The 112,589-nt window shown below is 50.0% G+C and overlaps 1 protein-coding gene and 1 long non-coding RNA gene across 13 annotated transcripts; one reads left to right on the forward strand and one right to left on the reverse strand.

Annotated features, from left to right (window-relative positions):
* Positions 1-614: 614 nt before the first annotated feature.
* Kif1a (kinesin family member 1A) lies at positions 615-87,199 on the reverse strand. Of its 12 annotated transcripts, none has more exons than XM_006529155.4 (50): positions 86,923-87,199; positions 67,476-67,640; positions 63,921-63,997; positions 62,848-63,027; positions 62,202-62,267; positions 61,311-61,489; positions 60,116-60,227; positions 58,968-59,045; positions 58,199-58,264; positions 57,468-57,485; positions 53,645-53,720; positions 52,216-52,294; positions 51,207-51,349; positions 50,712-50,738; positions 49,309-49,442; positions 48,027-48,106; positions 47,660-47,735; positions 45,898-45,977; positions 45,357-45,463; positions 43,974-44,057; positions 41,260-41,440; positions 41,117-41,189; positions 40,845-40,938; positions 39,976-40,124; positions 39,420-39,598; positions 37,584-37,721; positions 36,563-36,841; positions 31,812-31,930; positions 28,749-28,834; positions 27,776-27,914; positions 27,503-27,671; positions 27,245-27,335; positions 26,734-26,852; positions 25,779-25,834; positions 24,905-25,013; positions 24,377-24,443; positions 24,195-24,279; positions 22,006-22,111; positions 19,706-19,732; positions 10,781-10,895; positions 9,739-9,872; positions 8,619-8,680; positions 8,086-8,231; positions 7,481-7,681; positions 6,886-6,963; positions 6,373-6,497; positions 5,618-5,770; positions 4,967-5,159; positions 4,112-4,230; positions 618-3,659 (listed from the first exon to the last, which is right to left on the reverse strand). In XM_006529155.4, the coding sequence occupies exons 2-50, from the start codon at positions 67,579-67,581 to the stop codon at positions 3,617-3,619; spliced, it is 5,403 nt and encodes a 1,800-aa protein (XP_006529218.1). In that variant the 5' UTR covers positions 67,582-67,640; positions 86,923-87,199; the 3' UTR covers positions 618-3,616. The 12 variants fall into 12 exon arrangements, with proteins under 12 accessions (NP_001355776.1, NP_032466.2, NP_001281078.1 ...); XM_006529157.4 differs by having other exon boundaries at positions 622-3,659; positions 36,563-36,817; XM_006529156.4 differs by lacking the exon at positions 19,706-19,732 and adding an exon at positions 11,992-12,015 and having other exon boundaries at positions 622-3,659.
* Positions 87,200-100,441: 13,242 nt separating this feature from the next.
* Gm36472 lies at positions 100,442-101,055 on the forward strand. The gene is made up of 2 exons (XR_387284.2): positions 100,442-100,553; positions 100,895-101,055. It is a non-coding gene; the product is annotated as a predicted gene, 36472 (long non-coding RNA).
* The last annotated feature ends 11,534 nt before the right edge of the window (positions 101,056-112,589 follow it).

The raw sequence follows: 112,589 nt of genomic DNA on the forward strand, positions 1-112,589 counted from the left end.
TTAAAAAAATATAAAGAATCCACTTGGCAGGCAGAATCCAAACTCCTACAGGATCAGCACTTCTTGAAAACAAAGCATACGTATACTCAAGTTTTATTTCTGCCCAGAAACTGTGCGGCTCTGTATTAGCCAATCACCTACGAGTGTGAGCTTGTAGACCACTGGGCTCTTGACTTGTTGATAGACTTTGGGTTGTGTATCCATTTTCTTGAAACCCAAGACTCAGTATAGACCCATGAACCACTAAGGCCCCGGGAGAGCCTCATATTAGTGCCTTAGGAAGTTCTGAGACCCTGAGGCCTGTACACACCCTGTGGGCCAGAGATTCTGAGGGACCACACCCCAAAAGGCCGCTGGGGGAAGGAGCTGCTGAGTAGCAGCTTGCTTAGAGCTAGGTACATACAGGTAGGGATACCTGGAATAGGTTGGATCTGAGGGAAGCAGGTGGCCTCAGAGATAGCACCATCTGGCACTTCTCAAAGCTCTCTCACTATCTGCCTCTCGGATCTCTAAGAAGTCACCTCCCTCCCCACCAGGGAGCCAGTACCATCTCTGGTTGGATACAGGCCCCTGTGAGCATTTTTTCAGCTGCAGCCAACAGACAGAGACATAATGGATGTGTGTTGCATGAGAGCCACATTTATTTCTTAATTGGACAGAGCCCTAAGTGCACACAAACAGTACAGGAGCCTACAGCTAACACTCGGGTGTAAACAGCAGGATACTAGTCATTACGTCAGGTGGTTATGACACAGGGGCCAGGGGGAGCCCACAGCAACCACATATGTACAGGTCAGGGAAACAGCCTCTGAGTTGCAGGGGCCCCTCGGTATAGACAAACCACAGGAGGTCCAGGCTCAAGGAGAGACTCAGGTCAGCCATATCTGTCCATCCTGAGGGACTGCATGGCTCCGGTCCCAGGGATAAAGGAATGTGTCTTATGAAGTCCCCATGCTGAGTGGAGCAGAGAACCATCTTAGTCTTGTTCACATCTGTAACATCAGCCACATTCAGTAATCCCATGATAGCCAGGGGTCTCCAGGTACCAGGAGAGAGGAGGAGAATCATTTAGTACATTTGTGTGTGTGTGTGTGTGTGTGTGTGTGTGTGTGTGTGTGTGTTGAATAAGGTGCTGGCATGATTGCTTGGGACAAGAGGCATTAGAAGTGTTATCCAGGCATAAGCAGGGTCTCACAGGAACCCAACACAGCACGGCCCCGCCCCACCCCGGATGCAGAAACAACTCCCCTTCTCCAGGAAAGTTGATGATTATCCCAAACTAAGTTGAGGTCACAGCCTGAGCAACATTAAGTATCAAAACCAAAACGTCTGTGGAGGTGGGTTTCTAGATTCATCTCACTTTCTGCACCAAGCAGGAAACGGGCCTCAGCTAGGTTATCCCTAGTCCTCATGTCATCCCTCCACGTCACAGCTGTTGGACAAATGACCTTCAGCTGGCATAATACAGGTAATTTTGGGCAAGGGGGTGGGGCATGAAGAAATCAGGTTTCCTGAGCTGTGGACAGATTTCTTGGTCCATCAGTTCTGGTTACTAGGTTCTGACTCAGGACCCCCACAAAAGCCGAGAGCCCATCTTGGTTCGTAGACAATGCCAGGACAGCCAGTATGGCATGGCCCCTGAATGGGGGTGGGGTGGGCACTAGAGCTCCCAACCTTTCTATAACCCGACCCAGGCACAGGTGCTCTGGAGGTTGGCTGGCCTCAGACACCCACCTCCTGGGTGGAGCTGGACTCTTGCAAGGCCTCAGCTTCAGGCTGGTTGACCTGAGCGAGTGTGGCAAGCCATGACTGCCTTTCTGCCTGCTGGGGGCTGTGTGGCCCTTGGGAACCAAGAAATTGAAGCAACCCGCTCCTTCCCTCCTGGTCATGAGCACCAGAGTGAGCTTCTTAACACAGGTGTCTTCTCCCCACTTTGTATCTCAACCTCCTGCCTCCACAGTCCACCGCGGACAGCTCAGGTCACCTGGTTTCTAGTTTAATCTTGCTCTGGGATGGGCACCTTGATTTGGATTCTTGGGAATGAGTCTTATTCTATACTTCATGGAGAGGGTTCCCTGGCACTTGATGCTAATGACTATTAGCTCAAGTCCTGGGGATGAGGGTGGCCATGCATGAGGGTGGCTACCCATATGGCACCTGACCCCAGTGATGGGTGAATTCTCAGTTTCCACTGGACTCACACTGGCTGGCGGGTGCACACACTACTTTCAGCATGAGCCCTGCCACTACCCTGAATCTTGATGCCTGGACAAAGAGCAGGACCTTTGATAACTATGCCAAGGGACCTTGAAGCCAGAACCTTCTATGACCTTCCAGACAGTAGGGATGCTGTGAACATTGGTCACAAGAGTATCCAGGTCATGTCAGTGCCATGTGGACACAGTCTGAGCTGATGGGGAGCTTAGATCCATCAGCTGATCCAGAAGGGGGAGGGGCTGACCAAGGTGGAGAGAGATTCCTGGAATAGCTGGATGCTGAGTGTAACTGCTCCTGATGGGTCCTGGGGACTTGAGGTTTGGTTTCTGGCTTTCCAAATGGACCAGTGGTATGAAAAGTCCCCAGGTACAGAAGGTACAGAAGAGTCCCTTTACCAAGACCACCACGAGGTCACCCTCCTGTGCTCTCTTGCTGAGATTTACAGGAGCGCCACCCCTGGGCAGACTGGGATCACTGATCACGGAACTTCCCAGAGCTACATATCCATTCCTCTGCTCATTGACACCCAAGGCTACAGTCAGAGGCCCCACTCTGAACACCCATGGCCTCTGTCACCCACAGCCGTGTGTAAACGCAGCCGCCTACCCAACAGCCTGGACACAGCTCAGCTGGAGCCAGTCTGCCTAGCGAGGTTGGATCATACCCCTCACCTGATCCTCCTCGCTCTGAGATGAAACTGCTCACACCACCTTTATTGCTCCATTTTGGGAACTGTTCCCTCAGAAGGGTGACTTCTGAATTGTCTAAGTCTCAGAACTTGCACAACCTCTCACACACGTACCATGCAAGGTGCATCTCAGACAAAACTGGCCAGGACGGAGTTTCCCTGTGCCAGGCTGTGAGGAGCCATGGTTTGTTCACGTCCCTCCCTCCCTCTGCCCCTTGCAGGCTGGAGATACAGGTGGGAACCAACAGGGCCAGGCTGAAGGGGGGATAGGAGAAGGTAGCTCCACATGAACCTTACAGCCCTACCTGGAGGCATTAGAAATAAATACTTATAAACAGAACACAGTCTTATAGTTAATGTCTCAGAGGACTGTTTCAACGCCACTAACTAATGTATATTAATTATAAGTCTGTCTATGCTTAAAAAAATATTAGAACAGCGGCAATACCCTGGGTCTCGGGCCCTCTGACCTTCCTGGCATTCCGAACTTCCCACCAGAGCAATTTTGGAAGAAACCACAACACGCACAACCTCTGGGGGGAGCACAATTCGTCATGTGGTATAGGCCTCCCTCCAGAGGTAGGGTTGCTGGGCCCAGCACAGGTGTCCCCTGGTGGTGGGTAGGGGGGAAGGGCTGAGTGGCAGATGACAGAACAGATGGTAAGGACAGGGGAGTGGTCTGGGCCACTGGAAGTCCGGAAGGCTTTCAACTCAGACCCGCATCTGCGCAGATCTCCTTCGAGAGAGCTTGGACCTGCAAGGGTGGAGGGGCGAAGGGGAGAACCTGTAGTCAGAGCCAGGAGTTGACCCCCAAGTCTGCCAGCAGCCAGAGGCTGCTCAGCAGTCCTCCAGACAACACATCAGATCCCCAGGTCTTCCTTAATCCCCGTAGGCTCATAGAGACTTGATATCGAATATGCCCGTGCTTTTGGGTGGCACCTCAGCTCCCCCATGGCTCTTCATCAAGCCTGTGACATGGAAGGGGAGGAATCCCTCCACAGGAGCCTGGGTCTATCCATTAGAGCCTGCATTCAGCTGACTTACTGCATGAGCATCAACGACTTACAAACAGGTACCAGCATGCTCAAGAAAGCCCCAGTCCCAAGAACACGAAGCCCTGTGAGCTCCAGCCCCCTGGAGGAATGACATCTGCTAGGTTTCCATATGGCATTTCCTTTTTTGCCCATCTCCCTGCCCAGCCCGTACCGGATGGTCCCAGCCAGGAGCGGGTTGAAGGCATACAGCCAGTCGTGCATGTCCTTGTCACTGTTGGCCTGCAGCAGGATGCCTCGGTGCTCCGTGCACACAGCGAATGTGTTGGGTGTCTGTAGAGGGAAGCTGCTGGTGAGAAGGCATCGTGGTAACATGGCCATTGCCACCACCAAAAAAGAACACTTTCAGAAACCCTGGAAATGAGTCTGATCTCTGTGGGTCACATCACTGCCTGGGACCCTGGATGAAGTGCCCTTTTCTCCTTTTTGTTTGTTTGGGTTTTTTTTTTCTTTAATTATTATTTATATGAGTACTCTGTGGCTTTTACAGATGGTTGTGAGCCACCGTGTGGTTGCTGGGAATTGAACTCAGGGCCTCTGGAAGAGTAGTTGGTGCTCTTAACCACTGAGCCATCTCTCCAGCCCGGAGTGCCCTTTTCACCTGTGCCCTCTGTGCTAGGTGTGCATAGCAACTAGGTTCATATAACTCTCTCTGCACACAGGGAATAAAACACAATGGGTACTGCAGCCTCCTTCCACATGGCCTGGAGAACCTTCCCTTCAATGGCGAGCTGGAAGGAGCTGGCTCCTGCTTGCAGAGGACCATGAGTCAGTCAGTCAGTGCCTTGGGCAAGACAGCTTGTAGGGGCTGTGAGGTTCTGCCAACCTCAGATGGGACCTAGCTGTTGTTAGTGATGTGGATGACAGCAATACTTTCCATCACCAAGAGCTGTTACTAGGAGCCTTGCTGAGCCCGAGACAGGAACAGGTCAGGGGCTATGCCCTAACAGGGAACAGGGAACACCTCTCCTGGAGAACTAAGTGCATCCGAGCTGGGCCCTGGCCGCACCTTGAGCATGGCCTGCTGGTCCTCGCTGTACTCCACCTGCGCAGTGGAGAGGTTGAGCACAAATCTCTCCACCGTGTCCTTGTCACTGTTGTACATGTAGGCGTAGGGACGCCTCACCACCACAAAGCGCTTGGCCCAGCCAGCCGTGTGTGGCTCCAGGAAATGCAGGTATCCCTTCTTGGAGACGATTGGGCTGTGAGGCGGAGACACATCTGTTGACTCGAGAAGTTGGGGTGACAGAGCCAACACAGGGGCTCATACTCTACTGCCCTACACTAGGGTCCTCAGGAAGGAAGACCAGGTATGGGGAGAGGGTGGCTGACAGATCTTGCTTTGGGATGTCCAAGAACAGAACCACCATCTCACATCTGGGACAAGTCCCCAATTTTCAGTGGGGAAATTCAAGAGGAAAAAAGCTAAAGCCCCAGAGTCCAGAGTCCACTAGGTCCCCATCTCTCCCCCACTCACCTCCCCATCTCTGTCCTACTCACTTGCTCTCCACTTTCCAATTGTTACCACGAGGGCCACAGGACCCTGCCTACCTCGTACAGAGGTGAGCGATCCCCTGACACCAAGCTGGGCCCTGCACATGGGCCAGGGCTGGTTCCCTATTTCTAGAATGCTTCTGATTCTAGGAAAGACCTTGCATACCTGACTCGGATCTCTTGGATGTCAGGGACCAGCAGTCGCTGGGGCTCCTTCTCTGTCTCTGTTGCCCGAACAGGGGAGGGAGTCTTCTTAGAGTCAAGTTCTGGCAGGAGCTCGGGCTCTGGGCTGGCGGGCCGGGAGCAGGGCTGGGGGGTCCTGGAAATAGAAGGTGACTGCCTTCTGCCAGGGTTCCTCAAGGGACTGGTGTTCCCTGGTAATTCCCTCCTCACAGCTGCTAGGGGAGAGCTCAGGGACTTTCTGTCTCTGTCCAAAAGGAGGAGATCCTGGGTCTCACAGAGTCCGCCTCCATCCAGGGCTGCTGGAGTAAATGAGAACTCCAAAGCCAGCAGCTTGTGGTACAGCCAGGGCTGGCTCTGCATTGCTGGGGAGATACCACTCCCTCCTCTAGGACGATCCCCAGCCTCTGCCTGTATTAAAGCCCACACACTGAGTATTTTAGGAGCCCTGTCCCTAAAAAGGGAGTGTTTCGGTTCTCGTCTTTCTGGGGTTATTCACTAATACATCTTTTATTTGTGCTAGCTGAGAAAGAGAGGGCATGGTACAGCTGTGTGAGCTAGCTGGACAGGGGGGCCTCCAAGAAGACCAGCACATTCTTCTGCCATGCCCTACCTTTCCCTAAGTCCCATGTTGTGCCCACAGTCCCCTGAACCCGTTTTCTCCATCCCTGAGTCCCAGAAACTATCACCAATTGGCTTTAAGGTGCTAGAAGCTCTCCGAGTAGGACAGAGCTCACTCACCTCACGTCAGTGGCACCGTATCGTCCTTCGATCAGAGAGGGGCAAGTGGAGGAGGGAGTGAGTGTAGCAGCACCCAGAGGGGACATGGATGGGTCCCGCATCAGGGTGACAGACATCTCAGAGAGCTACAGGAGACAGAAAGTCTTTCTCAGCTGGGTCTCTGGGCCTTCGGGACGATGGGGTTTCTCCTCACACACTCCTACACAACTGTGCCTATTCCTACCAGGATCAGACTGCCCTGACCCAGGTGGACTCCCCCTTCAGATGCTATACAGTGTATGAGCTTCTGGAGCAGGTAGGAGCCTGCAGGATAAGGGGTCCAGGAAAACAGATTGCGTTAAGGAGATGGGAAGAGAACAAGAGACACTTAGGGCCTGGGTAACACTGTGTGGTCTGGGCTAGGCTGGGTCAAGACCTCACTCATACCCCAGCCTCCTCAGATTCCAGCCCTTGTTTATGAGGTATCTCACTGGGCCTTGCCCTTGACTATTGGCAACGGGGGTCCTCACCTACCTTGCTCTCGCTGGCGCTGATACAGACGTGGCTGTGGGTGTATTCCCTGTTGAATGTGTGCATGAGGAGTCGTAAGCACTGCAGAGAACACAAGGTCATCTTTGCACCGGTGGCGGCACAGGGCCTCCATCACCCTGTCCAAGACGTGCTCAGATGGGAGTTGATGTAGAACGGCAGGGTAAGGGGGTAGAACCTCTTCCCAAACTAGGAACTCCTACCCTGTGCTCCTAGGAAGGCTATGAGTTAGCATCACCTGAAGATGCGAGGCCTCCCTAGTGGCCTATATAGCAACAATAGGGACTGGCTCTGAATAGAGGCAGTGACCTAGCTCCTAGGCAGTTCAGGGAATCAAAAGATGACAAATCACACTTGGGGAAGAGCCTATAAAAGGCCTCAAGCTGAGGCTTCGGAAGGAGAGTAAAGTGGGGTGAGGTGGCAGGCAAGGCGCGTACTGGTCCCTACTCCTCCCCGTTCCAGATTCTAGCAAGTCTGACTGAAGCTGGCCACAGACCAGGCTGGGCCTTTGGGTCACCCTGAAATGACCAGGGCCTGTGAAGACAAAGCCGTGGTCACATCACCCACCCGCCCAACCTACCTTGACAGCCAGCTCCCTCTGCCTCTCGTTGGGAGCCTCCAGAGGTGACGGCTGACCCTCGGCTGACAATGGGGAAGAGGCACCTGAAGAACTACGGGACTCAGAGTCCTCACTGGAGGCTGGGGACAGCACCTCAGGGCCAGGGCGCTGGGTCGTCTCCAGCTTCTCCCGAAGGAGCAGGTAGTGCCTGGTCTTTTCCACCTGCCAGGACAACCAAGGTGAGTGAGGGTACCAGCCAGGGCAGGTGCTGGCTGCCGTGCGCGGCAGCAAGGTCCTCTGGTAAAGCATGAGGAGGTCTGCCATGCCTGGTTATGCCTGGTGACCTGAGGGACACACTGCTGGCAGGACTCAGACGTCCTGCCTATGTGTCTTCTCCTTCATAGCCAGCACACCTATTATGCACACGGGTCCTTTCGTGAGCAGCAGGGGTCTATCCCTCTGCACCCTGCTCCCCACGTACACCCTGTGGCTAGACAAGCAGTGTCAGCTCCGGAGGGTGGTTTCCCTGGCTGGATCCACTTTAGGCAAGGGCAACTATCCTGCTGTGATCCAGAACGAAGCCTGCTGTGCGGGGTCTTTTGGTCCCCAGCGGCTCTCACACTCACCTCCTGTAAGAGGCTCAGTTTCTCCAGTTCCCACTGGTGATCTAGGATCAGGCTGTCACTTCGGGGCCTCCAGCCAGCCAGGTTCTCCTCACCCCGGACATAGGCTACTGATGTGTCCAGCACCCGCCGGCGCCGACGCTGCATCCCTGCATGGAGATTGACGCTCTAGCGTTCTGACAGATACCAATGCTGCTGGCACAGCTGCTGACGTTTGTTCCTTTCTGGGTTCAAGATTGGCTCCCCTGGGCCTTGGTCCACCCCGAGGCCACAAGATCATGTGGACCTTACACATAAGAAACTGATAGTCCCTCTCCCACGGGACTATGACATAGGTGGTCACAGCAGCCAGCAGACTTGACTCCTCCTCTCTGCCCTCCCACCAAGGACACTCTGGGGACTGGAGGGAAAGTACTTGCACTGTGCAGGTAAGGCTCTCAACTTAGCAGTCAAGTCAAGAGGAGCAGAGGCTGAGCCAGCCAGGCATCCCAGGGCCCCGACTGCCCCAGCAGAGGGTAGTCAGGAAAGTCTCCTACCTGGGCTGCCTGCGTCGGCCACGTGGCAAAGGCTGAGCTCATACACACCAGTCACACGGTTGCTGGGAGGTCAGAGGAAGGAGACACACTGTTACTAGGCACAGCTATGAGGACAGACAGACAGACAGACTAGGGTCAGCTCACCACCACGACTCAGTCTGAGGCAGACTTTGCCTGTTTCCTACTGTAGCATGTCGCACCCTGAGCTGTGGTCCCTATGCCAGACCTCAGCTCTGCTGTGAGCTGAGTGACCCGTGGGGCACCAAGAGGCATGGACACGTTTGCCAGTCCCTCAGCATCAGGCACTGCCAGTCCCCAGCAGGCTTCCCATCTCACAGAGAAGCTCTCCTCCTAGTCCTGTGACTCCAGTCCCACCAAGGTCACACCACAGCCCTCTCCTAGAGATGGACCTTGCTGGCCACTGGGTCCTGATCCCCAAGCGCCTTCTGCTGTGCCTAGTGTGGCCTCAACACTGACTCCGTGGGGGTAGATTAGTGGCCTGCTCTGAGCTGCAGAGAGCCTCACTTCTCCCGTGGCTCTGGCCTAGTACCTACCGCTGACGCTACAGGAAGTGGCAATAGAGGAGGATGGATGCAGTGTCCGGCAAAGCCACTTAACTCACATCCCACTTAAAGCTCTGCCCACAGTCCTCCACTACCCACCCCACCCCCATATACCCATCCCGCTTCTCCTGTGAGCTATAAGCAGTCCCAAGGGCAGAGGTTCCTGGGGTGGGGGTGCAGGGCACCCATGGGGAGGTTGGTGTCATCAGGCCTTTCCACTTCCCATGGAAAAGAGAGGGTTCCCTCATGCCTGCTTGACATGATGAATGTCCCCTATATGTGCTGCACCGACCAGCAGGGCAGCTGAAGGCAGAGACCTGGATGGTAGGAGGTTGATCCTTACCCTATCAGGTCTGTGCTATGGAGCTAAGGGCTTCTTTACACAGGAGTCGCTGGGATGGGGGTAGGGTGGGTGGGAGACATCCAAGGCTGCATTTGAGTCCAACACAGTTCTTCCATATGCCCAGGATGAGAGGAGGCAGTCTTCTCCTACCCCCTTGGTGAGTTCCCCTCTTTGATGCACAGACCCCCTCCTCTGCCCACTCTAGTGAGCTCACCCTTCTGTGGCCCGCAGGCTGCCACTGCCAAACAGGTTGCGAATGGAGCGTGAGGCGGGTAGCTTGGCGTCCCGAGAGTAGAAAACCATGCAGAAGTCCTTGGTGATGACAGCTGGCTGGGTACAGTTCTCCATCTGCATTACATGACAGAGGGCATGGGCATAGAGTGGTCCAGAGTGCCCCAGGCTCAACCAGAATGCACCCATCCCAATCTTCATTAGGATATAAAAGCCACTGAAGGCTGCTAATGCCTGCTCCTGACCCTGAGTAGATAGATTCCTAGGAGAGGGAGCCAGGGTTCTGCTCCCTCTACCCCATTGCTGAAAACAGAGATTAGCAAGGATCTGCGGGGCACTAGACCTACTCTACTCCCTGGCTATGTAACCAAGGGCACAGCCTGAAATCTTCCTGCAGATCAAGGCAAAGCATGGCTATTCTCACACTTAAATGTGAGACTATGAATTCTTTTTTTGCATCTGCTTGCTAACTCCCATCTGTGCACAGTAGGCATCTCACAGCAGATATGCTCTGAATATAGAGTCAGGGTCCTGCCAGCATTTCCCAGGCTGTGTCACTGCCCCTGAGGTAGCCCACAATTGTTATCTAAGTGATCTGGCTCTATGTGCCCTTTAGATGACCTGGCTCCCACCTTCTCCAGACTCCTCCTTTGCTATTGTTGTCCAGAAGAAGCACATTACAGTCCTTCACTAGGCCTCAGAAGAGGGCCACAGCCCACATCTGGTCATAGACCTGGTGACTGAAGATCTGAGGGTAGGAGGGGCAGTGAAGGGCTTCTACTTTTGCATTTTCTGGGATATTGATGCAATATCTAGTGATGATGCAGCCATCCTGTAGTCTCAAACCTGACATCTAAGCACTAAAGATATAGGCATGTGCTAGGATTGAGCAATGCCATTAAAAGCATATGGGTCTACTCAAGGACTTGAAGCATTCTCTGAGAAGAGAGTGGGGTCCATGGACCTCCATGTCACTTTGCAAGCCCTTCAAGCTATAGGAGGTGTTGTGGATGTGGGTATCTTGCCTCAATGTAGGCAGAGAGCGTCATGTAGATTTTCTCCCGGTAAGGGGTGACACGATTCAGCAGGAGAGAGTTATGCATGGAACTGTCCCAGGCTGCTTCAAACTGGTAGAAGGTCCTGGAAGAAAGCAGATGAAGTAAAAGACAACGTGTGGGGATGCTCTCAGTGGGAATAGGAACATGCAGACAGACACAGAGAGAGGAGAACTGCAGGGAGATTACTGGAGTCATGGGATGGGAAGCTTGGGTGGCACCAAGAAGGCTGGTGGCATCAGACCGGGGACCAAGCAGGGGCCACCGTGGGGCCATTCATTGTCTGGCAGCCCCAGCTTCCTCTGCCCCAGTGTGGACTGGGAAGAAGGCAGAGGAAGGGAGAGGAGCTGTCCTAGCCTCAAAGTCTGAGCAAGGAGGCATCGCCAGAGATCTCCCTGAGTTGGCCAAGCCCTCCTCAGCCCACCCCTTCCATTAAGACTCACGCTGCCAGGGAAAGGCCCTGGGGGAGGATGCTTGGAGTGGAAACAGCAGCCTGTGAGTGGCAGCATCTCATGGGCTCCTGAGAGGGGTTCCATGGGAATAGCAACCTCAGGATCTTCCCTCTGTCCCTATCTCCAGCTGGGGTGTCAGCAGGGCCCAGATTTGCCCAGAGGAGTTCAGGGTAACTACCAGGAGCCCTGGACCTTGTATCTACCATGGGGACCCCTGTACTACAATCCCTGTAGGCCACTACTCTGGAAGATGGCTGCTGTGTGACAGTATGTTTCATTTATTTTAAATATCCAGGGTTCCCTGGGAGGGAATTTGCCCCAGTTCATAGCATAGCCACTCCACAGTCCCACTCCCTCCAAGCATCCTCACAGATACACAGTTCACAGGCCAGGTGGCAGCAACTCTCCCACTACCTCATGGCCAGGCCTTTCAAGGGCACCAGCAGGCTCCCTGAGGTGCCTGGCCATGTGTGAGATTGGCTGGTGCTGCCTTTCTTCCTGTATGATACTGTCCAGGGAATAGGGTGTGGGGTCAATGGGTCAGGGACATGGTACAAAACAGGCTGGACAGGGCCACCATCAGACACATATCACTAAGGAGAGGTCTAAGGCAAGTGGAGACAGCGGGCAACCAGAACAGGGTAAAGAGCAGGCAGCATTGGAGGAGAAGGGGAAGGAACAGATAGAGGGGGTGGAGCAAGCAAGGGCAGGAGATAATGGTGCCTGTACCTAGTGTCATTTCCGAAGGAAACGCTAAGGGCGCAGCCAGGACACACGCACACACACAGAAGAGAGCGAGACGTCAGAACAGTCCTTCCATGGCCAGCACAGCTGCTGAGGGGCCCCCTGGAGCCCCAGCCCGGCCCCACAGATACCCCATATCCTCATGAAGCTGCCTCCAGCCATGACCACAAGGGTCAGAATTTCTCTGCACTGTTCCCTTGTGGTACACAGGGCAGTAACTGTCCCCACGTCAACAAGGTGTCCTTCAGAACCAAGGAGCTAACATGTGACTGAGGAGCATATGGGGTTGGCATGGGATATCTTGGAGCCAGTGTCACCATTGCAATGATGTCAGAGTAGGACCAGCCCTGTCACATCTTGCTTGGACTTTGCATCTATATCTATCATCCTTTGCCTTCAAAATCTCTGAAGTGGCCTGAAATTCCTGAATGGTACGTGCATGCATGTTTGTGTAGACAGAACCCCCTCTGTGCTCCTGGAAAGAGTATGACCTTCCCAGTTTAGTCTCCGCCTCAGGGACTGAGCCCCTAGACCTATCCTTGCCTTTCTTCCCTGAGTGGAACACCCAAGAAATGAGTCTGGCCAAACCAATGTGGTCTCAGAGCTCATCTTGGGTACTACTGGAAATTCAGTGGTTCCTGCCAGCTTAAAGTGGCCTTAGTCCAGGCCCCAATGAGAGAAGACAAAATTGGCCTTTGAGTGTATGGAGGACTCTGCAGACCCCAGCATGCTGGAATATCTTTGAAGGCTTGAGCAAGGGGTACCTTCTCAAGGTAGGTATGACTAAATTTGGACCACTCTCTGTGGCAGGACTAAACCCTTTCCAAAATTGTGCCATCTTCCAGCGGCCAGGTGGCCAACCAAAACAGGCTCCAGGATCAACACAACGAAGCTCCTTGCAAATCACTTCCACATGATGGTTGGTCACTGGCCTTAGAGATCAACTGCTGTCCTCTGGAGGTGGGGGGTGCCACACACATGGGCCTTGTGGCTAGCATTACTCTCCACCAGCCATGACTTATATGGTCATGGGACACAGACTGTGATGTCCCAGTGAATCAATGAATGGAGGGTCTGGAGCATCCCTGTGTTCTTTAAGCCTCTGTTGAGAGAATTTACCCTGCCCAAGAGTGTGTGAGCTGGAGGTAGTGCAGGGGGCTGGGGAGGTAACAGAGGAACTGCTACCTTTGTGGGACCCACCAAACGTGCAGGTTGTTATGTGGGACCCATGATGAATTACCATCAACCATAAGGCAGAAGAGCAGAATTAGAGAAGCTAAGGTGGACTACGTAGGAGAGCCCAGGTCACAGACAATGGAAAGAAAGGCCCTTAGAGGCCACAGTGGAAGCTCACACCATGTGGAGTACAGGATCCACTTTGGATCACTGGGCATCGAGTACTTGGGGAAGCCTGCACCTCTTCCACACAGCCTTCCACTCCTCATAGGCTGACATTTAACCAATTTGGAGATGGGGGCCCCAGCATCCCTGGGTCAAACTTTAAGCCCCATTGTGAGGCATCCACAGGATGGAAAGACAGTATCTAGAGATGTGGCTACCAGAAGAATTAAGTAAGGTTGGCAGGGGTTCTCCATGACTGAACTCATGGCTTCAGAAGAAGACAGTGCACACACATGCATCTCCTGCTTCTTGTGGCAGGAGGTCTTTGTTCAACAAGAGGCCTTCTCCAGATGCAAGTCTCCCAACCTGTAGGGGACCATAGCATCTAGTCACAAGGTAGTGGCTCCAAAGAGTTTAAAACCCTACACCACTCAGGAACTTGTTAATATGTGGATTCTTGAGCTTCACCCCAGACTGCTGCATTAGAAATTCTAAGTGGTGTCCCCCTGTGAGCAGAGAATTTCAGTTGACTTTGGCTTTGGCTATGGTTCCACTGCCCATTATCCCCAAATACAGCTTAGTAAGCAGGCCTAGCACAGGGAAAGTCCCTCCATCACAAACTGCTCTCGCTACTGCCCTTCTGGTGTTAACTGAATCCCTGTCTACTGTGTGCACTCCCTTGGTGTCCCCACAGACATGGCATCCCTTGCCCCACCCCCCCCATGGAAGGGATGTGAAATGGCTAGTCTGCACCATGCAGAAGGTGGGGCAGGTCCCATAGGATCCTCAGAAGAGTGGCCAACAAGGCTCCTTCTATAACCAGAGCCCAAGGATGTAACAGTCTGGGCCTTCAGGCAAGATCCTGCTTCCAACTGGCTCACTTGACCTGGAGGGACATCAGGAGACTTACTGGGTGGTTCTCATCTTTCCCCAGGGGACACAACTGCCCTTGCAGGCCTACAGACAGGACAGCCAAACTCCTGTGGTACAGCAATTATAGTGCTCAGGCAGAGGACGACCCATGAGAGGAACACTGCAGATTCACTGTGTAAGTGTTGCCCACAGAGAGGACAGTGGGTGTGTGGAGCACTTCCTCCATCTGCCTCCACTATCATCACAACCACACTGCAGGGACCTAGGCAAGTGATCCCATGCCACCACATGCTTGTAAATTAGGAACACACAGTTTTCCCAGTCTGTCCAGAACTGGATCAGCAATGGGAGCCCAGCTTCAGGTCTAGCTGCTGATACTTCCAAAGGTAGATACACTTCTTGCCCGGCCTCCAGAGGGCGCTGAGAACACCAAGCTCCACAGAGCGCCAGGTCCTACTGTCTGTGATATTGTGAAAGGAAGAGTACACTGTCCCCTAGTCACCTATGACAGACAAGGGATAAAGCCAGGGAGAGAGGTTTCTCACCACAATTGCTTCTCGTTACACAATTTGTAACGGTCACGAGACAGTCAAAAGACCATGAGCTTGCACATGTACTGCTACGAGTATAGCTGCCCAGCGTATCTATTCGACCTACTACTGACGTCTCTTGGTATTGATCATTGTGGCTAAAGATTACTGTTTCAAAATACCTGGTGTGATTTAAAAAAAAAAAAAAACTTTAAAAAACTTCCTCTTGCCTCACACTCTCTAAATACGCCTGTGGGTTACTCTGACACGTGAGTTCCCATACACATTTGTAAATAAATGTTTTCACTCTTTGGCAAAGCTCTCTGCCTGCTGCTGCTGATTATCAAAGTATATTTAAATTGCCCCAATATCTCTGACCCTTAAATCTTAAAGGTATGCCAGCCACAGAGGGCAAACAAAGTAGGTCTCATTGTAAGTGGATTTTCTGAGGCTCTAAATATAAAACTCAAGACCTAAGACTGTGGCCAGAAACCCAGGTGTGCCCTGGTAAGTTTGTTTCTAGAGAGGGAGACTGAGGTCCTCCAAGGAAGCTATCTCACACACTGACTCCCAGTGTGTCATTAGTCCCCAGATTACAATAGGGCAGCTCCTTCCCTCCCGAGGCTTGACTGTTGGCAAACTGAGAGCAGGAGAATGACCTTGAGTCTGACCTTAGAGATTCCGTGCTAAAGGTCTGGTTATGACACAATACACAGTCAAGCACAGATCCCACCTGTAGTGGCTATTCCTGGTTGTCAACTTGACTATATCTGGAATGAACTACAATCCAGGATTGGAGGCTTACCAGTGATCTTAATCTGGAGGCTGGGTGATACAAGTTTCTGACCTGGATCTTGGCATGGAGATCTTGAGGCATAGTGGCTATGAATTCCAGAAGATTAAGACAGGGAGACCACTGAATTCAAGGTCATCTGGAATTAAAGGCGTGGTAGCACACACCTTTAATCTGGGCTACACCTTCTGCTGGAGACCTACATAAGGACATTGGAAGAATCTTTCTTTTCCTTATTTGTTTGTTTGTTTTTTGTTTGTCAAGACAGGGTTTCTCTGCATAGCCTTGGTTGTCCTGAAACTCACTCTGTAGACCAGGCTGGCCTTGAAGTCAGAAATCCGTCTGCCTCTGCCTCCCAAGTGCTGGGATTAAAGGCATGCACCACCACTGCCTGGAATAAGGACATTGGAAGAAGGAAGATTTACACTCTTTCTCTCCTTCTGCCTGCTTGCCTTGTGGGACTGAGCAACTGCTAGATCCTTGGACTTCCATTCACAGCTGCTGCTGACCACTGTTGGGAGTTAGACTGCAGATTGTAAGTCATCAACAAATTCCTTTACTATATAGAGACTACCCATAAGTTCTGTGGCTCTAGAGAACCCATAGTTCCAGCTCTGATGGCTCAAGCCAGATGGTGGCCACATGCAGCTGGACCTTCCCCTAGCACAATAACTGAGCTGCTGCCACCAAAACACCCTGTGGAGGCTGGACCAGGAATCTTAGCAAGCTGTACTCCCAACCCTCCCTGTGGGCTGGGTCCTGATCATCCTGGCCTACTTTCTTCACTCTTCAAGGTCACCATGGCTACTTTGAGGGCTCTATCCTTTGGGGAACCATGAAGCTGAAGCCTGAAGTCTAACCTGGAGACATACTCCCTAAAGGGAAGATCCAAGATAAGCAGGAGAGGAGAGCATCCTAGAGAAGGAAGTGCTGTTGAGCATGAAGCCTGCCAAGGATGTGGGCTGAGAAGTTGGGATGGCAAACAGGCTACAAGGGGTTGCAGACAGCTGCATCCTGAGTCACAGACAATGGGAATGTACGGGAACCCAGAAAAACAGAGTGGGAGTCTACTCAAGATCCATCTGGAAAGTGCTGGATCCCCAGCCCAGCAGAGGCAGCCAGAGCTGATAATGTCTCATGCCCCTGGAAGATAGCCTTTACTCCACGACGTGATCCACATCTGCAGGCCCAGTCTTGATAGTCACTACCCTTGGAGAAGGAAGTATCTGGCCAGACCTACCTTTAGGGAAATTCTGGTCAGTTGCTTAATCTGACCATGAGAGCAATCAAGCCCTTGCCCCCTGGCTCTCCTCTTGTATTCGTAGGACCCCTTTTTACTCCCAGTATGGTTGAACTCCTCCACCCTGGTGCTATCTCTCCACTGGGCCTACCCCTTAACAAGGAGGTTCAGGAGCTGGATCCTGACGTGCCAAGCTCTTTGCTACCCAGCCCCTGGACCTCAAGGCAAGGACAGAGCCTGCTCAGTCAGCAGCTTCAGTGGGGGCAGGGTAAATGAGTATCCAATAGGCTTTGGGTCTCTGGACCCACAATTCCTAATGTCAAGCCAGATGCAGCTCACAGGACTCAGGGATTCCTGAAAGAGTGAATGCTATCGGCTCACAATGTATCAGGGGATGTAGACGGGGAAATAGCTTTCCATGAGACCCTTCACCTGGCCCTCTCCAGGAAGCTAGAGAACCCTCAAAGCACTAGGAAAATGAGTTCCAAAACCTGGCAAGTAAGAGAGCAAGGATCCAGCAGCTTGTCTACTACCTACGGATACTCCAGAAGGACCTGTTACCCTTACGCCCATTCAGGTAAACCCTGTAAGTCAGGGAGGCAAAATGTGAGGCCATTGGAAGGAGCACAGGGTGGGTGGAATGTCAGATCGAATGTCCAATAAAAATGTGGGTAAGCAACAAACGCCCACACTAACACTCCACGCCTCTCATGGAGGCCCCATATGTGATCCCCAGTGGTGGACCCTAGCTGTGGTTCCTCGGCTGTTAGGATAAAAACCGTGAATCTTCACGAGCTCTGCAGTTTGACACAAATGCCACTGTCCGTGACAATAACGGGAGACTCTGTGTTGGGTCTGAGCTGAGAGCCTTGCATGAATCAGTGGATTCACCCCAGCCTGCAGCCACCACTGCTCCCCATCCTCAGCGGCGAGCTGATTCCCAGAAAGTTTTGGCAGTTGTCAACCTTTAGATAGCAAATGACTCTGCCAGGCTGCCTCTAGCTCAGCTGTGCGGTCCCAGGATCACATGGGATAAGGTTTCTCCCCTCCATGACAGTGGTGGTTGTACCGGCCACCACAGTGGCTCCCTCTCCCGTGGATCAGTCTAAGGACTGGTTAATTCCCTTCTTTGCTTCCTTCCTTTCTTGCCTGCCTCTGCCTCCCTCCTTCCCTCTCTCCTTTCCTTCCTTCCCTCTCTCCCTTCCTTCCTTCCCTCCCAAGAGGCCAAGCCCCAGGCCTGTTCCTATCAAATTTATTTTTAGAATGGGGGGGGGGGACAGTTACAGGAAGGTCAAACCCAGGTGCTTAAGCAAGAGTTTGTGACCTGTGGGCTGAGGAAGAAATCCCAAAGTAGACGAGATTCCTTCCTTTGCACTATGCCAATGTCTCCTTGCTTATCCAGAAGCTCACTGGGGGCACTAGATGTTTACAGCCGGGGCTTTCTGACCCAGTCAAGACCTCTCAAACACACAGAAGCCACCAGCAGATGCAAGCTCAATTCTATATGGGGTTGAGCATAGATTATTTGCCTCCAGAGCCAGCCCACAGGCCACCTCTTCCAGTGAGCTCATCTTGGTAGGGAGAGAGCATCAGGAATGCATAGGCTTGGCACGACTGTGTCCCTTGCTTGAGTTTGGCCACCACTTCAGTTGTCTCATGATGAGGTTTCTGCCTCACTTAGCCTCAGGTTCCCCAGGGAGGGTCCATTCAGCGTGTAGAAAAGATCTGCTTAGTAACTCAGATGTTTCCCACCCCCATGACCCAGAGAATATGCCTGAGAGGGCCACAGCTCTGCCCACAGGGTCTCCTCCTCGGGCCCTCACTCCCAGGTATCCAGGCAAGATAGCAAATGAATGTTATCTGCACTGACCATTACAACTGTGAACAGACAAGGACACAGCCTGAAGTCCGGGCTGTGCCCACTCTCTCTAGAGCTCTATCTAGGTGGTGCAACTTAAACTTTGAAGCACTCAGGACTTTAAGAAAGCTGACCCATGAGACAGATGACCTTCATGAAGCTCTGGTCACCATCCTGCAACTGTCCAGAGGTGATGCCTTGGCTTCCCATTCAGAGCAGCCCCTAAGTTCTTCCTGGACCCACTATGAACTCAAGACTTGGAGGTTGTCCTTCTCCAGTGGTCACTGAGCCCCAATCATAGGTTAGTGTGTGTGGGGACTTCCTCAAGCCGGGTGCAAGGAAGCTACAGCAATCTCCCCTACCAGGACCCAGCACTGAGAGCAAGTCTGAAATGGATACAGGCCATGTTCAAAAGCCTGCTAGTCTTCTCATAGAGTTACTGCCTGCCACTTCCAAAAAGTGAGGCGGAGGCCATGGCAGGGGTAGCAAAGCTAGATAGATGCCCCTCTTCCTGACATGGCCTGGGAAGGGCTCCTGGGCAGCTGTGGAGCACATGGGAGCCCGAGTCTCCTGGCAGTGGGTCCTGTCTGCCCCTTCCCCGTGCTCCCAGCTCTGCCTGCTATGGCCCCTTGCAGGGAGTGGCTGGCCCTTGTGAGCTGGTGCAGCCCAGCAGCCGGGTTGTCCAGCCTGCATGCGGGAGATAACTGCACCGACTGGCGGCCAGGCTAGAGGTCTGCATAGAAGGCAAGGCTGGGGTGGGAGGAGCGGGAGGCCAGCCAGTGTCTACAGAGGCAGAAAACTACAAAAGCAGCCGAAATCAGGAGAGAAGGCCAGAGGAGGCAGGAGAGACTCAGCCAGGAAGATGGGGGCTAGGGGAGGGGACATGAAAATAAAACCAGAATGATATTCCAAGGAAATGAAATTAAAAGGAGGGAGAAACAGGAAGGAAAGGTGAGCAAGTTATGAGTTGAAAAAGCTGGAAATTAAAAGTTCAGGGTTGTGTAAGTGACCGGGGAAGGAGGGAAGGTAGAGGCCGAAATCAAACCAAGGGACAGAAATGATACCTAGGTATGTCCGAATCAAGAAACTGCCTGTAAAACACAAACAACCACACGTTAGTGAAGGGGCTGCGGGTGGGCAGCAGGACAGCGGGGTAGCAGCAGCAAGCGGCAGCAGGGGGCTGCCTGTGGCTGGCAGACCCATTAGGGGGCCAGGGAGGCTGCAAAGCAGGGACCATGGAGCAGGAAGAGGCCCAGGTGTGGCAAAGCGCATGGCAGCCTGAGGCCCTGAGCAGAGCTAGGCCAGGCCCAAGATTCAGCCTCAGCCTCAGCCTCAGCCTCAGCCTCAGCCTCAGCCTCAGCCTCAGCCTCAGCCTCTGTGGAGTGGCTGGTCTCTGAGCAGCCTTTCCCACAAAGGCTCCTAGGATGTCAGCCATGTCCAGGGAACAGGAAGCTGGCCCCAGCGGGCCTTGGGAAGGAGGCCATGGGCTAAGGAGCGTGCCTGAGACTTTTCTGGGGGCTAAGGGGGGCTGGGGTTGCACCAGCAGGAGCAGCAAGGGCAGGAACCAAGCGAGGGGCCACATCTGTGCTCCCCTGTTATATCATCCATCCTCCCAGCACCCAGGGCCTCCAGCCTAGATGTGGGGTTGGACAGAAGCTAATCAGATCAGTGCCATGGGTGAGCCTGCTTAACCAAAGTTCTGCCAGCTTAGGTACAATGAGTCTTGACCTCCCAGTCACCCCCACCTAGCCAGAGTCAAGGACACCTCAACATCTGGGCTGATGGCAAGATGATAGGAAGATACCAGCAACAAGGTCTTTAGTCCAAGGAGATAACTAGGAAGGGAAGCCTGGGGGCTCCAACCTATCCACAGACCTTTTGACCCCGCCACTCACCCTTTCCCCCAAAATGCTTGCAAAAGGATGGTCAGAGGTCGAGGATAAAGTCACTCCCAGACCCCAAAGCATCTCTTTAGCACTCAATGGCAGACAGGCTGTCCCAGCCCCTACCCTTGCCTCTGTGGCCCAGGCATAGTGGTCCATACTCATGGGCAGCACCCATATTAGCAGTAGTGGGTCTCTCTGCCTCAGCCAGCTGCATTTGTGGAGCAAGAGGAGATGGACGACCAGAGGAAGCTCTAGATCCCAGTTCATGTTGGAGTCTGGCTCCCTCTTAGTGCTTGCTGTGAACTCCAGCCTATCCCTCAGAGTGCCGTGTTCCTCAGAAAACACCTCCAGAAATAGAGTGAGGACCAGAGCCACGCGTGTGCTAGGGTCTCTGTCCTGTCCCATCCCCTGTCCTGACTGCTGCCCAGCCCTGCCCTGCTCTGCCCTTGGCTGCCTCCCGCTATGCCTATGGGAGAGAAGGGCCTCTTCTGGCTCCTCCTCAGCTGTCTGTGAAGAAGTGGAGCTCTGGACTCGGGAGCTGGAAGAACACAGGCCATGCTCAGGATTCTGGGACCATACAACCCCTCCCTCGACTCTCCAAGGGTGCCTCCCCCTCAAAACGTTTTTCTCCACAAATAGCCCTAGCTGTAGCTCCCAGGTTAGCTTTTGGTTCCTTGGCACTGCACCAGGCTGAGTTACTGGGGAAGAGCCAGGCTGGGGCTCAGGCCCTGTTAAACGTCACCACAAATCCTTGGAAGACTGTCCCAGGCGCCTTTGTCCAGTTAGACATCCTCCCTGACAGGGTGACTCTTGCAGTGCCTGGCCCTTGGCAGGCTCCGTGAGACCTCTGTCAAGCCCATGTACCCTGGCAAACCCTACAGGGCTGCCAAGAGCATCTTAGGGCTCCATTACCCCTCTCCTGTTCAAATAAGGGTGGGAGCTGGGACAATCTGGAGGTTGGAAAGTGACAAGAAGCATGTGACAACTGGTGACCCATAGTCACCCTCTACCCAAGTAGTTCGACTGCCAACTCTGCGGGTTCTGGATTGTCTTTTTTGTCACCACCCATTCCTGGACAACTGCCAGAGACTTCAGACCTGTTCACACCAATGTGGTTTTCAGAACCATGGCCTGCGTGCAAGCCTCCCATCCCATCCCACCAACCGTCTACCCATGAGCTCTCGAGGACAGGACTTAACTCTCTCAGCCCATTCTGGCCCCCTGTTAGGTGATGGGATGGCATGAGTGTGTAAACCAGAAACGGGAGACATGCGATCAAGTGAGCAGAGAGACTCAGAGCCCATGGGCCACCACTCACTGCACTGTTCCCGCAAGGGTCAGAAAGAGGGCAGATAGGCCTGGAGCTGGCCATGCCATGAGCGGCTGGGTCAGTGGAGGCCACGGTAAGTTGGTGGTTGGCCTTTGTGGGAGTTGGTCAGCAGGGGTTGTGGTCCTCCCACCTTTCTTGTGGTACTCACCGGTCATCCTGGGCTGGATGGACGTATCCTGATGAGAGGATGTTGAGGGACAAGATGTTGGGGTCAATCAGAGCTTCGTCAGTTTCTGGGGTGTTTCGGATGCGACCTATGGGAAGGGCAGTGGTGAAGTGTCGGTGCCTAGGAAGCCTAGTGGTTGTGATATGCTGAGGCCTCTGGACAGAAGCTAAGATGTCAAGTGGATTCCCTACATGACTACGGGCCATGCAGTCAAAGGCACCAGAGTGAACAGGGAGGCTGAGGGGTAGGTCCCAGTGGCCCCTGTAACATGCTCCTTGCCTTTTCCGTCTGTCTCCTTCCAGCCTGGCTTTCTATATTGTAGCTATAATTACACTTTCTGGTGGATCTCAGCTATCTAGTTTAACAAGCTCGGGCTACCTGTGGGACACAGAGACCAAAGCAAGATGAGGGGGTGGCCCTACCCAATTTAATGCTTTAAAATATCAATAAATCTGAGTACTGGCCACTCTTCCAGAACCTGAGAGACCCCTGCATTTGAAGTCCATCTGTCTGTGAGAGATGCTTCATTTCATAATTCTTCATCCTGGAAGCAACTCTCTGATCACTTGAAGGAGCACACAGATGGCTCCTAAGTCCCCTGCTCCGGCAACAGTGTGAGCAGCTTCCCTTTCTTCCCCTGCACAGTCTAGCTACTTCCCTGCGGCTCTGCAGCACAAGGATTCTGGGAGGAGGCAATTTGGGGTTCTCCAGCCACCCCCCACCCCGTTTTTAATGCCATATTCTCCAGTGTCTGGAATTCGTGTGGCAGGAAGGGGTTTAGGGCAAGGAGAGCATCCTCAGAACAAATGCTCAGCCCCGGGGTCCTGACCTCCACAGAGCTCTCTGCCTAAGGATCTGATGGACATGCATAGGCAGGACACAAGAGGGAGTTAGGGAATAGACTAAGGTCAAAGGGTCTTGTCTTTTCTCTACTTTGCTGGCCCCTCCCCATAATGCTCCTTTGTAGGGCCTAAAAGACCCATGCCTTCCAAGGAGGGATGCTAGGCTTGGGGCTCATCTATAACCTGAACGGGATTGGATCACAGCAGTTATTGTTCTACTTCTTTTAAATCCCCAATTGCCACCCCAAATCAGCAGCCTTTGGTGTCTGCATTCTTAGAAAAATAGGAGGAAGGAGATGAAACTTGAGATAGGCTGGGATGCCCGTCTGAGTAGGAGGACATAGTGAGTAGGACACCACTGGATGCCAGCATAGGCAGCAGCCCTGCCCATCCTCAGGTAAAGCATGGTCCAGAAGACAAGTGCTAGGTCTGACCTTAATCCTGGAATAGAGTCACTGTTTGGATTCCTCCCATAGGATCCTTTGAGCACTGGTTTCAGGCTTTTTCTTATCCCTGACACAAAACTTATAAAACACAAGTGTCCACTCTGATACCCAGACCAACTATCCACAACCCTGCAGAAAGGGGGCTCTGATGACATCACTCTTGAGCTCCCACCTACCTGGTCCATAAAACCAGGGCTGGGAAGAAGCTTCTAGAGAGATATGCTTAAGGGTAGTGGGACTACACACTGGGATGGATATCTATCTACTGTGTCCCCAAATGAGAGTCTAGAGGACATCTTGGTAAAGCAGAGTTCAAAAGAGGAAGTCACAGAGAAAGACTGTGCTCTTGCCCTCCCTAACAGGGTGTGTTAGAGTCCTGAGGAGACAGTGTGCTACAGTGTCATTAGCCAAGCTGAAGTCATCCTAGAGTGAGTGCAGTCAACCGACTTCCCAAATGCCGATACTACCAAAATGCATGGAACCCACCCTGTCAAGCATAGGATTGGAATAGTCTTCTACAAGCTAAGGACACTCAGGACTACAGCCACCTCCCAAGACCAGGTAATGCAGAGAAGGGCCCTGCAGTGTCCCAGACAGCATGCTTATTGCTGGCACCCTGATTTCCAGAACTATGACGCCCAGCCATTGTCTGCTGTTTTAAGCCATTTAGTTGTGGTTCAGCAACCCTGGAAGGGCAGCACAGATTAGGAAGAAATGTGAGGCTATAACAGAGCCAAGGCTCTCCCTTTTGGGTGACAGGCTGAGGAGGCACAGAAAGACTTCATGACCTGAGTCAGAGCCACACATCTAGGGCAGTGCTGCGGTTAGAACCCAGGTATTTGTCCAAAACACTCCCAAGGCACCCGCTGCCTGCCCCACTCACCCACAACTAGCTCGCGCACTTCCTTCCAGCGGATGTGGCTTCCTGTCTCATGTAACAGTGTCACAGTTATCCGTCTCTGGATGCCCTGCCACATGCCAGGAGAGGGGGACAGTTAGTTGGCACTGGGGATGTAACTTTTGGAGGGGGACAAGTTTTGAGGTGGTCAAGTTAAGGGTCCCCACCTGATGGAGAAGGAAAGTCCCCATGCACGGCATGCCACCACGGTGGTCCACCACAGCAGGGATGTAACTGGAAAAGATGGTGATGGTAAGGTACAGAGCCCTTTCTCCATCCCACCCGTAGCACAGGACCTGGTCCCATAGTCAGCAGAGCTGAAAACCGGAGCCTTGACCAACCCTTCAGAAGAGCAAGTAGCCTAGTTCTCAGAGTCAGGTCCTTCTGGGCTGACTCTCTACAGAAGCTCTCAGGGTCTCATATTTCCCCCATTCCTACAAGTCAGACATCTACACCCAGTGACCTGGGTAATGCCAGGGCTCCTGTACTGTGCCTTAAGCTTGGGACACTCATGGAGAACCTGGTCCCAGGCCTCCCCAGACATCAGCTCAAAGCACCCTCTCCTTTTCCAAGTTGGCCATTGTGAATTCTCAGCGGCGACCAGAATACTGTTTCCAGCGCCCTCTCTTCTTTAATCACATCCTCTTGGGCCCCAAGCTGGTGCCCAACCTGAGCACAGTGGGTACCCAACTCACTCGCCATTGGCTTCCAGCTCGCAGATCTCGAAGTAGACCAGCAGGTCATACTTGCAATGGCAGGGACCTGGGGAAGGCCGTGTCATCGTGCTGAGCTTAGTGGCGGGCACTAGGAAGACAAGAAAGTGATGCTCTAATGCAGTTATCAGGGAGAGGGCATTAAAGGCTGCATGGGCAACAACTTTCTCAAAGAGGTGCCCACTGGTGTATACCCATGGCCAGGCTACCCTTAGCTGTAGGCAGCCAGGCCTGAGAAACCTGGCGTGGTCTCAGATGTGTGGCCACTTATGCTCTCTATACGCAAGGATGAGCATGTGCCCTTACACACCTGGGTACAAGGGTGTTGGCTTCACTCTAAACACCACTAAGTCAGCAGAAACACTTGCTTAGAGGCCCTATCCTATGGACAGGACCTCTATGCTTGATCAGTTACCTGTGCTACCCTTGACTACAGCCAAATGTATCAGTCCAAGTATGTTCTGTCAGCACCTACACCTTGCCTAGCATGCCCTAAACTCAGCTCTGCTGGCCCTCCAATATGTCCACTTCCTGACAGCATCTGCCTCCCAGTATTCCTGGGCCCAACCATGTCTGCCCATAGCCCCTGCTCTGAGCCTTTCCTCCACAAAGTCCCCTCTGAATACTCATCACGCCACCAGACACTGGCTCTAAATGTCTCCCTTGCGGACTGGGATGACCAAAAGAGCACACAGCTAAACACTATACCCTCCACAGACATGAAGCAAGGCCAAAAGACACCTGCTATGGCATCTGTAGCCTGGAAGACCATTACATTCACAGCAGGTTCAACCACACTTGTAGCTGTAGTGTGGGCCTTCACTGCCCCCACTGGACTCAGGAGACCCTCACCTACCTGGCTTGGATAACGGCATGACCCTGGGGAAGTGGCGACGTGAGGGTCTCAGGGGGCTGTGAAGAAAAGCCAGAGTGAGCAGACCTGGGTTGGTGTCTGTGAGTCCTAGCTAGAGTGGACAGCTCAGGGCAGAGAAGGATGACAAGAAGCCTATTATATGTCCCCTATATTCATTTGTCTCCAGTATCCATGTATCCTTCCTTAATATCCATGTGTCCCCCATATCCACATGTTCCCACATCCATGTGTCCCCCATATTTATATACCCCCAATATCCATGTGCCCCCCCATGTCCATGTGTTTCCATATCTATGTGTCTCCTATTCTTGTGTTCCACAGACCCAGGAAGAGCCCAGGTCTCTGTACATACTTAGATGGGGGAGGAGAAATCCTTAGGGCCCCTCAACCATCCTGTAAGGTTCCAGAGACTTGGTGCCCCAAATAACCTCTGCTGCCTTCTCTTCTCTTCTCATACTCTGGGTATCCCTGAGCTGTGAGGTCTGCTCAACCAAGAGATAGAGGTGGAGAGGAGTGAAGGCCAGTCAACACATCTCCAGACCTCGGGATGGCTACCTTTCCTGTCCCAACTTCTGGATCCAGTGAGATGACCTACAGGTACCTGTACCTCACACCCCAGCCTCTTGAGACTCCCTCACTTTGATTTCTCCTCTGAGTCTCCACCCTTGGAGACTAAAAAGCTTGAGGGAGTCAGGCAGACATTCCCTTCCCAGGAGTGGCCAGTGGGCAGCAAAACCTGGCTATCCCCTGGGTGCTTCCCATGCATGGCTAATGGTCAACATTCTGACAACATGGTCCTTAAAGAACTCAGTTCCAAAGGGGAGAGGCAGGTGTGGGCCATGCTCTGACCATCCTGGTCAGCTAAGGAGGGGGAATGAGAGGTACTTGGGCTCTGTTGGCTAGAGACAAGGACACTTGGGTGGCCTAGGCAGCTGACCTGAGGACATCCTTGCAAAGAGGTGGGAACGGGTGCTGCTGGTAGTGCCCAAAGACCTCGAACACAATGGGCTGGCTCTTGATGTATTCGATGAAGGACTTGGTCACCTCTACCGCAATCTAAATGAAAAGTGGGGAGAGTATGGGTCATATCTGTAAGTGTTCAGTGTCCATGAAAACTCCACACTCTGGGACCTGTCCTTAGCACAAATCCCAGCGATGACTTCTCTGAATGCCCTGTCTTCATATTTGCCCAAGACTCATTGTGAGCAGCTTTCAGGAGCTCTTCATGGATTCAAGGCTCCAATTTTAAACCCATTACTGATCCCCTGCTACCTAGCTGTAATGTCAACATCCCAGCATGGCATTGACGGTTCTACAACCTGATGCCAGACGGCCTTCAGGACAGTCCACTCAGAAGAGAAAGATGGAAAGGGAGAGCCAAGCTCAGCCTTTGGGTTAGCCGTAGCATTTAGGCCTTTGCATGTTGGTGGGTAAGGGCCAGCACTTACATTTTGGACATGGTAGAAGCCAAGAGGGGGTCCTCTGCCAGTGTTCTTCAGGGGTTCAGTGGAGAAGGCCTCATCGTGGCGGTGGATAAAGCTGAAGAGAAAGAAGAGGAAGTGGGGACAAGGACTTGCACCAAGAACCCATGGCCTCACTGGGCATTGCATGAGACCGAGTAACCCCTAGCACAGCCTAGGTGGGATGCATACCCCTCAGGAGAGTACCTACTTCCCAGCAGCCCAGGGCATAGACAACAGGCTCACTTGAACTGGCAGAAGATGTCAGCGTATTCAGCAGAGATACTGGACGCCTGCAGGACTGTCACCCGGAAGGTGAAGGTACTGCCTAGACGGAGGTGGTCCAGGGCTGTGTCCAGAGGCCCATCCAGGGCAGCCTTCTCTGGGCTATCCATGAGGCCTTCAGGAGGCACAGCTGTTGGGAGCCAGAGCAGAGCGATGGGGGTCTCAAGATTCCATGCTCTTCAAGCCCTGGTCCCGTCCCCCCCCACGTGATCTACACAGTGGAGCTGCACCCACCTGAACAGGTGTTGTTGTTAACTTCATCAGCTGAAGGCCCAGCATCAGCCCCCTGACCCTGGCCTTCTACAATGCGCAGCTCCTCTTGGGAAGTTCCTGAGCGGGACATCCCCACCACAGGGCAGGACTCAGATTGGAACTGTGAAAACAGAGAAAGCTGGAGAGCTAGCTGGCTAAGCTTAGGCTACGCTGTCACAGGCAATAGGGATCTGCGTACTGCCACCTGGGTCTCTAGCATCCTGAGCAAGACTTGCCACTGGCCCCTAGATGAAGCACCCACCTCTCTAGGCCTCCATCTCCATGGCCATGAGTGGCCCACTTTGACACTCTCTCTGGTTCAGGTGAGTTGAGGTGTGAACTGCCTGAGAGGAACACCCCACATGCCTCAGTTCGAGAGACATAGTGAAGGAAAGCAGGGAGCCACTCCTGGTCTTAGTTCTACTCCCAGGGCACCAGAGCACTTCCTGGGGAAGCTCACAGGCAGACTCTTGGACACCCTTAGACTGAGATCTTGAGCCAGAGAGCCAAGTAAGCACGTCTGGGGAGGGGTGCTACCTGGGCTCAACCTCTCTACTGTCTCCTGAGAGAGTTCTTTCTGTGAGAATCAGAGGCGGGTGGCCTCAATGAGGTCATTCCCACTCCCAGAGGTGTTGGGGAAGGCAGGAAGGATGGTAGAAAAATCTAGAATTTGGTGGGAACCCCCGAGAACTTCTAACCTGAGAGAGAGGAAAGAATGGGGGGGCCTATTCTAAACGTTGGTTCTACTTACCAACTCTATGCCTTGCTGTGTGAGACTCAGGAAGATGGTTGGACCAAGTGGGTCCTGATAAACTGGGAAAGGGACATTGTGTGTTTTGGACAGTAAGGGATGGAACAGACATAAACACCCATGGTGCCCTGCCGAGGCTGGCCCTCAGAGTCTAGGGATCAGTGGAAGGGGTTCCCCAGTATACAAGGCAAACCTTCATAGTACCTTTTCAAAATGCTGGTCATCAAAGGAGATTTTAGCAGTTCCTGACTGACGGACACCCGAGCCATAATCCGGAGCCTCTTCATCAGCTGCAAAAGGAACATGCAGGTGGTTGGCCAGCTTTTTTTCCATAGTGGACAGAGCTAGGTCAAGTGGCCTCAGGGCCTTGGAGAGGGTATAGCAAAGTGTGACCAGGTTCTTTACTGGACTGAGCAGCTACATCACTACCTGCAACTCAGTAGTCACCAGGGCACACTAACCACCACTGTGTGTTGCCTCGGGGACCCAGAGGTGTGTTCTTGCCAAGGGCCACTCAATATGAGCCAAAAGCCCTACCTGCATAGTCTGATGCTGAACTACCTGATCTTGGTGTTCAGAAGAGAATGGTAGGGTCTTGATACACCTCTACCAGCATCTTCAGAGCCCATGGGCCCTATTAGGCCACCTCCAGCATTGTGGGTAGTTCTACTAGCAGTGTCTGATAGTCAGGGTCAGCCCCAATAGGGTTCAGTGGATGAGCTGACCCCAGCCCATGGCCATGGGGCAGGGAGGGGTGACAAGGTTGTATGTTTCCTAAATTCCTTTCTTCTACTGCCAGATAGGGAAATATATTTGCAACCCCAAATACAGTAAAATCCAGTAGTCTTGATATAAGATTTGGGAACCAACACAGGTCAGATTTCATCATAGACCCTTTTCCTGAAAAATGACTTGGGGGAAGGCAGGGTTGTGGCCAACTAAAGGCCTGAGCTCAGAGCCCCATACACCTTCCCAACTATTAGAACTTATCTGATACATGGAGGACCCACTGTGTCCCAGTGAGTTTAGAGTGGTGGCCCTTAGAGATAGGGTCACCCACCAGCCCTCCTAAGGATCCCCTACAAAGTCCATCTCATCCTCCACAGGGGCTGTGGGCAAGCTCCTTAGACTCTAAAAACACATGGACAAAATAGGGAACACTACCCAGTGTGGGTGAGAGCCTGTAGACCAGAAGGAGGAGGGCATGGCAGGATAGGGGAGTAAGGCCTCAGAAAAGTTGTTCTGGATGCTTCTGTTCCCCTAAGTGTAGATGTCTCAGTAACATTCACTTTCCAGCAATGTGGCCAAGGTGATTCTGAAGTCTGGGTTCCTTACTAGCTTGGAATCCACTCGCTCCTCTCCCCTCACTAGGTGGGACCTCTGGACCAGTGCTGAGGGACACAGTGACAGGGTCCACTCATCTAAGCAATCATGAGCACATCATGGCTGGTGACAGGTAGGAGCCAAGGTGGGCATAGTGGGGGAGAACTAAGGAATCATAGGTGGAGGAGAGTTTGACAATACAGCAAAGTCACCTAATGTGGCCAAAACACCAGGGAAGTGATTAGACATTTTGGAGTAGAGGAGAAAGAGGCATTTGAAGGTTAGAGGTATACAAACTCAGGAGTGTGAGAACTCCAGGTGTGAGACCCTGGGGGTTAAGAACCTGGGGGGTGAGACTCTGGGAGTATGAGACTCTGGGGGATGAGAACTGGGGGTGGGGGGAGAGTGAGAACCTGGAGTATGAGAACCTGGGGTATGAGAACCTGGGGGGGGTGAGAAGCTGGGGGGTGAGAACCTGGAGTGTGAGAACCTGGGGGGTGAGAACCTGGAGTGTGAGAACCTGGGGGTGAGAACCTGGGGGGGTGAGAACCTGGGGGGGTGAGAACCTGGGGGGTGAGGACCTGGGGGGTGAGAACCTAGAGTGTGAGAACCTGGAGTGTGAGAACCTGGGGGGTGAGAACCTGGGGGGTGAGAACCTAGGGGGGTGAGAACCTGGAGGGTGAGAGCCTGGGGGGGTGAGAACCTGGAGTGGGAGAACCTGGGGGGTAAGAACCTGGAGGGTGAGAACCTGGGGGGGGGGCGGTGAGAACTTGGAGGGTGAGAATCTGGGGGAAGGCAGTATAAGAACCTGTGGCACACAAGCACCTATGGGTACAAGCATATCAGTAATTTCTGGGGTATGAGAACTTGGGGTTGTGAGACTCTGAGAGTATGAGTGCCGAGGACTAGTTGGCACCTGGTAACCTGGCAGTAGGAGAACTTGGGGAGTATGACACTCTAGAGTACATGAGGACCTAGGAGCATACAACACTGCGGCATGCTGGCCTCCAGATCCTCCAGGAGCCCACAGTGCGCACCCCAGACTAACCCTGGCTACCCTGTAGCACCCCAGTCTATTCCTTTACCTCCCCGTCTCCCCCAGTGTCTGGGAAGCCAAGGATGGTGAGTATCCCAGGAAGGGCGACCATTACAGCAGACACTACCACTGACTTGCAGATACCTTTTGAGCCATGACCTTCATACTGTTCTCCAAGGTCCTACAAACATTCTCACCAAGCAGGAAGTACACTATAGGCCTATTATGTGAGCAGACTGAGACCCAGGGGCACTGCAGCTGGCTAGTCCGGTACCTCCTCCTGACCATGATGGAGGGAGGGAATAATGAGAAAATGTCTGCCTTTTACAACAGCCTCTATCCTCAGACCCACAAATGAGGAGAGTCTGCAGCTTCTAGCTGAGGTCTGTGCCTGAGACCAGGACCTAAGGGGTGGGAATAGAGAAGAAACTGAGGCAGCTTCTGAGAGCCACTCTGGCAGGGACTAGCAAATCTGCAGGCTCCCTTGGCTATGGAGAAAGTGGACAGTAGACTAGGCTGTCAGGCCACAAGGGCTTGCGCTGGGAGGCACAAGACAATCTCTGGGTCCACCTGAACGGTTTGATAGGTGGGGACTTGGCCTCCAAGCCAGATCAAGCTCAGGCATCTTAGACTGAGCCTGCATGGCTGAGATATCTCTATCTAGTCCATGACTCTAGGAAGTCAGAAAGGGCTCAACACAGGGGACTTCCCTTCAAACCCCGGTTGTCTGCTCGCCTGGGAAGGTGGGAAAAGAATCATGTTGACCACAAGGAAGCTGAGGGTCCTAGATAAGACCATCTTCATATCAGCTCCTGCATAATAGTATTCCTCCCACCTTTGCCTGTAAAGGCAGACTTTCCCCAGTCCCCAGGGACTCAGGGCCACACACTCCCCTGTCCCCCACACACCTGAGATGGCCTGCACCGCCACACGGAGGAAGCCTTTCACCTCTCCCTTTTCGCTGACGATTGCCACTCGGTGCACCAGGGGCACAGGGTACAGCAGGTTGCTCAGGTATACGAAGGCCCTGCAGGAGCAGAGCCATAGTCACAGGCGACCCTCAGTGTGTGCTTTGATACCAGTGACACCAATGCCGGCTCACACACAACATGAAGCTGCGAAGCAGAGCAAAGCGGCGAGAGACAGCCAGGGCGAACCAGTAAGGTGGGCTTGGAACAGGCAGGGGGCAGGGGCAGGGGAGAGGGGTTTCAGTGCTCAGAGGAGACAGGAGGTGGAGACACAGAGAGGAAGGAGTGGCCTTGGTACATGAAGGGCACAGCCCAGCCCAGCCAGGATGTGGCTGTCTGAGAAGAGAACAGTTGAAGAGAGGGTTTCAGCCTGCTTCAAGGGCTGAGGTCCTGGGCTAATGAGCTTCAACCCTTAGAGCTCTGATGCCTATGAGGTATATCATCAAATTCTTCAATCTTGGAGCTCCTTCCACAGTCGACCTGAAGATCAAGCACAATTCCGCCCTAAAGTGTCACCCTTCTCAGGGCAGATGCAACTTGGGATGTGTGCCCACCACACGGATGCCTGAGCATTGCCCTGGTCCCCCTTTCTAGTCAACACCTCGAGTTGCAAGAATCTTGCCAGAGCTCCCTTAGTTGGTCTCACCGCTACTCTGCCTCTCTTACTGTCCCTAGAGGGTTCTAGGGCACCTGTCACATAGAAGTCCCTGCACCTTCAATGATACCCAAGCTGCTTGCAGAATCATCCAACCCCGGGAGGTCCAGGATGGCTGGCCCCACCTTACTGCCCACAGCTTCAGCCTCCATCTGGTCACATGGGCCGATGGCTCCCTAGAGCATCTGTCTACTCTCACAACAACAGTCCATTTTCATTCTCCTCTAGGCTCTGTCTTCTAACTGTAAGAATCTATCTGTGGACTTTCTGGTTTTCTGAGCTTCTTTGTGTATGGCAGAGCTTCAGGAAGTCATTCTAGTAAAATCCTCTAAGTCTGGCCTCAGATGGTTTATGGCAGCTACCTTCAAGGGGCCTCAGGTGGCCTCCCTGGGATTCCTGCATGGGGACCCACTCACCCTAGCATGGTAACGTCTCAGGAAGAGTGCTAGTCTAAACCCCTTTGCTCCAGATACCAATCAGGGAATTGCTACAGAAAGGAAGTAGAGCCAAAATTGAGAAGGGGGTGGGAATATCCACAATGGGGACCAGATGAAGGCCCTGTGCTGGCCACTCAGGATTCCTAAGCTAGACTGAAACCTGCCTCTGCCATCCCAGGGCCCTGACAACCTAGGCTGCCTCACTAGAGGGCTTAGGAGGCAATGCCACAGAGGCAGCTTGGAATGAGCAGAGTCTGGGTTCTAGGCTATCCAGATGGGTCTTACTGGAACTGCAGAGGTAACCCTAGCTCCCTGAGCACCCACAGGGAAGCTCATAGACCTCACACTCTCACTACCTGACCCTCCCCCACTGTCCAGAACTAGGAGGTCTGGAGCAGTACCCAGGGAGGTAGAGATAGGACTGCAGCAGGTGGCCACCCAGGCTCTCTATAGGGCCTATTATAAAGTGGAGTGACTCCAGAGACTGTGGGACCCAAAGAGGAAATACATAGACATCCTGCAACAGCTGCTGTTCCCCAACACCTGGGAGGTCTCTCACCAACTATGGCCTAATAGTGATGCCTCCCAATTTAGCTATCTGTGCCCTCCTCTTTTATGGATGCAGAGTCTAGAGTCTATAGCATGGCCCATTAGAGCAGGTGGGATTTGGCACTCAGGCCCATTTCACAAGAGAAGCAACCGAGGGATAAAAACATCAGGCAGAAGCCAGGGCTGGCAGCAAGAGCCAGTGCTAGGATGGGACCCTCTAGGTCGCTCTCAGCCCTGCAGATCGTTGCTTGTCAGGGCAACAAATCACGGAATAAATCTTGTGTTGCATCCTTAAGAATTTCCTCCCATTGTGTGTGGGTGTGTGTGTAGGATGCCATGGCCTACATCCAAACTGTAGGAAAGATGTGGCCCACATCCAACCCACCCTCATCTTTTGCTGGAGGCTGGGGTTATGTACTGAAAAAGTACCATTTGTGGCCAAGGCCTCTGGATGCTCCCTGACCTCACGATCCTCGGACAGATCAAATGGGAACCATAGATTTAGCTGCAACTGTGGGGTCAGATGCTGGAGAAGGCAAAAAGGATGCAATAGCCCCCCCCCACCCCACCCCACCGCCAACAAAAGAATGACCAGCCCAGTCCACTTGGCACTGTGGTGACGTCATTCAGCTAGATGAGACCTCTGGGCCTGGACTGCCTCCCAGGGGCAGTGCTAGATTTGAATGGGACCACAAACTGAATCTGGAAGATTTCTGTGCCCCGACTCTGTGTAGGATTCATCCAACCGGCACACCTGGGAGATGAAGGCACCCAGGCACACACTGCTCAGAGTGGGAACAATATACCCCAGGCTTCATCTTACCTGTTCTCCAGGCACCAGAAACAGCTAGACACTAGTGTCAGCCACTGCAGGGTCAGATCACAGCCCTTGCCAACCTTGCAATGCTACACCAGTCACACACCCAGTTGCTCTCCAGAACACTGTCCATAGCCATACTGGCAAAGAGCACAGAGCTAAGAGGCTCAGGGTTACCGAGTATAGCCTCTCGCTGGGTTAACATCTACTTATCTGGCACCCTCCCTAGCTCTTCCCCCAGACCCTAAACTCTTATTATCCTCTCTGTAGTGTGCTCCCTGCCCCCATCTTCTGGAAGTGTGTTGATTAGGCAAGGGAAATAGGAGCCTCTGGTCTCACTTAATCAGCTAACTTACCCACATCCCCAGGCCACCTGACACCTGACCATCAGAGACCCTGAATGTGACGAGGGGCCCTGGCTATGCCCACAAGAGGCCTGCCCAGGACCCAGAGCACCTTAAAGCAGGCTAAAATGCCCTGAAGAGAAGAGGCAGGTAGAACGGGCAGAGCGGCACGTGTGGCGAGGCAGGAGGGAGGAGGCAGCGCTAACCACAGATTGGTGAGGTGCAGAGACACATGCTGGGACCCAGGGAAGCCTTTCCAGAGGGGACAAGAGTGGGCACCCCAATTTTGCTTAAGCTTTGGAGAGAGAGAGCCAGCAGCTACCAGAGGATTAAACAAAAACCAAGGTGGAGTCCTCCTCGGGGCTAGGGCTGCATAGCTGCTGCGCGGAAAAGCCAATTCTTGCCAAACCAAAAGGTCAGGGTGTTGCCAAATGAAGCCTTGCACAGACCACCCCGTGGTACAGGGGGCCGGGCCTCTTATGGATGACTTTTTCTAAGTTTGGTCATTTTGTGAAATCTCAAGTCCACAAGAGGGGAAACAACATTGGAAGGACCCAGCTCTTTTCATGAGACTGCAGAGACCAGACCCCATTTCTCCTCACGTCATTGTTCCCTGTGTCTCCTGACCCTTTAGCTACCTGATACCCAGAACCACTCCCAGGGCCCAGCAGGCATGGGAGGTCTGGTACTATAGCCCAAGGCTTGGTGAAAGGAGCCTGTCCAGAGCTGGCCTGGAATCTACACCTCTTGCCCAGGCCCAGCAGGGTGGAAGTCCAGACCCAGGGTATCTTGGAAGGAGATGCTACTCATTTGTCCGGTTGGCTAGTTCATCATACCTAACGCTAGCCACTGACAGAAAAACTAATTAGAGCAGTCTCTGGCCAGTGATATGGGACCAGCTGCCTTCTGAAATGGAGAGGGTGTCTCAGGCCATCACCCCCATTCAAGGAAGGAAGGAACTCCACAGAAAGTCCATAGTCTGCAAGGGACCACCCTCAGCCTCAGCTTTCAATACTTGTGCTCCAAGAGTTCTAAAACTCCCGTTGCCATAGAAGCAATCTTAAACTCCAGGAGAGGATGCTACTAAAACTATTCCCATCCCAAGCAGGTAGACTATAAGCTCTTAGCACTTCTGAAGTCATTTGCCTTCATGATGGAGCTAACAGCTAGACCTACGTCCCTGCAGTCCTCTTCCCCAACCTCAGCCCCTCTCACCTATTCCAGAAACCAAGCAGCCAGGGCTTCTCTGTAAAGGTTAGGAGCCCATCTCATCATGCTATCCTGGGAGGTCAGGGCCTGGAGCTCCAAAACATGAAGGCGGGTGGAGGCCCTTCCTCCTCTGCTCTGGTTGGCTCACAGCCCTGCAACTTCTCAGAACAGAGTGGCACCGAGAACGCAGGGTACCTTCTCTTTGGGTGGGATGCTCAGAAGGCACCTCAGCTGAACAAAGCCGACTCCCAAGACAAGGGGCTGGCGTGTCCTGTCTGCAGACTTCTTTCTTCCCTTCTCAAATACCCCTTGAGCCCTACACAAGGAGTCAATGGCACCAGTACCTGAGATTTGGCCACTGTGTCTACTACAGGAACTAGCCCAGCTACCCAGAGTGGGCACCAGGGATTCTCGGCTGTACTTGTGTGTTCCTAGCCTCAACCTCTTCTGCCCCTGGAGCCAGACTCTTCCCTGCTGAGCCAGGGCATCTATCTCCTACATGTGCACATGCCCCACCATGAAGACACAAGAGGGAGCCTGACTCCCTCATCCCCCTCAGAGGCTAGCCCTAGCCTGCCTGCCTGGCCCAGAGGGTCGGGTGTCTGCCCTGATACCCACAGCAGTGCTCCTGAGCAAAAGAGCTGGTTCCTCCCCAGCATGCGTGCCTCAACCTCACCAACCTTCCTACTAAACTGAACAGGGGGGGCCGGTCGTAAAACGGGTCCTGGCCGTCGCACAGCGTGTGCTCCGGAAAGACGTCGTCCTCCAGGTCCTCCTCCTCCTCCTCCTCCTCCTCCTCCTCCTCCTCCTCCTCCTCCTCCCCCACGCTCTGCTCCTCGGCAGGCTCGGTGGTGTCGGAGTCGGGACTTGAGAAGGTGGGGGAGGGGGTGAGAGCAGCCATGCGCTCGCTCATGCATGTGTTGAGAAGAGGGTAGCTGTTGCAGCCAGAGATGACTGAACTGAGGTTAGTGCGACAAGACAGAGAGAAGTTAACACCAGCTACTCCAGGGAAGGTGGGGCGGGGCTGGGAGGGACAGGGAGCACTTCTGTTTAAAACTAAAACACCAACCATCAAGAAACGCTGCTTTAAAAGACGAGGAACAAAAATGCACCCAGTCTGGGCTGGGAAGAGAAAACAAAACAAAGCACCCCAAACTAACGAACGACAACAAGACCCATGGTCAGTAGAAGGTTCTGGAAAGCATCACCAATAGGTATGAGTGAGAACAGAGGCCCAGGCTGGCCATAGCCAAAACTCTTGGAGGACCTCTTTGAACAACATGGGTCGGAGGCTGGGCACAGACACCAGATTGGAAAACAAGGGAAGAGATTGTACTCTCTAATCTTACCTCTGCGTTCCCACCCCCCAAAACAGTTGTGACCTGGAATGCCTTCTCTAATCCCCTGGGCACTTGGGCAACACACACACACACACACACACACACACACACACACACACACACACACGCATGCACTCAGGCACAGACGGACATGCAGTACAGTAGGTATAAGCAGTACTAATAAGATGGCACCCCAAGTTCCCTAAAAAAGCTGGGCCTACATGTATATGAGGAAGGATGACTAAGGAAAAGACAGGAGTGGAATATGGCTCCCTTCCTTCAAGCCAGGCCAGTCCAGGGTCTGGGCTCTGACCCCACTACCATCTCACTTTCTCTACAAGGAAAGGGAGGAGGTGCCCACCTGCCCACCAGTCGGAACCAGGGGAAGCGGTCATAGAAGGGGTCCCCGCCGGTCACCACGTTGTCACAGTCCTCAACGACGCTGGAGGGAACCTCTGCAGCCCTGTCGTACATTTCCCGCATCAGGTCCAGGCGTTGCCTGTTGGGGTTCAAAGACCATGTATGCTCAGACCAATGTCCAGAAATAGCCAGGCACCCTATTTCTCCTCCTAGGACATCAGATTCCAGCATCCTGTCAGAGTCACTGACCCAGACTTCTGCCAGCTAGAAACCCCTCTGTGGTCCTCAGAGTTCAGCATCCATAGAAAACCTACAAATAAGAAAATGTTGCCCACGAATGCCTTCCCAACACCTCCCTGGTGACAGCAAGCTGAGCTGAGTGGCATGGACAACATGACAGCAGAGAACCGACTGACTGATGTGCGGTGCCTTTGGGCAGCTGGGGCGCTGGCCGAGAAGCAGGGAGACACCCTACTGTAACTCAGAAATAGGATTCACCACCACAGCTCTGAAAGCTCTTGTAGCGAGCTCAGGTGAGGCAGGAAAGGAGTGGAGAAGACGGTATTTTAAAATTCTTTCCCCCAGGTAGGGCAAAATGTAGGAGGAAGAACATGAGATTGTATGCTCTAGGGGCCTCAGAGTTTGGCTTCTAGAGGGATAAACATCTACTACTGATGGTGATATATACGACCTAGCTTCCTGGGGGATGAGTGGAAAGCATGTAGGTACACACAGATTGAATGAGAAAAGGGTATGCTTACTAATCATGTTTTCCTGTCCATATTTGCCATCCTCTGAAGGCCTGGCTGACTGAGAAGAGTCCTCTTTACCTAGCTCAGTGGCTCTCAACCTTCCTATGCTGCGATCCTTTAATGCAGTTCCTCACGTTGTGGTGATTCCCCCAACCATAAAATTCTTTTTGCTACTACTTCATAACTGTAATTTTGCTACTGTTATGAATTTCAATGTAAATATTTGTGCTTTCCAGTGGCCTAAGGAGACCCCTGTGAAAAGGTCATTCAACCCTCAAAGGGGAATCAAGACCCACAGAGTGAGAACCGCTGGTCTAGCTCATCCCTAGGGAGAGTCAACCACTCATTAGTGAGCCTGCCTCCTACATACAAACCAACAGACCCCAAGTCCACACTCACCTCTCCTCTTTCTTAGGTCTCACATGCTTGACCAATGTTCTCTATGCCTTAAATCACCCCGGACACCAAAAGACTAGGATGGCCCCTTGCCCAAAGCTGGCCTCACTCCAGGAAGCTGGCCCACAGAGACTGGCTACTCCATATTTCTCTCAGACGTCCAAGGAGTATTCTGGTTTTCCCTCTTCTGGCCTGCCCTGGCGTCCAGTTATGGCCCTGTAGGCTGTGTGCCTCCTATTTCCCAGGCTGTGAGTACATCATACTCTTCTCATGCAGATATTGTCTTCACCCGGTCGCCATTGTACATGAAGACTTGGCATGAGTTAGAAGAAGTGTCCACGGAGGCAGAAGACCCCTTACATCACACAAGCCGTAGGGAAATCCACAATGGTGGCACACAGCAGATGCTCTTCCACCTGTCCAGGTCCTCAGCCTTCCCTCAGCCTTCCCTCCATGCAGAATGGAGGAGCCAGGGACCCTCTGTCTCTGAGGCCCTTGGCATAGACCTGGCTGGGAACACTGAGCCACCTTCTAAGCCCCTCTGCTGCCAAACTGTTCCTTCAGTACCAGAACAAAACCATTCAACCAGGAGACACAGTGGTATTGCTGTGAAGCAGAGCCCAGCCTGTTTCTTTCCCCAGAGAAACAGAGCCCTATCCACCGTCCACCTCCCAGCCCACCCTCTGCACCTGAGTTTCTCCAGTGTCCAGTAGTGGGTGGCCCCATTCTTCTGGTCCTGGACCTCCACTGCCACAATGGTCCTGGGGAAGGGTCGTGTCTCTCGGTCTTTGGCGGCTTCTGGGGGCAGTAGGTCTGGCGGCAGTGGGGAGTACAGGGTGTCCGTGAGGAGGACAAACTGGAACTGGACCTGTCAGGGGCAGAAGATGACCATTCATCCATGCCGTGAAAGTTCTGAGTGGAAGTTAGGGTTCCTAGGGGGCTTCCCTCCATCCCCCTGAGAACTCAGCTCTGTATTCCATAGTTCACCAAGCTACTCAATGAACTGTTGAAAAATGGCTGCCCGCCGCCCCCGCCCCCCCCACCCCCACCCCCACCCCCCACCCCCCCCCCGCTTGTTGACTCCCAAGCAAAGCCAACAAGGTTATCTGTTTCTCCCAGTGCCTCCCTCAGCCACTCATCCTGGGTACCCAGTCCATGCAAGGGCCAACCAAGTGCTAGTAGTGAGTTGTGACTATAAGCAACTAGACCATAACTCATGGGGAACCCGCCTGTGATGGGTCCCACCTTCTTCTTTAGCTCCACACTGATGGCGTTGGCCTCCTTCAGGAAGATGGCATTGCCCCACAGCAGGTCCCGCAGAGAAGTAAACTGGTACCACTTCCACTTCCGGAAGGCCCACAATGCCAGCTCACATTCTCGTTCTGTCCATTGGACTGTGGGAGAAGCCATGTGGGTCATGAAAGAAAGCCACAAGATAGCCTACCATATCCTGACCTCTGAAAGGTCAAGATGCCACAGGACTAGCTGAGTGTGCCCTGTTTTCAGTCCACACTATAGCTGGAGTGGTCTCTTAAATGACACGTAGTCCCGTCATAGTCACTGTAGCCGGATGTAGATGTTGAAGAACAGGCTAACTTGAATGACTTGCTGGGTTCTGTCCCTCTCTTCCCAGACAGAGCCTCTGAACATTCCATTCCCCTGCTGGGCTAGGGCCCCAGTGCTTGCATTCCTGATTTCATACTATTCCTCTTGGAGCGGAGAAAGTAGACCCCAGCAGAAAAACCAGTCAAGCAAACAGTGTGGAAAGGCTCCAGGTGACCCAAAGATTAAGCAGGCTCCCCAAACGAGCTTCCCTAGTATGTTGAACATCAAAGCATCTCTGTGCACCACAGTGAGGTCTTTGGCGGGCTCCAAAGAACACACAGTGAACAGGGCGAGCCCTCATCAGCACCCATGGTTCCGGCCCACTCCCGTTAGCAAGCATGTGACCTATAAGTGTGAGATGTGTGGTCACTTGTTTTAGTACAACCTCCCAAATCCTGCCTGTACAGTAGCACCCAGGATGAATGAGGTTTATCTCCCAGGGAAAAAGAGTTCAGCCCAGTTGATCTGCAGTGAGCCATCTCAGGCCTGCTCTCTCAGGAGTCTCTTACCTTCATCCTCTGGCTCTTCTTCCTCCTCGTTCACCTCTGGGTAGTACCTGGAGTCCATCTGTTTCTGTAGGGCCTCCAGCTTACTCTCATAGTCCTGAAAAGATAGTCAGGACTTGTAGCTCCACCATGGAGACTGAGACAGCCTCATCCCAGTCCACTAGACAGCAAGAGAGAGGCCAGTCCAGTAGAAAGGGTGTCCAGAGAGAGCAGAGGCCCACTCTGCCAGGTTGCTAGAGCAAATAGAGCCCTGGGAATCTCAGTGGAAATCTCACCAGCCTCTGCTGCTCCAGAAGGTATGTGGCCTCCTCCCGCTCCCTCCGGTACTGGTCCTCCAACTCCTGGAGCCTGTAAAAGAGCAGCAGGTGAACACAAGGCCACCAGACATGGCAGGCAACCAGTTGGCCCTAGACCTCACCTCTGCTCCATCTCCTGCTTCATGTCAATGCCTTGCTTCTCCAGCAGTTCCCGCTGGGCAAAGGCCCAGTCCACTGGCTCAGCAGGTGTCTCTGCACAAGGTGTTCGCTCACGCTCCTGACGGGCCTGCTCAGGGTGGTTAAACCGGAACACGTGGCTTTTTCCCATGATGATGCGGTTTCCTGGGAGATGGAGGCAAACCAACCTATGGATTCCAGGTGCCCTCAAAGGGATGAGAGACGAAGGGAGAGGGGGTATCGGCACTTCCTCTACCTGGGTATCCCAGTGCCATCCATGTGGGGAAGAGCATCCAGCACCCCAAACCATGGCTCCCAATCACCTTTCTCCTTGTAAAGGGCCATGTGACAATGTGGCTTAAGTTTTGTATTCAGTGAATTTTAGAGACACAGGCTACAGAAGCCCCAGGGTGCTGTAAGGAGAGCTTAATTCTGGCAGAAGTCTAAAGGATTAGAACACTGTGATGGTTTGTATATCCTTGGACCAGGGAGTGGCACCATCTGAAGGTGTGGCCTTGTTGGAATAGGTGTGACCTGGTTGGAATGGGTGTGTCACTGTGGGTGTGGGTATAAGATCCTCACCCTAGTTGCCTGGAAGTCAGTCTTCCACTAGCAGCCTTTGGATGAAGACATAGAACTCTCAGCTCCTCCTGTGCCATGCCTGCCTGGATACTGCCATGCTCTCACCTTGATGTTAATGGACTGAACCTCTGAACCTGTAAGCCAGCCCCAATTAAATGTTGGGTTTTTTTTTATAAGACTTGCCTTGGTCATAGTGTCTGTTCACAGCAGTAAAACCCTAACTAAGACAAACACTGATAGGAAGCAGATGTAAAGACTGCTCATGAGATTTCAGATGAGAGCAAGAATTTTATCGGGACTTAGAGGCTATTCCCACTGCATTCTGGCAAAAAAAAACGCAGCTACATTTTTGTCCACGTGCTAAGACTGTGTAGGCGGCTGAATTTCAATGTGTTGGACTAATTAGTTTAGTGGGAGAAATTTCAAGGTGACCTAGCATCCAGGCAGCAGTGGCATGGGCTTGAGTGGATGCTTTTAGCCAGGTTTATAGTAAAAATGCGGAGCAATAACCAAAACAGAAGGATTTGAAAAACATGGAAAGGCACATGTAATGTTAGAGCCAAGGAAGATTGTGTGTGCAAGGCTGTCCTAGCAAGTTCTTCCTTGAATCTAATTATCCATCCAGTGGCCACTACAGCCTTGATCAAGCAGACCTAGTTACCTCTCAGGCTGGCAGTATGATTTGGCAATGTCCAAGTGATGGTTTGTGTGTGTGTGTGTGTGTGTGTGTGTGTGTGTGTGTATGTGTGTATTAAATTCCCCAGAGGCAGCCCTTGAGCAGACAGTGTGTAAAGCTATGAGAGTAAAAACCATGTTGCTGTGAACACTCCAGGACACTAGAGATGCCAAGGACACAGAATGTCTTTTGATGAAAGCCATGGACCACAAGCAAAGCCATCTCAGGAGATAAGCCAAGCCTTGTGGGCTGCAGCTGGAGAGGCCTTCCAAAGCACTGTACCGTATCATCACACGCCCTGGCTTCTAAACGTGGAACTACTTAACATTTGCCCTTCTGGGTTTTTATCTTGCCTCAGCCCCATTCCTCCTTGATGCTTTTCTACTTCTCTCCTTCGGTATGGGAGTGTGTACCTTGTCTCGACATATACCAGAAGTATGCTATTTCCATTTTGATTTTTACAAGGGCTTGCAAAAAAAAAAAAAGCCCCAAGTCTAAGAGGACACATTAAATTTGGGCTCCTAAACAATGGAACTTTTAAGTGTGTGAAAACTCTTGGAGACAGATGGAATACACTTTGCATTGTGAGATAGACACAGGCAGGGAGACTAGGAGAAAAAAAGCCATGGCTTCAATACGATCTCTCATTCCTATGTTGAAGGCTAGGGCCCAGCCAGCGGCACTACGGAGAGGTGATCAGATCATGATAGTACTAACTTCATTGATAGATAGATTAATCTATTGATGAGTTCATAATAGATGAGTGACTAGGGGGTGGGGCTTGTTGGAGGAAGTAGAGGGAGTGTCTCACTCCCAGAATCTTCTTGTTCTCTCCTCTGCTTCCTGGCTACCAAGAAGTGAGTGGCTTTGTTCCACCATGCCTGCCCACAATGATGCCCTGCCTCACCCCAGGCCTGAAGCAATAGGCTGGGATGAGCCTCTGAAACTGAGCCAAAACAAATCCTTCATTCCCTAAGTTGTTCTGTCATGAAGTGTGTCACTGCAACCAACAGCGGCAGACCCTCCTGTAAGTCAGTTGCTTGAGGTGTCTCCTCACAGTATTTAATCCCAGAGACTGGTACTGGGAGGGTGTTAACCTCTCCCACTCTTCCTGCTCCGTAAAACCACAGTTTGGCCAGGTACCTGTCTATCTCCTGTTCTCTCTCCTGAGCCATCAAAGCAGCCATTCGGGACCTCCCACTCTGACTTCCCATGCACCATTAACCAAGTGTTCTGTGAGTGAGACTTCCTCTGCTTTTAGAGTCTCAGGTCCAGGCACTCTAGGACTCAAGTGCCCAATTTTGGGGCACTAGAGGGTCTCAAGGGCCTGAGCCAGTGCCCATAGCAGAGCTGCCTTTTGCTGGGAGCAAACCGTGCCCAAGAGAGGATGAACACAAAGGCCCCATCTACCCTGAAGTCCCCTAGAGCTCTTATCCATACCTGACCGTAGGATGCTGGGCTCAGTGACTTTCTTGCCGTTGACATATGTGTCTGCTCCTTCACAGGGCTCCAGGGTCACCACAGCTACAAGACAGAGAAGAGGGGCAGTGTAAAAGATCATTACTTCAGTGGCTCATTTCTCCTGGCCCCTGGTAGTCAAACTTCTCATTCCTGGCCACAGATCTGATCATGAGTAAGACCCCTTAGATGAATCCAAGGGTCCCATCCACTCAGTAAAGGAGAAAATATCAAGACGGAGACAGATGGGGCCAAGCCAAGGCTGGGGAGGCAATGCTGGGCTTGTCTTCTCCGGTTCTTATTCATTTCTATAATTGGGCAATTTAAGAAATAATGGGGGCTGGCAAGATGGTTCAGCGGGTAAGAACATGGACTGCTCTCCAGAAGGTCCTGAGTTCAAATCCCAGCAACCACATGGTGGCTCATAACCACCCGTGATGAGATCTGACACCCTCTTCTGGTGTGTCTGAAGACAGCTACAGTGTACTTATATATAATAATAAATAAATCTTTGAAAGAAAGAAAGAAAGAAAGAAAGAAAGAAAGAAAGAAAGAAAGAAAGAAAGAAAGAAAGGAAGGAAGGAAGGAAGGAAGGAAGGAAGGAAGGAAGGAAGGAAGGAAGGGAGGAAGGAAAGAAATAGTGGCTAACATGTCCCCAAGAGGTCCTAGACCTCTTTGACTCATCTACACAGGAGAGAGAAAGGGATTTATGGATTGGAAAATCTAGGATTGACAATTGTCCCAAGCACCATTTAGGGCCACCATCCCAAGGTGGCCAAGTTGGACAGGGATTCAGTAATGGATTTACAGGCCCAAGGATGGTCAGATGCCCTCTGCCTTGGGCACTATCTCTGTTCTCAGAGGTGTGGACAGTATCTGCTCATCAACACAGCAGGCCCTGCACTGAGGCAGCACCATCTTCTTCAGGGTGGTGGTGGGCAGGCAAAGAAAATAGAGAGCTGTTCCCCAGCCGACAAGAGAGCATGCATACTCTCAAAACCACTTCAACCCTGGCGTGGGCTCAATGCACGTGGCTCAGTGTCTCTCTGCCTATCCATAACACTACCTGCTCCCATACATACTTAAAATTCTCCTTGTCCCAGCAACCCACCATGTCCCTGCTGTCCAGCCTTCAAGCTGGCTCCCCAAAGCAACAGCAACTTAGCCACAGGAGTAACCAGGCCTTTCTCAAACACCTTACTCAGAGGGTGCCACTCAGCTGTCCTCAAGAGTCCAGAAACATGATTCAGGATCCACTTAGAGCCGGGAAGCTGGGTGGGTGGCTCCCCTCCCCCCAGCCAGGGCTGACCCACTGGTGAACAGGACGGGATGGGGATGGGTGAGGAGGAAGCACATCAACACTACCTTCTCCGCCTCCTCGGGAGTCACTCCGGAAGATGCAGTGCTCCTCTTTGATGAAGTGTCCACTCAGGACAATGTCTTGCCGCCTCTCTGCATCTTCTCTGCCCACTCTGTTGAAGAACCATGGGGCAGCAGGGCAAGCAGGGCAAGCAGGGCAGCAGAGCCCCCAGCATACCCTCCCTGCTGGCTTACTCCTCCATGCAGCCTCCCAGGGATGCCCAACTGTTTCTTTTGTTGTTTTTAAATACCAGGCTGTATGTGCTATGGGAATACGAGGAAGTGAGAGTGGTCAAGAGACCACAGGTGCAGCCTAGCTCTAGGGAAATCCAGATGGTCCCTAAAAGCACTTTAGAAAAAGCACTGTCGGCTGCATAGGGCTGATAGCCAGCTTAGCTCTTATGGGGGCCAGTGCAAGAAGGTGCCCACATTCCCCCACCCACTAGACTCAGGCTGGCAGGAGACGACTATTGGCTCCTTCATCTCGTGATTCCACCCCCTCAGCTGATGACCCTTCCCTCCACCTGGTGACCCATCTAGTCCCTACCTGGTGACGCCATCTTTGATGTAGTAAAGGAGGCATTCGGACATCAAAGGGTCCTCATTCAGGTTGACAAGATGAGGAGTCTAGAGAGAGACAGAAGGGTTACTCTCCTAGAGAGGAGACCATCCTGCCTGTCCTCTACTCTCCTAGACCTTGGCTTGTTAGGGACATAGTACCTTCCCCATCCTGGCAGAGAAGGAGAGACAGGTGTCTTCAGAGAACCTTTAATCGGGCACCCCAAACCCCAAAGCCCCCAGCTCAGATTGTCAGGAAAAATGAAGGGCAAAGAAAGCTCTGGGCCCAGGCTCAGCCCATCTTGACAGTAATAGCAGGTTCAGTGGGGCCGGCATATGAGGATTTTGTGGGTAGCTTGGCTGCCGGGAGATCTGGGAGACACAGTTCTCAGTTGTTGCAAGGCCCCAGGTGAAGTTTAGATGGTACCTAAGGTAACCCTTAGATGGGTCCTGGATGTGTAGGGCACAGGCTGGTTCCAGGGCTGGCCCTGTATTCTATGCCAAGAGTTCTAGGCTCCAGAAAGCTCATTCCAGGGGGCAACCCGGGGACTGAAGGCTCTCCAATGAAACTATTATGAAGTAGGATGAAGACCTTGGCCAAGAAAGAATCTCCCTGGAGGCCTGGGAAGAGGCAGCTGCTGGAGTCACCGCTGGGCTACCCATGACCTGTATGTTAGCTTCCCAACTCCAGGCCATGATGTCTGCCACCTATCAAACACACCCATTGATAACTACCTTCTGCCTCCTGTCCCAGATCATTCTTGCCTCGGCCCCTCCCCCACAAGCTTCTTAGGTGCCATCTTATACCTATGTCCCAAGCAAGGATTCTATAACAAGGAAAGGTGCCAGGATGGGATTGCTTCATGCTTCCCTCATGGTGCCTGGGGTGAGCCACTGCCACACTAAACTATAAATCCAAGTACACTCTTGAACAGGAGTATAGAGTCTTAGCCATCAGCAGCTATCATCATCAACTAGTTTATACTGGTACAACTTGGTATACGGGACTTGGAAGCCAAGGGTAATGCGGAAAAAAAAAAGGCTCTCTGACATAATGTTTTTCACATTTGGGCAAGTTACATGAACCCCTCTTTGTGTGCTTAGTGAAACAGCCTATGGTGCCTTGCATGGCCTGGTTAGAGGTCACAGGGACACATCTACCTACACCTCTCTGTCCCCCAACCTGCCACCCCAAGCTATCATTTGATGCATTGTTCCCAAGCAGCCTCGCGCCAAGGGCAGGACGGCAGATTTTAGGTATTTGGCCCTATCTCTCAGATGCCCAGACCTCTAAGTTTGCTTCCCCCAAGGAAGCCATTCTTTAACACGAACAAGGCCTAGAAACAGGTTATGGCTGGGAACCAGTGCCATCTTCATGGGTGTCCGCTTCTCTACCTTACAGCCACTGGAGCGGCTCTGGGAAGGAAGGCCAGATGCTTCCAGGAGCAGCATAAACTCAGGAGGTAGATCTGCAAAAACCCCCTCCTCCAACCTGGGCATCTCTCCCAGATCTTGTTCTAATCTTGAGGGATTCAGTCCAAACCTCAAACAGATCAGAGACCCATGTGATGTTACCCAGCCACCAGAATGACCCACTACACAAGGGAAAGTCTGATTAAGGCTGATCCATGCCTGGGCCAGAACCCCACCCTGTTACACCTTGCCCCCAGGAACGCCCTTCCTGCTTTGTCATCCATCAGAGGTAGTGCCACCTTGACCACACTGGCACAGTACCATGGCCCAGCTCCTACCTTTTTGGGAGAAAACACACCCAAGGTACCACCATCTTCCCTCATGGCCACACCCATCTCAGCCAGCAAGGCTTCCCTAGAAGACAGAGCTGCAATCAGCACAAATTCAGAGGCTCCCAGGATTAGCCTCACCCCACCTGATCCACCAACCAACCAGGAACTCTCAGCAGTGCCTGGGCACTGTCCACTGGTGGAACTGTGTTGACTCAGAGATCTGTTCTTCAGGGCTTTGATCTCTAGTGGCCTGGGCCACAGGTTAGACAGTACAGATTTGTCCCATGGCCAGAATGAAACTTTACCCGGGGTTTGGGTTTCCAGGGCTGGAGGCCAGGACTCTCTGGCTGTGCCCCCACTTCAGGCTGCTCACCTCTCCATCCGGATGGCTTCTGTCCGCCGCAGCTTCTCCTCCCAGGTCTCATTGAGTTCAGCAATGATCTTCTCTGTTTCCTGGGGAGTGAAGCAGAGCACAATGAGATCCCAGGGTGTGTGTGTGTGTGTGTGTGTGTGTGTGTGTGTGTGTGTGCGCGTGTGTGTGTGTGTGTGAGGGGGAATGTCAAAGGATACAGGGGAGCCAGGAAAGGGACTTCAGAGTGCTAGGGTTCAAACTCCAGGCACCTCCCATGCCAGCATGTGAGATTCTGAGAGCTCAAGGTTACCTACAGGCGAAATGATTCTTCCTGTGAACATGCCCCAGATCAAGGCTCTCAAAACAAGTCGGGAGGGGAAGAGAGAGCAAAGGCACTGGAAAGCAGCTCCCAAACAGGACAGTTCTTCTCAGGGTGTGGCAGCACTTCCTATCAATGGCACTGTCCCTGGGTTCCTTCCCACTATGTCCTCGAGGGCCCCCATACTTCAGGTGGGCCCCCAGGTCTCCAGTAGGTCATCTGTCTCTGACCTCGGGAATATTATTCCCCTTGTTTATTGGTCACGCTATACTACCCCTCACACTAGCTTCTGTCCCTTGCCTCCTTGGTCCAGTTCCAGGGTCTGGGCTCTCTGTGCAGGAGACACTGCATTCACAGGAGTATGAGGCTGGAAAACACAGGGCTAGCCACACCCAGCACTGGGGACCACGGAATACATAGGAGAGGAAGAACAGCCAGCCTGGAAGTGGCTCAGTGTGAACACCCACCTCTCCTCTCGGTGCAGACAGCCCTGCAGGATGCCAGGTAGAGCTGCTGAGACCGCAGTGGCATCCTAGAGGTGTTATGGAGTAGAGCACCACTACCCCAGCCACTGCACAACCCACTGCATCCTGTTCCAGCGCCAGCTCACCCAGTTTCAAGACTCCGTGCGAACCCTGTGCCTGGCATTCTTCACTGAAGCAGCCCTTCCCTAGCACTCAGGGTCAAGGCCACCCAGAGAGCTTCAAGAACCTTCAAAGGTACCTACTGCCCAGAAGTCTTGTTTGTTATCTGAACCTCGTGCAGTCTGATGCCTGAGTGTACTAGTTATTCTGGCACAGTGTACCAGGGTGGCCCCATGCCAAAGACTTCCATGATTATATTGCTGCATTCCTCGGAAGTGAGGGGGAGGGGATTCCCAGAGCTCACAAGCAAGAGTGCTTCCTCACTTCTCTAAGCTTACCTTGTCCCAAAGGCTGATGCCCATCACCCACCCAGGAGTGCCCTGGACCAGGTGGACCTCACCTTCAGCCTTTCAATAGCCTCCTCGCTGCCTGGAGCAAACAAGATGCGCTCATGGAGACTGGACACAGAGGCTGCACGGCTGGACAGGGCTGAGAGTGAAGATGAGGGGCTCATGCCCACCAGGGCATTGGTCACTGTGGAGAGATTGTTAGGGGCTTGGCTTAGCTCGGCCCCACCACAGTTATGGCTACAGTTCTCGAGGTCGGACATGTCTAAGGCTTGAAGGGAAGGCGAGATAGAAAGAAGGAGAGAAGAAAAAGCAGTTGGGGAGAAAAAGCAAGAGGTGGGGATGGGGGAAGGCAAGAACTGGGGAACACAGGCAAGGCACAGCAGCCTGGCCCAGCTGCTCAGGACAAGCGCATGCGAGGTCTCCTGCTACCCTCATCCCTGCCACTTGCCTGCCTCTGACCTACAGGCCCCCTCTTCTTCCCTCAGCAGCACCCGCAGTCCCTCTGCACCACATTTCCCTCCTCTCTCCCTCTGGCTCAGGCTGTTTGCAGCTCCCACACCTGCACCCAAGGCCCATGACTGCTAGTCACCTCACAGCACTCCTGCACCGGAGGCCAGGAAGCTCACCTAAGCTCACGCAGGCATCCCTCCTCCCTACAGCCCAGTATCCCTTTCATCATCTGCAGATGGGCTGCACATCTGCTGCAGGCCAGGCTCTATTCATCATTCCATTGAACCCAGAATGGTCCCAAAGACAACCCGGAGAAGGTGCGTACATGAGAAGGACGTTCCTGAGGGAGCCCCTACTCTTCCACCACCCCAGAATTTCATCGCCCCTAAAGATGGTGATTGGAGCTGTGACACCCAGAGAGATGCCAGGCCCTTCCCAGTAGAAGCAGACACACAGCAAAGCGGCAGCCAACACAGGACAGCACGGGGCGCTGGGGAGGCAAACCCTAGGGATCCAGGCCTCAGGATGAAGGAGATACTGTGGGGCAGCACTTGGCAGCAACCATTGCTACGTTTAGCCTCAAGAAATTTCCAGGGACCCAGATGTGGGGATAGCAGGAACAGGAGCAGGCAGAGGTAAGTCCAGGCCAGGAGCCAGGATAGCATGCCCTTCTGAGCCTCCAAATCCCTGGCCTCTCAGATATGACCTCTCTAGGCCTATGAGTGCTCAGGAGTCCAGCCCGAGCCATTTATGTCTGTGCTCTGCCTACTTATTGCCCCGGTTTCCCACACAGACAGGGATGAACCAGGGATGTGGTTGGGAGGCAGATGCAATCCCCCCCATGTACCATCAGGCAGTCTGATGGGGGAGGACTGTCTCTTTAAAGCCCCGAAGTAGGGGAGGTAGAAGAGGCGGTGGGGTCTCCCTCCCCACCCGTGCTGCCCTGTGGCCCCCATGGCCGGGATGAAAGCGGGGGTGCAGAGCAGCAGTGGGGAATACACACATTTGGGTCCTCCGGGCACAGTGTTGGCTATGGGGAAGGCAGGCAGGGGAGGAAGAGACAGAGAAACAGAGCCGTTTGTCTCCCAAGGGTTCGTGTACCCATCTCACAGAGCGAAAGTTTAGGATAAAGGAGTCTTCAGTGTACTGACATAGGACCCACAGAAATCCCCAAAACTGCAGCTGCCCTGTGGGCTTCCAGGAAACAATCCCTGGCCTGCTTGGGCCAGCTTCAAACCCAAACCATGCAATCCATCCAGGCCAAGGCCAGAAAACCTGGCCCTGTCCTCGTCCGCCCAGGCCTCCCACCCCGAGGCATTCTGCCCAGGAGCTGGAGGAGGAATGAGGCTCAGGCAACTTCAGCACTTCCTGACAAATGTGGCTACAGCCAGCAGGACATCAGTAGGAGGCAGCCCCAGGAGAGAGGGCGTGAGGCCCCAAAGATCCCGGAGTCTGTGGCCCCTGCCCCTACCCAGGGCAGGCTGGCACAGACACTCACTGTCAGTGATATCGCCAAGACCTTGGGCATACAGCAGGTCTCTCAGCCTGGTCACCTCATCCTTCAGTTCTCTAATCAGCTTGTTGTTGGGGTCTTCATTGATGATGGCATTGCAGCGGATTTGTTTGGCCCGATCTGCATATCTGGGCAGCAAAAAAAGATGCAGGGATTGAGGGATAGGTCTACACCGAAGGCCCAGGGGTGTTCAGAATCATATCTGGAGAGCAGCTGGGGAGAAAATATTTGACCTAGGCTAGCAGAATGAGAACCCACTCCACTGCCCTAGGGGATAGCCTCTGGAACCACAGACCAGGGAAGACCTACAGGTGAGATAGCACAGCATGTCTTGACTATCTAGGTGCAAGAAAATTAAGGTGCAGGAACCCAAGGCTCAGAGTACTGTCCTACCCTGTACTGAGACCCTTGGACCTGAGTCTGATAGTCCAGGGTAGGGAGGACAAATCTAGAACAGGGGTGCAAAATGCCTGTGTATGTTAGAATGGTCACACATGTGTGTTACAGATCAGCATGCTATTTGCCATCCCAGAAGTACATGTGAATATCATAGACCCCACTTCCTACAGAAAGTGTATACTCTAGAGAGGCCAAGCATCCCCAAATCAATCCATCAAGAAGCCTGTATCCAGGCTTCCCAGCCCAGGGTGCCCAGCCCATAGTGGGGCTCTTGGGAGAGATACTTGGACCTCATTTGCTAAAGTAGTCTCCACTCTCACAACCAGAAGTATGGCTTTTCCAGACTGGTACCACAGGGCTCTCAGCAACCTACAGCCCTGAAATGTACCCTAAAGGATAATATATACTCATATATATTATATGATAATGAATGATATGATATAATATGACATAATACATAGCCCACAAATACCCTGGCACTCCGGAACAGTTACTGCTGGCCTCTCTCCCCAGCGAATGCTCCCTGAAAGAACCCCCTTTTGCTGGTGTTTTTAGTTTGAAACATGGAAGGACATGGACCCCCTGCAGAACATACCTCAGTGTGCTGAGGGTCTCATCATAGTTGATGTCCGCAGGGCTCAGGGCTGCCACCATGGCTGTCCTTGAGTTGCCACCTATGGGAAGACAAGCAGTTCGTACACACGGCAGCTACAGGTAGAGAGGATGAAGCCCACAGAGGAAAGTGAATTTCTCATTAGCCATTTCCCAACCATTTCCCCTACAGCAGAGATAAGGCAGGGAGAGTTTTGGGTTTTTTTTTGTTTGTTTGTTTTTGGTATTTATTCCAAGAATTTTGACCAATATTTTCCCACTGATTTTTGTCATTCCCACTTGGAATACTGTCCTTCTTGATATTTAACATCAGGTTCCTAGCTTAGGGTGTGTAATAACTAGAGGAAGAAACAGTGGCTCTCAGGCTGCCCATGGTTTGAGTGTTGGATAGTGAATCCTGTTGAGGTCAGTTGCCTCAGGAGTCCTGACAAAGTCACACGCTGCACCTGCTTCAGTCTGCAGGACTGCCACTTGTCCGTATTCCAAGCATGCCTATGCTCTTGCCTGCTTGACCTCAGATAGCTGTGATCTTTGGACCACATCTCTGAGGTGTGGCTCTCCAGTGAGTCTCTGGCAAAGACAGTAAGGGGAGAAGGGCTTGGGTGCAGAATGGCTCTATCGGGGGATTCTCCCTGAGACCTTCCTCCAGGGCCAAAACTGGCTCTGTGCTGCTTAGGTCTCATCTCAGGTGAAGGACCAGGTGACTATGGCAACCCTCCTGTCCTCTCACTAAGGCCCATCTGCCCCTATACATTCCATAACATGTGATGCTGGCCTGAGCTGGATCTCAGTATAAACAGCTGTGACGTGTCAGAGAGTCCCACCTAAAATTCACTTTATCACTGCGAGTGATCAACTTCTCCAGCCATGATGTATTCAGAGGGGTCCCTAAGGTTATTATGGAAAGAATGGGTTCCATGCTATACATCCAACAGCCTTCATCTCTCCATCATCTGTCCGAACTTAGAACTCAGGCAGCAAGAGGACTAATGTCAGCCCCTGCAGTCCAGCAGGTGAGCAGGGCTCTCAGAATCAGGGGGCTATGCTACATCCCTGTTATAAAAAAAAAAAACCTAAAGGTCAAGAGAAAGGTTGGAATGTGTTCAAGTGTCATAAACAAGTTCACTCACGAAGGCAGACACAAGGACATGTGTTCTGTGGCTCCCTAGGGCCATTCTGGACCCCTAGACTTGCTTTGGTTCACCCACCTTTGCCCCTGACCTTCCAGAAGGGCTGTACTATGAACAGGCTCTACTGGGAACCCGCTGTCCCTTCCAGGGTTACTTAGGACTTGCCCAGAAAGGGCAAGAGGCCTCATTGTGGCTGCGCAATGTTTCTTTCCCCACAAGGAGACCTGCATAGCCGAGAGTAAAAGTCAGAACCCAGCGACCAGGGAATTGGCACATGCTTACCGAGGTTTTCCCGGAGAAGCCATGTCAATACGGAGTCTCGGTAAGGGATGAAATCTGTCTTCTTCTTTTTCTTGTTCTGTGGGGACACACAAGGTCAACCCTGAGTCTACTGGAATGGAAAGGAGGTAAGTGCCATGTTCTCAGTGGCACCCCACACTTCACCTGAATCCTGGGGTGCCACCTCCAGGCAACTCCTATCTGGGCTGGTCTCAAGGCTGCACTCACACTTCTTTCTGGCTTCTCCCTCACCCATCCTGCTGTGTCTGGGCCACTCAACTGGACTCAAGCCCAGGAATTCTGACATCACCTGGCAAGTGTGCCAGGACAGACCCCTTTGAGCAGGGTGAAAAGTCTTTGCCACTAATGACGCTCTCCCAAGTCCACCCAGTCTCTCCTGTCCCTCAGAACCCCCTCCTGTCCCTCAGGAGTCAACTCTGAGCCCCTCCCTTGGTAATCTGCTCTCCCTGTGCCCCCCTCCCATCACGGACATCCTCCACACGACTGATCCTGGCTCCTTACAGACACTCCGTGAGTGAGTTAGCTTTGTAAACTCTGGATACAAAGTTACTAGTTCAGTGTCTCATAGTTTACTGTGCATTTCTCTAAGAATTGTTTGTTGAGCATCTGATGTGGCCAGCAAACACATCCCCTGTGCCCTGGAGCCTCCACTCTAAGGGAAGCCCACAGATAACATCTCAAGGGTTGTTACATTTCCTCGGGAGCAGACACAGCTCATTGTTCTTTAGGATAATCCTCAAGACGAGCTCCACTACCTCCCAGGGGTAGCTTAAGCCACACTGCCAAAGTGGGTTTCAGAACTACAGCACTGATGTCTCTATGAGCAACAGGTAGGAGGGCCCTTCCCCCCCTCCCCCCAAGCTCATTCTCATCAGGCCCTTTGCGTTTTGCCTTTGGAAACTTAGTATGAGGGGAGAAAAATTCTGGTTTGCTTTTTAAATTTCTAGTTCCTGAAATTGAACTCTCTCTCTCAGTCATATGTTGTACTTCTTGTTTCCAAAGAATACGCTCTTCACTCCTCAGCCACATCAGCCAAGGAGCCCAGCACCCACACCCCCCACCCCACATGACTCTACGGTTCTCATTCCATCCTCTGGTCGCCACTCTCTGCTCGTTCTCTCTGTCACCTCAAGCCTGGGTCACTGCTACACTGGTCTTCTACTCTGCCGACTGTTGTGCCAGGTCATCTCCTTCCCAGTCCCCATTCATGCCGGAGCACGGTCCAGATCAAGTCTCACGGAGCACCGCCTCCTATTAAATCACAGTCTGCCAGATTCTGAGTGTGGACCAAAGACCTCGCATCGGTCCTCAGACCGCTGTGGCGTCTCCTCGTCATCAGCTGCTTCCTCTTCAGGTTCTGTTCCTCGACCAGATGCTTAAAAACTCCCTCCATTCCTAGAAGTTTCTTTCCATCATGCTCCCTCCCACAGCTGGTCACTGTTCCCACGAGGTCCTCTACTGTCGCCCGGCTCCTCACTCAACCCTCACGGCTAAACACACCATTCCTCAAGCAGCTCCGGACAGGTCCCCAGAGTTCTGCACCACTCCATTCTGGTTCCTCACACCGTTCTCACAATGCACCAGCCATGCCCAGTTTCTCACACAACTTTTTCCCTAAAAAACTTCTTACTGTACCTCAAACAGTTCCCTCACAGAATCCCCGACATGGTTCTCCATTTTTCAGTTTTCACATGCAGTCTTCACAGTGTCCATAAGTTATACACATCATACACACCATGTGCACACATATAAATACACACACCTCATGCATACCACACTATACACACATACAAATACACACACCTCATGTACACCACACTACACACATAAACCATATGCACACACAGAGATACACACACTTCATGCACACCAAACTACACATGCACACACCATGCACACATTCCACACAGAAATATCACACATACACAACTTGTATACCACACACACACCACACATACACACTTCACGCATACCATGTGTACACACACAAACACACACACCACACACACCATACACACACACCTTACACAGCAATTATGCAGTCAGTAACATCTCCCCCGACCGGTTCCACCATTCATATTTTCTCAAACAATTCTTCACACGGTTTCTTACATAGTTTCCCCACACATATTTCTACACGGCTCCCCAGTGCTCATCCAGTTGCCCACATAATTAATTTCCCCAAAGTTCTTCCCACAAAGCTTCAAGAGCCCGGGCACACTTCCTCAGGAGCCCTCATGCCCTTTCCTGGTTTCTCACAGCTCCTCAGAAAGTTCACCTCTTGGGTCCTCAGTTTCTCCCAGGCCACAGCATGATCATTAATACCATCAACTTGAAAGGAATCTAGAAACATCTAGAAGACAAATCTCAGGGTGCGTCTGTGACAGAGTTTCTAGTTGAGCTAAATGAAGTGTGAAGACTGGACATAAAAGTGAGTGCTGTATCCCACTCACAGGGCTGGGGTCCTGGACTGACTGAAAAGGAGACCGCTGAGCTGCGGTGTTCATTACTGTCTGCTTCCCAAGTTCCTGCCACCATCTGTCCTCTGTCACAATGGACCTATCCTCAGACTGTGAGCCATCATCTCTTCCCTGCCATGGTGGACCATATGCTCAACTTGTGAGCCAAAATCAACCCTTCCTTTCTCCATTTAAAAACCTCCATCCATCCATTCATTCATGTACACACATGTGGCAGTCAGAAGACAATCTATGGAAATTGGCTTCGCTTTCAGTATGAAGGTTCTAGGGTCAAACTCCGTCGTGCTTGCTGACAAGGACCTCCACACTCTGAGCACACTCCACACTCTCCAGCCCGCTTCCTTTTTCAAGGTGTTGTTGGGGATTTTGTTACAGCAACGAGAAAGGAATCAGCACACGCGTATGCTTCTTTAAAACTTTTACTGTTTCAAAACCGCTCGCAGACTTCTCACAGTCCCACAAAGCCCACACTTCTGACGACTCCTCACACAACTGCCACGTAGCTCCCCACTATTTCCCAATTCCATCCCGTCTTCCCATAATGCCTCACACCCCCATAGACAGTTTCTCAAAATCCACGTGATTCGTCAGTCCCTGCCAGAATCTATCACCAAGAGCCTCGGGCATTTCCCTCACAGTTCCTCAGACGGTTCCTCACCGCTTTCTGTATCTCTCCACCCAGCGTAAGCCTCATTCGCTCTCACTTCCTCACGCTTCCTGCAGTCTGCCGCGTGTGTAGTATTTCACAGTTGCCTACACAGCTCCTCCTCTTTCCCCCACACAGCTCCTACCTTCTCATAAACTTGCTCACATAATCTGACACGCTTCACCCACTCCTCTCCTATTGTCCCGCATTGTTCCCCGCAGTACCATACGCACACTACCACCTCAACGGCTCACACCAGCCTTCCAACTCCATGCCAAACCCACTGCCCGGCTGGCTCCTTGCCAGTCCTCAGGTCTTCCGCCTGAAATCACATCTCTCTATAAAGCTTTCTATCCATCCAGATGGAAGATTTTCACTTTGAGGCCCCCACTGAAGGGCATTTTTTTTTTCCTGTGTTACAAATTTATCCCTATCTGTAACTATATTTTCAGGTTTCTATTTGTTGTGCCTCCCTGACTCTGGAGCCAGATTTGTTGTTCATCCCAAGACCTGGCTGCTAACCTACATTCCAGCTCTGAAGTGCACACATTCACCGTTTCTTCATTAAGTAAATGAATGAGGTGTGGGCTTTCCGGTTGAGACTAGCATAGTAGGGAGCTGGGGTCAAGGGCACCCCACTTCCAACCCCTCTCCCTTGAATCTAAAGAAATCAGCTTACCTTGTTGGGTCCAGAGTCCTGGAAAAGAAAGGACAGAACAAGTCTGAGAACCTGGAGCAAGGCTAGGGCCCAAGGGTATGGTAGGCAGAGAGGACAGGCTGGCTCCTGAGGGACTAATTGTAGGCAGAAGCCTGAACTCCTGCCAGGCATCTGTCATTCACTTGCTCAGACACAGCTGGCCACCCTAAGCCTATCATGACAGGCAAATAAGTTAAGAGTGTGACCGCTCAGACTGGTGTCTCACAGCAATCTTTGTGTCCTCTTAAGAATTCCAGAATAGGATAAAGTCTCTAGAATCCTTCCCTGGGTGTCATGGTGAGTAGACATTGTAGGTCATGTCAAACCCAGCTCTTCACCTCCAAGGACTGTGGGCTCCCTCTAGAGGACTGCCTGTACCAGACCAACAGCAGTCAGAGCTAACCACTGTGCTACCCAACCCACAAGGATGCTAGCCAACATGTTTGCCCTTAACATGCGGTGGTGAAGAGGGCACATCATCCCTGTCTTAAAGGTGAGGACATTGACATTCTAACAAGGATTGCTGTCTCATGTTCAGCTTGATGGCACTCACCCCATCCTGCCTGGGCTTTTCCTTGAACCCCAGCTACCTCTCCAAAGATAGAGCATAGAACATGTGTGAAAGATGTCCAGCTTCTCCGTGGGGGCAGTGAGGGTTACATCTCTCTAATCCCTCCCACCAATTTTGCTCCAGGAGACTGGAGCCAGCTCACCATTTCAGCCAGAGCAGAGATGACCTTTCCCAGGGTGGTCAAAGACTTGTTGATGTTGGCCCCCTCCTGTGTGTAGAGAAAGGTGGTCAGGATGGTGGATGGCACCTGAGGTCTCTGGATCTAGCGTGATCTCGTGGGGATTGATCTGTGTGGCATGAGGCTGAGGCTCCAGGCCCTGAAACTGCTCTCTGAGGTCACTAGGCACAGAGGATTCTGGGCCAAGTAGCTGGTCAGAGGTCCAGTGTTCCTGCTCAGCTCCACCAGCACCCTAGTTAATCTCCCGCACGTCCCTACACCGTACATCACAGAAGCCCTTTCCAATTGACACAGTACGACATGAGTCAAAGATGTGGGACACTCCGAAAAGCAAAAAAAAAAGGACACTCCTTCCTGACATGCTAAATTGTTTCTGGAGAGGCTATGGCCTCAAGGACACAAGCTAGCCAGCTCAGCCCACTGCCACTCCACAGCCCATCTCCTCTGGTGTGGGAAGCAGAAAGTATGGAGTGTGAAGGACACTATGGTGTCTGTCCTCATTTACAAGATCTGGAGTATGAAGATTGGTATTCTGTCTACTGAACGCCAAAGAACGCCCATGTACCCACCCACCCCCATCCTGTTTAGGCTTGCCTTTGGTGGTAACCCAATCTTGCTCTGTCCCCAAACAGACTTCCTGTCCAGCCCTCTCTGGAGCAGCATTTGCTTGGACACTGGGCCTCTGGGCCTCTGGGCCTCACTGCTCTTTCTGGCTGTGATAGCCTGGCCCTACCTTGAGTCGCGTGCCCTTGGCTCCTGTGGAGTCGGCTCGTTCACTGCCTGCCAGGTCCACCAGGCTGATTTTGCTCACCTGAAATGACAGATGCATCAAATACAATCTCCTGCTGCAAGCCCCTGAAGTGAGGCTGCTGCAGCCCCTCTGGGGACAGTCTCGTTAGCTACTTGAAGAGCTATAGACACACCCTTCCTTCGTATCCTTCCATCTTTGATGGCCCCAGTTTCCTTCTTCATCTCTGTTCACAGCTTTTTAAATGTTCTATCCCAGTTAAGCACCTCTTCAGAAGCTGTGCACATGGCCCATGGCCCTGCCTCCTTGGCAACATAGGTCGACTCAATTAGGTATTATCATCCATTTTCGAAGATGTCTCTAATCACATCTAATCACATAAACCCAGATCCACAAAAGGCCTTAGCTGTTGGCTGCCTCACAGGGCCCTGGCCAGGCTCCCTGCAGAGAAGTAGTCAGTCACATGACCCAAGGAAGGCACAGCCTCTCCTGACCAGATATTGGACACAAGAGGGACCATCTCTGAGAAACCCTGGCAGTGAAACCTGTCCTCTCAAGTGGCCCCAGACTTCTCTTCTTAAGGCTGTTACTATTTCATGGGGACATAGTTGGGAGCATCACACCGGGGCCAGGTGTCCCCAACACTATCGGTGACTGATGTGGACCCTACTTGGCTCCTCTACAGAGCTCTTTCCCCAAGAGATTGAGAGAATGTTGCATAGGGTGACCTTCGGGCAAAGGGACAGAGAGACTAACAAGAGGCTCAGAATGTCCCTGATATCCTTCCAGAAGCCCAAGGATCGAATGATTAAGATAAAGACCCCAGGAAACAACAACCAGGCCGTGTTCTGATCCCCTGAATGTGTCAAAGAGTCACTTGTAGGAGGGGCATCTGAAGTGGGGAATGCCAGGGCTATGCTCCCTCAGCATAGCTACTCTGTGCTGAAGAAGACACTACCCACCACATGTCCTGTTCCCAGTGTGGACCCCATCTTTCCAGGGATAGTGAGAGACCCTGCCCTGCTAGTCTGTACCAGGGGCTCATAAACACCACTGTAACCTTCCACCCCTGGCCCAACTACAGTTAACGTGCTAGGTGGAACCTGCTCCCCCAGACCACGCTACACACTCACTTTCTCTGTGGTGATGTTGGTCTCTGCATCATGGCGCTTCTGGGTAAAGATGATGTTGAAGACTGCGTGAGAACGGCTGCTGGTCTCATTCATGTTTGTGGCCGCCACAGTCCTGGGAGCAGGAAGCTGCTTGAGGTTATCTGCCCCTTACCCCGGGTCAGGTCTGAGCATTACCAGAGGTACCAGGGTGCTCACCCAGGTCACTGGAACTCACTCTCCAACCTGGGTGTGACCACACTGCCTGCCAGAACTCAAGCCCAACTCCCACCTGTTTGTCAATTATGCTGTCATGCATATTGGGGGAAATGGTGTCTCAGATGCCTCCTGCTACTGAGAATCAATATCACCCAACTGGACAGAAATCCTCACAGGCGTTGATGTGGGGACACCCCTTGGAAGGGGAAAGTGTCCATCACCCATCTCAATGTTCCTCCAGTGACTCTGGGGAACCCAAAGAGCATACCATGTCCCCAGTAGCCAAAGCCCACAGGAGGTAATAGGGACCATATAAGTGGCTCTTCAGGGTAAAAAGTCCGAGGCTGCCTGAGATGGGTGGGGGGATTGGTCTCAACACTGCCCCAACCTGCCAAGAACCTCATAGAATCTCCCAAGTTGGGGTTCATGGCAACAGCTCAGAACCTATCTCTGGTATGCAAAGGTCACAGTCTTACATGTACTACGGAGCTTTATTATAAACAAGTCTGAGGGGCTGTTAGGGGTAGTTTGGGACACACATGCACACACCCTCAGGAGCTGAAGGCAGCCACCTGAGCGATCTGGGGCTACCAATATGTGTCAGTAAGACCATCATGGCGACCAGTGTCCCAGGCTAAAAAAAGGGGGTAGATTGCTTATGGTCACCATGATGACCCTCACAGTTTCTAGACCTAGGCTTGACAGAAAAGCTGCCCTTGGGCACAAAGACTACCTCGGAGCTATTGATATTGCTGTCAGAGTCCTGTTGCTGAGGTAACAGAGCCACACAGCCCATATGCTCAGCCCAGGAGCAGCCCTCATGCAGGAGGAAACCAAGGCCTCTCTCAAGCTGATATGTGTCCTCAGTGGCCTGCCACATGAGGTCCTTTATCCTCTTGGGAGCCACCACACTGACTTATCATGAGGTGAGGCTAGTAGTGCTATAAGGACAGGGCAAGAGGGGAGAGTGTGGCTAAGGAGAACAAGTCACCCCACATACCTGGCCTTGTTCCCTGAGTCCATGAGGTCCTGGATGTCATTGTAGGAGGTTACAGCCAGCTTGGAGAGGTCCTCCACATAAGGCCCCAGCAGAGGGTGCTCCCTCACACGCAGGTTGCCTTTGTTCTTGGGGTTCAGGAGGTCACGGACTCGCTCACAGTAAATCTCCATGTAGCTGACCTGCAGAGCAACATCATCAGAACCCCAAGTGAGGCTGGGCTGTACCATCAGGACCCCCAAAGTGAGGCTGAGATGTACCATCAGGACTCCCAAAGTGAGGCTAGGCTGCACCATCAGAGCTCTGTGGCAGGGTTCTATGGCAGAATAGAGGATTGATTTCTGGGTAGGACATACAGGAAATCCAGACTGTGGGCTCTGTATGAGTGTGAGTGTCAGCCTTCTCCAGATGTCCAGTTCTCTCTCCATGTAACTGACCTACAGGACCAAGCTACACCCTCAGGGACTCCAAGGTAGGACAGTGGTTCCCAGAGGGGTAGTGTACACAAAGGACACTCAGCCAGGGTCAGCCTACTTTTATCTGCCCAGTCCTCTCCCACTGAGAGCCATCTTGACACTAGCCACATAGCATAAGCCCTTGTGGTTGGTTACCCTGGGGCTACCTCAGCCACAGGATAGCCCAGGCTTTGTGGCTCTGTAGTGTCTGCTCCTGTACTGAAAGGAATAAGTAGCTATACCACAAACACCTGCCAGGGGTCAACTTCCCATCACCCCTGAGCCCTGAGCTACCAATTCCCACGTGGGGATGAGGACAGTCATCGTGTGGATGAGTGACAGGAATAGATGCTCATTTTAGGTCAGAAAAGCAATGCCAACCACACTTCGAACTCCCATGATCTACACTCAGAGTCAGATGGCAGGTAGGGCGTCATACCTCCACAGAGTAGGACATGTTGTCGTTGGTGGTGTCGTTGATTCGAGAGAAGAGGTCTTCGCAGAGCTTCAGAGATGGAGGAAAACACATTAGCTGATGAGGGCTGCTGACCTTGTACCCAGGCAGGGTGCTGTTTTACCAGACCCCCGTGGTCCCTCCAAAATGCACATTCTAATGTAAAGGCCTGAACCAAGCAAGCATCCAGTCTTCTTACTCTAGTGCCCTGGTTAGTATCTACCCTTCCTTAGATTATCTGTTTGCCTGTCCTCATCTGCATAGAGGGTGGGGCCACCGCTCCTCTGAGCATTCCTCCTTCTCTGACTAGGACAAGTGCTGCCCAGACCCTGAGATCTCCTACCAGGAGGAGAAAAGGGCTGGGAACGGTCAAACTTTGAGTGGCTTCTGAGGAGCCATCTGTATCCTAAGAATGTGGTCACACCTTAGGCCACCAGTCACCTGACTCCAGTCATCACAGCTCCCACAGAGACCATCTATCCTGCCAGTGCCTTATGTTGTGTATATGCCACCACTGAGTACCTTCAAAGACTGGCCTCCTGCAACCCATCCCAAGCCATTTTCCCTCCCTCCTATCCTACCCTTCCTCCTCTCAGGCCACCTCCCACTCCTTTCCAGGCCCCAGCCATGCCTGTGGAATGATGCCTTGCTGGTCCTTCTCCTGTTTCCCCATCATGGTGTAGGACTTGCCGGCCCCCGTCTGCCCATAGGCAAAGATGCACACATTGTAGCCCTCAAAGGCATGCTGTAGCATCTCTTCCCCAATGTCCCTGTAGACCTGCTTCTGAGAGGCATAGTTGATGTCCTCCGGCTGCAGAGAGAAGAGATGTAGCTTAGGAGGGTATGGGCTCTGAAACTGCACCTGAGTCCTCAGAGCCCAAGTTGGGACAGGGCCTTGAGGTGAAAAGCTGTGCTATGGTACATACTAATCCTGACAGGGGTAGCTTCCCGAGGGGTTCTCTGAGTCACAAATTCGAGACAGGGGGTAGCTGAGGAGTGGGGGAGGGGCAGGACAAAGAGATCACAGCAGAGTGAGGAGTATATTGGAAGACTCCCAGGTAAGAACTCAACCCAGCCGGTTCATGTGACAGTGGTGGGTTTAGCAATAACTTGAATTAAAAGGAGGCAGGGCTCAGGGGCTGAGAGACCTTTGGGATGACCTGTGGCATCAGGACATTATCCCGAGGGCAGAGGACTCCCCAGGCAGAGAAACAGCATGGTCGAGCCAAAGGGCGTAACTGTGAGGAAGGACTGAGCAGGGAACAGTACTGGGGAATTCTGGGACCACATTCAGAGAGACAAAGACCAGGGAGATTGAGGGAATGGACTGCATGTTTCCAGAAGGATCCAGGGAGAGGTGGAAGGAACATGGGCAGGGCTTGATGTGGACTGGATGTGGGGGCTGGGGAGGGAAGGGCCCAAAGTCCACATCTCTCAGCATTTGGGGATGCTGGAGCTTACAGGCGGGGCTCAGCTTTGGGATTTCTGAGTTTGGAAAGAGGAGAAGACACAGTGGAAGGTCACAGCTGTGCACATAAGGATCTGATCCTTATAGGTTGGTGATCAACTCAGAGTGACCCTTCAGGTGATTAGGGCAGAGTCTTCATCCCATTTATAGGGGAACATGCAGCTTAAGGAGGTCTCGAGACCAAGGCTGGTTTAGTTTTCACAACACCAGCCTGCCTCTCCCCAGATGCAGCTCACCGAGGTATGTGACCAGTAGGAGTAATCAAAGCTGAAGCTCTTGGGTGTCTCCTTGGGCTGTTTGGGGTTGACAATAGCTGCAAGGGACACAGATAATAAAGCTGGTTAGTTCTATGCAGTGAAACCTCAACTATCCAGACTACACCCTAATCCTCAGAGGGTCCCAGGCAAGACAGACCCCCAAACTAGGTGGGACCAGAGACCCACTTGCAGTCACACAGGAGTCTTTGCCCCTCTCATTGGGATGGACTCACAGATGCCAGAGGGTTCTACCAGGCCACACCTGTTTCCTGGTGACAGTCATACTGCAGGCCCCTGCTCCCCTAGGTCAGGGTTCTATAGCCTACTGGTCTACCTGACCTGCTTGGCACACTTGTATCTCCAAAACAGTTAAAGTCTAGGGCACCCTGTGACATTCCAAGTCCTATCTCTTGCAGGCACTCTAATGCCTGCACAGCTCATATGGGCATCTGTGGGGGACATGTGCACTATCCTACTGTGGATCTTGTCCTCCATGTAATCCCAAATTCCCTGCCCTGGTCCCATCCTCACTCCTGGACAAGCCTGAGCTTGTCCCCATCCTCCCTGACTCTTATGGAGTCCTGATATTGGAGTCATCATCATCGTACCCCACATCGACCCTAAGCTCCCTGAAGTGAGGCCCACCCAGGACATTGGAAGGGTGTAAGCTCAGAGGAGATGGGGTAGCAGGCAATCTTCATTTCAAGCTATAAGAGAATCCACTGTGGGGCCCACCTGGCATAGAACTCTGGGCTTGGGCCCTGTTTGCTCCTGTTCCCAACAACCTGTCTCCTCAATCTTGCAAATGGGGCCTAAGCTCCTGAGAGGGAAAGAGACTCCGCACAGTTCACATAGCCCAGAGGGCCTGGATTCCCAGAGTGCACCAGTCCTACCACAGCCCCCAGGCCAACCTGCAGAGGCCTGTTTGTGCCAACAACCCCTCCCCCAACAGTCCGTTTCTCATAGAAGCGGAGCCCATTAGGCCAGAAAGCAATGGGCTGTCCTGTGGAACCAGGAGGGTGTTGAAATGGGGCCATGCAGGCCTGGAAGCCAGTCCCCTGGATCAGCTCATTAAAGACTCCATCCCTTCAACCCCTTACCAGGGCTGGGCCCCTGGGAGCCAGGCTCTTTCAAGAGAAGCTGCACAATACAAGGTCTGTGGGGCCTGCACAGGGGTGGCCACCCAGTGGGAAAGACAAAGGTGGGGGTGGGGCAGTGTGCAGAGTGGCAGGGAGAAAGAAATTAATTGGGCACTTTTCTCGGAATCAGAATGTCCCCCTGCAGCCAGGGACACAGCAGAGAGAAGGTTGTGTGTGCTGAGCAGATCCAGTTGCCTTCAGACCCCAGAGGTTTCTCTGTGTGGCTAGAGGGTTCAGAAGTGACCTGGATTGGGACCGTAGGGAATACCAAGCATCAAGTACTCCTTCGCATAGGTCGGGAAACTGAGGCCTAAAGAGATGACCCACTAAGGTCAGTCCCAAGTAAGCCAAGTGTACAGTGGAGTCCCTTCCTCCCTGGCTCTTTATCCTTGGCTCTTCTGGGATTCAGTTCAGGGCACATCCTGGGATGACTCTTTAAAGTGGCCCAGGGATCCATCATCAGCCTGCCTTGAGTCCCTGCAGAGGGACATGACTGACCCAGAGCCCACATCATCTCCGTGACCTCTGTGTATAAAGTATGGCTTAAGGAGAGATAAACACAAGAGGTGTAGCCTGTCCCGTTGTATAGTGAGGATACACAGCGTAAATAAAGCCCATGAACTCCACTGACTGGCCCAGGCTGGCTGTGTCAGCGACAGACAGACAGATGTACTGAGGACGTGACTGCTAGTTCTGGAAGGTTCAGGCAAAGAACACTATTCACCCAGATGACAATTACAGAATAACAAAAGGTGCCTGGGGCACTCATACTGGTCCCAAAGTCCTCCTCCTCCCTCCATAGGCCCAGTGGTCACCCAAAGAGGCAGAAACAGATACATCTGAGACCCTCAACTCCAGCAGCTGCCTGTGAACTAAGAAACAATAGAGCACCGCGTGAGTCCTGTCATCACCTGACCCCCTGAGGGCGGACCACGTAGGTCACTGTTGGTGCCAACCATCGGGTACAATTTGTACCAGCAGAAGCTTGTGGAAGGCAGTGGGCAGAACCCACATGAGTCCCAGGCTCACATGACCACCAAGCCCAGACAGCCCTGAACAGAGGTGATGACCAGTTCTTATCCTAAGACTTAAGCTTTTTTAGGTGGATTGTCATCAGCAAAGTCCACTCAAACACTGGGCCATTTGCAGAGGACCTCCAAAGTGAGAGCAGCCAACCTGGGGAGTCAGAAGCAAGGCTAACAGCTCCCCTAGTGGAGGAATGGAGGGACTGCCAAGGCAGATGGTCCTGCTGAGTTCTGTCCTCAGTCTGGGTGTGGTTGTCAGATTTGGAAAATCCAGGGAGCCTCCCACTGTGATCTGCCCACCTCTCTGTCTGTCAGTCACATCTCATTAAGAAAGCAGACAAGCGCTTCAGAGACTTCAGTCAAATCCTGCTGCTTATGGAACTTTTGGGGGCAGGTCTATGTCCCCAGCTTTATGCAAGGGCTGTCCCCTGGTTTATTGCTTCATAATCCCCAAGATTAGACCACACCTCCCACTTGTCACAGTCTGACATGACCAAATGAGAACCATAACAAAGAACAAAGTGGCGAGCTGGAACCCAAAGGCTATAATCAAAGTTAAATAGTGTTGGCTTCCACCCCCATCCTACCCCCCAATTCATATTTCTAAAACCTTAGGGTGTGGTCTTATCTGGAAACCGCATCTTTTTTTCTTTGACAAGCCCTCACTATGGTACCCAAGTACCAAGTATCAGATGAGACTCCCGCCTCAGCCTCCTGAGTAGCTGAGACTGCAGGCTTGAAAACGAGATTATAAAGACCGTGATTAAAGTGGGGGCATACTGAATTAACTTGTGCCTTATATCCTTGTAAAGAGGCCACCTGAGGACACAGCGATACATCCAGGCATGGTGGCATGTGTCTGCATCTCAGGCCAACCTGGAATTACAATATATGAAACTGACATAATAGTTCAAGGACAGCCTGGGCTACAGTGTGGACATTAATCCAGCTTAAGATACAGTCTGAGGATCCATCTCAAACAACCAGAACACAGGGACACAGAGAGCGGGGAGGCCACATGTGACAATGTAGGCAGAAGTGAGAGCAATGTGGCCACAAGCCCAGGCAGGGGACAACCTCCAGGGGCTTGGAGAGGCAGCAGGCGTGGTCCCCTGAATGGAGGGGAAGCACCCTGCCCACGCCTGGATTTTGAATGTCTGGCTTCCGGAACCTGAGAACAAATTTCTGTTTTGACAATCCCTCATCTGTGGTAGAGTCATGGTGAGCCCTGGGACCCCCATACACCATGTGGGTGAGGAAGGCTCGGGACTCTCGGACCTAGACTAGGTTGGCTCTTGGGTCTGGCTAGTAGGCATGGTCCTATGTTGTGATCAGCAGTTGATGGTGTAGCCATGACAACCAGTACTTACTGGTGGTGCTTCCAGACATCTGAATGATGCACTTGGAGTCTCGGCTCATTTCCCGGGAGTTGAAGGGGCGGACACGCACCGCCACCTTCACAGAGGCCCCGGCCATTTCTGTGGAGTTGGTTGGTAGTTCAGCAGCTGCAGTTGCCCCAGAGAGGACAGAGTCACCTGTTGCAGGGAAAGAGAAACACAAATTAGGAGCAATGTTCAAAGAGGCTGTCAAAGGATGCCTGGCTGTGCCCTTCTCCACTCCCTTCAATCCCCTCCCCCCCAGTGACCACGTGGTGACCAACCAACAGGACCCAGAACTGGGAGCAGGTAGCTACAGGTGAGAAAAGCACTAATTTTTAACAGCACAAATCTAAGCTGAGTGTAAGGGGTCCAACAGCACCAGAAGAAGAAGGTGACCCTCTGGTGAAGAAAACTGTCTCCCCTCTCCCAGAAGCTGTCATTTGAAAATGGCTTCTGGGTTACGAGTTGGATTCTGTGCCCACTTCCCTTTCTCAATGCTGGGATTTTGTCTTGGTTAAATTTGTGTGGATTTTGAGCATGGGTAACACTGGGTATATCAACCACACAGGAGGGCCGGCTGCACACTCAGGAATAGTCGGCCAATACAAAACAGACGGTGTTGTTGTTGTTTGTTTTTGTTTACTTGTGTGTGTGTTTCTTGTTTGTTTTAATTTAATTTTATCTTTTTATTTATTCAGTTTACATCCTTCTCACTGTCCCCCTCCCTGTCATCCCCTCCCACCACCCTTCCCTTTTCCCCCTGAGCAGGTGGGGGACTCCCTGGACATTCCCCCTACCCTGTGTTGGTTTCTTAAGAGAAAGGATATGAAGTTGGGTGGGTAGAAATAGGGGGAGAACTGGGAGGAGCTGGGGAAGGAGAAAGAATACAACCCAAATATACTGTATAGAACATTTTAAACTGAATTTTAAAAAAAGAAGAAAGTGGGGGTCCATGCACCTACAGGGTTCCTCAGGCAGAGGTTAGAAACCGACAGGCCTCAGTCTGAACTTGGTCCTGCCTTTCTCTGCTGTGATTCACCCTGGACTGAGGGTGAGTCTGGTGTGGACAGGGTAGGGTTGAAGCCAATGACCCCATACATAAGCTGGAACTGCAGCTTGATGGACCTCAGTAAGCAGCTCTTTCAGAGGCTGCAGGAGAGCGGCAGATCTCCCTACCACTGTGGTAGACAAATCCACCGAGAAGGAAAACTGCTGGGAGCTGGACTTGAGCTCACTCCTCATGCCAGGCCCTGTAGCCAGCCCCAGGCACAGTGCCAGCCACTCTGATAGCACCTTCTCCAAGACTATGCGTGGGCACCCAAGAAGGGCAGGCGGACCATGTCTCCTTGTGTTGACATCCTAGCTAGGGAGGAAGGTGGACACAGGCGAGCCCGTGAAGCCCTGGGACATCAGTCCTAGGCCACATGTATGCCACAGCACACCCTGTGCCCTTCAAGGTGGTATCCTGTGACCGAATAACCCCAGGCCCAGAAAGAGGAAATCATTAGAGAGGAAGAGAATGTCTATGAGAACAGATGACGTCATAAGCTTTTCATTCCCCTCAAACTCAGTTGCACAGATGCTCGATTCCTGTGACCCAGATACTCCAACAGGATTTTCAGTGAAATCTGGCAAGATAAGATTTTTGGGAAAAAAAAAAAAAAAAAAAAAAAAAAAAAAAACGAGGACAAAGAATGGGCCGCACCCCACCCCCAGCCATCACACACACCATAAAGCTGTGCTCATTTAAAGGCTGGCTGCGGATCTGTTCTAGTTTTATTTCTGTGGCTGTGCTAAAACAGACCAAAAGCAGCACTGGGGAGGGAAGAATTTATTGTCTGATGCTTTCAGGCCTCCATCCATCATTGAGGGAAGGCAGGGTGAGAACCTGAAGCAGCAACCATGCAGAATGCTGTTTGTTGGCTTGGGTCACCTGCAGGTTCATGGTCAGCTAGCTTTCCTATAAAGTCCATGGCTACCTGCCTAGGGGTAGTGTGGCTCACAATGGGCTGGTCCTTCCTGTGTCAAACAGTAATCAAGACAGTTCCCCACAGACATGCCCATGGGCAACCTGATTCCCCAATCCAGGTTTTCCTCTCAGATGACTCTAGGCCAGTGGTTTTCAATCTGTGGGTCGTGACTCCATTGGGAGTCTAACGACCTTATCACAGGGGTCACTCAAAGCCATTAGAAAACACAGATGTTTACACTGCAATTCATTAACTATAGCAAAATTACCGTTATGAAGTAGCAACAAAAATAATTTTATGGTTGGGGTCACCACAACATGAAGAACTGTATTAAAGGGTCGCAGCATTAGGAAGGTTGAGAACCACTGGTCTAGGCTGTGCCAACCTGACAGTTAAAGCTGACACCCAAATAAGGGGTGTTCTGTGTAGAAAGAGCAGGTCCATGGACTGACTTCCCCTCCCCCCCCCCTCTCTCTCTCTCTCTCACACACACACACACACACACACACACACACACAAGCAATGTTTTACAAGATCAGTTCAGGGGACTGAATAGCAGTTAAGAGTACTGGCTGCTCTATCAGAGAACCCAGGTTTGAGTCCCAGAACTCACACAGCAGCTTCCAATCATTTGTTGCTCTAATGTCCTTTACTGGACTTCATGGGATGAGCACTGCACACATGTGGTACACAGACACACATGCAGACAAAACACTTGCATACATGCAGTGAAAAATAAATTAAGGTTAGTATGGACGATTGGCTATGCCACATTTAACCATAAGCTGGAACTTTCCTTTAGAAGCACAAACACACAAGGCTGTTCCACTCGAACAAAATGCTCCGTCAGGAAGTTGGCATTCCTGCCCCAGCAGGTGGGTATCTGGTGCAGATAAAATGTTCAAATCTTCAGCAAGTTACTGAAGCAATGGGAGGAACAGGATTCTAGGACAGGGGCTTACAGGGGCCGGCTGCAGGGCAGAAAACACTGATCAGTGCTGGCTGCTGGCCCATTTGCATTCTGGACGCGGTGGTAAGAGGCTGAAAGACTGGAGTCTTTCCAGACAGAGAGCTGTTGCTGAGTGACAGAAAAGCCTGCAGTGCTGTGGTTGAGAAACAATCAGGAAGCCAAGATCTCAGAGGACATGGAATGACAAGGTGGACACACAGGCACCTCTACCCGGAAAACATCCGGCAAGTCCTGAACCCAAGGTGTAGAATGTAAGAGCTCAACCCAAGAGCATCTGAAAGTCAAAGACTTCCACGGGGTTAGGCAAGCGCTGCAGACTACAGGGGCCGTGGAAGCCAGCCTTGGAGGCCCACAGATATACAGCAGAGCCCAGCAGACAAGGCCCCATCAGTGAGAACTGCAACTACCTGGCCTCAACTGATCTGAGACTGAAGCTTCTAGAAGAGATGAACCATCTGCAGTGGGCCACAGCAATGTTAGGGTGTGGATGCCATCTCAGTAACATAAGCCCTCATATCAAAAGTCACAAGGCTTGTGGCTGGAGAGATGGCTCAGCAGTTTAAACAGCTTGCTGCACTCACAGAGGACCTGGATTCAGTTCCCAACACCCACCCAGTATCTCAAAGTCATAGGTAATTCCAGTTCCAGAGGTTCTAATGCCTTCTTCTGGTATCCTCCAAGGGTTCCAGGCAAGCCTATGGTGCCCACATATATAGATATGCAGGCAAAATACTTATACACATAAAATAAAAAATAAATCAATATTTTTAAGAGTCTGGAAATGTCATTACAATAAAAAGTCGCAGGGCATAAAGGGATATGAAGAAGAAAACCAAGATTTCAAAAGAAGGGAAAAACCTGTACATCGTACCACTATACAGACCTAGGAATTATCAACATAGACTTTAAGATAATCGTGACCAGCATATTTAAATCATACAGTAAAGGAGACAGGATGTCAATGAGGGGAAGAATTTCATCAAAAAATTAGTTTTCTGTTTGAAGTTCAAAAAACTGTCTATGTGCACAAGTGTTTTGCCTGTGCCCATAAGGCCAGAAGAGGGCATCAGATCCCCTCAACCTGGAGTATGAGTCATCACATGGGCGCTATGAACGAAACCTGGATTCTCTGTGAGAGCAAACAAGTGCTCTAGCTTCGGATCCGTGGCTCCAGCCCCAGTTTGGAAACTATAAAGAATCACAAGGAAATTCTCAAACTGAAAAAAAAATGCGATGAATAAAATGGACAGGTGAAGACACTAGACAGAGCCGTAAATGAACAGAGCAAGCAACAACGTGGAAGTCAGTGGGAAGTGTGCAGTGGGAATCCAAAAGCTAAAGAGGTCAGAGGTCAGGTGGGGTGGGAGGCTTAGCCTGAATGTCCCTCTCAGGTTTGTGTATTGAGACCCCAAACTCCAAAGTATGGGAGTGCCTGGAAAGTACTTGAGTCAGGAGAGTGAGGCCTCTATGGTGGCCTGGCTCACTTACAAAGGAGGCCAGAGAGAGAACCCAGTTTCCATCCCCCATATGAGGACATAGCAAGAAGTGCCAGAAAACAGGCCTGCCTCAGACAATAAGCACACCTCAGCAAGGCCTTCCAGACTCCAGAACTGCAGCCCAGAGACAACAGACAAGCAATGCTTAGCACAGCCATGAGTCTTGGAAGCTGCCGCCGACAGAGCCACTCGCGGATGCCTGCTCTGTCGCGTGGCTGTTCCTGGTTGCTCTCACTGTACAGCAGCCAAAAGACTCCCATTTGCCTAGCCTTGCCTTTGCATTCTATACTTTGAGGTCTTTTCTAAAAGCTCCTTGCTGATTGTAATGTGGAGGAACACTCCTCCTATGTCATCAGGATAGTTACATGACAGATCTTCCATATAAGCACTTAACCTGTTGGAGCTATTTGTACTGAGTGAGAGATGGGGTCTATCTTCATTCTTCTGCACCGGACAGCCAATTGTCTAAGCACCCACCACTTATGAAAGACTGTCCTTTCCCTGTGTGTGTATTCTTTTTGGTTTTCTTTTTGTTTGCTTGTTTGTTAGCATGTTTCTTTGGTTAATTGGTTGGTTGGATTAGTTGTTTGTTTGGTAGGTTGATTAGTTGATTGGTTGGTTGTTTGGTTGGTTGCTTGGTTGGTTGGTTGGTTATTTGTTCAGTAGGTAGGTTGATTGGTTGGTTGGTTGGTTGGTTGCTTGGTTGGTTGGTTGGTTATTTGTTCAGTAGGTAGGTTGATTGGTTGGTTGGTTGGTTGGTTGGTTGGTTGGTTGGTTATTTGTTCAGTAGGTAGGTTGATTGGTTGGTTGTTTGGTTGGTTGGTTTGATGTTGGCTGGTTTAATTTTGGGTTGTTTGTTTTTATTTATTTTGAGATAGGGTCTCTCTAGATAGCCCTAGCAGCCCTGGAACTCACTATGTAGACAAGGCTGTCTTCAAACCCACAGAGATCTGCTTGTCTCTGTCTCCCAAGTGCTGGGATTAAAGACGTGTACCCCCCATTCTCAGCCCAGTGTGTGGTTGTCCTTACACCCTTGTCCAAAGCAGTTGGCTGCAGACACAGGGCTCACTTCTAGCTCTGCATCCTGTTCCGTTTGCTTGTGCATCTGGGTATATGTTGCTGTCATGCGGTTTGGATCACAACAGATATGAAGTACACTTTGAACTAAGGTATTATAATCCCTCCTGCTTTGTCCTTTTTGCTCAAGATAGTCTTGAATATTTGGGGTTTACTTTGGTTCCATGTAAATAAGCACTATTTTTTTCTTTGAAGAATATCATTGGTGCATTGATTTTGTTTGTTTTTGAGGCAGGGTCTCTTGTAACCCTTGCTGGCCCCAAACTTGCTAAGTAGCTGAAGATGACCTTGAACAGTATCTTAAACCTCTTGCTTCCACCTCCCAAATACTGGGACTGCCAGCATCTACAACCACTCCAATTGTCAATGGCATTTAGATGGGGATTACAATGGATCTAAATTTTTTCAGAAGTTATGAATATTTTAACAGAATGCCTTCCACCAGTGTTTTGTAATTTCCGTGGTAGAACTGTCCCCAGCATTGCATTGTACAGTGATGAGGATGGAGAAGCCGCTCTGTGGTTGAGAGCACCTGCTGCTCTCACAGAGGCTCAGTTCCCAGCAGCACACTTTGCCCTTCAGAGCCATCCATAACTCCAATTCCAGAGAATCCGGTGCCCTCTTCTGACCTCTGCGAGCAAATAATATCATTTGACTGTGGTATATTATCTTCCTAGTGCTTGGAAGAAAAATTGGAGTTATGGGTGGCTGTAAAGCATCGCGTTGTGCTGGGAAGTGAACCTCTGCAAGAACAGCATGAGCTCTCAACCGCCGAGCAGACGCATTTTACATCGCCAGCACTTTACAGGGTAATGTTGGGGAAACTTTCTACCATGGTTTGGCTTGCTGAGTATTTTGTTGAAGATGTTGACTTCTATGTTCATCAAGGACTTTTATTTCCTTTTCTAAGGGTTTATTTTCTCTTGATGGTGGTTTTCTTCCCTTTGATGGGCACTGGTTGGTTGCTCTGTAGCTCTGTGCTCACTCCTGTTTGGCATCCTCATGGAAAGCCCAGCTCTCATCTTTAGGTCTGGCTCACTTTCGTTTCCAATGAAATTTCAGGGTAGAGAGCATGAATGAGTGAATGCTAAAACCAGGACATTGAAATAAACAAAGCACAAAGGGTAAACGCTTTAATCGTCTCCTCACACAATGCTTAAAACAGAGAGAACTGACAGGGTAAGCCCATTATTTTTGCTAAAGGAAGATAGTGTTTAAAAAAAAAAAAAACCTACACAGGTAAAATAATTGAGTCAGGAAGTAAAAACTGGTGACTTTTCTAAATAAATCTGGTACATGTTAACTTAAAAAGCATTATTTTTAGCCTGGAGAAGCAAAGTTAGGTGGATCTCTATGAGTTCAAGGCTGGCCTGGTCTACATAATGAGCTCCAGAACAGCCAGGGCTACACAGAGAAACCCTGTCTTAAAAAAATCAAACTAGCTGTCATTACACACACACACACACACACACACACACACACACACACACACACACACACACACACACCTGTAATCCCAGCCCTTAGGAAGCTGATGTAGGAGGTTTGGAGCCTGAGCCACATTCTCCAAGCACACAATAACAAAAGACTCATGTTTGGTTGTCAAATGTGTGTGTGTGTGTGTGTGTGTGTGTGTGTGTGTGTGTGTGTGTAGACAAGAGTAAGTTTTCTCACTAAAATGGACATTTCTCAGTAGAGAGAACAGTAGAGGTGACAGCTACCTCTGGCCCACATTACGGAGCATCTAGAAATCCAGGACAAATAACACATCAGAAACAAGTGAGAAAACTACTCAGGAAACAAAACTGAATGAAAAGTGCATAACCAGCACTCCTGAAATAAAGGTGCCACGTCAGCAGGAAGGCAAGAGCCCTTGCGGATGCCAGGCACCAGAGAACTGGGACCACTCATGACTACAAGCTACAAGCACTACCACAGGACAGTCGAGCCTTCAAAGCTCTACCTTCAGTGACTGTGAGACTGGACAGATCGGTGCACTATTAAAGGGATAAACACAGGAGATTGTTATTTTGTCTTTTTTTTTTTTTCCAGAGCTGAGGACCGAACCCAGGGCCTTGTGCTTGCTAGGCAAGCGCTCTACCACTGAGCTAAATCCCCAACCCCCAGGAGATTGTTTCAATGACATTGAGACACAAGGACACAAAGAATGGCAAAGCAAGAGTGTCTAAGAGTCTGAGGCTACGGCTGGTCCTCATGAGCTTGCAGTTTCCACGGCACCTGAGCTGATTTTGGCATCAAGTCTGAAGCCCCTGTAAGAACTGTCACAGGTCACCTGCAAAGTACCACCACCCATGTCCCACTGGGGAGAGCAGATGGTCAGAACATGTACACTCAAAAACGTAGATTGCCAAGCAATTAATTTTACTAGAGTCAAGGGAGAGAGGCAGGTAGTGGGAGCAGGCAGGGATAGCATCCTGAATGATGCTAGAGTTTTAAATGCCCAGACACAGTTGCCATAATGTTCACTGAAGAAAGCAGTAATGGAAAACAATAGGGTAAAATGTGAACTTTTAGAAATGTAAAACTTAGCTGACCACAAAGTAACTCCCAATAAGTTAGATTGTATCAGATGGATCACTTCCCTTGAAAACAAACTAAATATTAACAACAACAATAAAAAAAACCTAACCTATATATTTAGAAATTTTACAAATAAACTTTTAAATAATGGATACACCAAAGAAGTCATGATGAAGCTACAGAAATTCTTAGTCAACAATAACAAAAATTACTATCAGCAACCATAACGGGGGCTTCCGCTTCCAACCAGGATGGAATCACAGGGACCAGACTTAGCTCTCGGAGTTTGGGTGGGTGAGGAAGTTGGATAGTTCTGGGAAGCAAGAGACTGCTCACAACTCCAAATATTTGCCCATGGTGCCCCTGAACCTTGCAGTGTCAATCCATGGCTATGTGACCCAGAGACAAAAGGACAGAGCAGCTGATGTGCCGAGAAGCAGGAAGAGCTGTAACTAAGGAAAAGCCAGTCAGCAAAAACGCAAATTTTTCTATGGTATTAGATAAAATTGAATCAATTATTTAAAAATTTACCCACAAGCCCAGCACCATTATGTGTGTCTGCATTTCCAGCAGTGAAGAGACTGAGGCAGGATTCAACTAAGCCCAGGAAATTGATACCAATCTGGGTAACAAAGCAAGATTCTAACTCAAGAAAAGAACTAAATTAAATAATATAAATAATAATTATTGTTATAATTATTATGTATTATGATTATATAATAATATATATTTTTCTAAAAACTAGTAGTACTTTAAAAGTGTGTTGTACCATACATTTTAAAAATAATAATGCAAAAATTTTTCAAAAGATTTATTTATTTATTTATTTATTTATTTATTTATTTATTTATTTATTTAAGGTATACAAATGCTCTGTCTGCATGTACATCTGCATGCCAGAAGAGGGCATCAGATCTCATTACAGATGGTTGTGAGCCACTATGTGGTTTCTGGGAGTTGAACTCAAGACCTCTGGAAGAGCAGCCAATGTTCTTAGCCACTGAGCCGTCTCTCCAGCCCCAATAATTCAAATTTTATATAGACTGCAAGAGGTCAAAGAAAAGGGATGCAGAGAGAAAGTATATATTTCCAATTTATTCACTGGAAATAATAGAACTTTGGTCACCAATTAAGCAAGGAAAATTAGAAAAATAGATATTACAGGACAATTTCACTCATGAAATTCACTCAGTCCCAGTGAATTAGCTTAGCACTGGAGTGACCAGGTAGCTCAGTGGTTTGAGGCACTTGCCACTAAGCCAGCCATCTGAGTTCAATGACAGGCACCCACATGGTGGAAGGAGAGAACCAACTCACAAAAGCTGTCTTCTGGACTCCACAGTCACAGCCACGCCTCTCAAGTGCGCAAACACACACAACAAATAAGTAGGAAAATCTAATTTTAAAAACTTAATTATCGGGCTGGAAAGATGGCTCAGCAGTTACGAGCACTGACTGTTCTTCCAGAGGTCCTGAGTTCAATTCCCAGCCAACCACAGGGTGGCTCACAACCATCTGTAATGGGGTCTGGTGCCCTCTTCTGGTGTTTCTGAAGACAGCTATAGTGTACTCATATAAATAAAATAAATACATCTTTAAATCTTTTTTTTTTAAAAAAACTTAATTTTCAAGAAAACCTGGAACTCCTGAAACATTAGGATAAATCTTAACAATAACATCTGTCATTGTGATTCATCACACACCCAAAAAAATGGGGGAATAAATGACACCCTCAACAGATATTTTTTAAAATTAAATAAATAAATCATCTTCTACACCCTCATATGATAAGTGTCTCAGCAATATTTGAAGAAAATTGGTTTTTAAATCCCAGAAGCCATCCACTGAAACTCAGCCAAACATTGCACTTGCCGGTGACTCGGAAAATAATGTTCCGTCTATAAAACAACTGGGACCAGCTCATTTTTGCTTAACTGTTACAGAGGTTCCAGCCACACAGCAAGACAAGAAAAAAAACAATAAACAAAGCTCAGAGAGAGAGAGAGAGCGCATCTAGTCACCAGTCTATTTGCTCATTTGCATAGATGCCAAGATTTCCCACAAATCATGCGCAAAGCTTCAGCGTTGTTGGAAATCTACCTGTCCATACACACCAAGCCAGAGAATTAGAAACATTTTACAATACCATTTAAAGTAGTAACCAAGCTACAAAGTACCTAAGGACCATCACTAAAGAGCCCATGAAATTTTCACAAAGGAAAACTTTAAACTTTGCCAAAAACATGACAGAAGAGCTAAATAAAGAACTATGACCTTTTCTTTTCCAATTTAGTGTGTGTGTGTGTGTGTGTGTGTGTGTGTGTGTGTGTGTGCGCGCACGTTGCCTGCAGGTGCATTTGGAGAGCAGAGGCCTCACTGAATCTGTAGCTCATCCATTCAGCAAGGCTGGCTGTCTTGCTTGCCCAGGAGCCTTCCTGCCCCTATCTCCCCAGCACTTAGCTTACAAGCATTGGTGCTTGGGGATTAAATTCAAGTCATCCTGTTTGCCTGGCACCAGCTGAGCCACCTCCCCATTCTGAGTTATGACCTTTTGTGAAAACCAAAAATCTCAAGAATGTTGGTTGACTTTTATGTAAATTAATTTAGAACTCCAGCAGAGTTTCAAATGATCTCTTAATCTCTTTTCTTAAACTTTGCAACTTGCTTCTTAAAATGTGTGTGGGAGAATAAGACACTAGGGACGACAATAACAAGACTGAAGGGAAACAGATCACTGACTGTCCCGGGGCTACAGTTTGCATCTGGACCATGTGGCTCCAGCTTACACTACTGGGAGGTGATGGGACCTTTAGGAGAGGATGTAATGGGTGGTCTTCTAGTCACTGAGGAAGTACTTGACCAGAATAAGACCATAGCCCCCTCTCTTCTCTCCTAAACATGAGGTTAAAATGGCCTTGCTCATAGTGAACTCCTGCCATGATGTCTCCACACAGGCCCAAAGTAATGCGGGTCATACAACCTCGGATCTAAACTCTGAGCCTTACCAAACTATCCCTTTGTACATTAATTCTCGTGGGTGTTTGTTGTAAGAGTAGCTAACACAATTGGATTCTGCTACCTGGGGTCAACCATGACCAAAGAATATTAAATGGAAATTTGTAAAACTAAGAACTTTCCATGTTTTAAATTTGTTAAGGTTTGTTATTATAATAGCTTCACAGTATTATGAGCTAATGTTAACCTTCACTGTGCTCATTCCATAAACTAAACTTTATCAGCTGCAGGTCTATAGGAAAAACAGGTCTCTATGGGGTCATAGCCTACATGGTTTCAAGCATACACATTGAGTCTTGGTATGTAAATCAGGAGATACAATGCAGTACTGGGACTGAGTGGGAAGCTGGCTGTGGTGTACTGACTCCTGTAAGCCCAGCACTTGAAAGGGAGACAAAAAGATGAGGGGTCTAAGGTTATCTTCCACTCAAAGCAAGTTCAGGATCAGTCTGAGCTTCCTGTGATCTCACATAGATGGATGGATGATAGATAGATGACAGATGGATAGACAGATGATAGGATGGATGGATAGATAGATAGATAGATAGATAGATAGATAGATAGATAGATAGATAGATAGATAGATGTGATAAATAGACAGACAGATGATAGATGGGTGGATAATAGATAGATGATAGATGGATAGAAGATGATAGATTAGATAGATAGATAGATAGATAGATAGATAGATAGATAGATAGATAGATAGATGATAGATGGATAGAGGATAATAGATTAGATAGATAGAGATAGATAGATGAATGGATGATAGATAGATGGTAGATAGATTCATAGATAAATACATAGATAGATTCATAGATAGATACATAGATAGACACATAAATATACAGACAGACAGACAGACAGACATATAACAGGTGATGCAGGGAGGGATAGAAACCCACCCACACCAGCCTGGCTGAAAAAATGGTGAGCTAAAGTCAGTAAGAGATTCTTAAGTCAAAAGAGCAAGATAGGGAAGAGGAGAGTGGGACACCCAAACCCTCCTCTGGTCTCTGTGTACCTCTGTGTGTGCACACATGCTCACAAACACCTGCACACATGTGTGCATGTACACACATATACACATACACACAAGATAGTAAATATCTATATATTTAATTTTTTTTTTTTTGAGACAGGGTTTCTCTGTATAGCCCTGGCTGTCCTGGAACTCACTTTGTAGTCCAGGCTGGCCTCGAACTCAGAAATCCGCCTGCCTCTGCCTCCTGAGTGCTGGGATTAAAGGTGTGTGCCACCACGCCCAGCTTATATTTAATTTTTTAAAGGGTAGTTAAGGAAACATCATCATACTACACTCCAGAGGGTGTGGAAAGGGTGAGCTCTCTCAAAGGCAATGTGCACAGCGGTGGAGAAGGCTAATGTGGAGTGTGGGAATGGCAGGGTCTAAGGGAAACTGAGCCACCATGGGGGCTCCTGAGCCAGGGAACATAGCCCACACTGGGGCATCAAAGGCATTACTACCAGTGTCTGAGAGTGGCATGGACTAGGATATATCTGTGTATTTCAGGCTTCTATATCAACATGGGACAGGGAGAGCAAGGAAATGTCAAATCCCTGTGGACAGTGGGCAGGAGACAACCATGATGCAATGGTGAGATTGCAGCCATGGCTCGAACCTAATCCCCAGAGCCGTGAGTTAACACATCTTTAGGATGAGGAAATGTATCATTTGTGGATTCACGGGTTAATGGCTCATCATGACAACAACTTTAATATAAAATGGGTCTCTCTGACACACTCGTTCTGTCTTGAGTGGGATAGTTTTAGCTGTTGTTAGATGCAGTGTAAGTCCTTCACCATAGCTGCGCGAAGGCAGGCACCATGCTCTTTGACTGTGGGCCAAATGAGCCCCTCTGTTTTAGTCATTGTATGGTCTCAGATATTGTATGAAAGCTACAGGACTTGAATCAAGTCACATGCAGAATGCAGATAAGTCAGGCGAGCATAAGTAGCAGGTGCTCTTGGCCACCAGGGAAGGATGAGACTCTGCAGAGAACACGTGAGGGCCTCCCTAGCAACCCAGCAAGCAGTCTTTACCTAGGGATCTACCTACCTTTGAGATAACTCAGTGGGCTGATATGCACGCACACGCACACGCACACGCACACGCACACGCCAGAAACTTTGAAGAACATGGCATCAACAGGTTCCTCTTCCTGAGCACTAAATCATCTCAAAGAATATAAGAGGGGAAACATCTGAAATGGGGTTTTCTTCATATCTCAATAGATGACAGAGTCAAAGACAGACCAGGCCACACCCAAAACCGGCAAAGAGTGAGGTGGGAACCCTCAGTCAATTGACAATCACACTGGCAGGCACACACGCCTGCCAGTCACGCAGAGACCTCATACAATGGAGAAAACACAGTAGGGTCGTCCTAGCGATGAATAAAGAATGCTTTGAAGTGATACAATGAAGCAGAGGCTGGGGGTGGAGGGAGTGGCACTCCTGTGGTACTCTTCCCAGGGTTCACATTTGGGCAGCCAAAGAATCCAGAGGAAGGTTAAAGACTCATAACTCAACCTGAAACTCTATTCCACCACCACCACTGTCCACCTCAGGATAGGCAGTGCCACTGGGATCATCTGCAGGCAGCTATAGGGTTTTTTCCACAAATATTAAAGAGCGCACACAGCCTTCAGGGCAGAGGCCGGCACCAAAACTCTGGTGCTGGGTAGGTAAGTTGGAAGCAGCCACCCCATCACCTGGGGCTGAGCCTGCAAAAGATCTCTGCTCCAGGCAGAATGCCACTCAGGAAGCAGATGAATCACAAGCACTCCTCAGTCACCTGGCCTCCGAAGATGTGTGTGTACCAAGGACGACCCCAGCATCTATGAGGAGAGCAAATGTGCCAAGTGCAGAGCTTGAGCAAAGCAGCAGAAAATGGGCCCCATAGGAAAGGGAAGCCACAGGCACACTCAACAAGCGAACGAAGCCTCGGCTTACATACTCAAGCGCCATCTTTTGAAAGAGCCGTCTTTGACTATGGGAGCAAAATGCTCTGAGATGGAAACAGTTAAGAGTCAAGGAAGGGAATGTGTTAGAGGTAGAACGTAGAAAAGGAGACATACAGAATTTCAATCCAAAAACCGGAAAGCGATGTCTTAAAGTTCCCCCGTGAAACAGAAAAGAAGGGAGCAACACTGGAATCTGAGGAAGAAAAGAGATAAAGGATGGGAAGACCAAAAACCTACAGAGACTTGATCTAGCATTGAAATGGTCCAGAAGCATCATTGAGCCCCTCTGAGACCTACCCAAGGGCACGGGTTACAGATGAAGACCCTCATAAGCACCTGGGTGCCCAGGCCTAAGAAGCCACATCCTCCAGTTTTTGAGGAAATGACTCATTGCCAAGGTAAGGATGGAGCAGAGGCCCTCACACTCATGGCTTCCTGCGTCATTTACAGTCAGTCTCATGAGGATGTGCCCCAGCAAAGCACGATAGAAAACCATAAACAGACAGCCAAGGGAGCCAAGAATCAGAGGCTTGAAATGACAAGAGGCAGGGATCAACTGATGGAAGGTGATGTGCCTTAGGCTAATAGCTATCAGACAGACAGGGAGGTGGTTCCTAGGCCTGGGGTGTCAGGAAAAAGGGTTCTCAGCAGAGCTGTGGATCCCTGAAGACAAAAGAAAACCACTCTATTAAGAAAAAGGGTATCTGGGGTCTAGAGAAAAGAAACCTCGACCAAGAAAGTATTGCCAGGGGCTGGAGAGATGGTTCAGTGTTTACAAGCACTGGGTGCTCTTCCAAAGGACCTGGGTTCAATTCCTAGCACCCACACAGTGGCTCGCGATCATCTATAACTCCAGTTCAGGGATACTGTCTTCTGGTCCTCTGGCACAGACATATATGCAAACAAAACACATGTACACATAAAATTAAATTTTAAAATATGTATTTTAAAAAGAGAGAGCCTTGCCGAAGTACAGAGGTAATGCACAGGCAAGCAAGACTGCGGGTCTGTATTTCTCCGTGCTCCTCCATGCTCCTCCGTGCTCCTCCATGCCCTGGAATTACCTGTTGTAGTTGCTACAACCCTGTCCCATGCTGGGGACCTACAGTCAGTGGTCCTAGACTGAGAAGTGGGCAGAAAGTGAGAGCCAGTCACACAAAGCTGCTGAGTTTCCCCTACCCAGGGTAGCAGCCTCGGAAGCTGCTGCCCACTGGCCCTGTCTTAGTGTCTTACTTTGAACTGGTGACAGGTAGGAGAGGAAATTGAGACTCACTTAAAGGTGAGCGGATGTGGTGAGTCCTGGTACCCCTCCCTCTAGGTCATTTCTGGGCATCTTCATCCCCTCAAGGGGAGGGGACCATGGGACAGTCAGGGGCCATTGTGACCCCTAGAGCTCTATCCAAAGGGAAGGAAGCCCTGCGAAGACAGCCTCAAAAATTCACAGACCCAAGACTAGTCCAGATGGTAGTATAGCCGGCTGCTAACCCTGAGCTTTTGATATCAAAGATGGTACTCACTGAATCTTCCTGGATGGTAGGAGGGGACACTATGTTGCCCACCCCCAAGTGAGGGGTGGGGATATAAGAGAAAAGGGGAGGACAGATGAGAGGGGTGGAGGGTGGACAGAAGGCACTAAGAGAGCAGCAATGGGTTGGAGTCTGTAAATGTCAAACACGACTTCCCCGGAGCCTCAGTGTCTGCATCTGAGTAATGGGCATGCTACTGTTTCCTCACTGGCATCTGAGAGCATCAGGTAATGAAATGCACACAATAGCATAGCTCAGCTTGTGTCATATATATTTCCCCTGCTTTCTTTCCAGCCCCAAGCCTACAAGGGAGAGAGAGAGAGGAGAGAAAAGGAGGGATGTGGTCTCCATCCTCTGTGCTGGTGACTTAACAGCAAGCTTTCTGAAGGAGGCAGCACCCAAGACACCTTTCAGAGAGAGCTAAGGCTGGAAGAAGAGAGCCATTCAAAAAAAGATTCGGACAAAACTCAAAACCAAAACAACAGCAACAACAGACAAGAACCCGGCAACCCAGGGATGCTGAATGTATGTGTGTCTACACATGTGTGTTTGTGTGCATGAGTGTGACATGTACAAATGTGTACACATGTGAGCATGCTATGGTGTTTGTGTCTGGTGTGTTTGTAGCCACGAGGTAAATGTGGAGAAGATGACACCCTTAGAGTCTCAATGGCCCCGACTTGCTCCTGCAGCCCCCTACCTTTGAGCTGACCTGTATCTGTCCCAACACAAGGTTAATGGTACCCAGGAAGCCCTAGATGGGTGCCAGAACTCCTGATTCTGTCTCTGCCTGCCAGCCACCCTTAGATAGGTGACTTATCACCATCTCACACCAGGCTGTTGAGAGGTTAGATGAGCGCCCTGGGAACCAGCTTCTGAGAACAGTGGCAGCCGGAGCAGGGGGATGATACTCAGTAACTTAGTGTCATTGGTCCTAACTCTTTCTAGAACAGGCCTGTCATTGTTGCGGGTCCCTGGCATTGGTTAGGACTAAGGATATCTGGGTAGGTGGATGTGAGTCCTGAAATCTGAGCAGGACTCAGCTTAGGTGGGGCATCTCCAGACCATCTGACTGCCTTGGCCTGCCCGCTCTACTCCTGGGATAAGATTAAATGCAGGCTGTAAAGGCTTTGCTGAAGGTAATCGGGAACTAAGTGCCAGCTGAAGGGACTGGAGTAGGCACTGAGAGGAGTCAGGAGGCAAAGGAATCAGGATGGCCTTTGCTGCTGACCTTGGCTGGGTCCTTCGTGCCTGCAGCAACCTCACTTGCAGGCCTGGCTCAGCCAGCCCTTCCTTGCATCGCCATGAGCCTGGGAAGGTAATAGTGAGTGAGGCCAAGTGTGGGCCCTGATTTGGGCTCAGGAGTGAAGCGGGGCAGGCAGACCAGCTACATCAGGTACCACTGGGGAGTCTCTGTACTGTCCAGTGTGGACAGTGGGAAGCTCTGTCCTTAGATCTAAGAACCCTGGTTTTGCCCATGCTCTAGGGAACATACAGGCCTCTATATGCTGCAAATCACATCTGCCAGCTCAGTGGCCCAGGCCCATCCCTGTCCACAGGTGACCACTGGGCCCCTCCCAGTTCTTAGAGCGATGGACTCTGCCCAAAGGCAGTCTTTGTGCTGGATGATCTTCCTTGAACCCTCCTTGTCCTCCTGGACTTTTCTTAGGGCTAGTCAGCCTCATCTGCTACCTTGTTTTTGCTGCCCCTTCCCCCAAACCCTGCACAAAAGCCCACAGGAGGACTGGCCCTGCTACATTTGCAGAACACACAATCAACTGAAGAGACAGAACAGACTGGATCCTTAGACCACCTAATCCCCTCTTACTGGCCTGGGACTGAATTCAACACATCAGCTCTGGCTTTGTGCAGAGCACAGGTCTCCACCTGTCTGAGGCTGGCGCAGTCTGCAGCTTCCATGCTCCCTCTGAACAGGGAACTAGCAGCCTTAAGAAGAAATGCACCCAGCCTGAGCAGTACAGGATTGGGGGGGGGGGGTGGGAAGTGGGGATGGATCCCACAGGCATATTGCCAGCTCTCAATCTCACACTGGGACCTCTCAAGGCAGCCTCTATGACCAGTGGCCCACAAACCAAGAAGGACAATCTGTCCTTCAGATTCACCCTCACTACAAAAGGAAGCTTCGAGTCGGGGTCACTGCCTTGGGAACAGGGCTCTTCCCAGGTTTTAAACCCAGAGGACCCTGAGATTCCTGCCACCCTCTGCCTAAGAAGACCTGGATAGTGACCCCACCCACCAAAAGCAAAGAACCTCTGGAAGACCATGCTCGCGGAGATCTGAAGCCTGCCTTGGACCCTACAGCCCACCTCACCCTGCTGCATGCACCACAGCCCTCTGCCTGTCCTGTCCATCCCTTCCCTACAGCCTGACTAGGGCAGGTGACCAGCCACACCTGCAAAATGGCCGCCGCAGGTGCGGTCCCAGCCCCCCTGAACCCCACAGCTTCTGAAGCCGCCGCTGCCTCCTTAGACAGAGGCGCTGGGCACGTTGCCCTGGCAGCCGCCTTCGGCCAGCTCGGAGTGACCGCGTCTTCAGCGAACTTGCGCTGAGGCTGCGGGTCCCCAAGATTGGACTAGCACTGGCAGCGACTCTCCGCACCTCCTCCACCAGCAGTCACTTGATCCAATCCGCTTGCCCTAGCAGGCCTTTAATCCCAGCAATGCGGTCCCCTCTTAGGAAGGCTAGCCACTGGGGGACGGGTCCTCTGGTCTCTGAGAGAGAAAAAATTCCCATTCCTGGGGACGTGGGCGCGCATCGGGTCCGCGCCCGGGCGACGTCGCGCCGGCGCCCAGCAGGCCCCATGACTTGGCAATCCCTCTGTCCCCTCCCCCTCCCGCTCCCGTTCCTGCGGCCCCCAGCAGCCTGCACCTCACTGCACCGCAGACCCACCCTCTCCCTTAGCCCCAATGTGGTCCCTGTCCCTTCGGGAGCAGAGGGCGGTGGCCTTCCCAAGGGAAGCAGCTGGGGAGAGGAGTGGCTTAATGAGGGAATGCGAGGGTCTTCACAGGCAATGTTCCTAGAGTCAACTGACGCCAGACTCCCCGAGACCTCTGTCATCCCAGACGACGCGTCTCCCAGCCCCCTCCCTCCAGCCTGGGACCACACCTGTTACTGGGGCACTGGCTTTGTAGCCGCCAGGCATGTCTGCTGGTGGTTCCTCCCACACTGTGTCTTTCTGGAAGGGAAATGGGGTCTCTGAAGGGAGGAGCATCGGGAGCACTAGGAGTGATGGGCAGCATTAAGCCAGTGCCTGGCCGTGGCTCCGCATCCCCCGCCCCGCCCGCCTGTTTTGCTGTCGGCTCCAGCATCTGCCCTCCCCCACCAGAGACCAGAGCGGCTGCCCCGCGTACTCTCCCTAGGGCCTGGATCAGCAGCCGTGCCCCGTCTCGACGCCCCTCAGCCTAGTCCTGGTCCCTACTTGGCATCTCTGCCTCCCCTCCCCCGCGGTTCTGTCGCATCCCTCTGGGTAGCTCCTCTGCAGTGGAGGGATACGGGGAAAGGAGGCTGTGCCCAGATCTGCTTGTTCCTCTAGCTGGCGACCTCCACCCACATGGGCCAAGTATCGCGCCTCAGCAAAAGAGTCTTTTCTGTGGCCCTGAAAAGCTTCGCAGGAAGCACTGACACCCCTGAATTCGCCCCTTTGTTCTTCTAAGAGGCGGGGGAAGGTCGGGGGAAGGGAAGCCGCAGCTCCAAGCCCGCGCTTCGGGCTGCGACAAGGACATTGGCGTTGGTCCGGAATCTCCCATCAGATGCACATTTAGTGCGGGTGCCCGATGCCAGGGACAGGTGCGGGATGATGAGCGCGGATGGCGACAGGCCGTGGGGGCAGTAGCCTTACCTCTCAGGCGTCACTGGGGATAGCCGTGCATGGGCACTGGCACCGGGGAGGGTCCCCGATCCTGGAACTGATGCTTCTTACTGCCTGCTCCTGGTGCTGTGACGATGGCACCGCGTGACGGGCTCCGCGCCCCCGACCCGGCCCTCCCCAAGCCCCTCCCGATGCGCTGGTTGGCTGAGCGCTGCGTCCGAGGCTCAGCCGCCAGCTGGTTTGTCGCACAGGGAGAGGGACGGGCAAAGCGGCACAGAAGAGACGAGGTTGGAGCGGGAGGGGGTTGGGGCAGGGCTGTGACATCACCAGTGAGAGGTGGGAGACGGACGCCCGTAATCGGGTGCAGCACCCCCTCGCTCAGCAGTGCCTATCACTCCCAAAGGAGAGGGACCCGGTGGCGCCCAGCTGAACCTGCCTGCAGACCCTGAGCCCTTCCTCATGCTGACTGCTTTCAATTGAAATCATAAAAACTGTAAAACATCCATCTGCAGGACCAAGAGACATCAACACAGGCTTATCGTGGGGGGTGGGGGGAAGGCTAGGATGGGGTTGAGGCGCATCTTTCACTGAAGAGGGGATTTTGGGGCGGGTTAGGGATTTAGACTCCAAGTGTTAACAGGTAGGTCTCAAAAATCTCATCTGGCTTTTGGGCCCTATCACCAGAGAAAAGTCAGAGCGTTGCAGAGAGCTCTGCTGACTGGGTGAAGCTACAGACGGCAGGCTAACCCGCACCTCTTTTCCTCACACATCCTTCCGTCAGGTGGAGATCTCCTCCTTGTCCCCCTCCCTGTTCCATGGGTCCTAGACCATCATCACACACGGTCACTCCAGCCTAAATCCTCAGGACTTCAACCCACACGCTTCCCTGGATCCTCGATGGCAAACCTCAGCCTTCACCAAGTCTCAGATTTTCCTTTTTCAGTGAGGGTTGGCTGGCAGCTGGGTGAATTACAGGGCCAACCACAGCCCGGGGCTGAGTAACTCAGCTAAGGCCTATGGTCAGCTCTCCCACCAGGACTCCCCGCACTGCGGTGGTGGGAGTGATGACATCACGTTACCATAAAACTAGGGTTTCAAGCTTCCTCTTCAAAAAGCTCCTGCCAGCAGCATCCTCTACCCCTGGCAGTTGCTGGGCACTTTAAATGGTTGTCCACTTAATCCACAGCAGCCTGAGTGAGGCGGGGGCCCAACCTCAGTTGGCAACTGTGTAGCAAGAGGCAGCAGCACTGGTAGGCAGCACAGGCCAGATCCCCATCTTCTGACTGAGACTACCCCCTTTCCCGCCCCACCCCTCCAAAGCCGGGGTGGGGGGAAGCTTCACCCCTTTCTGTTCCTCAATATCACCCGAATAAGAATACCTTCAAGGATGGCAGGAACAGAAAGGCACAGTGTTTATGACTCCATTTTCCGCTGCACTTGTTAATCCCGGCACAGCTTTTTCTAGACATTCCTCTCGTTTGGATATTTGAATTGCTAGCATGTGGAGGTATGTTCACTAATTTGGTCCATTGCTGTGACAAGAGCGACTAACAGAAAGAAAGAGTTTATTGTAGTGCATGGCTTGAAAAAGTATACTGTTCATTGCAGCGGGAAGGCTTGTTTCTGGGAGGATGAGTGAGTTAGCCAGAGCTTAAGGCAGTCAGTCACATCGTGTCCACAGTAGGGAAGCAGAGAGCAAGGAATGCTGGTCCCAGATCACTTCCTTTTTTATTCCGTTCAGGACCGCAGCCCATGAGATTGCGCTGCCCACATTCAGGGTGGGTTCTTTCCTCCTTTCAGGAAACACCTCATAGACAAAGTCCTCCTGGGAGTTTAAACTTCAGCCAGGTTGTCAGTGAAGACGGACCACCACACCATTCTTACACTTATTGTGTCTGCACTTTAAAAAAAAAATCTCTGTTATATACATTCCTCCCACTTTGTGGAGTGTGCATGATGCATTCATGAGGGAGACAACATGTGTGTGCAGGTGCTTTGTATGTGTGCACAAACATGTAACAGCCAGATGTTGACACTGAACGTCTTCCTCAGTTGCCCACCCGGAGCTTGCTGATCTACTCTCCTCTCTCTTCTGTCTGTCTTCTCTCTCTCTCTTCTGTCTTCTCTCTCTCTCTCTCTCTCTCTCTCTCTCTCTCTCTCTCTCTCTCTCTCTCTCTCTCTCTCTCTTTCTTACAGGCAGGTCCAGGGACGGGGAAATCTGAGCTCCAGTCCTTCAAGCCTTTGAAGCAAACCCTTACCTACTGAGCCATCTGCCCAGCTCCCATTTCTTCTTTTCAGTATGGTTTAAAAATATTGTCAGAAGTTCAACGTTAGTTTTGTGCATCTTCTTGGTTTCCCCATTATTTTACTTACTTCATTTGTCATCTGCTATTTCCTTCATCTTTGGATTCTGTTCATAGCTCTCTCAAAGCCTTTCAGTATTTTAAAATTTCAGTATGTATTTAAAGTAAATACAGTATCTATTTACAGTAGGACTCCTTCCACTGTCCTGCCTTGGACATGTCTAACAAATTTGCTCCTATGTTTTCACTGTCATTATGATCTAAATGTTTCTTCATGTCCCTAGTGGCCTCTCTTTAATAATTTTACTTTCCTGTCATGTTTGTTTATTTGTAATCTTTTGTTACCACTTTCCAATTAAACTTTATTACAGTGAAACAACAAAGTATGCTCTGTCAAGTTCCTAGCCAGAAGTAAATATGCATGCATACCACGTGCATGCAGGAGCCAGAGGAGATGAGAAGGGGGCATTGGATCCCCTGGAACTGGCGTTACAGAGGACCATAGCTTCCATGTGCATGCTAGGAACTGAAGCCTGGCCCTCTATACCACAGCCAGTGCTCTGAACAACTGAGCCGCCTCTCCCATCCTCACTAGCTTTTTATGTTCTCCCGTCCCCACTAGCTTTTTATGTTAAAATTTCCGTATTTTTTTAGTTAACCCACTCTTAGAATTTGGATTTTTATTATTTTACTGTATTTTAATCTTTAATTAATTTATTTATTTTATTTTATTTTCAAGACAGGGTTTGTCTGTGAAGCCTTTGTTGCCCTGGAACTCACTCTGTGGACCAGGCTGGCCTTGAACTCACAGAGATCTGCCTGCCTCTGCCTCAGCAGTGTTAGGACTAAAGGTGTGTGCCATCACAGCCCAGTCAATTTTTGGAATTTTTAAGTCTACTTTGCTTCTACCTTTAAATCTAACTTAATCTACTTATAATAGTCAGCTATATCATCATATATAAAATATTCATTAATTCAATAGAATTCTCCTTATTTCTCACTAAATATACTGAGTTGTCTTCTGCTGAATTATGCTTACTTTTGTCCTTATGGTTATTGCCTTGAACAGAATACTCATTTTTATTTTATCCTGTATACAAATTAAAAAATAGTTTTTAAATTATATTTAAATGTTTGTGTGTACACACTTGTGCAGATTACTTGGGAACACAGAGGAGGGCATCAGATCCCCTGGAGCTGGAGTTACAGGCTGTTGTGAGCCACCCAGTGTGGGTGCTGGGAACTAGACTCAGGTCCTCTGCAAGAGCAACAAGCGTTCCTAAATGCATAGCCATCTCTTCAACCCCAACAAGTCAGTTTTGTTGTTGTTGGTAGTGGTGTTGTTGTTACTATAATAAATTATCTAAAACAGTGTTAGCAGTTGACTCTGGAAGTTTCTGGCACAACCAGGGAGGGGTGACTCCTGAGCCTGAGCCTTGGCCCTCTGGTGAGGACTCCTTCCACTGTCCTGCCTTGGACATGTCTAACAAATTTGCTCCTATGTTTTCACTGTCATTATGATCTTGCATTAGATCATTAGATCTATGTCATTAGATCATTGCAGGAGTGTGTTGGAGCCAAGTCTTTATCTCTGATGCTTTAAGGACTCCCCACTAGGCTCCACCTTCTAAAGGCCCGTGCCCCCTGACCACAGTGCCACCCGGAGTCAGGCTTTCCTCTGTGTGGGACTCTCATTGTGCAGACCACAGGACTCACACACTAGTGGGGATATGTGTTCCCCGTGTTCGCCTTCTGCGCATCACTTCGGTTCTTTCTTTCCTATCCCAGACGCTGTGGAGTCTGTCTAGACCTACAGTTGTGACATAAATGCTTTCTTCTTTTCCTGAATCCTTGTTTTAAACCAGTGAACACACATTCTGAAATACATGGCCTTATTGTCTCATTCTCCATCTTTATGTTGAGACCAGCTCTCAGCCCTGGCTGGTCTAGACACTGCTACGTAGCTGAGAATGATCTTGGGTCTCTGTTCTGGTGAGTTTCACTCCTGGTCTCTGATCTAGATCTTGCCTAGCTCCATACTTCTTGAAGCTTCTTTTATGTCTACATTATTCATGAGATGTAAAGTATTCTAACACAAACCCTGGCTGGAAATTATTCTGAAGCCTCACGAGGCAGGAGAATTCTGATATTTCCAAGCTAATTTGGCCTACAGAGTGAGATTTTACCATTTATGCATGCATACACTCTACAGAGGAGGAGACGGCAGGAAAGAAACACTGTGGACTGGTGAACTCAAAGAAAACATGAGAGAACACAGAAACATAAAATTAGAACAAAGGGGGAAATAACAGATTTAGAGTTAGAGAAACTTTCTACACAAATAACTTGAAAATATGTATAAACGGAATGGTTTTGTGAATAAATCAACTGGGACCCAAATGAGCATCGTTGGAGGAGCAGCACCCCCACAGACGTTGACAGGAGAATTTCACATTCTTTCAAACATAAAAATAGTCTAGAGTGTCCTGGTGTTGACTAAAGTGATCTGCGGCCATGAAAGGAAGATGCCCATGGAAGCCCTTTTGGAAGTCAGAAGAATGCCTAGTGAGGAGGCCTTGGTGAACCCATACATGTTTTCTGGTAATAATAACCTAGCAATCGCACCATTACTGGGCAGAACCCGGTACTACATTACATGCTACATTGTGACTAAATTCTTTGGATGGAAGGAGTCAGGACTGGGGGACACAGCTAAGTAGTCAAATGTTTGTCTATGGTGTACAAGGACCTGACTTTGGTCCTCAGTACAAAAATAAACAAATAATCAAATAAGTAAATAAATAACCGTTTGGCTTTCTGTTCTACTACAGAGGAAAGAGATTCTCTGTAGGGTCTCACTGGACAATTTCAGCCTTGGGGCAACCTGGGCAGATGTTAATCCAACCCTCCATCAATTGTGTGACCTCTGCAGGTTTTTAATCCCTTGTGCTAGGCCTCCTCTGCTAGTGGGAGAGCAAAATCACCCTCAGGCAGTGGTGTTCAAAGCAAAATGAATTAGTAGCAGTGAATGCCAAGCCTGGGGCTGGGCACACAGCAAAATCCATATAAACAAGACTTACAATAGTAAGGCACCACAATAGCTCCCCTGGCCATAAGACCACACACTCGTGCTCCAACTCAAGCATCAATCTATACTAGAAAAGAGAAGAAATTGTGACTTAGAAGGTAAATAGTCATATTCCTCTCTATCCCCAAAAGTTTCTACAATTCTTATCATTTATTGAGTATAGCACCATCTTTTGTTCCATATTTTTCTCCTTGACCAAATCTTTGGTTCCCAGACTTGGCTCCTCCTTTTGAGCCTTCGAGAACTCTTATTAGACGCGTTCTCACGCCCGGCCAGGAAAGACGCAACAGACCAGAATCTTCTGCGGCAAAACTTTATTGCTTACATCTTTGGGAGCCAGGAGGGCAAGCGCCCAGCGCCCAGCCCCAAAAACGAAAGCCCCTTCAATTACATCTTTAGGAGCCAGAGCTCCGGCGCGCGCGCTCTATTGTTTACATCTTTAGGCAGCGAGCGAGCGCAGGGCGCGCAGAGCCAGAGAGATGCCAGCGAGAGAGAGTGGCGGAAACCCCGTCCCCTTTTTTAGGAGAGTTATATTTCGCCTAGGACGCATCACTCCCTGATTGGCTGCAGCCCATGGCCGAGCTGACGTTTACGGGAAAGGTAGAGTACAAGTAGTCGTAATACCCTTGGCACATGCGCAGATTATTTGTTTACCACTTAGAACACAGGATGTCAGCGCCATCTTGTGACGGCGAATGTGGGGGCGGCTCCCAACATCTCCCCCTTTCCTTTTAATAAGAGCAAATAGGCCACCCATATTAATGAGAGTGGAGATAGAGGTCAAATCCCCAGTGTGTAGGTAAAGGAGCCATGCACAGGATTAGCTCTTAGGCTCACAGGCTTTTACCCAGAGCAACCCTGACCTGCTCCCGTGTCGTTTTGCCTGGAGAGAAGGACACTTGGACACTCAACCTTCTTGAAAGATGACATGTCTCCCTAGAATAGGCTCATATATGCCGCAGAGCCTTTCTACTGCAGTGCTTAGCCGTGCAACTCTCTCGGGCTGCTGAAGCACACTCACTCTATCCCGTGCAATGAGACTAGCCTCGTGAGATGTAAGAGCTGAGTGGCCAGCGACCTATTGCCTAAGCATAGATAACCATATATCAGGGGGAGCACCATGTTCTAGAGCTGCAAGCGCCTGGGCAATAACCACCTTGTCTCTCCTAGTTTAGGCCTTAAGCTTACAGACCAATCAAAGAAGCAACACTAATCCACAGCAAAGTGTATCTCCAAATAATATCAATCCCACCCATTCTTTAAAGAAAGAAAATGCTGAGGAGATCCAATTGGGTAATCCTTTGGTCAGGGACAGGTCCAAGCGCGTGGAGTTGACCTGAAGTCTCAATTCCCGAAGGATCTGTTCAAATTCAGCCATCCAATTCTGTAACATATACTGAAAAAGACTTTTTGACAAATTAGCTGTCCTAGTAAATTTCTCATACTGAATGGAAGTAACACACAATCTCGGAAACTTTTGTTTACACCCCAGCTGAGTTATTTGTCATAATACATCTAGTTGTATCTGGACAAGATCTATGCGTTGATTAACCAGCATGAGACCTCCCTGTATCTTGACATTAGCTGAGGCCTGTTCATCTATGACTGTAGTCACTGAGGCTGACAAAGTGTAAATGGTGTCAGTCGTCTGGACCTGTCCAGACAGAGCCAAGGCTGTCTGAATCAAGGCTAAACCCAGTTCCCAGTTAGTGGTAAAAAAGCAAGGGAATACTTGAGCATTATACATCACCGTCATTGGGAGTGGAAATATCGACATTATCCCCCAACGCTGCTCTCTCTTTATTATTGACGCCCTGGACATCACCAAGACGAGGGACATCAGTATTCCTTTGGTCAGTCTGGATTTTTCGGGTGAGTCTTTCTGGTATCCAAAATGGGTTGTCTTCATTCTGTGGGAAAACACAGATAGCTCCCCTGGATCTTATCAAAATAGGATCCGGGCCATACCATTTATTATCAAGGACATTTTTCCATTTAACCATCTCATTGGGCCTATCTGGCTCTGTACAATGACGTTCAGCCGCAGTATGGCCATGAGCATCAATATTTAAAAAATTGAGTGTAAAGAGTGCCAAAGACACAGACACTCTTGGTGCTCGGGGTACAGTCTCCTCAAAAGTTCCCCTCTTCTGTTTTATAAGATAGGCTTTGAGGGTGCGATGCGCACGCTCAACAATACCCTGTCCTTGAGGGTTGTATGGAAGTCCAGTCAGGTGGGTAACATCCATCTGACGGCAGAACTGCTGAAATTTTTGAGACGTATAAGCTGGTCCATTATCAGTCTTAAGGAGTTTGGGTTTCCCCCAAGCACTCCATGCCTCAAGACAATGTTGAATCACATGTGAGGCTTTTTCTCCGGTTAACGGAGAGGCAAACATGATGCCAGAACATGTGTCAATGGACACATGGAGATATTGAAGTTTTCCAAAGGAAGAAACATGTGTAACATCCATTTGCCAGACCTGTAGAGGTCGAATACCGCGTGGGTTAATTCCCACATGAGGAACTGGCAAGAACTCACAGCAGCTTTGACATTGAGTAACAATGTCACGGGCTTCTTTTCTTGTCAAGGAGAAACGACTGCGTAATGTTTCAGCCGTCACATGAAAATTGTTATGAAAATTTCTTGCAGCCTCTACCGGGGATGATAGGGCAGCAGCCACCACTTTAGTGGCCTTATCTGCCAAATCATTTCCCAGAGCCATGGGGCCAGGTAGGCCTGAATGGGCTCTAACATGAGTAATATAAACAGGAAATCTTCTAGATAACAAAACTAATTGTATTTGCTGAAAAATATTGGCAACTCTACTGGAAGGCTTAATCACTCCAGCCACTTCTAAAAGATTTACTGCATTAACCACATAACAGGAATCTGACACAATATTAAGGGGTTCTAAAAAGGTTTTTAAAACTTCTAAGACCACTAAACATTCTACCACTTGAGGTGAATTTTCATTATATTGTTTGGATACCACTTTACCATTAGCCACATAGGCACCTATGCCAGTTTTTGATCCATCAGTATATACCACAATCCCATTTTTAAGTGGGTTTCTTCTAAACATGTAAATATTGATTTCTCTCAAAGGAGGAAATATGCGTGACATCCATTTGTCAGACCTGTAATGGCCTGACGCCACGAGGGTTTACCCCTACGTGAGTAGATAAAATTTGACAACAATCTAAAGGCATTATTAAGTAATCAGAATCATTTTCAGTAGAACCAATCTCTCTGGCAGCTCTAGGAATACCAGAGGAAGAAAAAACAGCCATGTAGGCTTGGCAAAATTATTAGTTGAGCTATTCTGTCTCTTTGTGATATAGAAAAGACAACTTGAGGACAAGAACAGAGAACCTGAAGTTCCCCTTTACAATCCTGATCTACAACTCCAGGGTGGACAATAAGACCTTGTAGGCTGCAAGAGCCTGCCTCTGTCATTATTGTCCAGTGGCTTCACCTGCTCGGGAGAGCGCCTTCCAGGCCCTAATAGCCTTTTCATCTGATTCAGAACTATTAAGAACTGGCTTCTCTAATTGATCTTTTTTCTTTTCTTTTTCCTTCTCCTTCCTTCTAATCTCTCCCCAGGTATTCTTACCTGACCTAAACTTTTCCTCAGGTTCAAGACCCTTGGAAAGGCCTGTATACTTATTTTGTGAACCATATTTTTTCTTTGCTCCTACTCTCTCTCCCCGCTTTACTTCTGATAGATTGTCCTGAATTTCATCTAGAATCCGCCCTGCCTTAACCACTTGATAACATGTGAAAAGGAACAAAAGGGCTTCTAACACTAGAGAAAGTTCAAGGCCAAACATACCTTATAAAGCTATTTTCCACTTTACTTCTGATAGACTGTCTTGAATTTCCTTAGAAAGTTCAAGGCCAGGCTTACCTCGTAAAGCTATACTTACGGGTTACCGCCGTTCCCCAGCTGAAAAGTTCTGAATTCATGTAGTTGAATCCTTCTTAACAGTCTGCTTTACGGGAACCTTTATTACCGCGACCCGCAGTTCTGGTTCTGGAATGAGGGATCTTCCTTGTGCCGGTCCCGAGTTTTCTTGTATTTTTTCGTCCCGGTTTTTTTCTCATCCCGGGTTTCGGCACCAATTCTTATTAGACGCGTTCTCACGCCCGGCCAGGAAAGACGCAACAGACCAGAATCTTCTGCGGCAAAACTTTATTGCTTACATCTTTGGGAGCCAGGAGGGCAAGCGCCCAGCGCCCAGCCCCAAAAACGAAAGCCCCTTCAATTACATCTTTAGGAGCCAGAGCTCCGGCGCGCGCGCTCTATTGTTTACATCTTTAGGCAGCGAGCGAGCGCAGGGCGCGCAGAGCCAGAGAGATGCCAGCGAGAGAGAGTGGCGGAAACCCCGTCCCCTTTTTTAGGAGAGTTATATTTCGCCTAGGACGCATCACTCCCTGATTGGCTGCAGCCCATGGCCGAGCTGACGTTTACGGGAAAGGTAGAGTACAAGTAGTCGTAATACCCTTGGCACATGCGCAGATTATTTGTTTACCACTTAGAACACAGGATGTCAGCGCCATCTTGTGACGGCGAATGTGGGGGCGGCTCCCAACAGAGAACATTGAGTGTGTCTTGTTCCAATGTGTGTCTTGTTCCAATGAGCAAAATTAGGTGTGCTCTTGGGCAGTTTAAGGTTTGTCATGGAAAGCTTAAACCATGACCAGAAAGCTGGAAACCTTCAACCCTATTCCTTAATCCTTGGGGGTAGCAAGGCTAGAAGTGAGTTCATATCGGATCACACCTACCAGACAAAGATGATGGACTGTTGCCCTCCAGTTACACCTGCTTTGACTATTCTGTTACAGCATCCAGACAGACCTAATCCTCAGTGAGATAGTACTAAGAAGTGGTGTCTTAGGAGGAAGTTGTGTCAGAAGAGTAGAACCCTCATAGATGAGATTCTTGCTTGGTACCATTTAGCCAGAACTGTCCCTGCTGGCTTTATGTTTGAAGTTTTGTCCCTGATGGGTGGTACTGGTTTGTGAGGTTGTGAAACGTTAGGAAAGAGGGCTACTGGGATTTGCCTTGAGATTTGTAACCTGCCTTGCTTCTTGTCTACCTTCTGTTTCTTCTTCCACTGAGACCTGGCTATAGACTCTAGTCACCAAGAAGCCACTTGTTTAAATGCCTTCCCAGAATGGCAAACAGGAAGCCAAGCTAACACTTTCACTCTTGTGAAGTTATTGGGAGTTCTAGCAGGAGATCACAGCTTAGATGTAAAGAAGAGCTCGCCTCTGTCAAGAAGGCCATCCTACTCAGCTGAACACAATGCTTCTAGGGGGACAAAGTATGAAGGAGGTCACTGTCCTGGCTGATTTTGTGTTCAGCTTAACACAAGCTAGAGGCATCAGAGAGGAAGGAGCCTTTGTTGAAGAAATGCCTACATGAGATCCATTGTAAAGCACATCCTCAATTAGTGATCAATGAGGAAGAGCCCAGTTCATTGTGGATGGTGCCATCCCTGGGGTTGGCGGTCCTAAATTCTATAAGAAAGCTGGCTGAGCAAGCCATGAGGAGCAAGTCAGTAAGCAGCACCCCTTTATAGCCTCTGCATTAGCTCCTGCCTCCAGAATCCTGCCCTGTTTAAGTTCCTGTCCTGACTTCCTCTGGTGATGAACAGCAGTGCAGAAGTGTAAACAGAGTAAACCCTTTCCTCCTCAACTTGCATTTTGGTCATGGTGTTTCATCACAGCAAATCCCTAAGGCAGCCACCTAGCTGGCCAGATCAGCTGAATTAAGCAACATGAACAATGAGATGACAGACATCACAGCTAGATGGCTCTTCTCCACATCTTTCTTTCTTTAAATTGCAAGTATATGATGATAGAGCAAGATGCGAGATGTACGTTTTTTCCCCCTATTGCTGTGATGAACAACATGACCAAAAGCAACAAGGAGAGAAAGGGGGTTTATTTCAGTTTACAACTGTAATGCATCATGAAGCGAAATCAGGGCAGGAACTGGAGGCAGAAACCCGGATGTAGGCACTGAAACGGAAGCTATCCATAGTTTAGTGTCATGGACCATTGTTTACTGTCTTGCTCCCCATGGCTTGCTCAACTTAGTTTTTCATACACCATGGAACCACCTGCCCAGGGGTGAGACGGCCAATAGTGGGATCGTTAATCAATCAAATGTCTCACAGACATGCCCATCCGCCAATCTGATGGAGGCAATTTCTCAGTTGAGGGTTACCCTTTGCAGATGTCTCTAATTTGTATTAAGTTGACAAAAGCTAACTAGCACACTGGGATGTTTCGATAAATTATTTAGAGATGGGTATGAATAGGTAAGCCTGCTTCTTGCTTTGCAAGGTTAGCAAGAGTGTGGAGCCTGCTGGGAGTTAGGGGTGACATTCACTCTCTTTTAAATAAATGGTCTTCCTCTGTCTGTGGTTTGAAATTTTAAGTTTTGCTCAGTTATAGCACTTTCTCCCTGGTAGAGTCTAGAGTACTGATGAAAAGACAATTTTCATTTTCTTTCATTTTTTTCAGTAATGTTCTGAATTTATCCTGCTAAGAAAGCTTCCAATAAAAACAGAAAAGGCTTTATGCATCTTACTAGAGGTGTAGACATCTAAAGTGTCATGCCAACTCATACCAAACAAATAGCAGGTTATGTCATATGAAATTCCTGTTGTCTTGGGCCTATGACAATATCATGAAAGGTTCAGCCACCCTCGGGATTCCTTCATTGTCTGTGGTCCTTCGTGTAGACCTGAGGCTTTGGGGACTTCCCTCTCCCCTTTAACATCTCTACTGCCCTCGCCCAGCTCTTTGGGCAGTGAAGACACTGGTTGCAGCATCTGAAATCGGTAGGAGACAGCAAAATCACAGAAAACTTCCTGCTCCTCTGGCTCTCACCAGCTTTCTGAGCCCTCTTCTGTAATAATCCCTGAGCCCCGGGTACAGAAGTTGTAGATGTATCCACTGGGACTGGGCTCCACAACTCTACACTTTGATTGTATGTGGGTTTCTGTAATGGTCTCCATCTGCTGTAAAGAGGAGCTTCCTTCATGAGAGCTGGGTGCAGGAGAAATATTTAGAATGTTGTTGGCGATTATGCTGGTTTTGTTTGTTTGTTTTTTGTGAAGTGGTGGTTGTATGTTCTCTTCCAAGACCCATTACCTTACACAAAGAACCACTACAGGCAACTGAAGACTGCCACAAGCTGGAGGAAAATCTTCCTCAGGAAAGAATACAGCAATTGTTTATCCAGTAACAAACGGTCAGATCTGTAAGCATGCATACACAGAACATACAAATTGAACGGGTTGTGTTTATGCATTTAGGACTGTGTGTGTGTGTGTGTGTGTGTGTGTGTGTGTGTGTGTAACAGTTAATAAGAGGCCATACATTTGAGAGAGCGCAAAATGGGGTATATGGGAGGTTTTGGAGGGAATAAAAAGGAGAAATAATGTAATTATGTTATGATCTCAAAAAAAAAAATTAAAGGTTCAACCACATAAAAAGTCATAGAAAAAACAAGTCAACACATCGGAAGAATTCAAGTTCTTAGACGAAAGGGACAACCAGCCTTTCAGAGGCTGCCCACCAGGAGAAAAGTCAAATATAGAGGATCTGTCCAAACTGAGCCCAGGAAGAGCGCTGAGGCATCCGGACAGCTATTGCGAAGGTCTGGAGGATAAGGGGAAGCAATCAGGGATTTGGTGGACACGGAAGCCGGAAGCCAGCAAAATAACCATCTCACCCAGGACAACCTTGAGGGAAGACCTGAAGGGCATTCTGCAAGGCACAAGGCGGGTCAGGAGGCCATCCTACACCCTGCACAAAAGGGAAAGGCTAAGAAAGATCCCCGAAAGACACTGAAACAATATTTGAGGTTGTCCTGTCTTAAGATGCAAAGAATCAAATCTAGAGACCAAGGACAAAAGCCTTGGAATCCTTTTTGGAAGGGTGAACCTCGAAGGTTTATAGCCAGATCGATCTGGAGCTTGAGAGGATGCTGATAACTTAAGCGGATACCACTGCCAGGCTCTGCCTTGAGCCAAGCCCCTCGAGCCACGCCCCACAGGAGGCCTGGTTACCGTAGTAACCTCTTTGGTAGTTGCTAGACTCCCTGCCCCGCCCTTCTTGTCGCCTTGGCAACTGTGGGGCTGACTCTGGGAGCCAGTGAGATCTCGAGCCTGGTCTTGCCTGGCTGCTGTAGGGAGGACTGCTGGTTCCTGCAGGTTTCTGAAGTGGCAGAGTCTGGGGCGCTCTGAGGGTTCGCATTTGCTCACCGCTTTTGCTTACCGTTGGGTCCTCACGCAGCCTCACAGATTGAACAATGGAAACCTTTAGGCATTCAAAGCTTCATGCTACAGATAGGAAAACTGAAACCAAGATAGGAAACGAGAGGACGGACTTGCGCCGCCTCCCCCCCCCCCCCCGCCCCCGCCCCGGCAAAACTTCATCTCTGGGTCTCTCAGAACCAACTCACCCCAATTTCGCTCAGATAGTTCCCTAGGGTGACTGAAGGGCACTATTGCTGCCCCTGTGGCTGGTCTGGGTTCGCCCAGAGCTAGCTAGCTTCCTGATGGCCTCCGCATCCTTGTTCCGCTCCAGGTGCTGTGTGGCTGCTGGACCATTATGGAAGGCCATTCCTGTAACCGACCATACTTTTTCTTCAGCTTTTCCTAAACCGTGTTCCCAGTGTATTTACAATTTTTTTTGTACTCTTTGAGCTAGTTTACATTTGGCATATTTAAACTAATCTTTTTAGGGGGCCTCTTTGTTTGCTTCTTTGATCAATTTTATCTTATAGCTATAATCTCAAAGTGGCTAGATCTAACTTTTGGAAATATTTGTCTTTATTATCTAAATTGTTACAATTTGATCTGTTTTTACTATATTGGATTTGTACTAGATTTTAGTTTGTGAATGTAAACGGAAAGTCACAGAAAAAAATTAGATGATATAGTATTTTTTTAATTTTTTAAACAAATTATCTTTTCCAATATACTGAAAATTAATAACAGCAATAGAAACAAGAGATCAGACTTGTTAGAAATCAGAATTTTATAGGCCTTGTTGGCATAGCTGACTCTTTCACCGGTTCTTGGGACCCTGTTTCTCCTACTGGGTTACCTTGCCCAGCCCTGATATGGGAGTTTATAGCTAGTCTTACTGTAACTTGTTATGTTCTATGTTATATGCTATACGCTATATGTTATGTGTTTGTTATATGTTATATGTCATATGAAGTTAAGTCAGTTGTTATCCCTGGGAGGCCTGCTCTTTTCTGAAGGGAAACAGATGAGCAATGGATTTGGGGGAAATGAAGGGAGTGGGGACTAGGAGGTGTGGAGGAAGAGGAAAGTACAGTCCACCCGGATTATTATATGAGAGAAGAGTAAATAAATAAAATCTTAATTAGAAAGAGAAATTGGGTTCTAGTAGTGATCGCCAAGGTATCACCTATTTCCTTTTTATTAGTGAAACAGAAATAATTTTAAAGTCCTGGATAATGCTGCTGTAGGAGACCTTTAGCACCTGTTTAACCCGTTAGCCCCAGACGTTAAGGTTTAGAACATTGTGGATGTTATCAGACACTGACGTCCTTGCACATTTGGATAAGGAGTGTTAGCCCAAACCTCTGACTATTTCCAGGGAAAATAAGTGGAGTTAAAGTTGCTTTAAGCTTCTCAGACCTCTGAGCTTAGGGTTTGATCTGTTACATCTTAACATTGTTTGGCTTCAATAGGAACACAATAATGCAAATGATTGGACCGGGTCATAGCTTCTTTTGTTTGTTCTGGAAAAAGTTTGTCTAAGAGTTTGAATTTAAAATATAAGCAGTTATGCCAAATAAGGTTTCTTTTAGAAGTTTTAAAATAAGTTTTTGTCATTTTAAGGCGTAGATTTCTTTGGTCCAAATTATGCTGAATAGTGAGGACGTTCTCTTGTAGACAGTGTGGGGGAGGGGAGCTATCTTTTTAAACATGAAAACTAGATTTGAGTATGGCAGGGGTAAGCAAACAATCTAACAAAACCATAATTAATGAACAGACTTAATATCCTCATCTATAACGCTGTTAAATCAAGACTAGCATCATTTTATCATTTAGGGGCACACCACCTGGACACTGCATCACTGCTCCTCTTGATCTGGATGACTTTGGCTGTCCCATGTCTTCTGTGGTTCCGTGTGGACTTTAGGATTTTTTTTCTATTTTGGTGAAGAATAGTGTGAAGATTTTGCTTGGGATTGCACTGAATCTGTAAATCAGTTTTGGTGGGATGGCCATTTCCCCAATATTGCGTTTAACAGTCCACAGGCATTGGGAGGTCTTTCCCTCTGCCAGTGTCTGCCTCCGTCTCTTTCTTTCGAGATTCTAAGTTTTCACTGTACAAGTCTTTCACCGCTTGGTTAGGTTTATTCTAGATAACGTTTTGAGGCTATTGTGAATTCTCATTTGAGTCCATGATTTGTTTCTCAGGTCGGTTGTTATTGGTTAGAAAGGGGTTTTTATGAGTTAATTTTGTATTCTGTCACTTTACTGAAAATACTGATTATCTCTAGAAGATTTCTAGTAGAATTTTGGGGCTCTCTCGTGTCTTCTGAAGACTAGGATGATTTGACTTTTCCTATCTGTATCCCTTTATTACTTTCTCATCTCTTTTTATATATTTATTCTACCTGTGGCTGGGGAGACCGTGGACCCTAAAGGAGATCTTACTATAGACACATTCCTAAATTAATATAGCTCCCAACTGTATTCTAAATACCTATCTCTATATCCACATGTAAAGTGCAGTTCTCACCCCACATCAAATAAGCTTATTTTTGCAGCAGACCGAGACTGATGCATTTTATAAAAGGAGCTAGGATATGTTGATAGAATGTGGTGTGCTGTGGCAGGAGGGGTTCCTCGGTGGGCCCATCCTGAGGCATCCCTTTCCATAGGTACCAGCCATAGTATAGAATAGAGCTTATTTGGTGGCATGGGGAAGGGAGTTGAGAAGGGAGTAGAGGCAGCGAAAGACACACACACACACACACACACACACACACACACACACACACACACACACATACACATGGTGGGGGGAGGCGAGGAGGGGAGAAAGGGGTCAGGGAGAGAAGCAAGTCAGAGAGAGAAGGGGCAGAGAGATTGAGGAGAGGCCAAACAGTCTTTTTATAGCAAGCCAAGCCTACCTGGCTGTTGCTAGGTAACTGTTGGGCAGAGCCTAGAAGGAATGCTAACAGAGACCACCTCAGGAATCCATAACTGATCAAACTATAGAGAAATAATTGTGGGGTTCACAGACACCATTAGTGCATCCCCACATCTAATGATCAGGGAACATCACAGGGGATGAGGCAGGATTGTAAGATCCAGAGGAAACAGGTCTGCTGTGAGATTTGTCTCCCAGGAATGATGGGGAAGCCACACCTGTGGTACTTCAACAATGTGACTGCCTAAACAAGACCCAGACAATGACAATACCAATAGACATGCTAAAATGTGGAAATGGAAATATATTTCAAGGCCCCATCTCTAGACAGAGAACTACGTGTAACTAAGAACTTCAGAGAGAGGGACCTAGTCTTCTCCAGTGATGAGCCCCCTAACTGGTCATCCAACACCAAGTGGTCAGCTCTGAAATCATATACATACAAGCAACACTAAACAAGCTCAACAGACTGTACATACATAGTTATGAATACATATAACAACAATAATTATAGAAAAGAGGACATGAGGTAAGGGGGGTACCAGAGGAATTAGAAGCCCCCTTCTCCAGGCTGCAGCAATGGATTTGTTCCTTCAGGCTGGCACTTGTAACTGGGCTTCCGTTCTCAGTGAGCCCTCAGTCCTGCTGACATCTGCATTATCCTCCGCGTGACTGAACTTCCCCACTGCCACTCTCTGAACCAAAGGGCACTGACATCATTTTACTAATCGTGCTGCTCCCCCCAAAAATATCAACAAAGAAACTACATAGGTAACTGTTTTCTGAGATCATGGTAATAATAAGAGCACAGGCAGGAAAAAAAGGTCCAGCATCTTGGAAATTGAAGTACTGGGTTTAAGGAACAAAGAAAGGCATTCAGAAATGAATGAAAGTGAGACTCTGCTTATATCCTAGAGGGACATGGCCCCAACAGCAAGGGGAAGCTCGCACAGGCTTCAGAGAAGTCAGAGAGGGCTGAGAATGACATTCAAATCTAGATAACAACCTAGCTTGACCCTGGGGAGGGAGGGGGGAGAGAGGGAGGGAGGGAGGGAGAGAGAGAGGGAGGGAGGGAGGGAGGGAGGGAGGGAGGGAGAGAGGGAGGGAGGGAGGGAAGAGGGAAGGAGGGACAGGTGAAACTCGTGAAGCTCAGTTGGTAGAGAGTGTCTCTTTGGCCTACACCAAGCCCTGAGTGCAAACCCCAGCACTGGGTGAAAAAAAGCACCATGGTGGTCGGGAGTTTAAAGCCATCCTTAACTATGTATAATTTTAGAAAGAAAATGAAGTGGTATTTGTTGGAAAAGTCAGACACTGAAAACCAAATGCTGCATGTTCATATCCACATGATAATGAATTTGATAGACACATAGCAGCGCAGTGTCCCCTCGAAGCTGGGAAGCCTCCAAGGAGTGGGGGAGGAGAGGCTGGGTCCTGCTGTCAAAACACAGACGGGAGGGTGAGGTCTACTGTCCTGCTCTACAGCGCAGTGTGGGGTTATAGGTAGCTATGATTTGTTGTGTAGTTTATAAAGAACCAGAAGACAAGACTTCCAGTGTTCCCAACACAGAGGAACTGTAAATGCTATGTGCTGGGGACAGAGCTAAGTGGTAGAATCCTGACCTTACATGCCCAAGACCATATGTATATGTATATGTGTATGCGTATGCGTATGCGTATGCATATGTGTATGTGTGTATGTATATGTATGTATATGTGTGTATATGTATGTATATATGTGTATATGTATATATGTATTTGTGTGTATATGTGTATATATGTATATGTGTGTATATGTATGTATATATGTATATATGTACATACATGCATACATATATGTACGTATATATTGCATGCCCAAGACCACATGTGTGTGTGTGTGTATGCCAAAGACCATATATATGGAGAGAGAGATAGAAAAGAGAGATAAATTGATATTAATATACTGATGTATATATGTATAGAGATATAGTCTACATCTATTCTGTGTATATATATTCATAAAGTAAATATTTAAGGAGATGGGGGTGCTATTTACTGATTTGACTGCCACACCCTGAATACATTAGATTGTCACTCTATATCATAAATATATGCAATTACTGCATGTCAATTTCTAAGAGCAAGGCACCTGTTAAGAATATGAGGCAATAAATAAGTGGCAGTGATGGATGGACAGAAAGAACTGAAATGGCTGGCGGTGAATTTCCAATAAATGAAAGCTAAGCTACTCTAACTACTGTCCCCATCCACGCTCAGTGTTTCTGCAGTGTTTGTTTTCTGTGTAAAGACAAGAAGGTGCCAGCTCCAAATACCAGAAGGAAGGAAACGTGGTGACTATTTTCAGAGAAATATTTCTGCTACTTAGGAAATACAAGGGAATAAATAGGAGACATTAGTAAGTAACCAGATACCAGAAAAAACCATCAGCAGCCACAGCAGGGATGAGAAGAATGACAGGCAGGGAAAGGAACACACGGGGAAAATGCACACAAAGATGTTCAACCAAAAGAAAAACTAGGCAAGATGGTTCAGCAGGTGAGCCGTTGTTGTGCTGGTGAGCCCTGCCTGACCTTGGTGCTTATCACCAAGCCTTAATGACCTGCATCTGATACCCAGCACGCACTCAGTGGGAGGAGAGAACCAGCCCCACACATCATGTGTGTGTCATATGCACTCATGTGTGCTTGCACACACACACACACACACAAATAACAAAACAACAATGTAAAAAGAATTTTAAGCAAAATCTAAAATGACGAGATGTTATCTCATGGTCTATTGTACTGACTGGTTTTGTGCGCCAACTTGACACAGCTGGAGTTATCACAGAGAAAGGAGCCTCCCTTTAGGAAATGTCTCCATGAGATCCAGCTGTAAGGCATTTTCTCAGTGATCAAGTGGAGAGGGCCCAGCCCATTGTGGGTGGTGCCATCCCTGGGCTGGTAGTTCTGGGTTCTATAAGAAAGCAAGCTGAGCAAGCCAGGGGAAGCAAGCCAGTAAAGAACATCCCTCCATGGCCTCTGCATCAGCTCCTGCTTCCTGACCTGCTTGAGTTCCAGTCCTGACTTCCTTGGTGATGAACAGCAATGTGGAAGTGTAAGCTGAATAAACCCTTTCCTCCCCAACTTGCTTCTTGGTCATGATGTTTTGTGCAGGAATAGAAACCCTGACTAAGACACCTATGTATCTGAGCATGCCCAGCTGGCAAACTTCTGGCCAAGGTTGAATCCCACACACCTAAGGACCAAGGAGTGAAGGTGTTCTCTCCAAAGCTCCAGTGATCCTGTTTTAGCGTAAGAGCAGAGGAGGTGTGCTACAAGATGCTTGAAGTATTACTGAATGTACCCATAAACCATCACTGAAGAGCCCCTCAGCAGAAGGCAGGGCAGAAGAGGGGTCGGGCAATGTGCTTGCACTAAGACCGACACAGAACACAGATAAATTCCCCATGCAAAGCTGTGTGGAAGACACAGCCAGACAGCCATTTCCTTCATGATTCACTGCAGACGCTGTTCCGTACACATCAACAACAATGTAAAGTCTTGAATACTCGAATTTGGATGGCCGTCAGCACCATCCCTAAAGAGGCTGAGGGCTTGATCTATGGCCTATTTCTGGCTCTGCATAGAAAGCTCAAATATACAGTTTAATCAACTCTGAAATAGCCAGCAAGTGGAGGCCTCTTTCCTGGCCCCGTTCAGTTCCAGGCCCAGAGGTGACCAGCTTCCTTTTCTGGAATCTCACATGGGATCATGCTGTTGGCAGTCCTGTGCATTCCTGGGTAGATTCTCTCTACATGCACCGAAGACTCACCCAGACTGCTGCTGCAGCTGCAGCTTGCTGCTTCCTCCTGCTGGGTACAGTCAGTTCTCAGCTTCTCAGGGTATGCTGACCCACTCCTCTATTGGATTTGTACCGGTTTTCCAGTCTATGAACAATCTAGGGCCATAGACAAACGTCATAGTTGACCTGAAGGAGCTGCTGTGGTTATCCAAGTGTTTGTAGACGTTTCACCCCCACCAGAAGGTTTCAGTCGCTCCACATTCTCCCTGGTATTTGGTTTTGCAGGTATGCGTTACTTTAGCCATTCTAGAAGGTGTGTTTCCTAATAAGGCCAAGCCTTTTTGTAACCAACGATACTGAGAACCATTTCCTGAACAACCTTTCGTTTGTGCATGAGTATTGTTCCTTTTTGTGAAGGGCAAGTTCAAGATTTAGCCTATTACAAACAAGGTTGACTACCTGTCCTTCCTTCCTTCCTTCCTTCCTTCCTTCCTTCCTTCCTTCCTTCACTCTTTGTTTTGTTGAATCAGGGGGGTCTCACTATGCAACTATAGCTGGCCTGGAACTCACAGAAATTTGCATGACTGCCTCCAGAGTGCTGGGATTAAGGACACATACCACCTCACCTGGGCATTTGTCTTCTTAAGGCTGAATTGCAAGTTTCAAACTCTAGGTATAATGCATTCACCAATTATTTAGACTATCAATATGTCTACCAGTTTGAGGTTTCTAGATAATTTTATTACTTTTTGTGTACTTATTTTGTATGTCTGTCTGTGTGTACACACATGTGCACACTACAGCACACATGTGAAGGTCAGAGGACAACTCAAAGAAGACAGTTCTTCCATCACGTGGGTCCTGAGGATGGAACTCAGGCCATCAAGCTTGGTGGGGGGTACCTTTGCCTACCAAGCATCTTGCCAGCCCAGCTTGGGACTCGTCTCTTCTCCCAATGGTTTTGGTAGAGCCCAGCCTTTTCCTTTTAAGGTTAGTACCAGTGCTTTTGTGTGTCTGCAAAAAAAAAAAAAAAAAAAAAAAAAAAATCAGTAGTCTCTGAGGATGCAAAGACTTTTTTCAGTGTCGTCTTCTGTCAACTCATCTGTCAACGTCAGTGTCAGACACACAGACACACCATGACGAAGCTTGATCCCCTCACTGAAGACACCTCTCTCCCTCTTACAGCGTCACTCTCTCACAGGGCCTGCCCATCAGGCTGTGTCTGTTTGTGAAACTTCGCTCCATTGATCCGTTTGCCTTTCCTCTTGCCAGTGCCACACTGGGTGGTGATTGCAACAACTGACAACTGTTTCCATAAAAAGTGGTGGTGGTGGGGGGGAGGTTTGATGCATAAGTGAGGACATTCTTAACATTTACTAAAAGCGGTGACGGCTTCATGATTTTGAAACCTTTAAAATGTATTGAAACATAAACATGTGGAAGGCAGATGGTATACATCAGCAATGGAATTCAATAAGTCACAGAATAACTCTAACTACCAATAAGTGGGTCTCTCTGGTACGTGTTGCTTCAACTTATGGCAGGAAAAGAAAGCTGTTGCAGAACAAGCTGGATGCAGCCCCTGCCCCACAGGCTTGGCCTCCTCATCTATAGACAGGAATCAGACTCCGTCAGAAGGCCTCAGAGGCCCAGCCAGCATGGGACTCACTGTACATGAGGGTCTCTTGCAGTCACTCGGTCAGAATGGCCTGTAGTACCTGCCCTGTAGAAGGTTGTGCTGGCCCTGAGCTGCTGACCCCACCTTACTTAAGTCCCTTCTATGGTCCCAGCTCACACTGACCAGAGCCAGGAAGTGGCTTTCCTTAGAGCCCCACACTGGAAAACCCAGTCCAATCCAGGAAAGGCATACCTGAGCCCCAGATCACCCACTTCCAGATGATATTTCTTGGCTTTGGAAAGAACTCTGTCTTTCCAGCCTTGGTTGTCTGTCCCCATGTAATCCAGGAAACCTTGGAGCTCCATCAAAGGGACCGGGTGCCACTTCCACCGGCGTACACTGCACAAGGACCTCACAGGTCAGAAGATGACATTGCAAAACCAAACCAGCAGCAGAAGCCACTGGAAACAACGCTTTTCTTAGCTCTTGGCAGAAGAAACGCTGACCTTGGGGGAAGGAGTTGAGGAATCGATTCCTGTTTGTTTTGTTTCCCGGGAGGATGTCTGAGGACAGCCAGCCCACAGCTGATGATAACCGTGGTTCACAAAGCATTCTCCAAGTTACATTGATCCCTGCTTTCCAGGGCCAAGTCTGCCTCCCACCTCCTCCCCAGATACAATCACAAAGGTGTAAAGGGGAGAAAGGCAGGGGAGGGTCTGTCGGGGACACACTGGGAACACTGGAGACCAAGGCATGGCCTGCCGTGAGAAGGAAGGGAAGAAGTGAGAAAGCTGTCAATCAAGAAAGCTGTCAAGCTGGGATTCAGTGATGCACATAGGATTGATCCAAGCAACCTGTCCAGTGTCACACCTGGCTAAAGAGGTGAACTTGAGTATATGGAGACCTGATGGGGAAGAGAATTATATCTGCAGGCAATATATCCCACTGGTTGTAATACCTGTTGGGCCAGCCACCCACTGTCCAAATGTCCTCCTGGGGAGGGGGTATCTCAGCACCATGACTGGAAACTGATCTACTGAGGATAAAAAAAACTCCAACTCAATGTCAAAGTCATGTGAGAGCACACATAGAACCTTACATCGAAAGTGGAGAGGTCCCTTCTGCATGCCAGCACAATCCACTACTCTATCTGACCTCCAACCCATTCACAGGATGCCTGTGGGAAGGTCATGGCCCTGCCCTGACCCTGGGGTCTGTGTCTTCCTCTGAGGTGTGGCTGAGCAGGAGCTACAGGGCACTCAAGGATTGTTCTAGAGCATGCTACAACTCTGCTTCCTGTGGAGGTTTTGTGGTTACTCCTTTCTAAATGGACCAAGCCAGGGTCTCTCTCAATGGCCCTGTGTTGCCGCTCTCAACATGCTTTGCCTGAGGTTCTAGCATCCATGAAGGGATATCCTCCCAGATAAGGGTTAGCTGGGTCCTGAGACTTCAAAGTTTTCTATCTCTGAGACAGGAGATCTGGGGTCTGGTTGTGAGAGGGGCTCTGGGAGAGGAGACCGGCTCTGGAGGCCAGGACCAAAGGCAGCATGATGGAGGACAAGGAGCGTTATAACAGCCTGGCCCACATACTCGCTCCCTTCCTGGAGCTGGCTATTACCCAAGCACTGTGGTAAATTGCTTCCTAGTGGGGCTGCTTCCTCCTCAGGGCCAGAGGACTTTTAGATCTCAGACTTTGACTTAAGTAGAGGCCTCACGTCTCTATGTCTCTCCCTGGTGGGGAAACTGAAGTAGAGTTTGGAAAGAGACAGATTATAGAAGTTCTGCCAAACCCACGGACTCAGGGTTGTGTCTTCTCTTCTGTTTATACTGGACTAGCATTCTTGGCCCCTGTCCCAGGGTGTCTTAGGGCTCTTCACCTTCAGGAAATCTTTTTGCCCACAGTTCACAAGAGATAGTTATGACTGCAGAGCAGGGATGGCAGGAATCCCTCCCCCCCCCCCCCCCCCCCCGCCACACACACACTTGCCACCAATGGAGCTGATGACATGCAGTGGGAAGATTCAGCCTTCCTGAGGCAGGCCATGTGGAGATGGCTAAAACAAAAAGATCCAAGCTGAGAGGAGCCAGGAGACTTCAATCAAGCTTCGGTGAGGAATATTGTAGAGTCCACTGTGAACGGTAAGACCAAATTGTAGGGCAGTCATAGCACTCTGATCCAGTTTCTTCAAGAGGTCCATGATGAAAAGACAATGTTTCTTAGCTACTTTCCAGGTGCTGTGATGAAATCCCCTGACAAGAGTAATGTGAGAGAGGGTTCATTAGACCTATTCCTCTAGATTACAGTCTATCATGGGAGAAAAGGCACAGAGTCAGGAGCATGATACAGCTGGTCATAGCACAATCCCAGTCAAGGAGCCAGGAGAGAGGGATTCTGGAGTACCCTGCTCTTTCTCCTTTATATGCAGTCTAGGATCCAGCTTAGGGAATGATGCCACCCACAGTGGGCAGGTCTTCCCATCTCAACCTAATCAAGATACCCCCACCCAGATATATCTTGATTGCATTGGTTGCGGTAGGAAGTCAAGCCATTTCCTGAGTGGATCTAGGCAGTGTAAGTAGAGTGAGGAGCTGACCAGCAGCATGAGTCCACTCATTGGTCTCTGCTTCCTGACTGTGTGATCTGACCAGACGCCTCAAGTACCAGCTGCTGTGATTTTCCCACAACAATGGACTGTACTTGACTTAAGAACTGAAATAAACCCCTTTCCCCTGAAGTGGCTCTTGTCAGAGTATTTTCAAACAGCAGTAGGAAGAGAATGAGCACTTAAGGCAGTGATTCTCAGCCTTCCTAATGCTTCGACCCTTTAATACAGTTCCTCATGTTGTGGTGACCCCAACCATAAAGTTATTTTCATTGCTACTTCATGTCTGTAATCTTGCTATTGTTATGGATTGTAATGTAAATATCTGTGTTGGCTGGTGGCCATAGGTGACCCCTGTGAAAGGGTCTTTAGACACTTCCCCCACCCCCACCCACCAAAGGGGTCTCAACCCACAGGTCAAGAACTTAAGGGAAAGCAGGCATTTCAGTGTGAGCCCTGCTGACCAGGGTTCTGACACCCTAGGACACCCTCACCCTGAGCTCTCAAGCCACTTGCTGATCTGAACCCCCATTAGAACAGAGAAGCTTCCCACTGTTGCACAGCGGAAGAGATCAAACCTAGAAACACAGCCCACCCTCATTTGAATACTGATTCTATGAGCCCAGGTTCAAAAGACACATTGTAGGCAGTTAGAAAAATATGTCTGCCCACAGGCATTTTAGTAACCTAAAGTAATTATGTTCAGGTTTGTGAAGCCGTTAAGAACTCTCCTTGTCTCTGGATGCACCCTGAAATAGAGTCTAGGGTTTTCCATAAAACTCTCCAGCAAAAAAAAAAAAAAAAAAAAAAAAAAGCAAGACAGCAAGGGTTTGTGGACAGAACCACCTGGACTCCTCTGAGTGACAGGGTGGATGGTACCCCAATTAAGTGTTGTTTGTAACAGTGGATGGTTGGAGTCTCGAGTCAAAGGCTGACAAGGGTCTGACAGAAGATACAGGGGTGTGTGCTGCACTGGGCCAGGCGGACTGGTCTGAGGGAAGTTTCACCTAATTTCTTTCTTCTCAGAGACTTGATTCACTTGCCACAGGGTCAACTCAAGTCCTGATATAAGGGAGAG

This window comes from Mus musculus, chromosome 1, assembly GCF_000001635.26.
Source record: "Mus musculus strain C57BL/6J chromosome 1, GRCm38.p6 C57BL/6J".
In the NCBI taxonomy this organism is placed as follows: domain Eukaryota; kingdom Metazoa; phylum Chordata; class Mammalia; order Rodentia; family Muridae; genus Mus; species Mus musculus.

Coding starts and splice junctions, on each gene's coding strand:
- Kif1a (XM_006529155.4), bottom strand. CDS start 67,581: ATGGCCGGGGCCTCTGTGAAGGTGGCGGTGCGTGTCCGCCCCTTCAAC. Junction 51,350..52,215: donor GAGACCCTCAGCACACTGAG/GTATGTTCTGCA, acceptor TTTGCTGCCCAG/ATATGCAGATCGGGCCAAAC. Junction 22,112..24,194: donor AGTGCGCGAGCTAGTTGTGG/GTGAGTGGGGCA, acceptor CCCTTCCCATAG/GTCGCATCCGAAACACCCCA.